At 51.1% G+C, this 101,755-nt stretch overlaps 2 protein-coding genes across 2 annotated transcripts; one reads left to right on the top strand and one right to left on the bottom strand.

Moving 5' to 3' along the window:
- The first annotated feature begins 2,184 nt into the window (after positions 1 to 2,184).
- On the top strand, positions 2,185 to 76,656 carry SCTR (secretin receptor). The gene is made up of 13 exons (XM_039234915.1): positions 2,185 to 2,244; positions 22,299 to 22,419; positions 39,108 to 39,215; positions 44,602 to 44,705; positions 52,191 to 52,288; positions 53,225 to 53,357; positions 55,448 to 55,601; positions 63,679 to 63,739; positions 65,206 to 65,275; positions 68,600 to 68,691; positions 70,137 to 70,263; positions 74,950 to 74,991; positions 76,180 to 76,656. Exons 1-13 carry the CDS (start codon positions 2,185 to 2,187, stop codon positions 76,348 to 76,350), a joined length of 1,341 nt encoding a protein of 446 aa, XP_039090846.1. The 3' UTR covers positions 76,351 to 76,656.
- A 1,189-nt stretch (positions 76,657 to 77,845) lies between these two features.
- On the bottom strand, positions 77,846 to 85,899 carry TMEM37 (transmembrane protein 37). Its single transcript, XM_039234910.1, has 2 exons — positions 85,832 to 85,899; positions 77,846 to 79,478 (listed from the first exon to the last, which is right to left on the bottom strand). Exons 1-2 carry the CDS (start codon positions 85,850 to 85,852, stop codon positions 78,906 to 78,908), a joined length of 594 nt encoding a protein of 197 aa, XP_039090841.1. The 5' UTR covers positions 85,853 to 85,899; the 3' UTR covers positions 77,846 to 78,905.
- Between the last annotated feature and the right edge of the window lie 15,856 nt (positions 85,900 to 101,755).

The following is a 101,755-nucleotide window of genomic DNA, read 5'->3' as shown; positions in this document are numbered from 1 at the left end:
AAAAATGGAAGACAGTTGAGGCCAAATGTCACTTTCATGGGTAATAAAGTTGATCTGGGCAAATGTGGTTTGTACTTATGGGCAAGCAGGTTTTCCAGCTCTGAATGGCAGAATTACATAGGCCGCCACCCTGGCCCTGATGGTACTGGATCACAGGGACAGAGTTGACCTGCAGTGACAGCCTGGCTGGGGCAATCCAGTTACAGGCTCTCTGCTGGCAGGGGTGCTGTCAAAGGAAGGGGAGAGGGAGGGGGCAGAACCTCATGCAATCCTTATCCCGAATGCATGAATCACACAGAACTCTCCCCACTGGTGCGTGTGTGTGTGTGTGTGTGTGTGTGTGTGTGTGTGTGTGTATGTTAGGGGAGGGCTTTATTGTGGAGGTTGAGAAAAGTCAGGAGGATTATACTCATGGCTGCACTCCTGAAGGAAGGAAATATCAAGGTGGGGCTAAGTGTTCCCCTTCCACATACATCATGTCCTGTCCTCTGGTCCTGTGATAGTGCTTCCACAATCATCCTTGCACGCATTTCACTGAGTCTTTGGGAGAGCATTTCTGTGGCCAAAGTTCTTAAAAATGAGTTCCTGTTCATGTATATTTTGGGCTGATATATACAGAGCATTGAGTGTGGACCTGAGAGGTGAAGACTTTTTTTTCTCTTTTATTTCTGCTGTAATTTTTCTGACCTTACCTTTATCAATAGCTTTTTCAGGTAGGGAAGGCTGCTAAGGGCTAGAATATGTTGTTTTAAGAGCAGGTTAGCGGGGCACCTGGGTGGCTCAGTCGGTTAAGCATTGGGCTTCGGCTCAGGTCATATCTCACAGTTGGTGGGATCGAGCCCCACGTTGGAGTCTGTGCTGACAGCTTGGAGCCTGGAGCCTGCTTCAGATTCTGTGTCTCCCTCTCTCTCTCTCTCTTTCTTTCTCAAAAAATAAATAAACATTTAAAAAAAAAAAGCAGGTTAGCAATCTGACCAGAGGTCAGTCACGGAAAATTAGGGTTAGCTATGGAAGTGTAGACCCAGGCTGTCCTATCTGAACTTCTTGGTCGCATGTACCCGGCAGCAGCATTGAGTCTCCTGTGTCCTCAATGCCTTTCTCTGTCAAATGGGCATAATACTGCTAAGCTATTTAGGGGGAATCAAGGAGCTGATGTGTGCTTAAAGTGCTGGAAGAAAGGTTAAGATAGGAGAACCAAGAGGAAAGGAGGGGTCACCAGAGCAGAGAAAGAAAAACTTGAATCTTGGAGAGTTATGTAAGGGTGCCTGGTGCTGAGAGGCTAAAAGCCAGCCTGCAGGTCGCCTGGGCACTCAGACTCAAGTTGAGCAGGCTACTGGGAATACCTGCCCGGTGCTTACATAGTTTCTCGGGGACACCAGAATGCCACCAGGCTGTCCATGTTCAGCACAGCTCCCGGAATGCCTGGGTGTACCACGCCCCCCCCCCCCCCCGGGTCTCACCTCATCACCCAACTTCCCTGTGGGATGGCGCCCATGGGCATGAAATTTCCTAGGATGAGCGTGTGCCTCTTTAATAATGAAGAACCCCTCAGTGAAAAGCAGAAATAAAGTGCCAAGTAGCTGTCCCACCCAACACATGCAAAAGGCATCTACGGAGCCCCCGCTGTGCTGTGTCCGCAGAGCCCTGGCACAACCTTCTCTCCCCCAGCCCCCCCCCCCCCGCTCCCCGAAGGTGGGTCTCATTAGCCGCGAGACTCAACACGGTGACAGCGAGGTGGCCGCGGGGCCGCCCCAGAACTTCGAGAGTGCTGGGGGAGGGGTGGGTTGCAGCGTCGAAGGCCGAGCCGGCGTGCTCTCTGCCAGCCTCCTCCGCCCCCGGGCTGAGCCTGCGGGAGCCGGCTGCAGGCCCCGCGCGCCCTCCCTCTGCCCCCACCCCTGCAGGCCCGCGCGCCGGCTCCCTGCCAGTCGGGGCTGGGTGGAGGAGCGCGCGCGGGCGGCGCGGCGTCCTTATCAATGGGCTGGGCGGCTTAGCGCACTGCCACCTCTTCCGAGGAGCAGCAGTCCCGGGGCTCGCCGCGGCGTGGGTGGCCCTGCCATGGCTCCTCCGGCCGCGGCTGTCGGCCGGGGCTCGGGACCCTGCGGAGGCCGCTGAGCCCCACCCCGGGCCGGGGTTGCGCACCGGCCGGCCGCCGTCGAGGCGCCCGCGGGGACAGCGCGGGGCACCATGCGTCCCCGCCCGCTGCTGTCGCCGTCGCTGCTGCTGCTCGCCTGCGCTGCGCACACCGTGAGTACCGTGCGTCTCCGCGGGTCCCCTGCGAGGCGGGCGTGGAGGGGGGGGTCCCCACATCTTCCTCGAAGGAGCGGGAACTCTAACACCCGTCCCCAGCAAGGATCAGCTCTATCAGCTCCTCTCCAGATAGCCTCCTCTCCCAGAAGAAAAGCAGCAAGTGAGTCGGGCGAAGGCAGCTGTAAGATAACCCCCTGTGGCCCCCCAGGCTCCCCCTTCCTCCAGGCTGCGCTTCTACGCAGACGCTGGAGGCGCCCCCTGGCAGCGCCTAATGTGTGCTGGGCCCTCCGCCTCGAGAGTTCACTGAAGCTTGTAGTCGGCTTCCTGGGCTGATAGTGTCACCCTCGCTTTATGGACCAGGAAACCGAGCCTCTCAGAGGCCAAAAATCTTGCCCCAGGAAAAGGCGATCGGAACCCACATCCGTCTGCCCCGAAGCCTTGACATTTTCACACACACGCACACGCACACTCACGCACACACCGGACTGCAGAAGGGGGAAAAACTCAGAAAACTCTGGCTGGAGCTTCCGGCGCCGCGGTGGGAGCATTTGCAGCTCCCTCCCTCTCCTGTGGGATTTGGCTCCCTAAAGTCTGCTCCTCCTGGGAGCAGCCGGCTTGGCAAACCGGGTCCAGGTAGGAGCTGGAAAAGAAAAGAGAAAGGCAGAGTGGGTGGCTTGTTTTCCCTTCCCACAGAAACGCCTGGGAATCCGGGGTCTCTCCCGCTGGGACTTGTGAACCAGACAGAGGCTGTACTCAGGCTGCGTGGAAGGAGTGGGGAGGGAGTGCCGATTCCAGAACCATCGTCTTCCTCCCCTAAAGGCCAAGTCCCAAGAAACCCCCTAGAGAAAGTGCTCCGGGGCCCAGTTCTGAGTCTCCAATCTCTGTCCTGGGCAAGTCCTTTCTGGTGTCCAGTGACCTTGCCTTCCTGTTCGGTTGTAAGAAAACCCCTCACTTCCAGAGCTGATGGGAGTGTCGACACTCAGGAGGTGCCCATCTTTCTGGCAGCTCTGTGACATTCCAGCAGCAGTAAGTTTGGAAGGGTGGAATTTCGGACTCGTTCCCAGCTCCCCTGGAACCCTGGGGCCGCTTCTCATCAGTGGCTGGTATTGGAATATGCTAGAACGACAGTGCCCGTGCGTTAATCCGTTAATCCGAATTCCTACTTCGGGGGAACTGTCACCTGGGACGTTGGGAACCATTCAAAGCCTCTAGGTGTGTTGTTATAAAGTGCCCAGGGGTGGGAGAGGCAATAGCTTCCTCCTTATGACCTTCCCCACCTCCCTCTTAAGTGTTTGCAGTAACCCTGAGGTTGTCAGAGGAAATCAACTGGTGTCTGGGCTTCAGGACTGAGGTTTAACCTTTAAATCTCAAAGGGACCCTCAGGGTACGTCAGGAATAAGCAGTGGGGGAAATGAGAGACTTCATTGTGCCTCAGGAGGCTGCTTCGTTATGCTCTGGTCCAATTCCCTTATTTTACAGATGACCAAACTGAGACCCACAGAGAAAAGAGACCAGCCCCAAAGCAGCAAGTTAGTGGTGGGGCTGGGGCTAGAACCCAGGTCTCTTGATTCTCACTCACCCAGGGCACTCTCCCGTACGTCCTCGGTCTCCACATGCTATTTTCATGCACTCATGTACCGCCTTGTATTATTATAAAATGGTTTCCTGTGTGTAAATCTTGCTCCTCTGGGTATTTTATGGGCTTATCCAGACCTGAGGTCTCATACTTCTTTAATAAATAAGAACTCCTTTAATACATAAGAATGGAGCTGACCTACTTTGGTTGGAGTATTTCCCAGGCTTTGAAACCCTGCTTACCTTCTGTTTCTTTGGCTCTGAGTGGTCAGACGTTTGATTTAGACATTTAAGGGCATTCAAACAATTTTTTAATCCATTTGCCCCTCCCCCTTGAGGGGGATCAGAGGCATCTTTCTAATGGGCCATTATTAGGCCAAATTGTTGATGCCACTACCCCCCCAGTCCCTGCTGCGCCGTACAGAGAGGTGTCAGGGGGACCCCTCGCAAACGGAAACCAGAAAGTGCTGATGGTTGAAGGGGGGCAGTTTTCTGAGATCTCCGTAGGAAATGGAGGCCACGCCCCACTTTGCTCTCCAACGCCCCGTGTACCTCATGAGGGCTTTGACCCCGAGTGCTATTGTCATTATTTACTAGCACGTCTGTCCTTCTCCTCCCCAATACACACACCTTGAGATTTCGTCCTATTCGCCCTGTATCCCCAGAGCCATCACCGTGTAAGGAGGGAGCCCAAAGAGTGTGTGTTGATTGAGTGGATGAGTGAATGAATGAAGGAGTGAATGAATGAAACGGTGATGCCCAACAGGAGTGTCGTAAGCTGCGGCGCTTTCATATAGCATCAGGGAATAAACAATGACACCCTGAAAGCAATTGTCGCTTACAGAATTGTGCATCAACGCGTCCAGCAAATAAAAACTAGTCATTCAAGGTACGGCTCTTAAATCCGTGGCGTCTGGCAAACTGCCAACTTGATACCCTTAGGGAGTTAAAGTCAAGTGAGGTTTCTTAACTTTGACACCGGTAATCCCGGATATTAAAGCTGAGCTTTCGGCGAGGGGTGCCGGGAAGGGAGCTATGTCCTCCCTCGGCATGGAGGAAGGGAGAGGGTGGGAGTCGTGGGGACACGGTGGAGAGAGGGGAGCCCCAGAATTCTTTGCTGTGGGGGACCGGCCTGTGCATTGCATGCTGTCTAGCACCAGCTCTGGCCTTTACCCCCTAGAAGCCAGTAGCATCTCCAAGTTGTGCCAGCAGAAAAATCTTTCCAGACGTGGCCCGGTGTCCCCTAGGGGGCAGAGAGGGCAGAACTGTCCGTGGCCGAGAACGACGGCCTCAAAGGTTGTCATGTTTCAGGGGGGATGCATTAGCAAAACTGCGGCAGGTGGTCATCGCATGTTGGATTCAGGGCAGCGGGTTTGGTGACGGAGAACGTAAGCCGAGGACCCAACAAGCGTACCTGATGAAAACCCGCTTCCAGACAAGGAGACGTGTCGACACTGGACTTGATCTTCTCCAGCCTCCCTCCCATTTTCCCTCCTGTCTCGGCTTCGTCTCAGTTGGCGGCTCAGAAACAGAGAAGGCTGTGGCATGGGGGTCTGGCACGTGGCACTCCTACGTCCGCAGGCTGATGATGAGCTCTGTGGCAGGTGGGGGAGCAGACTTTGAGGAAGGCCTGTAAGAGTCACCTGAGGGCTGGCTATTGCTATCTCCTCCTCCTCCGAGGGTCCCTGGGATTTTTGTATATACCTGAAAAAAATCACTTTCTCATTTTCTGGGGAGATATTTGTGGATTTCATTTGAAAATTTTACTATCTCTAAAATCAACATGAATGACAATGGTGATAACGGCTGGCCTTTTGGAGCCCGTACTTCACACCAGCTACTCTGCCAGGTTCTTGCCAGCACGATCCAACTCATTCTCACATCAATAGCCGTAACCTTTGGGGCGCCTGGGTGTCTGGTCGGTGGGGCGTCGACTCTTGTTTTCCACTCAGGTCATGATCTCCCGGTTAGTGAGATCACATCTGGCTCTCCGCTAACCCTACAGAGCCTGCTTGGGATTCTCGCTCTCTCTCTGCCCTTCCCCTGCTCATGCTCTTGCTCTCTCTCAAAATAAATAAACTTAAAAAAAATAATAATCATGACCTTCATTGTGCAGAGGAAGAAACAGAGGCTTAGAAAGAGCTGAAGCCACTTGTCAGGGTCGCCCAGCCAGATGCGGTGGGAGGACCCAGCCCAGGGATTCCTAACCAGCACATGCATCTGCGCCCAGAACGAGGCCTGCACTGGTTCCTGGTGCCTAAGGGGCTGTCATAAAACTCTTTCCCAAGCCTCAAAATGACATTAATTACAGTTTAATCTAATCGTGTTATAAAATATAAAATAAATATTGAATTACATACAGCATTTTATTGAGGGGCCAGAGATGAGCTTGGGGTCACAAAATCAATCAAACGGGAGGTCCGCTTCTCAAACTGTTTAGGGGGCTCCTTCAAGAGATTATGTACGAGTGGGAGAGGGGCAGAGAAAGAGAGAGAATCCCAAGCAGGCCCCCCACTGCCAGCTCGAGCCTGAGGCTGACCTTGAGCCTAGAGATCATGACCGGAGCTGAAACCAAAAGTCTGAAGCTTAACTGAGCCCTCCAGGCACCTCTAGGAGGCTCCTTCCCTTGGTTTTGACATCTCCTTTCTGCGCTCCCATTGAGCCCACCTCCCTGCACCCTGTCCCCACTACCCCTGCCCTAAGACATCCCCCCAATGCCGCGGGAGGGCTCAGCTCTCTTCCTGGCACCCCTAGCTGAAAGCCCAGATTTCATAACCAGCGTGAGAGCTCCCGCACCACAATGGCGGCCCCCCCCCCCCCCAGTGTCCCTATTTGCTCCTTGCTTCCCTGCCCTTAGCAAGCTGAGGCTTCCCACTGCTGACCTTCACAGGGCCGTTGGGACAGCCTGCAGCCCAAGGTAAAACCCACAACACTCAGATTCTATCTACTTGCTTACATTATACACAGAGGGCTGCTCTGCATTCATGTGGACTCCAGAAAATAATAATATCTTGGGGCCCACCCAGCCTCAACATTCCGTGACTGACCCATTCCAGGGGGCTTGGCCGTGTCCCGCTGTCCCAGCCCACTGTGCTGCCAGGGTTCCCAAGCTTTCCAGTCTTCTCCAGAATCCCCACGTGTCCAACACTGGTCGCTCCCCCGTGAGCTCTCCCCAGTGTCCATGGGTTGGCTCATGTTCTAGACATGAGAGGTACCACCTCTTTCATTTTCAACAGACAGGCTTGCCTCCTGTTTCCTGAGACAGAATGAACTCCCTCTGACCAACATCTCGCCCTTGCAGACATGCCTAAATTGTCCCCCCTGTCCCCCATCTTCTCAGTTGCCTTAGGCTGCCATAACAAATTACCACGGATTGGGTGGCTCAACCAACAGAAATGTATTTTCTCATGCTCCTGGAGGCCGGGTGTTCCAGATCAAGGGCTGATAGGGCTGGGTTCTGGTGAGGATTCTCTTCTGCTGCCTGCGTGGCCAGTCCCTGCCCCTGCGCTCCCAATCCCCCCCACCCCGATCCACGGGAACCTCCATCCTGAGAGAACACAGTGCCTAGTCTACTATCTTCTCCTTACCTGGCTTTCCCCATCAGCTGGTGAGCGCGCCCGGGTCTGTGCAGCTCAGGTGGTACAGAGCCCTCCCTCTGCACTCTGGGCCTTGTAGCCACAGTTCCACCTCTGCCCCTTGATGGCCAGCTTCTTGGAAGAAGCAACTATGGTGATTGCCTCCACTCCCACTGATTTCTCAGCCCATTGCAGGCTGCTCCCACCCCACCACCCACTGACCTGTCGTGGCCTTCATTTTGCTGCCTTCACTACATGCTTTTGGGCCCTGGTCCTACCTGTGTGACCACATGATTTAGGATACAGAGGGAAGGATGTAAATAATGATGTCGAGACAGCAGGCATACAGCCAACTGTGCTGAGCAAAGTGGGCATGGGAGCCCGGCCCCTCAGAGGCATCTGGCGCGAGAACCTCCCTCCTCTCTGCTCACCCCTCCTTGCTTTCTGCTCTTCACAGGCTCCCGGTCCCCGTCCTTACACTGTGTCTTCTCAGTCCTCCAAGGACTTCTTGCCCAGGATCGCCCTTGCTCACCTGGCTCTGCTCACTCTCACCGCGTGATCTTTCTCAGAAGCCCTACTACATCAGAGATCCAAACTTCCCAGCTGTTCTAACTGAAGCCCCCAAGCCTCCTTCTCTCGTCTTGTCTTTGTTCTTCCTGTTCTTGAAACCATGAGGCGCCCAAACCAGCCTCGTGGGAGCCACACTGTCCCCTGCCCTCACCTCCACACTCAACCCACCGCCCACTCACTTTCACATCCGGGCTCTCTTCTTTACAGCACCTTCTGGGTACAGTGATCCTCACTTGTTCCCTAAATGGTGGAGCCTCCTCCTGGAGAGCCCCCCGTTGCCACGTCGGTCCCTTACGATCTGGCTGCTGCCTTCACTGTGGACTTCAGCTTTTGGCCTCTCTGGACCCTCTTGGACCGTGCGCTTCAAGAGCAGGAACCGTGTGTCCCACTCACCTTTGTGTCTTCAGTGACGAATCAATTGCTGGCCGTATAGTAGGTGCTCAATAAATGTTTGATGAACTTTTGCATTTTGAACTGGTTGTATGATAATCAGTTTCCTCTTCTTAGTTCTCCTCGTATAAACTCGACTAGTATCGTCTCTCCTTTTATTTCCCCCTCGAAAAAATTTCTTTCCAGTCTCAAGTTGGCAGGCAAGTAATTGTATCGTAAAGCATAGAGGCAGAGTGATGTTGGGTCTCTTCACCTCCTTCAGAATTCAACAGTTTTATTTTATCTCTTCCCACATTTTACCCTTCAGATTCAAGAGTCCAGAGTTAAACTAAAAGAACTCTCTCGATATCTTTCCTCTCTTATTTTGATTAATTATGCACACTCTCTCTCTCTCTCTGTCTCTCTGCTGACTGGATTTTTCTGTTGCTTTCTGAAGGATGGAGTATGGTTGCTCCGTAACTTTGAAGATTACATGCTTTAGGAAGGGGAGGAATTGACCTTACCCCCCGCCCCCCAGACCAAATATCCAAGAGAGGAAAGCACATTGTCCCAAACTGGGTTAGGTTTTCTCTAATGTTCTGATCACTGAAATGGGACCTCACAACATATCTCAGTATGAAGAGATCTCCCCAGGGAGTTGTTGGCTAAATAGGTTGAACAGATGCCTCAAAATATGTCTACCATCTGAGAAAATCCCCCTAAGAAAGAGACAGTGGAAGCTATTCACACCATCATCAAGCCACGGGGATGAACTTGTGTACTGTAGTGGGCCAGCCCTGACTAGGTGCTAAGTGACCCTCAAAGGGTGATACTGATATAGAGATGTTACGAGATACACAGTCTTAGAAAGTTTACAATGCAAGTGACTTTCTTAAAAGCAATCACTGTGGGTTATACCCAACAAAGCCAGAACTAGATCTAAAATATGAGATACAGGGGATCCTGGCTGGCTCAGTTTGTAGAGCATGCGACCTTTGATCTCAGGGCCGTGAGTTCAGCCCCATATTGGGAGCCTAGTTTTTAAAAAATTAGAAATAGGGGCCCCTGGGTGCTCATTTGGTTACGCATTCAACTTCAACTTAGGTCATGATCTTGAGGTTCTTGAGTTCAAGCCCATGTCAGGTTCTGTGCTGACAGCTCAGAGCCTGGATCCTGCTTGGGATTCTATGTCTCCCTCTCTCTCTGCCCCTCTCCCACTCACTCTCTGTCTTTCTCTCTCTCTCAAAAAAAAATAAGCATTAAAAATTTTTTTAATTAAAAATAAAATATAATAAAATATGGGATACAAAAAAGTAGCGTTTACACAGGATGGCAATGGGCAGATCACTTCCATAGTTTCCAGGTTTAGTCTGGAAAGTCAAAGGACTCCTTGAAGTCAGTTCTAGAGAGGCTCAGAGGCAATATTCCACAGAGCTGCTCTATTGAGAAGCTTGGTGTGATCTGTGCTATGTAATTGATAAGATGAAGGCCTATGGATTTCGTAAACAACAAGAAAAAAGACAGTTAACTTAAAATTCTAGGAAAAGACAAAAGTTATATGAAACATTTTACAGTCTAAGTATCTAAGAAGCCAAGATTTTGACATGATTGCGGCAATATTTTTAAGACTCTGGATGTAAAGAGGGCCTGATCACAAAGTCTGAAACTGAAGAAGAAAGTAATGTAATGTGTGTTTTTGTTTGGTTAATTAAAATAATAAAGGGGTGCCTGGATTGGCTCAGTAGACTAAGCCCCCTTTCCAAAGCCTCCCCTCCCAATCTTGTCTAGATTTAGGTCAGGATCTCACCTTTCCTGGGATTGAGCCCATTCCTACCCTCCCTCTCACCACAGCATGGAGCCTGCTTGTGATTCTCTCCCTCCTTCTCAAAATAAATAAATAAATTTTAAAAAATAATAAAAATAAAGTATAATTTGATACTTTTTCCCCAATACTTTCTTGCTGAACTTATGAGGAATACATATTTTTAAAGGTGCTTAGTTCTGAGGCGCTAATTGGTTTTTTAAAATGTTTATTTTTGAGACAGATCATGAGTAGGGGAGGGGCAGAGAGAAAAGACAGAGGATCTGAAGTGGGCTCTGCGCTGACAGCAGTGAGTCCAATGCAGGGCTGAAACCCACAAACTATGAGACCATGACCTGAGCCCAAGGGGGAGGCTTAATGGACTAAGCCACTGGGCGCCCTCTGAGGTGCTGGTTTTACTACCAAACGGCATCCCATTCTTGGCACCAACTATTTTGGTATTTTCTGCTCAAAATATTTCATTTATGTCACCAAATATATGGGGTTTTTCCTCACATTGACCATCAGTTTTCCAATCCTCCAGACACCAGCTGGGTGCTCTGAAATTCAATTCAGTTCTGACCCCAGCCACCTGGGATTAGCACAAAGCCTACAGGTTGAGGACAGTCCACAAGACAGCCTCGACTTCAGACGCCAGTCCCAAGCCGGGCCCAAGTACACTTCTGACTGACCAGCTGTACATGGGGGATTCCCATGACCTCCTCCTTGGAATCAAGAACTTACTAGAAGGGCTCCCAGAATTCAGGAAAGCACTTTACTTACCATTACTGGTTTCTTATAGAGGATACATACAACTCAGGGACAGCCAAGTGTAAGAGATGGAAAAAGCGAGGAAGGAGGCACAGGGAGCTCCCAGCAACTCTGTATTCAGCCACCTGAAAACTCCAAACCCTGTTTTTTAGGCTATTTACAGAGGTTTGTGTTTTTAATGTTTATTTATTCATTTTTGAGAGAGAGGGGCAAAGAGAGAGACAGAGACTCCAAAGCAGGCTCCTCACTGTCAGCAGAGAGCCCCACATGGGGCTTAGATTATAAACTGTGAGATCATGACCTGAACTGAAGTCAGATGTTTAACCGACTACGCCTCCCAGGCACCCCTACAGAAGATTCATTACATAGGCATGAATCACTGGTCATGGGTGATTCACTCAATCTCTACCCTCCCTTTCATCTCCTGTGGTCAGAAGGGCAGCTGGAGGTGCCAGTCTAACCATACGAAGTGGTTCTCTATCCTGAAGTTACTACCTGGGACCCCAGGCCGCCCATCATCTTATCAGCGTATTCCAAAGTCACTCATCACTTTGGAGATTTGAATGGTCTTACAAGCTCTTGTATTAGACACCGAGGAGTCAGACCACATATTATAAGAAAGATGCTTCTCTCGCCCCTCTTGCTCAGGAAATTACAAGCGTTTTTGGAGCACAGTGTCAGGAACCAAGGATGAACACCAAATGAATATTTCTATCATATCACAGTGCTACATTAGGGCATCCTGTTAAAAATGGCAGGTTATCCACAAGTATGTATCTGCTCTTGCCTTGGGAGCGTCCTTAAACTGATAGTAAAGGAATCACAAAGATATAAACCCACAAAGTCAAAGGGAACAAGATATGACAATAATGAAGCAGAAATTCCAAGAAATCTTTGGGAATGAAATAGGGGTAGTAGTGTGGGAAAAATAACAATCGGCCTGTGTCACCGTGGAAAGTCTCCACACATGGAGGAGAAACATAGATCCTGACTGCGGGCACCCTCTCAGCCTGATTATTTATCTTCTAGCAAAGGCCACAAACTGTTCAGGCCCACAGTGGTTCCAAGGACCTCTTTAGTGCTTCAAATTTAACTGTGGCATTGAGCACAACACAGGGAATATAGCCAATGGTATTGTGACAGTGTGGTGTGGGGACAGAGGGTAGCTACACTTGTGGCGAGCATAGCGATAATGTACAGGTTTGTGGAATCATTGTGTTGTGGACCTGAAACTATTGTAATACTGTACATCAACCATACTTCCATTATATATGAATACACACACACACATATGCATACATATGTATGTGTGTATATATGGCATTGAGGAAGCCCTCCGATGTGAAAGCAAACAAACAGGAGAAAGGAGCTTAGAGAAAATACCGTCCATGCAGAGAAGAGGAAAAGATCACGTGACTACGATTAATTTCCTGAAATACAGTTCTTACAAAGGATGCCAGGTTCAAGAAGAGGGAGTGTGGGGAAGAGGGTGCTGGAGAAAAGGAGTCACCAGAGAGTAAGAAAGGCTGCCTGGAAATTAATTCTATGATGACGACAAAACACTTATTAGGAAACTCAACAGGTGATGTCAAGGAAACATTTCAGAAAGAAGAACCTATCAGGATGCCTGGGTGGGGCTCAGTCAGTTGAGCGGCCAACTCTTGATTTCTGCTCAGGTCATGATCCCAGGGTTCTGGGATCGAGCCTTGAGTCAAGCTCCATGCTGAGTGTGGAGACTGCTTAAGATTCTCTCTCTCTCTCTGCCCCTCTACCCCTCTACCCCACTCATGTTCTCTTTCTCTCTCTCTCCAAATTAAAAACGAGCATATGACACAATGGTAGAAGAGTAGAGAAAGGTGAAAAGATTAAAGGGTCCATCCAGATTGCCTGTTATTCAAATAATATTAATTCTAGGAAGACAGAATAGAGAAGATGAGGGAGGAAATGATAAAATAAATCACACAACATTTAAAAAATTCCAACATGAAGAACATAGATCTTCAGATAGAAATGGCTCCTGAGTCACTAACCAACGAATAAAAAAAGAACCATTTCCTCAAGGAATTTAAAAGCAATGAAAAACAGAAAAAAAAATCCGAAATATTTCTACAGAGAAAACAAAAGTCACCTACAAAACGTTTGGAAGCGCAGTCAGATTTCTTATCAACACAGGAAGAGAGAAGGAGAAATGCCCTCAAGATCTGGAAGGAAATTTATTTTCAACCTAGAATTCTCTGCCCAAATTATTAATTTAGTAATTAATCAAATTAATAAAAGCTTCTTCACCCCCGTAAAGATTTCAAAGTTTATCTCCTACATACACTTCCTTAGGAGGCAACTTCTGCAAAACAAGGAAGCAAAGCAAGGAAAAAGATGTGGAATCTATGAAATCAAAGTCTAGCCAGAAAAGTTGGGGGGAAGGGACCCCAAGCCACAGCCAGGCATCGGGCCCAGATGGGAGCAAGAGGAACGAGGATCTGCAAAGAGGTCTCCGGAGGTAAAACAAATACAGCCGTTGATAGATGTCTCACAGAGCTGTTGAAAAAATTAGCCGTAGGTACATAGAACACTAATCAAATGAAAAAACAAAGTAATAATTGACCTCAGGAAAAACAAAATGTCCAAGAAGAGACATAATCATTTTACATGCCTAGACTCAGCAGTGGATGATACTTCAGAGTCAAAAGAAAACATTATAAATACAGACCATTCATTTCACTAAAAATTAAATCAAGAGAAGTATATGTAATATGGGGGGGGGAGAAGAAGATGTAAGGAGATTTGAAAACATCTAAATCTTTATCTTCATTAACAGAGAGCTTTGGATAATGTCTCAGATTAACGAACCAAGAAATAGCAGTATAAGAATATAATTTTAAAATATGGAGGGGTGCCTGGCTGGCTCAGTCAGTAGAGCATGAGACTCAATCTCAGGGTTATGGGTTCGAGCCCCACGTTGGGTGTAGAGCGGACTTAAAAGTAAAATCTTGAAAAAAATACGGAGATAAAAAGGAAAATAAACAGCTCATAAGAGTTGAAAATGATTGCCACTGGAAAACGGGGAACTGCTATTTTTCATGACAATTTATTTGGCATTAGTAGAAGTAAAAGAAAAAAACATATACAAACACAAACTCAAAAATTTTAAATAGTTTTTAAAAAATTTTTTACTGTTTATGTATTCTTGACACAGAGAGAGAGAGAGAATGTGTGCTAGCAGGGGAGGGCCAGAGAGAGGGGGGACACAGAATCCGAAGCAGGCTCCAGGCTCTGAGCTGTCAGCACAGAGCCCAAAGCGGGGCTCAAACTCACAAACCACGAGATCTTGACCTGAGCCAAGTCAGATGCTTAACCGACTAAGCCACCCAGCTTCCCCGTAAATTTTTAAATTGTTTAAAGGTACTTTTTAAGGAAGAATAGCTCTTGTTTTGAGGAAAATTTTAGCAATTCTCTAATCTTCACTTGTCTGTTTCTCCTGTGAATTTTGAGTTAAATTACATTATACTTCTATTAAGAAATATATAGAAATAGATGAATAAATATACATGCACATAGCTACTAATTTTCAGCCTTTCCTTAACTTTTCTAGGTTAATTTAGATGGGAAGGGGGCTTGTTTCCCTCTGATGTCTCTACCAGCTGGTTGGTCCATTGAACACACTCTTCCCAGCCATTCCCAGAAAGCTGAAGGGCCCCTTGTCTTCTCTACTGGTCACCATCTGGGGTCATGGGCTCAGCCCTCTCAGCAGAATGCTTTCACTGTCTTTAGCTGGCATACCACCCCAAACACAAAATTATTTTGGTTTATTAAATTTTAATGGAAGGACCAAGGGTGAAAGAAATGTGGAATGAGCCCCTTCACATCCATCAGGATGACTGTTATTAAAACAAAACACAAAAATAGGAGCGGCTGGCTGACTTAGTTGGTAGAGCATGCAACTCTCGATCTCAGGGTCCTGCATTCAATCCCCACATTGGGCGTATGGCCTACTTCGAAAAAAAATTCAGTAAATAAAAAATAACGAGGGTTGATGAGGATGTGGAGAAAATGGAGCCCCTGAGCTCTGCTAGCATGAATATAAAATGGTGCAGTTGCTATGGAAACCATTTGGGGGCTCCTAAAAAATTAAACATAGAGTTGCCGTGTGATTCAACAATTCTGTCTCTGGAAATGCATTCAAAAGAATCAAAAGCAGTGACTCAAAGAGATTTGCACACCCATGTTCATAGCAGCATTACTTATAATAATAACTAAGTGGTGGTAGCAACACAAACATCCATCAACAGATGAATAGAAGAACAAAACGTGGTGTATCTACACAGTGGAATATTATTCAGCCTTAAAAGGCTGAATAGATTCTGATAGATGCTACAACGTGGATGAGCCTTGAAAACATATTAAGTGAAATAAGCCAGATCCAAAAGAACAAATATATGATTCTACTCACATGAATTAGCCTACAATAGGCGAATTTGTAGAGTCAGAAAGTAGACTAGAAGTCACCAGAGGCTGGGGAAGGAGGGAAATGGGTAGTTATTATTCAATGGGTATGGAATTTCTGTTGTGATGCTGAAAAAGTTCTGGAAATGGATAGTGATGATCGTTATACAACATTGTAAAGTTCATTGTGAATGTACTTAATGCCACTGACCTGTATACTTAAACACGGTTAAAGTACTAAATTCTGTGTTATGTATATTTCACTATAATTTTTTTAAAAAAAGAAGGGTGCCTAGGTGGCTCAGTCAGTTAAGAGTCAAGGACTTTTTTTTTTTTTTTTTAGTATTTTTAATGTTTATATTTGAGAGAGAGAGAGAGAGAGAAACAGAGAGAGAGAGAGCAGGGCAGAGTGAAGGGGACAGAGGATCTGAAGCGGGCTCTGTGCTAACAGCAGAGATCCCAATGTGGGGCTGGAACTCATGAACCACGAGACCATGACCTGATCCGAAGCTGTACTCTTAGCCAACTGGGGAACCAACTTCTCCTGTTAAGAATCCAGGTCATGATCTCAGGATTGTTAATTCAAGCCCCATGTTAGGCTCTGCAGTGGGCATGAAGCCTACCAAAAAAGAAAGAGAGAGAGGAAGAAAGGGAGAAAGGGAGAAAGGAAGAAAGAAAGAGAGAGAGAGAGAGAGAGAAAGAAAGAGAGAAAGAAAGAAAGAAAGAAAGAAAGAAAGAAAGAAAGAAAGAGAGGAAGAGAGGAAGAAAGGAAGAAACAAATGTAGGATGAGAGGAAAAAGGTGAACTGTACTCTATTTTTTCTGTAGTCCAGGGTAAAACCACCAAGGAAGTTGGACTTTTCCTGGACAGAAATTCCCATATAGGTATTCTCTCATTTCCAGTCTTGCTCCATGGCTCTAAGAGTGCTTTCAGGGGGAGCATCCTATTCTTCAACCCCACAGTGCAAATTGCCACCTATTTGTTAGAAACGTCACTCCCTAAATCACACATACTGGTGCTGCCCTAGAATCTCTCCTACCCTGTGTCAGTCAGCTATGCTGCATAACAGTCACAAAAAATCTCAGCGATATACAGCAATAAGGGTATATTTCTCTCTTAGTGTTTGCAAGTGAACTAGGGTTTGATTGATCCAGACTGGGCTCGGCTGGCTTGGCTCCAGCCCCTGGGTTAGGTACGGGTCTGCTGCACGTGCTATTCATTCTTCCAAGACCAGCAGGATGCCCCAGGTAGCAGAAAAGCAAGAGGGCAAGCACAGCTGTGCAAACATACTTTGAGCCCGTCTTCCCATCAGATCTATCTAATATCCCAGGGACCAGTCACATGGCTAAGGTCAAGCAAGGAAGTATACTCCACCCACCATGAGGTGATATGTATAAACTCCTATACAGAGTTGGGACTGATAATTCTAACTATGATATGCCTCTTTCCCTGTCCTTGGCAGTAAACCCCCTAAGTCTGTTACGAGTTACTTTGTCAATGTTAACACCGAAAGGATGCTATGGAAGATGGAAATTCACAAGGGTGGTCAGGATGGGCTTTGTCCTCCAAATCTAGCACCACAGTCAAGCCCGAAGCAGTGCCCTCATCCCCACGATTGAATATAGCTCATCGCCGTGTCCACACATGAAAGAGGGAGGCATGTCCCTGTCCTTTTACGGGCATGAGATTGTGTTTGCACATGTGTCTTTTGCTCTACTCCATTGCTAGAACCTGGTCATGTGGGTACAGTTTTGTTACAGGGAAATTGGAAACTTTAGTCTCCAGATGGGCAACCTTATGCCCAGTTAAATTCTGATTGCTGTTGAGGAAGGGAAGAATAGTTATTAAGGAGATAAAGATCAGTCTTGCCAGAGAGGGTACAACTGGAGGTAGGAATGGGAACAGAGCCATGGAATAAAGTATCTACCTTCCTCTATATATTTATGTATTTAAAAAAATTTTATTTATTTTGAGAGAGAGAGACAGAATCCCAAGCAGGCTCTGTCGTGTCAGCACAGAGCCAGATGTGGGGCTTGATCTCACAAACCATGAGATCATGATCCGAGCCAAAACCAAGAGTCAGATGCTTAACCGACTGAGCCACCCAGGCGCTCCTTTTAAATTTTTATGAAGTCCACTTTATCCAGTTTTCCTTCTGTGGATTGTCCTTTTGTTGTCACGGGTAACCCTGGAAGTCTGTTCACTTTTTGTTTTGTTTTTATTTTTTTAATTTATTTTTTAGGTGCATTTGGGTTAAGTGAGTTGGTTAAGCATCCGACTTCAGCTCAGGTCATGATTTCTTGGGTTTGTGAGTTCGAGCCTCACATCAAGCTCTCTGCTGTCAGCATAGAGCCCTCTTCAGATCCTCTATCCTCCTCCCTCTGCCCCTCCCCAATTCACTCTTTCTCTCTCTCAATATATAAACAAACTTTAACAAAATATCATTTATTTTTTAAGGATTATTTTATCTTTTTATTTTACTTTTGCATTTTGTAAGTAGGCTCCATGCCCAACGTGCGGCTTGAAGTCATGACCTCAGGATCGAGGACTGCATGCTCCACTGACTGAGATAGGCACTCCCAAGTCTCTTCATTTTTATTTTCGGTTTATTTTTTCTCTCTGTTGTTCAGATTGATTTCCACTGCCCTGTCTTCTAGCTCAACGACTCTTTCCTCTGTCCTCCCCACACCACCATCCTCCTGTTCAGCCCTCCCACTGAGCTTTTGTACTTCATTGATTGTCTTTTTGAGTTCTAACATTTATATTTGATTTCTTTATACCTTTCATTTCTTGCTGAAGCTTTTCTCTTTCTGCCGACATTTGTATTTTTACAGTTGTTTCAAGTGTCCTTGTAATTTCCATGATGGCTGCTTTACAGTCTTTGTGAAAGCATTCCTGATCCCTGTCACCTCAGTGTTGGCATCTATTTTTATTATCATTATTTATTTATTTTGAGACAGAAAGAGAGTGCACAAGCTAGAGAAAGGCGCAGAAAGAGAGGGACACAGAGAATCTGAAGCTGGCTCCAGGCTCAGAGCCATTGGTGGAGAGCCTGACTCGGAGCTCAAACTCACGAACCATGAGATCATGACCTGAGCCAAAGTCGGACACTTACCCAGCTGCGCCACTCAGGTGCCCCTAGTATTGGCATCTATTGATCATCTTTTTTCATCCAGTTCGACGTCCTCCTTAATGTGATAAGTGATCTTTGATTGAAAACGGGACATTTTGGGGGCACCTGGATAGCTCAGTTCATTGAGCATCCAACTCTTGATTTTGGCTCTGGCTGTGATCTCATGGTTTGTGGGATCAAGCCCCAAGTCACGCTCTGTGCTGACAGCGTGGAGCCTGCTTAGGATTCTCTCTCTCCTTCTCTCTCTGCCCCTGCCCTGCTCATGCTCTCCCTCTCAAAATAAATGAACCATAAAAGAAAAAGATTAAAAAGAAGAAATCAGGGCATTATCTATGCTGTAGGATTCTGAGTCTTATTTAAACCTCTCTTAGTTGGCTTTTTCTGATGAGGAAGGGGGCAGGTGCTGCCTCATTTCTTCCAGGTGCAAGTAGAAGCCCAGCTTCCTGGCTCTGCCTGATTGGACACTGACAAAGGAGGAAGGGTCCCCCTTACTGATGAGTGGGGGATGAGAATATCAGCTCCCTACATGGTCTCGAAACACTGCTGTGGGGGGGTCTCGTCACACTGGAGATGGTGAAAGTCCTGAGTGTCCACCAGGCCCCCTTGTGTTTAGAGAACCTTCCGTTAGCCACTCTTTTAGGGTAGAATGCCGCCGAGTTCTTTGAGTTTTTCTTATCTGGGAATGTCTTGATTTCCCTTTCATTTCTGGAGGTGTCTTTTGCTGAGCGTAGGATTCTGGGTTGGCTGTTCTTTTCCTTTAGCACCTGTGACACCACCCCAGTGGGGGAGACAGAGGGGAAGCTGGGGGTGAGTCCAGTCTCCGCTGACATCATGGGCTGGGGGGACAGTGTGATCACACAGCAGGGACGGACGCTCCAGCTACCTACTCGGCCGGCTGTCACACGGCCCTGGCAGGGAGCTGGGCTCCCTGCATCACAGCCTGGGGAAGGCAGGAGTCCCGGCTCCCCAGCTGAGCACAGTTTTTTCCCTGGTGTTTGGCTGGAGTGGGCAGTCTTTGCCTATAAATTTTTTGTCTTGCTAGACTTCCACTTTCCTGGTCCTTGGCTAGAGAGAGCAAGCTTTTGGGGGGCTTTTTCTGCTGCATCTGCCTGCATTTCTTTATTCCTGACTTCTTCAGCTCCAGCAGTGGGTGAAAAGAAACCTCACAGAGCTCACCACTTCCTTGGGTCATGAGGTCTTTAGCCACTTTGCCTTCTCTCCACCTTCCAGAATCTTCTAATGCTTGTTTTGTATCTAATGTCCGGGGTTCCTGTACTTCGCAGGAGCAATAGGGAAAATGTACGGGTACTACATCCTCCTGAAAGCAGAAGTCCATGTCTTTGTTTTCTATTGGATGTAAAGCTGCAGCAGAGTCCTTCTCTATAAAGCTCTTCCCACATGTGGGGTGAATTCTCCAGAGGGAAGTCAGTTAGCCAAAAGGGATGAACATTTTTGTGACACTTAATACATGCTTATATCACTTAAAAGATTGTATCTGTTCGCACTACCTCCAGCAGTTTCTCATCTTTTAAGAGTAATGTCAGTTTCATTAAAAATTTTTTTTAATGTTTATTTATTTTCGAGAGACTGAGAGACAGAGCGTGAGCAGGGCAGGGGCGGAGAGAGAGGAAGACACAGTCGAAAGCAGGCTCCAGGCTCTGAGCTGTCAGCACAGAGCCCAATGCGGGGCTTGAACCCATGAATCGTGAAATCACGACCTGAGCTAAAGTCGGATGCTTAACCCACTGAGCCACCCAGGCTCCCCAAGTAATATTAGTTTCAAAGTGGCACTGAACATAATGTGTGCCTATTTGAGATCTTTGGTGAACCAATGGCACCCAGCCAAACTGCAGGTAGATTTTTGCCCTCAAGCTCTTCTGCTGCCTCTGCCGAAATGCCAGAGGGTGGTGGCGACGATGGACTTTGGCGAGGACCGAGAGAGAACCCCACAGGAAGACAAGGGCACGCCTGTGTGGGGCTGCATGCCGGTTCTCCTGACAATGACTCTATTCTTAGGGAATGTTTTCATATAAGAGTCTAAATATGAGAGTCATCACAAGCAATGTGATGAAATCATCTGTTATATTGTCAGCAGTGAGATGGAAATTTAGGGGGTGATGAATGGGGAAGGAATGAACAGAATATGATTTTTTTTAGGTTTATTTATTTTGAGAGAGAAAGAAAGTACTAGCAGGGGAGGGACTGAGAGAGGGAGAGAGAAAATCCCAAGGAGGCTCCGTGCTGTCAGCACCAGAGCTCAATGCGGGGCTCGAACTCACAACTTGTGAGATCATGACCCAGCAGAAACCAAGAGTTGGAGACTCAACCGACTGAGCCCCCCAGGTGCCCCACATAATAGGATTTTAATGCTGGGCGGGCACAGACATCCCTGCACCAGCTCTGTTGTGGCCGATCATGGGCCTGGGGTCAGGGGAGGTGACGTGTGTGTTTCATGCTGATCACAGACCCAGTTGCTTGTTGTCAGGGAGTAGCTGTGAACAGTTGCTGACAGCTGATTGGTACTTTCTGACTGTGTTAGGGGAGGGTCATAGATGTGGAAGATCATCAGATTATTGATGTTTGCCTTTGGGATCATTTGAATACGGTGTTACCTTAGGTGCCCTTCTTTGGCCCAGAGCGTTTGTTTATTTGGGCCACTTTGGAGCATGGCCTTGTGGCCAGTGACTTCTCCCCCTGCTCCATTATGTTGACATTTCCATCCACAAAGCATTAGTGCAGGTTGACAGGAGGGTTTAACACCTGGTCCTTGACCTCTTGAAAGGCCGGTTTCTGAAATTAGGAGCCTTGGGTGTAGGACCTTGGTCACATGCCGTAACTACGATGGGCCTCAGTTTCCTTTTCTGTGTCTCTTTACAGGGTTATTTTGAGGATTAAGTAAGTTAGTGTATATGAAATGATTCTAATATTAAAATTCCATACTCTGTAGGGGCACCAGGGTGGCTCGGTCAGTTAAGTGTCTGACTTGGTTTTGACTCGGGTCATGTTCTCATGGGTCGTGAGTTCGAGCCCCACATCGGGCTCTGTGCTGACAGCATGGAGCCTACCTGGGATTCTCTCTCTCCCTCTCTCTCTTGTCCCTCCTCCGCTCTCTCTGTCTCTCCAAAAAAATAAATAAACTTATTTATTTTCATAAAAATTTCATACTCTGTAAAAAGTAAAATAGTAGTCCAAATCATTGATCTTTTCAATTATTCCTCCCTACCTTCCTTCCTTTCTTCCTTCACTCACATATTTATCAAGTGTAAGGCACAAATGAAAGAACGGAGCCATGCTCTGTAGATCTACTCCAGGAAGAGCTAGGAAGCCAGGACTCTGTGCCAGTCATTCCTGTCCAGCACATTCCTTGGTCAGTGTATGCCTGGGGTAGATATATGCTCTCTTCTGGGGACCAGCAAGATGGTTGAGCATAGGGTTCAAAGACCTTTGAACCAAAATGAAGCTTGTCAGACCTGAGAAAGAAACACTGTTGGAATAAATGAAGTCCTGCAGATGAATAGGAAGGTGCCCAGAGAGTAAGTAACTCACGGGGCTGGACAATCTTGGTAAACTTAAGCACAAGATTTGCAGTGGACCAGGTACAGATTGTTCGAGCACGCTGGCTGTCACAGTCCTCGTCTGAATTCTCTCCCAGGAGTGGCTGCCTCTACCTCACCGTGGGGTGCTCCCTGCTGGTGTGGATTTTGCCTTCCTCATTTTGAGGAAGTGCTGTCTAGCCCCACTCTTGCTCCCAGAAAGCCTCTCTGTGGTGCAGTGGGGTGAGTGGCGGTGAGGTGCATTCTTGGTTTTGGACTTGCAGGTGGGCGCCCTCCCTCGACTGTGTGATGTGCTCCAGGTGCTTCGAGAGGAACGGGACCAGTGCCTGGAGGAACTCTCCAGAGAGAAGCCAGGAGACCCCAGTGCAGAGCAGCCAGCCCCGGGTATGTGGTCTGCGGTCTGCTTTAGTCCACTCTTGGACATGGATTGTGTCCAGTCCCACTGTGGTCAGGGAGGCTGGGCCAGGTTGGGGATGTAGAGGACTGGACTAGCCATGTTCATTCAGTTAATCAACTGGGGGACGGGCTGGAAGGGATCCTGGTGAGTGGTTGACTCACACCCAAGAAGCCATATCGACTCCACTCATCATTTCTCTGGGCTTGTGGACACAGCCTGTGTTTTCATACTGCCAACTTCTGCATAACGACTTCATCCAGGTAAGAGTTTGGTGAGAATTACTTGTCAAGGAAGGGTACCTCTTATCCATTCTCTCACCTCCTCTGACAGTTTGATGAAGGAGGTAGTCAGAGAGGTGGAGAGGGGTCAGAAAAACCTGGGGTCCAACATTGGCTCACACTCACTGGCTGTACAACCATGGACAAGTTCTTTGACCTTCTGAGCCTTGGTTTCTTGGTCTATACAATGGAGGTGATAATGTCTACTTTGGATTATAATGATAAGTGAGATAAAGTATGTTAAATACTGATGATTCTTTTTTTCTTTTTTAAAAAATAGTTTATTGTCAAGTTGGTTTCCATATAACACCCATTGCTCATCCCCACAAGTGCCCTCCTCCATGCCCATCTCCCTCTCCCCCCACCACCCCATCTGCCCTCAGTGTGTTCTCAGCATTCAAGAGTCTCTCATGGTTTGCCTCCATCCCTCTCCCCCACTATTTTTCCCCTTCTTCTCCCCCATAGTCCTCCATTAAGTTCCTCCTAATCCTCCTATACGTGCAAGCATATGGTATTTGTCCTTCTCTGACTTATTTCACTCAGCATAACACCCTCAAGTTCCATCCATGTTGCTACACATGGCCAGATTTCATTCTTTCTCATTGCCATGTAAATACTGGTGATTCTTAACTATTATTAACGTAAGCATTATTATTAGTATCAATCATTTTAAAATACCATTAATTTGATATTTATATGTTAATTTTATTTTTATTCTGTCTTTTAAGTTTCCCTCATCTAAGGATAGGGAGGGGTGTAGCATTAAGAAAAGAATCCATTATAGGTATTCAAACAAAGACTTGTGTATGCATATCTGTAGCACTACTAGTCTCAATGGCCAAGACGCAGAAACAAACCAGGCGTCCATCAACTGATGAATGGATAAAAAAAATGTGGTGCATACACGCAGTGGAACATTACTGAGTCTTAAGAAATGATGTATTGAGGGGCGCCTGGGTGGCTTAGTCGGTTAAGAGTCCGACTTTCGCTTAGGTCGTGATCTCGCGGTTCGTGGGTTCAAGCCCCGTGTCGGGCTCTGTGCTGACTGCCAGCTCAGAGCCTGGAGCCAGTTTTGGAGTCTGTATCTCCTTCTCTCTCTGACCCTCTCCTGCTCACGCTGTCTCTCTAGAAATAAATTTAAAAAATATATTAAAAAAAAAAGAAATGATGTATTGATATATGCTACAACGTGGATGAATCTTGAAGACCTGTTAAGTGAAGAAAGCCAGTTACAAAAGACCATGGATTGTATGATTCCATTTATATGAAATGTCTAGATCACCCAAATCCATATGGACAGAAATTAGATAAATAGTTGCCAGGGGCCAAGGGGAGGGAAAACGGGGGGTAACTGCTTAGCAGTTCCCTTTTGGTGGTGGAAGTATCTTAGATCTAGGCAGGGGTGAGGGCTGCATGATACTGTGAATGTGCTAAATAACACTGAATTGAACCACTTTAGAATGGGTAATGGTTAATTTTATGTTATATGGATTTTCATTTTGATTTATTTTTTAAAATTTATTTATTTTGAGAGAGAGAAAGAGTACGAGCAAGAAAGGAGCAGAAAGAGAGGGAGAGAGAGAATCCAAAGCAGGCTCCACACTGTCAGAGTAGAGCCCAATGCAGGGCTTGAACTCATGAACTGTGAGATCATGACCTGAACTGAAATCAAGAGTCAGGCACTTAACCGACTGAGCGACCCAGGCATGCCATGGGTTATGTGAATTTTTAAATATACTTTATTTTCTAGAGTGATTCACTACAAAATTGAAGAGAAAGTACAGAGTTCCCATATTCTCACTGCTCCCCACCCAAATAAACAACCTCCTCCCTCATTAACATCCTATACCAGAATGATATGCTTGTTATATAATATATTATATGTAATTATATTTTATATAATGAGCCTGCATGGACAGGACGTTATCACCCAAAGCCCGTAGTTCCCATTAGGATTCATTCTTGGTGTACATTCTGTGGGCCTTGACAAATGTATGACAGGTGTCCACCATTACAGTGTCATACAGAGTGTTTTCTGTGCCCTAAAAATGCTCTGTGCTTTCCCTCTTCGTCCCTTAACCCTTAGCAATCACTGATCTTTTTTATCGTCTCCATACTTTTGCCTTTTCTAGAGCAATGTATAGGTGGAATCCTATAGTGTGTAGCCTTTTCAGATGGCTTCCTTCACTTAGCAATATGCATTTAAGGTTTTCTCCATTGTTTTGTGTGTGTCTTGATAGCACATTTCTTCTCAGAGTAGAATACTATTGCGTTGTCTGGATGTACCACGGTGTGCCCATTCACATACTGAAGGACATGTTTGGTTGCTTCCACGTTTTGATAGTTATAAAGGAAGCCGCTATGCATGGACATAAGTGTTCAACTCACTTGGATCAATACCAAAGAGCTTGACTTCTGGCTCATATGGTAAGAGCATGTTCAGTTTTGTGAGAAACTGCCAAGCGTCTGCCAAAACGGCCGTGCAGTTTTGCTTTCTGTGAGCGACGAATGAGACTTCTTGTTTCTCCACATCCTCACCAGCATTTGGTGTTGTCAGTGTTTTCTTTTTTCTTTTTAATTGTGGTAAAATACATATAACATAAAATTTACTATCTTAATCATTTCTAAAGGTACAGTGCGGCAGGTTAAGTACATTCACCATGTCGGGCTTCCAGTCTCCAAAATGTTTCATCGTGCAAAACAGAAACTCTGTACTCATTAAAACAACTTCCTTCCTCTCCCTTCCCTTAGCTCCTGACAGCCACCATTCTACTCTCTGTTTCCATGAATTTGAGTACTCTAAGTATCAAACGTAAGTGGAATCATACAACTGTTTGTCTTTTTGCGATTGGCTTATTTCACTTAGCATAATGTCCTCAAGGTTCAACAAGGTTGTAGCCTCTAGCGGCATTTCCCCATTTTGTTTATCCATTCATTCCTGAAAGGACACTTGACTTGTTTTCATCTTTTATCTATGGCGAATAATGCTACTATGAACATGGGTGTGCAAGTATCTATCTCTTCAAGTTTCAGCTTTCAATTCTTTTTTTTTTCAATGTTTATTTATTTTGAGAGAGAGCTAAAGAGAGAGAGAGGGAGAGAGAGAGTGAACAGGGGAGGGGCAGAGAGAGAAGGAGACACAGAATCCCAAGCAGGCTCCCGGCTCTGAGCACAGAGCCTGACGCGGGGCTCGAACTCATGAACTGTGAGATCATGACCTGAACCAAAGTCGGACGCTTAACCAACTGAGCCACCCATGTGCCCCTTCTGCTTTCAGTTCTTTCACCCAGCAGTGATACTGCAAGAGTGTGTGGCAATTCTAGTTTTCATTGTCCTCGGGTCCCGCGTACTGGGTTTTCCATGGTGACCGTACTGTCTCATGTTCTCACCAGCAGTGCACATGAGATCCAATTTCTCCACATCTTCACCAACACTTGTTACCTGGCTGATTTTTGATGATAGCCATCCTAACGGGTGTGCGGTGATATCTCATCATTGTTTTGATCCGCATTTGCCTAATGATTAATGATGTGGAGCATCTTTTTAAGTGAGCGTCTGTCTTTTGTATATATTCTTTAGAGAAATGTTTATTGAAGTCCTTTGCCCATTTAAAAAAGGGTTGTGTGGCTTTTTTGCCGGTGAATTGTGGGAATTCCTTATATATTATGGGTCTTATCCCTTTATCAGTTGTATGATTTGTACATAATCTCACCCATCGTGCAGGATGCCTTTTCATTCTGTTGCTTGTGTCCTTTGATGTACAGAAGGTTTTAGGTTTGATATAGTTCAGCGCATCTAGTTTTTACTTTTGTTGTCTGTGTTTTTGATGTTGTATCCAATAAACGATTGCTAAATTTAATCTCACAAAGATTTTCCCATATGTTTTAACCTAAGATTTGGTTATAGTTTTAGCTCTTACATTTAGGACCTTGGTCCATTTTGAGTTAATTTTTGTATGTGATGTCCACCTTCTGGTTTTTTTTTTATGTTAATTTATTTTGAGAGAGTGAGCGCCCTCATGCACATGTGCCTTCTCTTGGAGGAGGGCAGAGAGAGAGAGGGAGAGGATCTCAAGTGGGCCCTGTGCTGTCCATGCAAAGCCCGACGCAGGACTGGATCTCACGGACCATGAGCTCATGACCTGGGCAGAAAGTCAAGAGTCGGACACTTCACCGACTGAGCGCCCCCAGGCGCCCTAGAACAGCAAGAACTTTAACAGGTGCTTCGTAAGCACTGCTCACCTGAAGACAGTTTCCTGTCCTTTCCTAAGCGGTTCAAGTTGGCAGCATTTGCCACCACTGGATACTGAGAGACAGGGGTAAACAGAGTGAGGAAGGGGTGTAGTGCCTTCCAAATAGGGCAAAGGGTCAGAACGCTTTTCAAGGGTGATAACTGGCAATTCATGCTGGGGCGGGAGTGTGGCTCCCTTAGGGGATTTTAGGAGCCGGCACAGATTGCACCTCAGAGTGGCACAGAAGCTGGGGTATTATCCATCAACACCACACCAGTCAGAACGTGGGCTGTTTATGGGGAAGGGGCATGGATTCCCTTGCACTTCCAGCCTGCTGAACTTGGGGGGAAAGTGGGCTCCAGTGATTGGAGAAAGGCTTCAGACAAAGGGATTCAGGGGCTAGCGTTTGAAAATGAGGCTGGGGAGGGGCACCTGGGGGGCTCAGTCGGTTAAGCATCTGACTTTGGCACAGGTCACGATCTCTCCATTTGTGGGTTCGAGACGCACGCGGGGCTCCTCACTGACAGTGTGGGGTCACTTGGGATTCCCTCTTTCTCTCTCTCTCTCTGCCCCTCCCCCACTCACACTTTCTCTCCCTCTCAAAATAAATTAAGACAGACAGACTGACAGAAAGAAAGAAAGAAAGAAAGAAAGAAAGAAAGAAAGAAAGAAAAAAAGAAAGAAAGAAAAATGAGGTTAGTGTGTGCCAAAAAGGTAGACAAAGGAGATATGAGCAAGGTCTGCTCCCGAGGGAGGTGGAGGTGGAAAGGAATGGCCACACGCAAGACCAGTTTAGATGGTAACCCAGACAGGACGTGGGGGTGACTTTGCTCAGGGGCAAGGTGGGACAGCATGTGTCTAGGGTAACCCCCAAAGGTTCCACCTGAGCAGCGCGAAGGCGGGGCCAAGGACGACCAGGTCTTCTGGGCAGTAGAGACAAAGATCGGGAGGTAAGTGTCAGCCACGCCGAGCTGAGACTTCAGAGGAGGGGCCGGGGCTGTGCAGGTGACAGAGGGGCCAAGGTTGCTCGAGGTGAGGGTGTGAGAGAGGAGAAGAGGTGCCCAGGAGGGGACCTCAAGACCCCGGGGAAGGCACCATCAGGGGCAGCCAGAGGCCAGAGGAAAACCAGTGGGGCCAAGCAGTCTGGAAGTTGCCATGTGCTTTAACCAATTCGCCCGCCCTGCGTGCCAGGCAGGGGCAGGATGGCCCGCTCCCAGAGTTCCAGCCTTCCTGTCCCCTCTGCTGGCTATGAAAGCTGCATTGGGAGGCCGACTGTGCCTTGGCTGCTCCCTGGCGGGGTGGGTGGGGGGGGTGCCATGGACCCTCAGCCTCCTGATACCTCGAGCCCCGCTGCTACCCTAGAAACTGTCAGGAATGGCAGGAAACAAGGTCTGCCTGCGTGTGCCCAGTGCGAAGCCTCAGATTCCAGTGACCAGGCCGGGGCTTTTCGTTCAGCTCTGAGAGATACAGCCGTGAGACCCCAGGCCTCTGGGAGGGGTACGGTGAGCCCCCGCTCACACTGAGCAGTAAGGGATACTTATTTTAAAAATTAGCATCAGGTGTGTTTACAGTGTCCCACTGCCCCAGGATGAGGTCCAGCGTCTGGCTTGGCCCTGGTCCCTGCCTCCACTCCAAACGTGTCCTCTTGGCTCAACCAAATTGCTTCCCACTTCACAACGGCGTGGGTTTCTCTGTGCCTCCCGGCCTTTGCACGTGCGATCCCTCTGCTACAACACCATTCCCTCTTCCTCACTCGGCCAACCACTCTGCGTTTTAGACTCTTTCGGGAACAGTTCCCGCTGCCACCCCGCTGCTCCTCCCCCTCCTGACACCTCCGCCCTGCACTGCACGGTATTTGCTACACTGTGTCACTTTCCTCCCCGGTGCCGTGCGGTCCACAGGGCTTACACAGATCCGGTACTCACTGCGTGTTTGTTGACCGACTGACTGAGTGAATGAGTGAGTGCAGATACTCGGCTGAGAGCAGGGAGAGAGGAGAAGACAAAAGAGCTGGCCCGAGGAGAGAGTGGGAGATGAGATGGAGCCTTCCAAGAGCTGAGGACCCCCCAGGGGACATGGGTGGCCCCCACCCTGACCAGCTCGTCACACACTAGCTGAAGTGAGCGGGGTAACCCAGGCCGCTCACGGAGGGGTGCTCTCTGGAGCCTGACCTGGGAGCAGAGAGGTGAGCCCCTATCCACCTGGCGCCTCCCATAAGAAGCAGTGAGCTGCTCTGCCAGCTGCACTCGGGCCCTGAGTGACCCACCCCCCTGGCTGGGCCTCTTGCTTGACATTCTGGGTGCCCCAGAGTTCCTGTCAGCTTCTGCACCTCGAGGGTGGATTTGCCCCGTTAACAGCGGGAGGAGGTGGTTGACTGGGAGCTGAGCACCAGAGCGAGCACCAGGCTGGGGGGCAGATGGAGCAGCCAGGATCTCAGTGCTACTGCTTCCTCTCTGTGGTCTTGGGTAAGGCAGGGGGCTCACCCCTCCACTTCTCAACTTGCCCATTTTATTTATTTTTTGTTATTTTTTTGAGAGAGACAAGGTGCAAGTGTGTAAGGGGCAGAGAGAAGGAAACAGAGAGAGGGAGAGATAAAGAAGGGGGGCTCACCCAAAGTGGGGCTCGAGCTCACCTGAGGTGGGGCTCGAACTCATGAACCGTGAGATCATGGCCTGAGCCGAAGTCCAATGCTTAACTGACTGAGCCACCCAGGCGCCCCCTCAACTTTTTAAAGTTTATTTATTTTGAGAGAAACAGAAACACAGTGAGAGTGGGGGCGGGGCAGAGAGAGAGGGAGAAAGAGAGAGAATTCCAAGGAGGTTCTGCACTGTCAGCACAGAGCCCAACTCGGGGCTCGAACTCACCAACTGTGAGATCGTGACCTGAGCTAAAACCGAGAGTCAGACACTGAACTGACTAAGCCACCATGGGGCCCCTCAACTTGCCCGTTTAAAAATGGGGATATAATCTTATGACCTGATGGTGCTGTTGGCCATATGGGAAGGCCGGGATCTCGTAGTGGGGACCCCCTTTCCCGGCCCTGCTGCTGGGTGCTGGCAGGCTGGCCTCTGCCGCGGCTGGGCAGGCTCCACCGGGCCCTGTGTCCACCTGCAGCCCAGCCTCGCCGTGGGAGGCTCCGCACCCACCCACCCTGTGGACGCCCACCTCGCACTCCCAGTGCTGGGGAGGCTGTGAAGGTGCCTGTACTCTGGGTCTGGGGGACCCATCTAGAGCAGATCTGGTCATCTCTCCTGAGGGCTCCCCGGGGGTCCTAATGGCACATCCGGTCCACAAAAGTTCACTGGAGACTCCCGCCCTCGCTCTGCCTCTAACTCCCTGGGGAGCCGTGGCTGAGGCCCTGAACACACCTCCCGGGTCTGCACCTCACCCGCTTCATGTGAGAAAAAGGCTGCACTGGGTTGGCAATATTTGGGACCATTCGGCAAGGCTTGGCAGGTGTCCAAGGAGGCAGCTGGGCTCCTCCCGCAGCCCCCTCTTCACCAAGGCCACGGCCACCAGCCTCCACACCGGGATCAGGCCAGGCTGATCTGTTTTGTGAGTTGGCCTTCTACTTGTCATTTAGGAAAAGGGATCTGTTGCTTGGAAAGCCGGGTTTAAAAGGCCTGGAGGCCTAGGATGTCTGAGCGGTGGACCTTCTAGAAAAGTCTTCAGGCCTGCTCGGTGGAGAGATTGAGAACACAGAGCGCGTCATCCATCCCAGAGTCTGGAAGGAATGTGTGGCCGGGGGTGAAGTATTCCCGCAAAGACGGAAGGAGAGGAGAAATAGCAAAAGTGGGGGCGGGGGGTGAGCCGCTGGGCAGGGGTGTCCAGTCAGAACCAGGCAAGCCCAGGGCTGGCCACCTACACGCTAGCCCAGCCCAGCTCCCAACACTGTCCCCGTCCCCAGGCCCACAGGCCCACGGGACTTCCGTCCCCAATAAGACTCTATCCTGAGGCCCGAGGAGGGAGGGGCCGGCAAACTCTCTGTTGGAGGGGGGGGCACAGGGTTAATGGTTAAGCTGCCCAGTCCTCCCCGGGGGAGGAGGTTAATATTTGATCGCCAGACGAGTCACAGGAAATGCCACTCACGACGCTGTCACCGAGCCCGGCACACTTATCACAAATAAAAAATTAACTCTTCAGCTATTCCGGGTTAGGCGGCCAAGGCCTTCCCAGCATTTTGTGGGAACGTTTCAGGGTCACCCTAATAGCTGCATGGGCTGCTCTCCCGGGCTATTTATTGCTCTGTTTACAGAAGCAGATACCCCCGCAGAGCTGGCAAGTGGGAGGGCTTTGGCTCTTCACAGGGAAGAATGTTCCGGAGAGTCGGTGTGGTGGCAAGAAAGATGTGGGCTTGGCGATCAGAAGGACCGGGGCATGTGCATTCCTCTGTCACTTAGGGGCCGTGTGACCTTGAGCGAGACACTAATCCTCCCCACAACTCAGTGTCCTTGCCTTCAGAGTGGGAATGTGTCGTTCCCTTTTTCTTCTTGTCTCTGCCAGCCGGTTACCCGCTCCTCAAGAACATGGGCACGAGGGACAGGCTGACTTCTTTCGGGAATGGCTGGGGCTGAGGGGGTAACAAGGTGAAACTCACAAAACAACTTAACCATCATAGAGCAAACAATTCCGTGGCATTCGGCACGCTCACAAAGCCGTGCAGCCAAGCACCCCTCTACTTCCACAACGTTTCATCGCTCAAAATAAAGCCCCGTGATCTGTAAGTAATCACTCCTCACCGCCCCTCTCCCCTGCCCCTGGCAGCCACCGATCTACTTTCGGTCTCTGTGGATTTGCTAGCCCTCAATTTTTAAAGGGAATCATCCACTGTCTGCCTTTTGTGTCTGCTTTCCTCCACTGAGCACAATGTTTTTCCAGGTTTGATCACATTGTATCAGCATCTTACATGCCCTGGCTTCACGCGCTGGCTTTTGATGCAGCTTTCTCTCACAAATGTTCCTGGTTCCTGATGGTTTTCGGCAGCCAAATCCCCTCCCCCAGCACAGGGACACACCCACCCTGCCCACAGCTCACCTTCCTCCCCCCCACCCCCGTTCTTTCCTTGGTGTATGTTCCTGTAACATTTCAGTATTTTTTTTTTAATTTTTAACCTGTATATTAAGCACCATTATTAAGCCCATTTCACAGATGAGGAAATTGAGGGTCTGAGAGGCTCAGGATCACCCAGATTTGAAACAGGACTCTCAGCCCAAATCTTTTGACTTTAAATCCTGAGGATTTTCTAGTTTGCATTCCAGACTGGGCTATGAATGACTAATTTCCTCACCGCTGCGCCCCCCCCCCCAGAAGGGATTTAAAAATCAATGGGGCACCTGGGTGGCTCAATTGGTTAAGCATCCAACTTCAGCTCAGGTCATGATCTCGTGGTCTGTGAGTTCGAGCCCCGCATCAGGCTCTGCCTGGGATTCTCTCTTTCTCCTTTCTCTGCTCCTCCCCGACTTGCACACACTCTTTCTCTCAAAAATAATAAATGACTGGGGCACCTAGGTGGCTCAGTCAGTTGAGCATCTGACTTTGGGTCAGGTCATGATCTCGCGGTTTGTGAGTCCAAGCCCCATGTCGGGCTCTGTGCTGACAGCTCAGTCTGGAGGCTGCTTCAGATTCTGTGTCCCCCTCTTTCTCTTCCTCTCCCCCATTCGTGCTCTGTCACTCTCTCTCTCTCTCAAAAATAAATAAACATCAAAAAATATAAAAAAGAAAATAATAAATGACTAAAGTTAAAAAAGGGGGGGGGGCTCCTGGGTGGTTCATCAGACTTTGGCTCAGGTCATAATCTCATGGGTTCGTGGGCTCCAGCCCCGCATCAGGCTTGCTGCTGTCAGCATGGAGCCTGTTTTCGACCTTCTGTCCCCTCTCTCTCTGATTCTCCTTTGCTTGCATTCTCTTTCTCAAAAATAAACAACAACAAAAAAGAAATTAGAAATTAGAAACAAAGAAGACAGACTGTTGATGTCAATTAAGCTTTACTTAATGTGAGAAGTGGCATGAAACAAAGAGCTCTCTGCCAGGTGAGGGGGGTTCTGTGGGGCAGGATACAGTTTACACAGTGCCCAGGAGGGGAAGGGCTCAGCATACAGTGCTCAGAGGCTCGTCTCCAGCTGGCCCCCTGGAGGGGGAGGCGCCAGCCCGCTCCAGGAAAGCACCCTTCAGCCTCAGGCTCCAAGCTAAAGAGCAGTCTCCATACCACATCCGAAGCATCTCCCAGTCGGCTAATTCCATGCCCCTCTTTACTTGAATACTTTTAGCAGTGGGGAGCTCACTACTCCCAACACAGTGCATCCTGTGGAATGGCTTACGCTTCATGGTTTAAAGAGAAGCCACCCCCTCTCTGCCCCAGACCATTTAGCAGTTCCTCCTGTGCTGTGCTTTGAAATGCCCTTGCCGCCTGGGACTTCCGTCCCTCTGACCCCATCCTGACCGTGTCTGTGTGTGGTCCAGCCATCACCAGGAGGGCTACACCTTTCTTGACCTAAGTACTATAGATCAGCTCATTGGCAAAGGCAAGGAAACCTCACCGGGTTGCCCCTTGGATGGCCTAGGGATGGGGCGCGAGGAAGCCAGGGAACAGACATTGCAGAAGCCCCTGAACTCCCAAGGGGTCTTGGGGAGGAGGGAGGGTGAATGGCGGTGAGCAGAAGCCAGGGGAGGACCAGGAAGAAGGCGAGGGGGAACTCGGGTGACGTGGTGACCTCCATTAGCCTGCACGGTGAGCGGCTGGGGGCGGGACATGGAGGCACAGAGGACCCAGTGCCCATCTCAGCGTGGCCCTGGGCAGTCTGGCTTGGTCCTGGCCCCATGGCACCAGGGCCCTGACACATGGCTCCCGAAATACCCCGAGGTTATCATCAGGCCATCTGCACTCATTTATAAATAAATCAAGGACTGGAGGGTGGATGCTCCTGTCTGGTGGGATGCAGGGCAGATGAGCAGTTAGCAGAGGGCTGGGCTCTATGCCAGGCATGGGCTGGGCAGGGATGTAGAGATGCCGCAGGCGCTGTCCCGTCCTCTGCAATCACCTGTGCCTAGATTGCAGCCCCCGCCCCCGTCGCCAGAACTGCCTCTGGGCCACTCTCCTGTGGGGGGAGGGGGTGGGGCAGGGAGTCAGGACCAAGAGGCAGGACAGAGGGAGCTCTGGGCTTGGCGCCGTGCCAGGGGCTTCACGAGTGTACAGGTGACCAGGCTTTGTCTATCAGCTCCAGTGGCCAAAATGGAACTTTCTCAGTTTCGTAAGTTTGATTCTGACTCCATCCTCCTGGGGTGGAGAAACCATAGCCTGGATATTTTCTGCATCTTCCACACAGCCCGCCCAGGCGACGAGAGATTCACGTGGAGCCGTGGTACCTGGGGGAGCCAGTGTGGTCTTGAACTTTGCCGCACAGGCTGGTGGCCGATACGCTTCTGTGGGTGCCGCGAGGCTGTCTGTGGTCCTGCTCTAGACATGTCCCCACAGCCCTTCATCCTGTGAGCTATCCCACCATCCGGGTCTGGTGGCAGCAGGGTACTTATGCCTCTTTCTGGAACCTTATCCGTCTGGCTCATTGCTTGCCCTCCTTGTCTTCCAAGTCTGAGGGAAGTCTCGCTCCTTTTCTGTTTTCTCCTAAGCATTTGTTTACACCAGAATTCTTGCCCACTTCCTCCTGCTCCCCCCCCCACCTGCTCCCACCCCACATACCCTTTGGAAACCCAAGCCAGGAAGATTTTAAGTTTTCCTGCTCACCTCTGAGAATATGAACGAGTAGTCTGAGGAAGAGGGACCAAAAAAGGGGGAAAATACCCAGAGGAAAAAAACAGGATGGAGATGAACAGATCAGAAAATATTCTCCTGCACACAAGTCGTTTAATGCACACCCAAATCCTGGGGGGATGTTACTAGGCCCATTTTATAGATGAGGAAACTGAGGCCCATAGAGGTTAAGTGGCATGCCCAGGGTAGATCTGGATCCAAGCTATCTCTGTCTCCACCTCGACACCACTTCAACTCAGGATCCCTCTGCCATCCTCTGGGGCCGTGGGCACTCAGCAGGCACCCCCTGCTCCCCCAGACGGCACTTGTGATCCAACCTTGTCTTTTCTTGTCTCCCCATGTAAACTTCCCCAACCTTCCATCCCATCCCTCAGTCAGTGGCGACAGTGACCATCAGAGATGACGGAGAACCGAGAGGTTCCCCCCTCACCCTCTCCTGAGCCCTGCTTGCCCCGGCAGCCACGAATTTGTATGCATTTGAACCCTGCCTACTGGGTCTGTCACAGGAGCCCCCATATTCCAAGCTCCCCCGGCCCTTATCTCATTGGACACCACCCCCCAACCTCCGACTCAGGCAGCAAGCGCTGGGGCTTAAGATTTAAAACTACCCAGGCATCCGCAGCAACCTGAGTGAGGGGGTTTGTCCCTTCCCCACAGGAACACTCCAGAAGGAGCCTCGTGCCAGGATGCTTTCCCTCCCTCCCATCCCTGCTCCACCTCTGCAGGCCTTTCCGCCCCCACCTCAGAGCAGGAGCCTGGTGGGGACTGGGGCGGGAGGCCACACTGAGCCACCCCGCTCACCTGGCCACCATCCCTGGAGCCCAGCTGCAGCCGCGTACCACCTGTACCGATGTCCTTAATCTTTCCTCTTGAAATCGATTGACTTTTTCCCTCCATCGTGCTGTACGTTAGATCTCAGACTTACTCACCCTGCATCCTGCAGCTCTGTGCCCTGTGACCAACCTCTCCCTGCCTGCCCAGCCCCCAGCCTGGGGTGACCATTCCCCTTTCTGCTCCTGTGAGCTCAAACCTTGCAGGCTGCACATGAGGGAGATCACGCAGCATGTGTCCATCGGCATCTGACTCAGTTTACTCAGCGTGGTGCCCTCCCAGTGCAGCCCTGCTGTCACGAGTTAGGGTTCCTTTCTCTTTTGAGGCTGAACAGTATCTCCCGGTAATTTTCCTGATCCGTTCATCGTTCGGTGGTTGCTTAGGCTGTTTGCACACAGTGGCTGTTGTAAATAATGCCGCAGTGAGGGTGAGACATGGGTCCCATATCTCTGTGAGATCCTGATTTCATTCCCTTTGGCCATAACCCCGGAAGTGGGATTGCTAGATCACGACAGTCCCATTCTTATTTTTTGAGGACCCTCCATACCGTGTTCCACAGTGGCTGCACCAGTTTGCATTCTTGCCAATGGTGTACGAGGGCTCCCTTTTTTTCAATTGGCTGTTATTTTTTAACTTAGCCTAAACGATAATAGCTGTAAAATCATAGATGCGAGAGGCCGGCTCTATAACTTTTTAATACATATTAAATTCTCTCAAAAAAACGTGGAGCGGGGCGCCTGGGGGGACTCGGTTAAACATCTGACCTCCGCTCAGGTCATGGCCTCGCGGTTCGTGAGTTCAAGCCCCGCGTCGGGCTCTGTGCTGACACCTCCTAGCCTGGAGCCTGTTTCAGATTCTGTGTCTCCCTCCCTCCCTCTCTGCCCCTCCCCGGCTCACACTCTGTCTCTGTCTCAAAAACTAAATAAATATTTTTTAAAAATGCAGCGCTATTAAAATGAAAAGCATTCAGCCACATACAGCTAAAGGAGCATGCCGCTGAGGATGTTCTTCTCACACCGGGAGCAACTGGTCTCTCCCCAGACGGCAAGGCCGAGGCTGGGAGAGACCACGGCCGTGTCACAGCCATGCCACAGGGCTCCAGACACGAGCAACGCCATGTCCAGGTAGCATTGGCTCTCTGCTACCACCGAGGCTCAGCCTGGAGGGTGGGGTCCTAGCCCCCCCTTCGCCCACTCTGTACCCCCAGCACATGTCACTCTGCCTCTTGGAACTGGAACACTGTGGGGCAGTGACCTTACCCAACCCCTGCAGGGTCCACAATGTCAGATACGTGGCCAGTGCCAGCCTGGGGGGCCCCGTCCCCAGCCTCTCCTGTCTTCAGGGCTGATCTGAAGGGGCCCAGCTGTCAGGGGGACCCCACTCACCTTGAGGGGAGACCGCTCCCACCTTGCCACCAGCCACTCCCCCGCTGTCTTCTGCCAGCACCGGAGCAGTGTCCCTGTGGGCCTTGCCCAGCATGACCTGGGCGGGACGCTTGCAGATGGCGTGGCCCGCGGGAAGTAGGTTGTCCAGCCTCCTGGGCAGGAGGTGTGGCCGGTGCTCTGGGTGACCTGGCCAGGCCCAGCCCTGAATCCATTTCCCTCAAAGTGAGGAAAGAGGCCCCTGAACTCTCCACAGCCGGGAAATGCCCCAACTGTTTCCGGTACAAGAGATGTGTCTCCTTGTAAATGAGGCATCTGCTGCCCTGCGGAGAGTTCCAGGTCAGCCTCATCCTCTGGACACCAGATGCCGGAAAACCTCAAAGCAGACAGACACAGAGGGGCGTCTGTTACGGGCCTTCCCAGCACTGTGCGGCTGTCCAGGGGGCATCTGGGGAGGCCAGAGCCACGGGGCAGGGGTGTGGGTGGACGGGGGAGGGGCTGCAAGTTCCGGGGGACCCTGCTCAGGTCTGGCGAGCAGCGCCCACAGCTGGAATCTGGACGACTGGCTGCCTCAATGGCAGTGGAACCTTTCTCCGGGTGCTGGTGGGGAGTGGGGAGGTAGGGGGTTCTGATGGACATCTCAGCTGCTCGGCTTCACTGTGAGAATCGGGGTGAGGGTCTAGGCACATCCAAGGGGCTGCTCCTCTGCCGCATTCCTTGAATGACACAGACCCCGGTCCTCAGTCCTGATGTGCCTCTGCTGTCCTGCGCAAGCCCGGTCCAAGCCCTCTGCCTCTGTGCCCACGCTCTCTCGTTCTGCACCAGCTCCCTTGCGGGGGGTCACAGCCTGTCTGTCACTTCGGGGACTTCTCTGCCTCCAGAGCCCCTAGCCAGGCATCCTGACCTCAGGCCTGGGCTCCTGGAGGGAGGGCTCTCCCTTCCTCTCTTCCCCCTGATCCCTCTGGGGGTTGCCCTTCCCACCCCCGCAAGAGGTGAACCCCATCGGCCTTCAGCCCAGCTCTCCGCATCCTCTCCCTTTCCCTCCTGGCCCGGCCCCACCCTCGGCCTCTCCCCACCTCCTGGCCTCTCTCCAGCTTCCCCAGCCTGTCCATCAGCCTGAGTTCCTCTAGGAGGCTGGGGTCGGTGCCCCGAGGAGACAGGGCGGGTGGGCAGAGCCTGTGAGGTGGCACCGAGCGCAGTGTGGCTGGACAGCCCATGCCCAGCCCTGGCCTTTCTGGGCTGCATGACTCTGGGAACCTTCTTCCCTTCACTGCTTTATTGCTTCATTTGTAAAACAAGGATGGGGCCGGGGGCCCTGGAGCCTCACCGTGGGTGCTTCCTGAGTGTGGAGCACCGGTAACCACCTCCCTCTAGCACCGAACCAGAGCCGTGGTGCTAGCTTTAGAAGTCGGAGCCCAGATAAAAGCCTGTTTCCAAGGGATGCACGCAGGGGAGGGCTATGGGAGCTGGTTTTAACACAGTATTCTGCCTGGGCGCCTCCCAACACCAGTGAGATCGGGATCCCTGGGTGTAGGGCCCAGTCTGTATGTTTTTAAAGCTCTCCAGACGGTAAGACTGTGCAGTCAGTATGGAGGCCACGGCTGTCCAGTCCTTTAATGCAAACTGAGGCAAGGCAAGAGGTGTTTCATCTTCTGCTCTAGAGAAATCCAGACCGGCCCTTAGGAGGCTTATGCAAGAGACCATGCGCTCCTTCCTCCCTTCCATGCCTTCACCACGAGCACATGCTGTGTACATGGCAGACTCAAAGGCTCCAAAGGTTAAAAGGCATGCATGTTAAGGGCTCCTGGATGGCTTCGCGGGTTAAGTATCTGACTTCAGCTCAGGTCATGATCTCACGGTCTGTGAGTTCAAGCCCCACGTCAGGCTCCATGCTGACAGCTCAGAGCCTGGAGCTGCTTTAGATTCTGTGTCTCCCTTTCTGCCCCTGCTTTGTTCACACTCTACCTCTCTCTCTCTCTCTCTCTCTCTCTCTCTCAAAAATAAGCATTATTTTTAAAAAAGCACATTACACACCATTTGTTCCTGATGTCAAGGGGTCAGGACCTGATGGGAACTCCTGGCAGGCAGGGGGGTTGGGGACGGGGACAGGGTGGGGGGGAGGAGGGAGGCCCTTGCCTCCCCCCAATCCCGCTCCATCTCTGTCTAATGCTGCTTCTCCTCTTTGCAGGTTGCGAGGGGCTGTGGGACAACATGAGCTGCTGGCCCTCCTCTGCCCTGGGACAGACTGTGGAAGTGGGGTGCCCACAGTTCCTCCAGATGCTCACGGGCAGGAACGGTAAGCACTCAGCCCAAGGGTCCTGGCTGCGAGGCAGTGGGCCGCCCTCTGGGTGGGGCCTCGGCCTGGAGGCCACGGAAACTCTGGGGACGGGTAGTGAATGGAATGGTGACAGGTGGTCTTCGTGGGGAATCAGAGGCCTTGCGGGGGGTGTGGGGCGGGTTCCACTCACGGGGTCCCAAGGAAGGGGCCAGGAAGTGTTGTATTAGGAAGTGATAAAGGAGACTGGCCTTGCTTCTCTCTGTCCCACACCCACATTTATGGGCTTCCCCACTTCCTGCCACTTTGTGCCCCGTGAACCACCAGACCCCTTGCTCCGGCTCCCGGGTCTGGGTCCGGCCCTGGCACAACCCAGCTTTCTGGAAATTTACTTCCTATGTGTCCATTCTGCCAGGCCCTGCTGATAAACCACACCCTCCCCGCAAGCCCCTGGCCTCCTGGGTGATCTCTCGGCCAGGAAAATTGCAGTTTTCAAGGGTTTCTTAATTTGAGGCAGGAAGTAGGTAGACTCTCTCAGCCGGGGGATACTCAGGGACTAACCTTAGCTACAGCTCCACTGCGTGCCGGGCGTTTTTATATACACAGGCTCACGTAATCCCAGCACCCCTACGAGTCACAGAACTTCTCCTCCATGTGACCTCATAGAGTGAAAATAACAGGGACGATAGGGGCCCAGCAGTTTGCCTAAGGCTCAGCTAGAAGACAGAGAAACTAGGACTCAAACCCAGATTTCTTGGACTTCAAAACTGGTGCCCTGTCCTCAATGCCAAGGTCAAGGTGGACTATGGCCCCGTGGTGGGGGTGATGCTGGGTGGAGGCAAGGTCGCTTTGGCCCCTGCCCTCAGTGAGGTTATTTAAAGCTTAAAGCCTGGCCTGGCCTGGCCCTGCTGCCCTTCCCTCTCCCTTCTTGCCCTCCCCCCCTCAATACCCCCATCTGCAGACACAGGCCAGCAAACCTACCACCTGTCTTTTTCTCCCAGCTTGAGCCCATGTCTGCGTCTGGGATCCGTGGAACTCCAGACAGACACACGAGATTAATCCGCGCATGGTTGGCCTGGAGTAAATGCTGGTCAGGTGTAAGGCTAGGACCAGACCCTGGACTCCCTGTCCAGTGCTCCTCCCTCGCTGACCAGGTTCTCCTGTTGGAGGGACTAGAAGCTCTCCTCCTTTCCCAGCCTTCCCAGAGCCGCATTGCCTCTGCCTCCCCCAACACACGGGTCCTACCTTTCTGCAGAGGGGCCAGGTGGATCTGTGCTCATGGCCAAATCCTCCCCAATCAATAGAACCTCTGTCTGCCTCATTAACTCCTCTTGCAGGCTCCCCAACCCTTTCATTGCTCGGGAGCCACTAGAGTTCACCCAGGGGTGCAGTTCTAGGTCTGCAGGCTGTGGGGGAGGAAGTTGGGGTCCTAGGCCTACCTCTGTTGCAGTTTCCTCCTCATGACACATGGTGTCGCTGTGGGGCTGCAGGACCCGCCTATCCGCCTGTCCACAGGGACCCTGTAGGCTGAGAGCTGCCCACTTACTTGGGAAGCAGTGTCATCTCCCCTCTCCCCCCACCCCTACCGCGGGGCCACTCGGCACATACCCAGCCCCAGGCCCAGGGCATCAGCCAGTCCAGGAGCACAGGTCAGGACCAGACCAGCCTCAGTGAGTCACCAAGAGCCATCTTCCTCCCACCACCTTCACTCCCCACAGACCCCGGCTCCCCAGTCTCCTCTCAGGGCCGGGGGGGGGGGGGAGGGGGGCAGGTGAGGGAATGGCTCCCTTAGTGGTGTCCCACACGGATTCCAGAGCTCGAGAACCCAACCCAGGGAGGAGCACCCGGTGAGGACAGTCTAGTGTTTTGGACCAACCCTTCCTTCTGAAAGAAGAAAACAAGAATAATTAATTCTCTCCCCGGGCACCCACTACCTGGGCCCAGACAGGCTGGTTGTCCGTGTGGCTGGAGAAATGGAATGCTGGACTTTACCCCCGATAGTTTTCTGTGCGTGCCAAGGTCTCGAGTGTTCCCTCCAGGATGCATTCCTTTGATTCTTAGTGGGACCCTGGTCTTCCAGAGTGCCTCATTAAAAACACACTTCCTAGGCAGGGTCAGACCTCGGCCTTTCCCTCCTACCTTGGGATTGGAGCCTTAAAGCAGTAGAGGTTCCTCACTTGATTAGGGTCCCGAAGCCTTTTGGGAATCGGATGAAACTTTGGACTGGCTCTTCCCCCAACTGCACGTATGTGAATGCACAGAAGTCCTGACCGTACCCTCAGGGGCCCCCGAGGTGCACATTGGTCTGAACCCGGGCCTCATTGGTCTTCCCTATTAAGGATGAAACCCAGGGGAAGTGGGTGGGGCTGAAGGGACTCCAGAGAGAGGCTCACCCTTGTCTCTGCATGTCTGCTAAGAGCCAGGTCGGCAAAGTGCACGCCTGGTTAGGCACGCCGGGCTCCCGGCGGGGATCACATGCAGCCTCTGCCTTGGGAATCCCACTGGGTCAGTGAGGAGAAGGACTTACCGCAGGCAGCCGGGCCCAGCCTCTCGCCACACGCTGCCTCATTACCTGCCCTGGGCTCCAGGGAGATTGTGTTCTTGTAATTCAACCTCCCGTCCACCCAGCCTAAATCTGACCACCATTGCTTCCTGTCCGATGGCCTCTAGCTCCCTTGACTTAACTGTAGAAATCTTCCACCCCCTCCTAAGTCCCAAGACTGCAACCCCCACCACTGCTGGTCTATTCGGGAAAGGCCAAAAGGAAAAGGGAGCCATGCCTCGGTGTTCGCCGGTACTCAGCCCTGGCGGTTCAGATGCGCTTTTGTGTTTCCTGCCCCGTCCCGCAGAGTGGGTGGCCATTCCCACTAAGCACAGGGAAGTCATGCACCCAGGTCACTCCCAGATCACCAAGAGGCGGTGCTGGGTTTCTGACTTGGATCTGGCTTGTTCCAAACCCATGCTCTGGGTCTCGTGAGCCTTCCTTCATAGGCGGGGCATGCCCAGAGCCCAGAGGCCGTGGCCTCCTGGTGCCTGGAGAGGCCCCAGGGACTGCAGGGAGAGGCCTGGGCGGGACCGAGGCACAGTGAAGAGTCACGTCCTGGCCCGATTCCCGGCCTTGGTTTACTTAACCATCAAGTAAGCTAGCAGTGCCTTCCTCACCAGGTGCTGTGAGTTAGATCAGAATCTGTAAAGTAGCATGGTGGCTGGTTCTAGAAATGCCAGCCATATTTCTCCAGCTCAGTGGAACCCATGTGACCCTCACCCCTGTGAGCCCGTGGTTCAGACCAGCTGGGGTGGTACACGTTAGAGCAGATGGCATGTCAGAGCTCCTAGGGCCAGGGCTGTGACTGCCCCCCCCTGGCCCCCCTCCCCAGCCCCCAGCCCCACCCGCTGCGGCCAGACCCAGGGGACCAGCCCTCGGTCCTCCTGGGCAGCCCAGAGCTGTGGATGCAGCTGGGCCAGGCAGTCCATGAAGGGGGACTCCTGGAGGCTTCCCAAGCCTTCCTTCTCGGCTGGCAGCTCCCCTTCCCCGGCCTTTAGCCTCCTGGTCTCTCGCAGAAGAGCTGAGAGCAGGCTCTTCATCTCCACTCAGCTGCGCATCTAGGCAGCCAGCAGCCAACACTGGGTGGGCAAGAGCTCTGGGCAGCCGCCGGGAGCCCTGGAGCCCAGCACCTGCTGGGGGAGGCTGGGAGGCAGTGAGCTCTGCGGGAGGCACGCAGTTAGGCGGGGAAGTGCGGGGGCGGCCTGTCTCCTTGCCGAAGGACCAGGAAGGCCTTCCCTTCTGCGAAGAACAGCTGCCCAGAAGGGTTCCCCTGGTGCCGCCCTGCTGGTTTTCAGGGACAGGTGTAGCAGGGCGTGAAGTTACACATGAAACAGAACTTCCTCGGCGTGGGAGCAGCACCAGGAGCCCGAGAAAAGTTCACCTGGGGATGGCCAGGTCCTTGCCAACCATGCCAGGTCCTTGGGGAGCCCAGCCATTAGAAGGTAGCGGGATCCAGGATCGGGATAAGCAGGAGAAAGAAAGGGGATCAGTACATAGTGTGTGGCTAAGAGTAAGGGCGTCCGGGTGGTTCAGTCGGTTAAACGTCCAACTCTTGGCTTCAGCTCAGGTTGTGATCTCACAGTTTCGTGGGTTCGAGCCCTCGCATCGGGCTCTGCAGTAGCAGCATAGAGCCTGCTTGAGATTCTCTGCCTCCCTCTCTCTCTACCCCTCTCTGGCTTGCACTGTCTCTGTCTCTCTCAAAATAAACTTAAAAAAAAAAAAGCGTAAGGGTCTGAGACTCAGGGTTCAAATCCCACTCCCCTCACTTCCTCTGCTGTGATCTTAAGCAGGTTATTTAGCCACTGTGTGCTTCAGTTTCCCCGACTGTAAAATGGGCACAGTATTTACATGTCATGATATAGTTTACTATAAAAGTAACCACCTGGTTCATGGCCTTGTTAGGGTTCAAGGAGCTGTGACCTGTCACAGGCTCACGATGGTGCCTGGCAAGCCAGGCACCGTGTGCACCATTGAAGGAGCACAGAACTTCGCAGTTGAGCCAATACACAATCATTAGAGAGTGAGAGCAGTTGGTTTTTGGTTGGGGGTGTATAATCAACATCGCTTGGCACTGCTCACTACACTTGACCCCTCAAATCCTATGGGACAAGGCCATCTCTTGAAAGAGAACTGATGTCCCACCAGTTTAAAGCATGAGGGCTTATGATTTATCTCCGGTGAACCCCCAGGGGGTGGAGGAGCAGCCCCCTGTTTGGGAGAGACCCACAAAAAGCCAGCAGCGGCACCTCAGCCATTTGGGGTGGAGGATGGGGAGGGGAGGTCCCTCCAGGAGTGTTGAGGGACGTTGGAGTTGAGATTGAAGCCATGAAGGGAAGCAGAGGGGTGCAGTGGGAGGGGACAGCCACGGGGCCTAAGAGAGCCCTGGAGTGAGGCTGGGCCTAGGGGCAGCAAGCTGGGCTGGGGAGTGGTGACTGGAAGTTCTGCAGGAAGGAAAGGGACTGTGACATATGTCATGTGGTCCCCTTGTCTGTGGAGCCCTGTCCTGGCACAGAGGGACAGGTGGGTGGGTGAGGCGGTGGGGCCCGGGGAGGAAGGCATAGTGCTTGGGGGCTGGATGGAGCATTTGTTCAGAGCAGGCTTGGTCTGTAGATGGAGGCATCAAGGGCCAGCGGGTCTGCCTCGCCCTTGCACATGTGCACACACCTCTGTGTCTCTGCCCTTTCTGAGGCCACCACCCTGCATTCCTTTCCTACCATGTCTCCTCACATGCTCTTCAAGGATCAGCTGGGACCGATCAGCCTAGGCCAGGCTGCCCCGGGGGTGTGGCAGAGGGGACCCTAGACACCCAGCCATCTGTCTGCGGCCCCCACTGCTCACCTGCGGGATGCTCGGCCCCCACAGGCTCCGTGTTTCGAAACTGCACACAAGACGGCTGGTCAGAAGCCTTCCCCAGGCCCGACCTGGCCTGCGGGGTCAATGTCAACGACTCATCCAATGAGAAGCGGGTAAGCCTGTGCACCCTTCTTTCCCGGGCTGGGAGCCTGCGGGGAGGGGAGAAGTCCCTGGGAGAGGACAGAGTGGAGCCAGCCCGGGGTCAGGGGACCCGGGACCCCACCCCGCTCATCATGCGGGGTTTGCTGGGCCTGCCTCGCTGCCCGAGTCTGTCAGTGTGGAGATGGTGTTCGTGAAGATGGCGGTGAAGGCAGTGAGAACTGCCCTGTGCAGCCACGAGACTGGGGGGGAATTAATCATGAAACAAAAGAGTGCCAAGGTGGCTCAGTGCCTGGAGCCAGACTGGTGAGTGTAATCCTGGCTGTGACCTTGGGGGGTGGGGTAGGGAGGACTTAACTTCTCTGTGCCTCAGTTTCTCCATCAGGGAAATGGAGCGAATGATGGTTCTGACCTCACAGACTGGGCAAGAGACCACAGGGAGGGGCTGAGAAGGGTGCCCGGTCATAGTAAGTGCTCAGTGAATGTTTGCTCTCGAGGAGACCTGGGCTCTGACCCGAGAAGAAGGGAGCCCAGCTGCTGCAGGGCAGGTCTGGTTTGAGAGAGGGCGCTGAGCTGTGGACGGAGCTCTTGGGGGGTCTCGAGAGGCCTCCCTTAAAGTGTCCGTGAGGCTCAGGGAACCCTTCTGTCCTCACTTTTCCTGCCCGATTCGTACACATCCTCCATGACTTCATTCCTGCCCATCAACTCCAGAAAGCCCTTTCTTCCCACCCCTCACCCCCAGGAAGGGCCCCCTTAATATGCTGTGTTGGCTCCACTGTTACCTACTACGTTAAATGAAACCATCCGCATGTGCCACGGGCATCCGTTTCTCTCACTAAAGTGCGAGCTCTTCAAAGGCATTAATTCACTTAACATGTATTAAGCACCTACTGTGAGCCAGGCGTGGGGATATTGCAGGGACCTATCAGAATCTTATTCGTTTCCAGGCCCCCAGTGCCCAACACAATGCCTGGCACCTACTAGGTGCCCAATGAATGTTTATTGTTGTACTGAGCACCTACTGTGTGCCGGCTTCCTGATGTACAGTGTGCTTTTGCAGTTTCCATGGGTTAAACTCCCCAGTGGGAATACGGATGGAGAAGCATGCTTGCCCCTCGGAGGAGGGGGGGGTTGTGTTGGAGAAGCATGGGGGGCACGCGGCAGAACGAAGGGAGAAAGGATGAGGTTGGGACCCAGACCATACCCACTTCTGAACTTTTTCTAAGATTCCTCTCTCTAGCCAGTCAGTCCTCTGTATGAAAAGAGGCTGATGGAGGGGCGGGGGGGGGCGGGGAGGGCAGCACATTGATGACTCGAGTTTCTTCCCTCCTAGGGCTTGTCATCCAGTTGGGGGGAGACACATGAAGCCTTCAGATCTGGCCAGAGTGGGGTAATTTAATAACAAGACCCAACAAAGATTGATCAGTGGGGACAGATGGTCGCAGAGGGGTGGTGGGCTCTGATCCCTGCAGATCACCATTTCCATCATGGACTTACATGAGGACAGGAAGTTTACGTGTATCACCCTCCATAAAACTAAGAGGGAACATTCTTATGATGAGTGCTCAAAAGAATGCTTTGGGGTGCAAGAAAGAAGTTTCCAACTTGCCTAGTAAACCAATGTGGCTCATGGAACTTGGGGTGCAGAGACTGGCCTTCAGGACTCTTTAATAAAGCATCACTAAGAAGCTGCCCGAGTACCACGTTCTTTCCATTTCTCCTCCTGCTGTCCTCATGGCTCCTTCCCCAGGCTGGCACCTCCCTCCACGTCAGACGATGCCGTTGGTGACCATAGCCACAGACTGCCCCGTGCCTGCCTGTCCCGGAGGAGGGATAGCCCAAGCTCCTATGGCTCCTTCCTGAGAGCAAGAGCTGCTGTTTTCTGTTTTGTTTTGTTTTTTTTAATTTTTTAAAATTTATCTATTTATTTTGAGAGAGAGAGAGAGTCAGAGAGAGCACAAGTTGGGGAAAGGCAGGGAAAGAAGAAGACAGAGGCTATAAAGCACACTCTGGGCTGACAGCAGACAGCCAGATGCAGGGCTCAAACTCACAAACCAAGAGATCATGACCTGAGCAGAAGTCAGACGCATAACTGAGCCACCCAGGTGCCCCTAGAAAGTTTCTTTACCAAACCCCAGCAAGCTGTCTTCACATCTCAGTGGCCCAAAGTGACTTGAGCCTTCTCACCCCTCGACTGTCCCTGGCAGGGGGTGGGATACAGATAGGCTTAGGCCAGTGGTTCTCAAACCTTCTGGCCCTGGGACCCTTTTACACTCTTGAGAGTTATTGAGGGGGCGTCTGGGTGGCTCAGTCGGTTAAGCGCCAGACTCCAGCTCAGGTCATGATCTCACGATTCGTGAGTTTGAGCCGCGCATTGGGCTCTGTGCTGACAGCTCAGAGCCTGGAGCCTGCTTCAGATTCTGCATCTTCCTCTCTCTCTGCCCCTCCCCTGCTTGCACTGTGTCTCTTTCAAAAATAAATAAGCATTAAAGTAATATATTTTTTTAAAAAAAAGAATTACTGAGACCCCAGGGTGGTCTTGTTTTTGTGAGTTATGTCTCCTGAAAGCACATTAGAGACACTGTTGGCTTAGACTAATCAGCCGTGGAAGAACGAAGCCTAGGGCCTTAACCATGATATTCATCCAGGGTTGAAACTGTAGCATTTCCAAACAAGGAACTGAAATTTAACAAAGATAAATGCAAAGTTTGGGCCTCACTCAGAATGTTAATTGGCCAAAAGTAGTGGAAAGGAGACTTACCTTGGCTTCAGCTCACATAAGAAATATAAAAAATTAAAATTCCTAAGATTGGGAGTGTTTCCAGACCACACAAGTTATTGGTGCCTAGATGTTGGTCCACAACCTTTGTCTTTTATTCAGAGATTTGAATCGTCCTATTTCTTATTGTTGAAATGCCTTTTTATCTTTTAATCACATGGTCATGATGGAAATATACATTTGTTGGTCATCTTTTTTTCAATACTTGGCACATACCACTCCATCCATTGACAAAAGCCAAGAGTGGATTCAGACTGGCAGAAAGACCAGGCTCTGTTTGGGTATATCAACTGAGGTTTGCTTACCTAGAGCAGAGGTTTGAGCCAAATCCAGCCCACCGCCTGCTTTTGCCAATAAAGTTTTGTTGAAACATAGCGAAGCTTGGGGTGCCTGGGTGGCTTAGTAGGTTAAGCATACGACTTTCGCTTAGGTCATGATCTCGCGGTTCGTGGGTTCGAGCCCCGCGTCGGGCTCTGTGCTGACTGCCAGCTCAGAGCCTGGAGCCTGTTTCAGTCTGTGACTCCCTCTCTCTCTGACCCTCCCCAGCTCATGCTGTCTCTCTCTCTCTCCTAGAAATAAATAAAACATTAAAAAAAAAAAAAGAAAGAAAGAAACAGCCTGTTTGCACTACATGGGCAGAGTTAAGTAGTTGCAGGAGACCAAATGGCACCCAAAGTCTAAAACATTTATTAGCTGTCCCTTTACAGAAAAAGTCTGCTGACCCTGATCTAAAGGATATAGAAGGAAAGTGGCCCAGCCAGGAAACACAGCAGAGAGACAGGCAACTTGAGCTGGGGCTTCTGGGCCTGAAGCCGTGTGGGGAGTGGTGCACTTTTGTAGATTATCGAGGGCTGGCACCCTTCAGTCCTATTGGGCCTCCTGGGAGCAGGGCTGTTTCTGGGTCAGAACTTAAAAATGTAACACAGGAATAAGTAGAGATGGCTGGCATCCTGAGGGTCCCCTGACGACAATAAACCCAGCCACAGGACATGTCACTGAACACCCCTACGTGTCATCCATGCCTCCTCACGCAGCCACCGACTGGCCCAAATCTGTTTCTGAACTGAGAGGTGCAGAACCAGGGTCCTTAGGAGTGAGGCTCATGCCCTCAAGGATGGGGCTCCTCTCGCCCATGACAAGACTATCGGCTGACACCTTGGTCCTCTAATTTCTTGACATTTGACTGCTCCTTAATGTCCCAAAGTCTAGGCACTCTGATCTAATGCAACCTACTGGCCTCTTGGGCTCTCTTTCTTGTCCCTGGTGGTGTTGGTTGGGGAGGGGGGAGGAAGTCCTGTCTTCTGGGATCTCAGTCACATTAGTGGGGAAGCTCAATGTCACAAGACAGCCATCCCATCAAAGGCCACCTCTTGCTTTCAGAAAACTTTTGTCACTCCGAGTCAGATTTCTTCCTGGTAACTTCCTCCCACTGGAGCTCACCTGCCAATCATTCTAATATCTCTCTTCCCAAAGTTTGTTGGTTGGTTTCCTCAGGGCATAATGTGCCCAGTTTTTTCATGCCCTTTTCCCTTCTTCAGAAATGTTCTAGTTCATTAATATGCCTCTTAAAATAGCATGATGCCCAGAGCTGGATGAAACACTCTAAACATTCCAACTTTGCCTGCTGTCCCTCAATACTTCATTATTGTTACTGAGAACAGGCCTAATGTTTTTTAGCAGCTAGCTTATTCCTCATACTTCATACCATAATCTTGGGCTGATGGCTTATGTTGAAGGGTAGAGGATGGGGGCAGAGGGTGGAGGAGGGGGAAAATTAACATGCTCCGGGTGTCTTCTAAGTGTCAGGCATTAGATACTCTACCTGATACTCTATGTGTTCTTCCAACATGCCTGCAAGGTAGATGTTATCCCCATTTTACAGATGAGGAATCTGAGGCTCAGAGAAGTTAAGTAATTTGCCCAAGGTCACACAGCTGGTGAGTAACAGTCGTGGGTTTGGAACCCTTGTCTCTTGGCTCTGAAGCCTGTGTTCTTTCTCTGTAGTACATTTCTTAACACCACAGAGCTTGGGCCATTTGAACCTCAAGGTCATTTTCATATGAACAGCTGTCCGCAAAGTTTCCCCACTACTATTCTTGTGCCTGTTGTTGTTTTTTTTTTTTTTAAATCAATTACCCTTTCCTTCTGATTATAACATAGTACTTACCCACTGGAGAAAAAGCCTAGAAAAAATACAAATAAAAATAACCACTCTAGCCACAAACTTATCATCCAAAGTTAACCGTTGTTAACCTCTAACACATCTGTTTATAATCTTTCTTCTACGCATGTTTGAGATCGAATCACATGAAATGGCCGGTATGCAATCATTTGATCTACAAAAACGGGCAATTTCATGTAAGCAACCTAACACTTTTTTTAAAAACATACAGGAGGAATCACATTGTACATGTAAAACTTATACTCTGCTTCTTCACGTAATTTTACACTCTCAGCATGTTCTGACCTCATTTAAAACTCTTGGTACACTGCTGCATTGCAATGGTGGCATCCCATGAGAATAATTTGATTTAAAATAATTTAGTTAATTATCCTGTTCTTGGACATACAAGTACTTTTCATCACAAACAGTTCTGTGATAAACATCTTGATACATAAATATGTGTTTCCGTTTGTGCTTACTTCTTAGAGTTAATTCCTAGGGGTAGAAAGGAAGTCAAAGGAATGCATATCTCAAAAGTTCTTGATACTTTCCAGAGAGATCGAAGCAATTTTTGCTCCCACTATACCCTTGCCTTCATAGAATATTATTACCATGAAATATTTGTTAATTTGATTGGCAACAGATAGTATAGCGTTGTTGATTTAATTTTCCTTTTCTTGATTCTTTTTAAGATTGTCTACAATTTATTTTTTGAACTTAAAAGATATAGGTCTTAAATTTATCTTCACATCCATTCCTTTGAGATCTTTCTTTTTTTGTTGTATTGGTTGTTTAAAGTTTATTTACTTTGAAAGAGAGAGGGAGTGAGAAAGCGTGTGTGCGTGCACGAGCAGGAGTGGGGCAGAGAGAGAGGGAGAGAGAGAATCCCGAGTAGGCTCTGTGCTGTCAGCACGGGGGCTCAATCCCATGAACCGTGAGATCATGGACTGAGCAGAAATCAAGAGTCAGACACTCAACCAACTTGAGCCACCCGGGCGCCCCTCCATTGAGATCTTTCTGAATCAAAGATGAGTCAGTAATGTGAGGTGGCTGTTGGCTGCATTAAGTAAATGTCTGCTTGGCTGCATTAATGTAAATGCAGTGTACAGATTGGGGGAGGTGATGGTCCGCTCTACTCCTTCCCGTTCAGAGAAAACACTGGAGCTTTCCAGCTACCAGTTCTGGGTGTCTTATTCAGGAAGGATATTGACAAATTGGAGCATATTAATTGAACAGAAGGATAAAGGATTGTGGAAAGATATTGAAGACACAGGCCAAATGTAATGCTGAAAATATACAGGAGAGATGAGCGAGTAGAAAAGCTGTATTAAGAAATGGCAGGGGCGCCTGGGTGGCTTAGTCGGTTAAGCGTCTGACTTTCGCTTGGGTCATGATCTCGCGGTTCGTGGGTTCGAGCCCCGCGTCGGGCTCTGTGCTGACAGCCAGCTCAGAGCCTGGAGCCTGTTTCAGTCTGTGACTCCCTCTCTCTCTGACCCTCCCCTGCTCACGCTGTCTCTCTCTCTCTCTCTCTCCTAAAAATAAATTAAAAAAAATAAATAAATAATTTAAAAAAAAAAAGAAAGAAATGGCAGATCTCTCTAAGATCTTTGCAACTCTTCTAGAAGTCCAAAACTATTCTAAATGAAAAGTTTATTTAAAAAATATATATAATGACAGAGGGGCACCTGGGTGGCTGAGTCAGTTAAGCTTCTGACTTCAGCTCCGGTCATGATCTCACAGTTTGTGGGTTCGAGCCCCGCATCGGGCTCTGTGCTGACAGTTCAGAGCCTGGAAACTGCTTCGGATTCTGTGTCTCCCCCTCTCTCTCTGTCCCTTCCCAGCTCATGCTCTGTCTCTCTCTCACAAAAATAAACATTTTTAAATTAAAAACAATAATGACAGGGGTGCCTGGGTGGCTTAGTCGGTTAAGCATCCGACTTTCACTTAGGTCATGATCTCGAGGTTCGTGGGTTTGAGCCCCGCGTCAGGCTCTGTGCTGACTGCCAGCTCGGAGCCTGGAGCCTGTTTCAGTCTGTGACTCCCTCTCTCTCTGACCCTCCCCTGCTCATGCTGTCTCTCTCTCTCTCCTAGAAATAAATAAAACATTAAAAAAAAAGATTATAAAAAACAACAATAATGACAGGTCTTAGGTACAAGACAAATTCAGTTTAAGTGGCTCCAGAAGCAGAATCAGAACCAATAGCTACAATTTAAAATAGCTTTGAGTCTCACATGAGAAAAAACTATCAACTATTTCGCACTGTTGTATCCCAGATGACTTCCTCAAAAGGCAGAAGGCAGTGAGCACTGCATCCCTGGAGGTATGCCAGCAAAGGCTTGAATTCAGGGTGGGGGTAAGCTTACAGCCCTACACATGGGGTAGAACTTTGAATTGGCATCAGATGATTCCCAGTATCTTTACCAAAGCCAAGTTGTTCCGAGTCTCTGAGTTGATGTGGGTGGAGTCTGACCAGCACAGCGTTAAGCACTGCAGGGCTCAAGCGTCCTAAGCAGGTATACCGCGAGGCCGGGGCTGATGCATGCCTCTCTCTGCAGCACGAGTACCTGCTGAAGCTGAAGGTCATGTACACCGTGGGCTATAGCTCCTCTCTGGTGATGCTCCTGGTTGCCCTCAGCGTCCTCTGTGCTTTCCGGTGAGAACACACTGCCAGCCCTCTGTCTCCATAGCCTTCCCCAGACACGGAATTGGGCTGTCTTCAGATTGCTCAGGCCAGAGGAAGGAAGGTCTGGGTGTTTCGGATTCTGACCCCTTCGGACCCCTTGATCCAAATCTTCCCTGTGGCAAAACACTGATGTCTCTGAGACCCTGTTCGTTCTTTTATGCATTCAACATTGACTGAGTGTATCTAAGAACTTAAGGCACCAGTTGCTTTCCATGAGCGATTTCTGATTTTCACACAATGCTCTAAGATAGGTGTTATGACCCCCATTTTCCAAATATGTTAGCCAGACTCTTGGTTGCAAGAAACGGAAATCCACCTTAAAACGGTTTAAGTAAACAAAGGTGACCTGACGCACATAACTGACAAGGTCAGGGGTCTCTGGCTTTAGGAATGGCTGGATCTAGGGGGTCAAAGGTATCAGCGGGACCAGATTTGTCTCTTCCCGTTTCTCCACTCGGCCTCGGCCTCATCCACAGGCGGGCTCTCTGCAGGGGTGGCGGGGACAACCACCAGCGGCTGTGGGGTTACAGTCCACCAGCTAGGTAACACCTGGACACAGTGAGCCTCTTCTCTACCGGTTGCAATGAAAGGTCCTGGGGGCTGGAGGAGGGAGGGTTGTTCTCATAGGCTGGGCTTGGATCACATGCCCAACCTGAGCCAATCACTGCAGCCAGGGATGGAGTGCTGTGATTGGTCAAGTCCATCGACGGGGCGGGAGGGTGGAGTCCTCCCCACCTGCAGCTGCGATGGGTTCCGGGTAAGAAAGCGTGGTTCTCGCTCGGGAAGAGGAACAAGCAATAGACTCTGACCCCTCCAGCAGAGGAGGAAACAGGCTCTGGAAGGTGAAAAGGCTTCCTCGACGTTGTATAGCTGTCGCCTCTACGGCCCTGCGTTCTGTCCCCCCAGGAGGCTGCACTGCACCCGCAACTACATCCACATGCACCTGTTTGTGTCCTTCATCCTGCGTGCCCTGTCCAACTTCATCAAGGACGCGGTGCTCTTCTCTTCGGACGATGTCGCTCACTGTGATGCCCACAGGGTAACATGCCTGCGTGCCCTGGGGTGTGGCCGGGGCTGCCCGCTTTCCCCAGCCTAACTTTGGAGAGGTGGTAGCCCCTTAGCCCTTCCCGCAAGTCCCTGCTGGGGCTGCACCCAGTGCTTAGAGGAGAGGGCCCAGTGCTGGGTCCCGGCCGGGAGGCTTAGGAAGGGTTCCCTGTCTCCCCATGCACGGCCTGGGTCCTGTATGAGAGCAGTTTGTCAGGAACCCCCTGGGGTCTGCCTTTCAACTCGCAGCATCTGGGAGTGCGTTAGCCATTGTGACAATTAGATCTACAGCAAGGCTTGTCTTAGTCCCAGCTGTGGACAGATGGCGAAGTTTAAAGAGGGTTGAGGCTGGTTGTAGAAAGGAAAGTATGAGCGTATGCCTCGTGTATGTCTGCGCACACACGTCTGTAGGACACCAATCGTTTTGTGAAATCTAACCCCTTCCTCCTCCTGAGTGCTCACAGGAGCCTTATTAGCAATATCACTCTATTGGTTGAGACTCTCCTTGCTGCATATAACAGGAAACTGAACATCCGTGGCTTAAACTGATGGGGGTGGCTTCTCACATAAGCAGCCCACGGATGGCCAATCCAGAGGTGGCACAGTGGCTCCATGATGCCAAGGCGGGCGCAGTCATTTCCCCTCCTTCTGCTCCGCCATGTTTGATTCCGTGCTTTACGCTGCATGTTTACAATAGGACTGCTGCAGCCCCAGGCTTCACATCCATGTTCCAGGCAAAAAAAGAGAGTCAAGATTAAACAGGTTTTCTCTCTGGGCAGCTTTGCCTTTTTACAGTGGGAAGGAACCCTCACCCCAAGACTCCCATCTACATTGCATGGGCTAGAACCATGTCTTGTGACTGCAGCTGACTGCGAAGGAGGTTGGGAGATTGAGGTGTTTCTTTTTTTCGTTGTTGTTGTTTTTCTATCATAGTCTCCCTAGCAGAGGCAAACAGGAGAGAAAGGGACTGGAGATTGAGATTGGTTCAGTCAACCTGCCTATCACTTCCTACACTCACATCTGTGATTCCTTACAGATCTCTTAAGTTCGTACTGTTTGTAGTTGTGTGTGTGTGTGTGTGTTTTCTGACTCAACCTGAGCAGTCCCTGCTGGAGGGCCCTGTCCCTTAGGCAGATTGGCAGGATGAAGTAAGTGTGGGAGTCAGAAGACTTATACTCACACCCCACCGTCTCACTGACCGGAAGTGGGGAAGTCCAGCAATGCCCAGCAAGGAACCTTCTAGGGCTCTACTAAGCATCAGACTCAGAGCCAACCAGGGACACCTCCTGGAATCAGAGTCTATGGGCGGCCATAAGGCAGGAACCACAGCTGGCCAGCAGGACAGCACCAGGTGCCTCTCGTCTGTGGATGTGACCTCGAAGTAGTCCATGCAGCAGCCCTCGGGCCAGCCCAGGAGCTGTCCTGTCCTCAGGGGACAGCTCAGTAAAAGGAAAGGGGACTCCCTGCTGGCGCAGAAGTCCCCTGCCCCACATCCCCCCAGGCATAGCCTCCAGCGATCCCTGCAAGAACGTGCCTGTAATGTCACTGCACCAGGCAAGGCCAACCCTGGCGACCCCATCCAGCGTCTCGAGGTCCCCGAACAGGTGCAGTGTCCCAGTCAGGGGCCGTTTTCACCATCAGTGTTGCCTGCTGACGTAACCAGTACATCCCTTCATCTGCTTCCGGGAAAGAGCATGGAAAGGAGTTTGTTAACCCTTTGCTCGGAAATCCCTTCCCTTCTCTAGGCTTCTTTTCACATCCACATGTGAGGAACTCAGGAGCTGGGCAATATCTGACACAGGTCTACACCTGGCAGCCCATTCCAGAGTTGGAATCTTGTTCCTGCTTCTGTGATGGCCCATTAACCTTTCTGACTGAGCCTACGGGCATGGGGACTTCTACCCTCTAGAGAACTCTGTGGGCCCAGTCTTCTGATAATGGATGGCCACAGGAGATGGCCGCAAACCCCAGAGACTCGGTCTGCGGCCTGACCTCTATTGCACCCTGTCCCTTCCTTTGGGGGTGGCCACCAGAGGGACGCCTGTCGTTACCTAGCCTGGGGCTCACCGGCCTCTCTCCGTCCAGGTGGGCTGTAAGCTGGTCATGGCTTTCTTCCAGTACTGCATCATGGCCAACTATGCCTGGCTGCTGGTGGAAGGCCTCTACCTGCACACGCTCCTCGTCATCTCCTTCTTCTCAGAAAAGAAGTGCCTCCAGGGATTTGTTGCCCTTGGATGGGGTATGTTTCTCTGCAGGGACAACAGCTGTGTGTATGTGGGAAAGGGCACTGAGTCAGAGGATTTGGTTTTGAGTTCCAGCCCTACACGTAGTTAGGTCAGCTAACTTGTGTCATCTTGGGCAAATTGCTGTTGCTTCTTTTTTTCTTAAATTTTTTTACACTTTATTTATTTTTGAGAGACAGAGAACACGTGGGATAGGGACAGAGAGAGAGGGAGACACCAAATCTGAAACAGGCTCCAGGCTCTGAGTCAGCACAGAGCCCAACACAGGGCTCAAGCCCACAAACTATGAGATCATGACCTGAGCTGAAGTCAAGATGCTTAACTGACTGAGCCACCCAGGCACCCCTTCTTTTTTTTAAATGTTTATTTAAATTTTTGAGAGACAGAGAGCAGGGGAGGGGCAGAGAGAGAAAGAGAGAGAGAGAATACCAAGCAGGCTCTGCACTGCCAGCGTAGAGCCTTATGTGGGACTCGAACCCACAAACCGTGAGATCATGATGAGAACTGAAACCAAGAGTCAGACATTTAAACAGCTGAGCCACCGAGGTGCCCCTAGGCAAGTTGCTTCTTGTTCAAGTTGCCTGGCTTTGGTTTATTTGTATGTCAAATGGGAGTTAACAGCTAAAATTTAGCCCCAATTTCTGCCCTGCAAAGTCTCTTACAATTTGATACCATCCAATGCTTATTTCATCTTCCTTAGACATTCCCTTCATATATTTTCACTCTTTCTTCCTTTCTATATCAGGGTACTTTTGATTGTAGAAAATCTGGCTTAGGGGGCGCCTGGGTGGCTTAGTTGGTTAAGCATCTGACTTTCGCTTAGGTCATGATCTCACGGTTCCGTGGGTTTGAGCCCCGCGTCGGGCTCTGTGCTGACTGCCAGCTCAGAGCCTGGAGCCTGTTTCAGTCTGTGTCTCCCTCTCTCTCTGACCCTCCCCTGCTCACGCTGTCTCTCTCTCTCCTAGAAATAAAACATTAAAAAAATTAAAAAAAAAAAAAAAGAAAGAAAATCTGGCTTAGATCGGCTTTAGGCATAAAAGAAATTAATGGGCTTATCTATGTGAAAAGTCCAGGGATCACCAGCTTCAGGTGAGGCTGGATCCAGTAGGCCAACAACATTTCTTTGTGTCTTTCCACTCCACCTTCTGTAGCATCAGCTTTGTCATTAGGCTGGTGCTCCCAGCATAACTGCCAGCGGCTTCCAGGCCACCAGCTTCCTTATTACATCTAATGAGAGAAAAAGGCCATCCCAAAATTCTCAGCAAATACTCTGAGTTTCACCCTGATTAGACCACTTCGTTTCATACACATCCTTGAACCAATCACAGAGACCTGAGGGAATGGGATACACTGATTGGCTTCAGCTATCAGACCACATGGCTTCCCAAAGGAAATTCAGGGTTCCTTTGTAGGAAGGAGGTACATAGTAGTAAGAAAGCCAACTCGGGCTCCATTCCATCTCTTCCTCCTTTCCTTTCTGATCAGTGCAGATGATAACTCCCATTTCCTGAGCACTTACTATGAGCACAGTACTTTACATGCATTATTTAATTGGCACAACAACTTTCAGAAGCTTCTCTGAGAAATCTGGCTCAAAGACGTGAGGTAATATCCTTAGCTCACACTGCAGACAAGGGCAGACCCAAGATTCAAACCAAGACCTGCCTGTTTCCAGAGCCTTTAACTCTTATTCTGCCATTAATGAACATCCAACGATTCATCTGTCCATCCATCCACCCGTCCATCCATCTGTCCATCCATCCATCTTCCATCCATCTATCTATCCACTCAACCATGCACCAGTTGTTCATCTGATAAACATACATAAGTTACCCAGTGGGTTCTGGAAAGATAGCCAGGTTCCTCTGAGTGACTCACATGCTCACAGGGATAGTCATGTGTACCAGCCATTAATTTCACTTGCTTCCTTCTTGGTGCCTTTAATTAAGAAGTACCCCTGCCAGGAATGCCTTGTCTTTTCTGCTTGTCTAAATCCTTACACACAAAGGCCCTATCTCCTCACATCAGGGAAGTCACCTGAGCTGCTAGAGCTCGCTGAGCCCTCCCGTAGACTTTGGCAGCCTAATTAGCACATGACCCTTGGCTAGCGGGAGCTGTAGGGCCCTGCAGATCTTCGGATTTCTGCATAGGCCAGTAGTCCCAGAGGGCTGGGGCACCGGGGACTTGCCGTATGCGGTTGACTACCCGAAAAAAGCACCCAGTTGGGAACCTAGTTCACTGATCTTGACTCCCAGATCTGCCGTGATATTGTTGTATGAACATGGGCATTTTCATGACCTATAATATCGGGATCATAATTTATTCAACTTTCTTTGAGCTCAGAGGGGCTTCTAGAGACTACAAAAACAAAACCAAAAGAGTGCCATCATTGACACAAGATCGAGTACGTTCAGGGTGGTATGGCTGTAGACCAAGGTTCAGTCTTAATAAAGGAGGCATAGTGGGGGGTGGAGGGAGATAAAATCACAAGTGTTTAGAAAGTCTTCCTTTCTTCCTCAAATATTTACTGAGCATCTCTGATATGCCAGGCTGCACAGAAAACAGTGGTTCCTCCCCTCCTGGGCTCTCTGCCAGCTCAGCCATTGGGAGACCGTGAAGGGACTCAGGAAAGTCTCAAGTTCTCCATCTTCCAGAGCCTTTCTCTTGCAAAAGCAGTGGCCCCTTCTCAATTTCTACACAACTTGTCTCCCCAGAGATAGGTTGCTTAAATGAGTACACGCTCACTGTAAGACTTTGCAGAGGAAAAACCAATTAAGTAGAAAAGAGCTTAACCTCGGTCTCATCTGTTGAACATTTGGGGGGGGGGGTTCCTTCCAGAAGATGGTTCCTACGCCATATTCTCCCCCACATTGTTGCACTCATGCTGTACGGAGAATTTTGAATCTTGCTTCTTTCCACTTGCATGGAAGCGTGCTCTGTATCATTCCGCCTCAGCCATAAACATTTTTAACTAGTCTGTGGACATATTTAACTCAATACCTATGATTGGGACATTCAGGTTGTTTCTGATTTTCCACTATTGTAGATTACACAGCGATGAATGCTTTTATGGGCAAAGCGCATTTCCATGTGCAATATGGAATCTTAGAACTAGGATCACTCAGTTGGAAGGAGTGAACATTTATGATGTTTTAAATGCTTCTCCAACACTTTTACTTTTCTCAAGGTGCTGGGGTGTCAGTCTGTGACTGGAAAAGGGTGACCCCTCTGGCTTTTATGGGGATGAACCAAGCTCGCACTCACTGAGCTGGTGGTTCTCCAAGTGAAGCCAGTATCAGAGTCACATGGAGGGCATGTCAAACCCAGCTGGCTGGACCCCACGCCCTCTCCTCTGAGCCAGTTGGCCTTGGGTATAGCCAGAAGCTCTGTACTTCTAACGAGTCCCCAAATGACTCTGATACTGTTAGTCTGGGGACCACACTGAGAACCTAACTCAAGGCATAACCGCTTCTCCCACTTTCTACCAACTCTGTTAAAGATGGAAGACCACGAACAGGTAGCCCTTCAGAGCCCCTGTTCTTTGCCGAAAACACTCAATATTGAGGCGGGAATTTTTTTTTAATGTTTATTTATTTTTGAGAGAGACAATGCAAATGGGGTAGAGGCAGAGAGAGAGGGAGATGAGATCTGAAGCAGGCTCCACACTGACAACATAGAGCCCAATGTGGGCTCGAACCCACAGTCTGCAAGATCGTGATCGGAGTTGAAGTTAGACGCTCAATAGACTGAGCCACCCAGGCACCCAGTGCCTTCCCTAAAGCAGGGAATTTTTTTCTTAATATTCTTTTTATTAAAGTCATGCACATACCTGGTTTAAGGACTTAAATAGGGTGAAAGAAAGCAGTCTCCTGCCCCCACTTCTGCTCCCCAGAGGTAACACCCTCGAATTCCTTAGCTGGCCCTTCTAATGTTCACTGTTGTGTTTCTGAACGAGAGTCTGCTATTTCCTGATTTGTCCATCTGAGGCATTACTGTTTGACTCCTTATGATGGAAAGTAAGGATATAACATTCTCCAGCCACCACCTCCATCCTGCCATTAGGTTTTTAATTTTTGGCTAAGTTCTAGTCAACATACATATCATTATGTCTATGTAAGTGTTGTTTATTGCCAAGCCAAGGCGTAAACTAATGGTTTTACTTCTAATATTTAACCTTTTGTTTCTCACAGAGTCACTTTTTGTTTAAATTTATTTATTTTTGAAAGAGAGCGTGAGCAGGGGAGGGGCAAAGAGAGAGAAGGAGAGATAGAATCCCAAGCAGGCTCCATACTGTCAGTACAGAGACTGATCTGGGTCTCGAACTCACTAAACATGAGATCGTGACCTAAGCCAAAACCGAGAGTTAGACACTTAACGGACTGAGCCACCCAGGTGCCCCTTCATGGAGTCACTTTTAATTGATTGTTTTGTGTCGCTGTTGTTAATTCCCCTGAATTCTCCAACAAAACCGGAAAACCCTCTAATTCCAAATCAGCCAAGGCCCACAGGAGATCTATAGTTCCTCTTGGTTTGGTTTCTTCGTCCTGGATTAGTTTCCTAGGGGTTGCCGTAACAAATTACCACAAATTTTGTGGCTTAAAACAATAGACATTTATTCTTTCATAGTTCTGGAGGCCGGAAGTTCAAAACCTAGGTTCTGGCAGGGCAGATTCCTTCTGAAATGCTCCTTGCCTCTCTTCTAGCTTCTGACTATTGCCGATAGTCCTCGGCATTTTTTTTTTTTTTTGGCTGGTGGCTGCATCATTGCAATTTCTGTCTCCGTCATTATGTGGCCTTCTTCCCTCTATGTGTCCTTTCTCTCTGTGTCTCTCATGGCCTCCTTGTAAGGAGGCCAGTCATATTATTAGGGCGCAGTATGACTGGCATCCTCATACGTATGACCTCTTCTTTTTTTTAAGTTTTTTAAACATTCATTTATTTTTGAGAGACAGAGCATGAACAGGGGGAGCACTGAATCCGAAGCAGGCCCCGGTCTCTGAGCGGTCAGCACAGAGCCCAACCCGGGGCTCGAACTCACAGACCACAAGAGCATGACCTGAGCCGAAGTCAGACGCTCAACCAACTGAGCACGCGGCCCCGCCCCCCCAACTCCCCACGTATGACCTCTGCTTAACTTATTATACCTACAAAGACCTTATTTCCAAGTAAGGTCACACTCCAAAGTTCTGGGTAGTTATGAAGTTAGGAAGGATGCTCTTCCACCCAATGGACCCAGGAGTGTTCTTTCTAGAGCCTTCTGTGCTATTGGGGTTGGTTGTTCCCTAGACTGACTCCACTCTCTTACCCTCGTGCTGAGAAGTTCCTTCATTTTCCCCTACAAATCCTATTCCTTTATTTCGTGTCTCCTCTCTGGGCTCTGCTCCCTGGTTGTGCTGGGGCATACATGCCAATGCGTCTCTAACACAGAGTGCGTGCAAAGCACATGTTTTGGCACTGCATATCTGAAAATATCTTTTTCAACTTTCATATCTAATTTGTGGGTTTGCGAGGCATAGAAATTAGGTTGAAAAATCATTTCCCTCCAGAATTTTGGAGACCTTCTGTTTGGGCATCTGGTGTTACAGGATGTACCGTATTATTGTTTCCCGAGCATTTTGACTCAATGTAAGCTACAGGATCCTCTCTCTGTCCCCCGTGTTTTGAAATGCCATCGGGATGTGCCCCCACGAGAGCTGCTTTCCTCCTTTTTGTTGACATCCGGCACCCCTTTCATCTGGAAACTCACACCCTTCATTGCCTGGACAATGTTCTTACAGCACCTATTTGATTTCTTTGCCTTTGGTTTTTATCCTCTCTTTCTGAACCTTTTAATCAGATGTCCCACGTCCTGCAACTGACCTCTGATGTTCTCATTTCTTCCCTCCAGCTTTTCATTACATGCCTTTTGTGTCCTGCTTTCTGGGCGATTCTTGGTCTTTATCTTCCAACCCATCTGTGGGTTTCTTTAATCTTAGTTATCATATAGTCGATTTCCAAGCCCTCTTCCCTGTTCTTGGAATGCTCCCAGTTTCCAGCTTCCTGTTTGGGTCTTGCAGAGGTAATCTTTTATCTCTCCGATGCTATTCCTTAGAGCTGTTTTGTTCAAGTTCCTTGGCTGCCTGCATGGTCTGTTTCCTTTGGGTTCCTTCTCTCTGATTGTTTTGGTCCCTGTCCTGCAGGTAATCTGCTTTCCTCAGATGTTGGTGACCTTGACTGTTTAAGAATGAGTCACTTCGGGGGTGCCTGGGTGGCTCAGTCCGTTAAGCGTCCGACTTCAGCTCCGGTCGCCATCTTGCGGTTCGTGAGTTCGAGCCCCACGTCGGGCTCTGTGCTGACAGCTCGGAGCCTGCTTTGGATTCTGTGTCTCCCTCTCTTCTGCCCCTCCCCCACTTGACTCTCAAAAAATAAATAAACATTAAAAAAAAAAAAGAATGAGTCACTTCGGGGGCACCTGGGTGGCTCAGTCTGTTAAGTGTCTCAGCCAGTGGTGCTCAACACTGACAGCCCAGAGCCAGCTTGGGATTCTCTGTCTCCCTCTCTCTCTGCCCCTCCCTTGCTTGCATACTTTCTAAATAAATAAATAAATGAACTTAAAAAAAAACAAAAACAAAAAAGAATGGGGCGCCTGAGTAGCTCAGTTGGTTAAGCGTCCGACTTCAGTTCTGGTCATGATATCGCAGTTTGTGAGCCCGAGCCCCGTGTCAGGCTTTGTGCTGACAGCTCAGAGCCTGGAACCTGCTTTGGATTCTGTGTCTCCCTCTCTCTCTGACCCTCCCCTGCTCATGTTCTGTCTCTCCCAAAAAATAAATAAATAAATATAAAAAAGAAGAGTGAGTCACTTGAGAGCTGACTGAAGGGCCTGTGTGTGGGGTGGGTGGGGGGGTGTACTTCACATGTCTCTGGGAGACTGCCCGGGAGGTGGCCTCTGTGTTGGGGGGGTCCCGGCATCACCATCTGTGGGCGCTTTGTCTGGGGCTGTTTGATTCCTGCAGAAAAAAACTCCTTTGATCTCTTCCCTGGGCTGGAGGTGCGTGTAGAGGGCTGGAGCTAGAGTATAAACCTGGCCTCTGGAAGTCTGAAAATGGAGCAGCCTGGGGGCGTGGCTCTCACTGTTCAAGTGCAGACAAGCCTATCCATCAGAGATAGAATGAGCCAGGGCACCTGGGTGGCTCAGTTGGTCTTCAAAAATCATCTGACTTGTGGTTTCAGCTCAGGTCACGGTCTCACAGTTTGTGGGATGGAGCCTCGAGTCACGCAGCCTGCTTGGGCTTCTCTCTCCGCCCCTCCCCCTTGCTCTCTCTCAAAATAAATAAACTTGAAATAGAATGAGCCACACATATAACCTAAATTTTTTAGGGGCACCTGGGTGGCTCTGTTGGTTAAGCGTCCAACTTGGCTCTGGTCATGATCTCGTGGTTTGGGGGTTCAAGCCCTGCATCGGGCATCCCTGCTTGAGATTCTCTCTCTGTCCCTCTCTCTCTGCCCCTCCCCCACTCTCTCTCTCAAAATAAGCTTAAACAATAAATAAATAAAATTCTCTGGTAGTCACAGTAAACACAGTAAAAAGAAACAGGTGAAATTAATCTTAATCTATTTAACCCGGTGTAAAAAGATTGTCACTTCAACATATGTTTAATATAAAAAAACTAACACATTTCACATCCTTTTATTCCTACTAAATCTTCAAAATCTGGTGTCCCTCACTTAATAGCACATCTCCACTGGGACCAGCCACATGTCAAGTACTCACTAGCAAGGTGTGGCCAGTGGCCCCTGCACAGGACACCACAGGTGTAGACTGTCACTCCACCCCTCTTCCCAGCAGGGGCCCTCGTGAGTCTGGCCATGAGCCTCTGAGCCCCTCCTGGCCTTCAAGATCCCCAGGAATCTGCCTCAGTTCCCAGGGCATCCCCGCCGCCGTTGAGGCACGAAGCTACCCATTTGCACAGGGTTTCCAAGGGGGTTCCCGTGCCCCTGTTCACGGCTGGGCTGGGACAACTGTCCCCGAGCCCGTGTGGGTGTTAACAGCTGACTCCCCTCTCTCCTGCCCCCGCCTTTATTTTGATTCTGCAGGTTCCCCAGCTGTTTTTGTTGCTTCGTGGGCCATCAGCAGGCACTTTCTGGAAGACGTTGGGTAAGTGTCTGCAGGAGAGGTAACGAGTGTGTATTCAAACAGGACGGACACTGGTTGGGAGCTGTGTAGGGGAGGCCTGTTTTCCACACCAGGGGCCACAGGCGAGTTCTCTGGGGTGCTGGGCTGGTGCGAGCTTGTAGATGGGCTGCGGCCTTCGCCGCCCCTGCACCCTCCCGCGCCTGCTCCCTCCCTGCCTGCCCTGTGGGCTCCGTGGGAAGGGCAGATGCTGCTCTGTAAAGAAGCTCTGGGCCAAGCCAGCTTTTCCTTCCTCCTGGTTCTTCCCCGCTCTGGTCCTGCCCCCCCCCCCCCCCCCGCGGCCTGGGGGGGTTTGAGAGTCCAGCAGGGGAAGGGCCAGGAGCAGCAGTCGCATTGCCGGCTCCCCACAGGGACATGAGATCTAGTCTTGTTCTCTCGAGATGCCAGGTGCTGAGGACGGAGATAAGCCCAGGAGGGCCTACTGGGAAGGAGGCACATGGAAAGAAGGCTTGAAAGAAGCTGGGAAAGGGGTGCCTGGGTGGCTCAGTCGGTTAAGGGCCCAACTTTGGCTCAGGTCATGATCTCATGGTCCATGGGTTCGAGCCCCGGGTCGGGCTCTGTGCTGACAGCTAGCTCAGAGCCTGGAGCCTGCTTTTGATTGTGTCTCCCTCTCTCTCTGCCTCTCCCCTGCTTGTGCTCTGTCTCTCAAAAATAAATAAACATTAAATTTTTTTTTAAAAAAAGAAAGGAAAGAAAGAAGCTGGGAGAAAGTGAGACAGTGACAGAGCCTCTCAGAGGCAGTTTCTCTTCGCGATACCGACCTGGCCAGGCCAGTGTGCATGTTAGGTTGGATTAGGCTTACAAATGCTTTGGAATCCAAATACGGCCCAACATAATGGTTTCAAAGAATTATTTTAATTGGGTGAATTTTATTTTTTTTAAAAATCTGGATTTTTAGCTTCTTTGGAAAGCATGAGAAGTTCTACCAACGTTTCTCATTTTTCCTTGTGGCAAAAATCAGCTGAAGGAGCCTTGTGGCTCCTGAAGCCATGCACATGCTCTCCCATTTGCCAAGGACCCACTCCACATCTAACATGCTAGGGTCCTGTGGTCACATGTGAGTCATCCAGCCACTTTGCTCACTGAGGTCACCTGCCTGGCCGTAGTGAGCAGTCGAGAGTTTGTCACCGTGCTAGCTTTGGGATCCGGGATCTTCTGGCTCTCAAGTCCCATTCACGTCTGCTGCCCCAGACACTGACTGGGTGTGCATGGAGACGGGGTGGGGGTGGGGGGTGGGGGGGGTGCTTCGTTAGCCTCAGAAGCGCTCCTGGGCCTCAGCAGAGGGTCAGTTCTGATAATGCCTGGTGCCCAGCCTGTCATACTCAGGGTCACCAGCGTGGGCCGTTCATACGAAAGCCTCTTCAGAGGGCTAGTCCTTCCAGGTTGGCTCAGCCCTCCAGGCTTAACGATGCCTGGCTGTCCCTCCACAGGTGCTGGGACATCAATGCCAACGCATCCATCTGGTGGGTCATCCGAGGGCCTGTGATCCTCTCCATCCTGGTGAGCGGCCATCTTCCTGAGCTGGGCTCTGGTGGGAGAGAAGGGAGCAGTGACTGGCCTGGACACAAGGCCAAGACACAGGGCTCCCTTCAGCTGAGAAAAGCTGAGTGAGGCGTGGTCTTGGCCTTCGGGGTGCCAGTGGGAGGTTGGGGAGGAGATACAGGAGTGACTAAGGATGGGGAGCCCCAAGGGTCCCAACTGGGCTGCCCTCCAGAACCCCCTGGGTGCTGTAGAACAACCCTGGTGGCCAGGGCGCCTGGGTCCCACAGTCGCTGTGCATCTGACTCTATTTCAGCTCAGGTCATGATCTCACGGGCTGTGAGCTGGAGCCCTGCATCAGGCGCCACGCTGACAGGCAAAGCCAGATCAGGATTCTTTCTCTCCCCGGGTCTGTCTCTGTCCCTCTCCCCATCTCTTTCTCAAAGTAAATCAATAAACATTAAAAATATATATATATTGACAGCCAGAGGTTCTGCTCTCGTTCTGGGGAGGGGCCTGGGCACTAGTCTCTGGTTCAAGTTCTCAAGTGCTTCTCCACTGCAGTCGGGGTTGGGAGCCCTGGAGCTGAGTCCCCACTGGCTGGCTGATGACCTTTTAGGGGCAGTTGGGTGAAGGAACCATCTCATAACTGCCTTTTTTTTTAACATTAAAACAAATTTTTTTTTTGAAGTGGGGGGAGGGGCAGCGAGAGGGAGATAGAGGTTGACAGCAGGGAGCCCAAACTCACAAACCGTGAGATCGTGACCTGAGCTAACGTCATAGACTCAACCGACTGAGCCACCCAGGTGCCCCTTTTGAACATGTTTTTAATGTTTGTTTATTTATTTCAAGAGAGAAAGCAAGTGCACCTGTGTGAGCAGGGAAGGGGAAGACAGAGAGAGAGAGGGAGAGAAAGAATCCCAAGCAGGCTCCATGCCGTCAGCACAGAGCCCTACATGGGGCTTGATCCCACGACTGTGAGGATCCCATGACCTGAACCAAGAGTCGTATGCCTAACTGACTGAGCCACCTAGATGTGCCCCCCCTCTTTTTTAAATAATAGAATTCATGTAAAAGGAAAAGTTGGAAGATCAAAAATGTGTATTTTCCAAACGGAATAAAGTCACACATACTTTGAGTACCTAGATGCACACTATGGATACACATATGCTTTTCTTTCCTTTTTCTTTGAGCACACATACTTTTTTCAAAATGCTTAATATAGTTTTGTAATCTAGTTTGTTCTTTCACTTAGCAAGAGATGTGAGGTGTCCTGTGGCCCTTGAAATGATCTAATCAACCGGTGTGCTCTGACTGCGTCATATTCCCCCAGGAAGGCATTTCCTCATTTAGTTAGGCCAGTTTCCTTGCTAGAATTCTGAGAGCCTGATAGCCCAGCCCAGGAGAGCCCCAGCAGAGGGACAGTGGGCCCCGGTGTCCTGGCGGAGCTCATGGACTGTGGTCTATCTAGTGATTGAGGGATGATGTTTGGTGGGCACTCCTGATGCAAAGTACCTCCCAACAAGGGTGCCTGGGTGGCTCAGTTGGAAGACCACGGGACTAGGGTGACTGGGTAGCTTACTTGGTTGAGCGTCCGAATTCGGCTCAGGTCGTGATCTCACAGTTTGTGGGTTCAAGCCCCGCGTTGAGCTCTGTGCTGACAGCTCAGAGCCTGCAGCCTGCGTCAGATTCTGTGTCTCCCTCTCTCTCTGTCCCTCCCCGCCCTCATGCTCTGTCTCTGTCTCTATCAAAAATCAATCAACATTAAAAAAAAATAAAAATAAAAAAGGTTTATCTTAAAAAGGAAAAAAAAGGAAGAGCTGTGATTCTCAGGATCATGAGTTTGAGCCCCAGATTGGGTGCAAAGATTACTTAAGTAAGAACTTAAAACTCCCAACCAGTTGGTCACGGGACCTGGGATTCCAGTATTTAGTACTCATTCTTGAGATCTTAAAGATTTTTTTTTCTGCCTTCCAGTGCTCCCTCATAAATTAAGTCCAACTATAAGACAAAAAAAAAAGGGGGGGGTGGATAGCCTTTATTCATTTACCCCATGCGTAGCCAGCTCTGAGCAAGATGCATAACCAGCAAGCTGAGAAGCATGTTCCTGAAGAAGCAGCTAGGCAGGGCCAGGCCCCCAATCCTGGTCTTCCAACCAGCATGCACCCCCCCCTCCCCAGGCCCTGGGCTGTTTGTGTGACTATGAGGGTGCCCGGCTGGGCAATTCCCAGGATCCCTGCTTCTGTAAATGGGGCTGGAGCCAGTAGGTGGGTGAGAGAGGAGGCGAGTTACCACCATGAAGGCAACTTTAGAACATTCTGGCACTGGGCAAGGGACCCCCAAAGGAAATATACAGACTACATTCCTGTCCTTTAGGAAGTGGTGATTGGGTTGGCAGATAAGTGGACACACACAAGTTTGAGAGACGCATGCCCTTGTCCTCTTTCTGGTGCTCACCCCGTAACATGGTTCCTAACTACAGTGTATCAGGAAAGAGGGGTGATCAAGGGTGGCTTCCTGGAGTCAGTGATCGAACTGCAAAGTGATGCTGTAAAGCTCCGAAACAGTGGTTCTCAAAGTAGGATCCCCAGGCAGTAGCTTCTGCATCACTTGGGAGCTTGTTAAACACGCAGATTCTTGAGGACCCCACCCCCCCACCCCAGATTTACTGATTTATAACCTCTGGGCAGAGGGACCCCAGCTCCCATCCCCAGGCCATACCCTAAACCCTAGGGACCTCTGCTGGCAGGGCACCTGAGTGGCTCAGTTGATAAGCATCTGAGTCTTGGTTTCGGTTCAGGTTATGATCTCATGGTTCGTAAGTTCGAGCTCCACATCAGGCTCTGCGTTGACAGTGCAGAAGCTACTTGGGATTCTTCCTCCCCCCGCCCCCGCCCCGCTCCTCCCCTGCTTGAGCTCTCTCTCTCAAAATAAATAGACCTTAAAACAACAGAAGCGAAACCTCTGCTGGAAGAAAGCCTTGCTACTCAAAGTGTAGTCGAGGACCGGCTTTGGCATTCTCTGGAGCTTGATAGAAATAGAGACTTTCAGGTCACCTGAAACCTTCCTGTTAAAGTCTCCAGAGTTTTAAGTGCACTCCCAGTGTGAATAATCCCTGATGCAGTGAGCAGACCTCAGAGCCCCAGCAGCCTGGGGGTAGGCGTGGGTGCAGGGGTCAGTCATCACCTCCCTTAGGTTTGCTCCACCAGGACCCTGGGGCAGGGGAGGTGGGCGGTGCGCAGTGATGCAATCCCGTCATGGTCCTTCTCTACCCTCAGGTCCAGGGGTCAGGGTCTGGAGGGGTGGCAATCACCTTCAGCCCCACCTCTGTCTTGTGTTTTACAGATTAATTTCATCCTTTTTATAAACATTCTAAGAATCCTGATGAGAAAACTTAGAACCCAAGAGACAAGAGGCAATGAAGTGAACCATTATAAGTAAGTAGAGGGCAAAGACCAAGAGGCCCTCTCAGTCAGCAGGTATTTCCTGAGTGCCTATTGTTTACCCAAGGGGATCCAGTTCCAAGGAGGTTACAAATGTAAATAGGAATGGGGGCAGGGTGGGGGTGCAATGGGTCCTTTGTGCAGCCTGAAACAGCTGCCCCAGTGCTGGGTTGATAAGAAATCTCTCGGGATCCCAGGAAGCAGAGATTTGTGCTTGGGGCAATGCTAGGGAGTCTCCTGATGGGTTTTGGGGACCCAACTTCAAGGACATTGATATAGATCTGTGTATTTTTCAAGGGAGAATGGCTTTCACCAGATTTTCAAGATATGTGATCCCCAAATACTCTTAAAACCTTTATGACTTAAAGGGAGACGCCCGTACCAGTTTGCTAGGTCTACCATAACTATGACCTACACTGAATGGCTTCAAGAAGAGAAATGTATTTACTCCGTTCTGGAGGCTGGAACCCCAAGATCAGGGTGCCGACAGGTTTGATTTCTTCTGAGGCCCCTCTCCTTACTTTGTAGGTGGCTGCCTTGTCCCTGGTCCTTGGTGTCTCTCCCTCTTCTTATAAGACAGCAGTTGATTGGACTAAGGTCCCACCCTAACAGCCTCATTTTAACATAATCACCTCTTTTTAGGTCCTGTCTGCAAGGAGCAAGAGGTATTTCTGAGGTCCTGGCAGTTAGGGCTTCAGTTTATGAGTTTGGGCTGGGGAGACAGAATTCAGCACAGAACAGTTAAAGACAAGTCAGTGTCCAACAAGGGCTTTCTCTGTGAGGTTCCGAGCTTTGCGAATCTGGCTGTGACCCGGCTCACTTGGTGACAGATTCTCCAGGACATCTTTAGAGCCGTGGGCTCCGAAGTAAGGTGGAGCCAGAGATTGGAGATTCGGGATAAAGCTGCCCGATAAAATCCAGGATGGCCAGTTCAGTTTGGATTTTGGATAAACAACAAATAATGTTTTGGTACTTGCTCCAAAAAAACATTATCCACTGTTTATCTGAAATTCAAATTGAGCTGGCATCCTGTATTTTTATTTGCTAAACTGAGCAACCCTGATCTGAGAAGAAAAGAACTTCTTCTTATAGGTATTTATTATCAAAAAAAAAAAAAAAAAGAAAAAAGAAAAAGAGAAAAGAAAAGAAAGAAAGAATGCTGGCTTTGTGAATCATGTGTTAGATAACACATGCACATAACCTATAAATAATAAAGTTCAGGTAGATACGTGTCCAAATTTTATATACTGACGGGGTGCATGTCCAGAAATTTTGGGGACTGGCCATGGGAGCTAGATAGTCTCCAGAATAAAAAGTCGAACCACAAAGGTCCTGGGGCACATCCGCTGGCCTCGGGCAAGTCAGGCAGGCTGGGTATGCGGAGCTGCACCCTAGGGGCAGGGGGCAGGAAGGCAGTGGGTCTGGGTCTGTGTCTGCAGGCGCCTGGCCAAGTCCACCCTCCTGCTGATCCCCCTCTTCGGAGTCCACTACATCATCTTCGCCTTCTCCCCAGAGGACGCCATGGAGGTCCAGCTGTTCTTTGAATTGGCCCTTGGCTCGTTCCAGGTGAGTTTCAGGGAACTGTGACTTTCGGGAGTTCTCTGTTTCCTCGGAGGGAAGTGGAAGCCATGGAGACAGCAAGCTAGGTCTCCCCCAGAAGGGTCCAGCAGGGGGGCTTGGGGATGCCTCATCTGGCAGACATGCAAGAGAAGCCGGGCAGGACCTCAGTGTGCTGTGGGACCCAAGTCCCCCACCAGTCAGATGGGGGTGGGAGGTAAAACTAAGGAGAGAGACAGACTCCCCGGAAGATGAAAGGGAAAATGACCCGCATGCTACATCGCACACCTCTCCCCAGTTTCTATGTAGTCAGATGTAGTCAAAATAGCCTTAGTGCTGAGGGCTGTGGCATTGTGGGAACAGGGGAGGGGGCATCGAAAAGAAGCATTGTGGGAATGGGGAAGGGGAATCTGAAAGAGAATAAAATCTTTGTCTTCATACTGGGAAGTCCATAAAAAGTGGCCCAAGCTGAAAAGTCCAAAAGTAGCAGCATCAGCATATTCTTGAGAATTCCAAGTAGTTGCCTCTGAGGAACAGGAAATGAGGGCAGGGGTGTGAGGAGGCTGCTGTCATTTTGTGACAGGAATCATTTGACTCTTGGAAACTTGCGTGCGTACACAACTTATTAAGAATGAAACCCAACCTTAAAAATCAAAAAAGAAGAAAAGTGAGGGAAGAAATCACCCACCTACTCGTTCAAGGAGATGTTGTGAGGCTTAAAAACAAAACAAAACAAAACAAAACAGTAAACGTGTTTAGACAGAAGGACTCTTAACATGAATCCCAAATTTCACAGTGTTGTTTTGCTTACTCACTTATAGCGGTCTCCTTCCAAAAATACGATATAGCTTTCAGGAAAACCATTTGGAGGCCAAAAACAAAAACAAAATTGAGTTCATACAGAGAAGCAAAATCAATAGGGTGCTAGGAAGGTGGGAGAGCTTGGAGCTTCCCAGTAGCCAGAGCAAAAACAGAAACATGATCTGTTCTAAGATTCATAATCTCCATAATGGAAACAAGCAAATTCCCAGGAAAAGCCTAGAGATCATAGGCTTTGGGGCCTGAGAGAAACTTCTCCCAGTGGATTGCCCTAAAGAAGCAAGATTGATAATCCTGTTCCCTTATTCCCTGAGTTCAGTTCAGGGTGGGTAAGGCCAGGGTCACCCTCCTATCACTTTCAGGTTCCGGGAAGGACACATCACTGGGCACACATTACTGAGCAGTCAGGTCTTCTCCTAACACTACCTTCAGACCCCGCCCCAGGGCTGTCCCCTCTGCCCAGAGCTCCCTGCTGGTGCCCCAGGCCTCCAGAGAACTCAGCCTCTGAGGGAATCCATGTTCTTTGGTTCTCTGCCCAGAGCTTTCATGTGCACCTGCTCCTGTAACGTTCGGGAAGGCTGGGCTCACAGTGGCCCATTTAGCAGGTGGGGGATTCCGGGTCCACATGGGTGGAAGGCCTTGACCTGGCTTCCAGAAGTGGGTAGTGACCTCACTTAGAGCACAGATACCCGGGGCTGCCTCCCTGCACAGAAAGGGAACTTCCTGTCCCCTGGAGTTGGCGCCTGTGGTTGGGGCTGGGGACTACCCTGAAGGCCATTCGGCTTCTCTCTAAGGAAATGGCTTCTCAATAGAAAACCCAAAAGCACTTTCATAATGTTTCCATAGAAACATTGACAAAGAAAGTGGATCGTTAAGGTTTTTTAAACTTTGTTCACATACAAACATATATCATTTTATCTATTACACATGTATATTTTATATAATGTACATATTTTAAAAATTCCATATTACAGAAAATGTCTTCCATATATTAAAGAGAATAGTAGATAGTGAACCCCCATGTGGCCATTACCCACTCAGCGTGGGGTGTATTTCGTGTCTGTCCCCATCCGCCATGTCCCTCTCATTTTAATCAAATCAGAGACTAATTCAGATGTGAATATTCTAGTCCACATCTCTAAAAGACAGGGGCTTAAAGAACACACACAGAACCACAACACATTATCAATGGCAGATACTTTTATTTTAATGTTTATTTTGAGAGTGAGAATCCCACGCAGGCTCTGTGCTGTCAGTGCAGAGCCCTACAAGGGGCTCAATCTCATGAACCGTGAGATCAGGACCTGAGCTGAAATCAAGAGTTGGACACTTAACCGACTGAGCCACACAGGCGCCCTATCATATACTTTTAGCTTTTTCTGATTGTACACATAATAGTTGTTGTAGAAAATCTGGAAAATAAGGAATAGTTAAAAAGAAAAAATCATCCAAAATCTCATGGCCCCAGAAATAACCTGTTAAAAATGATGGTGGGTTTACTTCTACATCTTTTTTTTTTTTTTCTTTTTCTCTAAAGTCTCTATTCTACCCAGGAAGACACATATGCATGTGCGCACAGCTTATATAATTGAGGTCATGCTATGTGTGGTTTCCCCCTTTTTTTTTTAAATGTGTGGTGTCCTTTCTTGTGTGTCCTAATTCTCTATCTTCCCATCATCTCCATGTCATTAAAATTCTCCAAAGACTTCATTTTTAATAATTGTATAGAAACTGTGGAATTTTTTTTTTTTTTTTTTTTTTTTTTTGAGAGAGATAGAGACAGCATGAGCAGGGGAGGGTGAGACAGGGAGACACAGAATCTGAAACAGGCTCCAGGCTCTGAGCTGTCAGCACAGGGCCCGACTCGGGGCTCAAACCCACAAACTGTGAGATCATGACCTGAGCCGAAGTCAGACGTTTAACCAACTGAGCCACACAGGCGCCCCGAAACTGTGGAATTTCTTAAACCCGCTGGCTGAAGGAGGCCTCCCAGGGACCCAACTAACCTTCCTTCACCTGGGCTCCAGCCCTCACCTGAACTATGAAAATGTGTCCCCGGATTTTGGAGGCCCAGGCACCCTGGTCCCGATGAGATGGGCAGCATCTCCAGCCGGCAGCCTGACCACCGGGTCGGGGCCGAGCACAGTCCCGGCCCTCCCTAAACCCCTGTGACTCCGTTCCCTCACCCGCAAAATTGAGGCCCTCCCCCTCCTCCCTAGGGCTATGGCAAGATTTAAACGAAGCCCCTGGAACCCAGAATCCCAGTTATGTAGGCCAGACGACACCCCACATCCAGTTGTTTCATCTCAAAGCCTGATGTTTACACCCTCTGACAGTGGTTCCCAGGTGAGAATGCCCATCGGAAAGACCTGGGATTTTTTTTTTTTTTTTTTTTTTTTTTTTGATTTTTGTGAGGGGTGAGGAAGGGGCAGAGAGAGAGAGCAAGAGAGACATTCTCAAGTAGGCTCCATGCCCAGCACAGAGCCCGATGGGGGACTTGATCTCACGAACCACGAGATCATGACCTGGATCAAATTAAGAACCAGACACCTGACCCAGGCACCCCAGTCTGAGATCTCAGAAAGCTGCTGCCATCCTCAGACTTACGGATTTGGGGTGTGGAGTATAACAGGCAAAAGCTCCCAGGCGATCCTAACATGCTACAAAAAATTTGGAAACTGCTGCCCTGAGCGTTCCTGCTGCCCACTCCCCCCAAATGGCCTTGGTTCTATGCAGCAGTCCCTGAGGCCTGATATTCTAAAGCAAATCCTTGAGTTCTGTCACTGTCAAAACGCCCACAGCCCTGAGCAATTGTACCTATTAAGCCACCATAGCCGGACTGGTTTGTCATCCTTTGGGGTCCTTTCCAGTGGTAAGTAGGTAAGGGCAGGCCTGGATGGGCGCGGAAGGGGAGGGGAGGGCCGCCTGAGGCCAGAGCTCCAAGCCTCTGAGGGGAAGGGTTCCTCCCCCGCCAGGGAAGCCATGGGCAGAGAAGGGCAGGATGGCCCCCGGTGGGTCCCTGAGGAGGTGAGCACCGTGGGAACCCTGCCCATGGTTTATGGTCACCAGCAGGCCTCCTGGCCTCAAATCCGGCATCTCAAGACTGGAGTCCTGGCAGAGCTCCATGCCAGGACTGGGTGATGGGGCACCACTGGGAAGACAGAAGCTCCAGGTGCTAGGGAGGAAGGGTCCTGCCAGGCACAGACCGCCTGCACACCGGGGAACACAGGGTGCATACAGCCCCGAGCCCCCAACCAGGAAGACGCAAGCAGGCAGGTCGCACCCACTACTTGTAGGCCAGCACCTACCCATGGGCTGTGCTGACTTCACATCCACACGCTCGTGGTTCCGCGTGGAACACTACCTGTGGCGGGACATCTCCAGATTTCCAGCTTATCTTGAAAGTGAGCCCCCACAGGGCCCAGGGTCTCCCGTGGGCCGGCCCCACCCCCTACCCGAGGGACAGGTGCGCTTTGGGCACCTCTGCTTCTCCCAGATGGCCCGCCTTGCTATTTCAGGGGACCGGCCTGGTCCCCACGGGCCCAAGTCAGCAGCTTCGACTCTGTGGTTACTGAAACCACAGGTGTCCAATGCCCTACGCTGGACACTGAGCTCAATGAAAGGGGCCCTGCTCTTAGCCCAAGGGGCTGAGTCTATGCTGAGTGACACGAGCAGAGCCAGGGGCAACCTAGGGGGCCCAGAAGAGTAGCTCAGATTCCCCCAGAGGTGAGACGTGTGGGGAGGCTCCAGACCTGTGAAACCCCTCCTGGGGAGGAGTGAGCCTGGGCTGGCCATGTGTGGACGCGCAGAGGAGGCTGAAGGAGGCTGGGTGCTGGAGCACCTGCGCTGACCCCTTGCTTCTTTGTCCCCCTGCAGGGCCTGGTGGTGGCTGTCCTCTACTGCTTCCTCAACGGGGAGGTGAGTTCTCAGGTGGCCTGGCCGGAGGAGTTTCCTAGCCCCTGGATCCCTGTTCAGGAGCTGCCTGGAAACGGTGTTGGGGAGAGGTGTTTGGTGTGGGGTGGGGGGGTCCGGTGCGGGCGGGGTCCCCTGAGCTCACTTCATGGGGACATCAAAGCACCCAGAAGCCTAGCTTACACAATAGCTGGGCGCTACCCTCAGCTTCTAACTCAGCACAGAAAGGATTCTGTATGTCTGGGTTGGAGCCTGAAAATATTGAAGAAGCTCTCCAGGGCATTTGCATCCTTGAGCAAGTTCAGGAAAGGGGGAAGTGCGGGTGCCCCGACAAGGACCCAGGCTCCCAACTGCTCTGCTGCCTTGCCTGGTGGGGGACCCTGCTCACTGCCCTTCAGTGGGCCTCAGTCTTCCCATCTGTAAAATGAGGGACTCAGAGGCAGTATCTGTAACCTCCAAATTAAAGTTGACTCCTGGGAGGGCCAGACCCTGACCCCGAAGTCTCTGCTCCTGCACAGAGCGTGTGGGTGAGGACACACGCAAGCAGCGTAACCAACACGGGTTGAATACAGTCTTTCACACACGCACAGCCTTTCCGTACCTGCTGACCATCCAGCTGGTTTGCCACACTTGAAGGGGCATAGCCTGTTTTCCAAAACCCGAGCGCGAAGGCTGGCTTCAAAGGTTTGGGCTGTGACAGCCGGGCGCCGTGAAGGAAATTTCCAAAGAGCGACTTCCGCGCCCCCAGATTGAGTTCTGAGCTTAGGAGGCTTCATGGGAAGGAGTCTGGTTTGTGTCAGGTGACGACCTGGACACTGGAGTTCTGGAATTTGTGAAGCAGCCCCAAGTCCCTTCCTTGGGACACAGGCAGTAAGACTGAGGGTGAAAGTGTCCAGGAGAGAGGGGCCCTCAATCCCTCCCGGACGTTGGGGCCGGAAACGGCTAATCTGAGGGGCCTGCAGGAGAGGGGAAGATACGAGCAGTGGGACCACGCTGAGTCCCGGGGAGTGAAGGGGACTAAGGGTACAAGGCCGGTGGGACCAGGCTGAGGTCCCGGGGGGAGGGGGGTGGATGGGACTGTGGGTACATGGTCGGTAGGATCACGCTGAGTCCCGGGGGGGAGGGGAGTGGATGGGGCTGTGGGTACAAGGTCAGTTCTTCTCTCCTCCACTGATGGCTGGTCTCTGGGGGCAGGTGCAGCTGGAGGTTCAGAAGAAGTGGCGGCAGTGGCACGTCCGTGAGTTTCTACTGCGCCCCGTGCCCCTCAGCTCCACTGTCAGCACCGGCACCAGCGGCCTCCCCCACAGCACCAAGGGCAGCACCTCAGAGCAGAGCGGGGGCACCTGCAGGGCCAGCGTCATCTGAGAGGCTGGAGCCGGGCCACCCACGGGACAGACACCGTGACGGGTCACGAGAAGGCTCCACGTTGCTGCAGTCCGTATCAGTCTTCTCGGCAGACATCATATGCTTTCTCCGTGACCAAGAACACCCCTCCTCTGGGCCTGGGCTCGGGGAGGGGGCTGCGGTGGTAATTCCTCAGAACTGAAAAGAACACAGGCGCCGTGGGGCAGGAAGCCGGCTGGGGTTTGGGTCTGCTGTGTTACGGGAAGGACAGGTCACGGGTAACAGAAGACGGCAGGGAAATAAACGGAAGCCGGGACGGGTTGGGTATGTAACTGTCTGCGCTCATTTAGCCTTTGAGACACAAGGTGAAGGATTCTCCGGCTCGCTTCCCTATCCCCTTCCTGCAGTTTTCAGGGATAACCTCGGAGCCCAGGAAACATGAGCAATCGAGACCCCTGGCCTTTGGTGGACCCTCCTTACCCCTCACTACAATTCCCCTTCCAGGACCTCTTACCCTAGAGCCTCGAGACAACTGAACTAACCTGACCACATCAGTGAGGCCAGGAGAGCCGCCCAGACCCCCAGCTTCTTTTTAGTAACCCCAGCAGGCCACAAGGCACCATCCCGTTCCTCCCGCTCTTTCAAGGTCACCCGCGGCCTCAGAGGCAGAGTAGCCGGGAATGGGGCGTGATTCCATTTGAAAAAGAAGCAGGTTCACCAAGGTCCTGTGACTTGCCCGAGATACTCAGCAAGAAGGGTCACACGTTCAGTCCAGGGCTCTTGGTTTCAAATCCCCATCCTCCGAGGCTGTGTCTGTCTGCATTCCCGGGCAGGGGACAAGGGCCTGTGTCCCTATCCCATGGGGGTCTGTCTCACGTTTTCGTCTTCGGGTTTTAGTTTCCTGGACTATCAGCACTCCCTCACCCACCAGCCCTGTGAAGATTAAGGACTGAACATTTGAACCTTTTTACAAAACAAAGCCTACTAGTGTGTGTGGGGGGGGGGAAGCATTGTAGGCAGAAACCCCAACATAAAGGAAAAGGCATCTTGCTGGCAGGTGACCTCGGACGAGCGGGCTGTCTCCCCCCACCCCCAGGCCCTGGCTTCCCACCCCTGCACGTCCCCACTGCAGAGACAAGGAGGTCACCCCTTTGCACCTTGTGAACTGTTCCTGGAATGAAAGCCCAGGTGCTTATTTTCCAGGGCTAAGAACCCAGCCTGTATGGTTATGAGCTCTGCTTTCTGAAAAATGGATTGGCCCCCGACTGCTCTCCTGATCTCCATATGCATTTGGAGAGAGAAGTTTTCAAAAAGCCACAGGAGGTGCCTGTGTGGCTCAGTTGGTTAAGGGTCTGACCCCTGATCTTGGTTTGACGGGTTCGGGAGTTGGGGCTCCGCACTGGGCTCTACACTGAGAGCCAGCACAGAGCCTGCTTGGGATTCTGTCTCTCCTTCTCTCCGCCCCTTCCCCACTTGGGCTTTCTCTCTCTCAGAATAAAGAACCAGGTGGAGGGGGAAGGGGCTACTGTGGGAAACGGCTCAGGGCAAACCCCAGCTACTGGGCAGAAGAGAAATTGGGAAGGGGGCGACTGGCTACATAAAAATGCAGATTGGGCAGCAAGCATGGAAGTCTCCACTGGTTCATGGTTCCCCTCACCTGCACTCATCCCCGGGGCGGCTGTTAATCATTACAAGTCCAAGCAAGTCCCCTTTACCCCCCGGAGTCCAGCAGGTCCAGATATGTGCTCTTTGAAAATGTGCTCTAGGAGCAAACAATGGTACCTTGAGGCCGTCTGACCCTTAGCAAAGACGGACACACATACACGCTCACCTCAGGGAGGGCTGTGGGCCATCCTGGGGAGCTGGCTCCAAGACGTAAGGCAGGATTCCCACAGACGGCCGACAAGGCGGCTGCTGGAAGCTGAAGTTATTCAAGGATTATGGGACCCCCCAAAAGGCAGGACTCAAATCAAGTCAGATGGTTTAAAAACCCATGATGTGCAAGAAATGGAGGGAATCCTCAATAGCATGACCAAAGCTACGGCAGGGAAATGTGCACATAGGCCCTTCGGGCTGGTGGAAGACAGTCCTAGGCACTGAAGTGGATATGCTTAGCTGGAAGGATGATCGGCTCAGGGCAACCCCAGGAGACCCCAGGGACCCCACAGCCCCATCCTGGCATATAGTCAATAAAACAAGCGTGAACTGCACTTAGCTCTGCGGCCAGCCCAGGCACCAGTTACCCAAGCTGCTTCCAAGTCTATTCCCATCCTGGGAAGAAAGATTCAAGAAAAGAGTTTTAAAACATGTTGCTTCTAAACTCCACATCATAATAACTTGGCTAAGGCCGTACAGCTGGTGGCACTGAGGCACACTCCCGGCCTCCGGCCCCGCAGGCCCGCTGCAGAGGCCACTGGGCTGGTTCTGGCCAACCACCCAAAGGTCATGGACCAAGAAGTGGCAGTCTCAAGGTCACTGTCCCACCCCTACCCCCATCAGAGGTCACATGTCGGAAAAGTCCCTTCTTGACCACACTTTCTTGTAAAGCCTGATGTCCTCGGATTTAGGAGGGAGGCCTAAAACTTCCTTGGTTGGCTCCAGGGGTGGGTGATGCTGTTGATGTGAAGGCCGCTGATGGCATTCAGAAAGAAGAGGAAGGAGGCCGTGAACTCGCACCAGAACATCAGGGTGAAGCCAGTGAGCGTGACGTGGTTCCAGAGGAGAATCACGAAGCTCAGGAGCCCCCCGGAGGCAAGGATGAAAGAGATGAGGAGGAGGACACAGCCCACAGCCCACTTGCGTCGTGAGCGGAGGTCCTCACACACCTGGGACACCATGAGGAGCTCCAGGCCCAGAATGGCGGCCACCACAGCCAGGGCGCCCACGCTGCGGGCCAGGACCATGCCCACGGCCAGCCCGGGCACGTGGGCCTGGCTCAGGTCTCTGAGGCAGCGTGGCCCCGTCTGGTTGGAGGAAGTGCAGAAGTGCCAGAGCCCAAAGAGGTGGCCCTCAGCCAGCAGCCAATGACCATCGCAGATGGAGACGGAGGAGAGGACCAGGGCCAGGGCGGCGCACACAATGATGAGGACCCGGATGAAGGATTCCAAGAAGGGCCGCTGGGGCCGCCTCTGGGCCAGCAGCCTCTGGGCCTGGAAGACACACCACAGATGGCACGTCAGGGAGAACCCTTGACCATGCTCCCGGCTTCCCAAGGTGCGGTCTCCTGGGAGGCCTGGGACACCCACCTTTGCAAGGAGCTTCCCTCCCAGCCCCTCCTTCACTTGCAGCACAGACCCCACTTCTGGGGGAGCCCTTCCCCCATTCTACCTGCTCCCGGTCCTCTGTCCAAGACCCAGAAGCATGGACTGTCCCAACTAGTCACCAGGCATGAAGGGTTCCCTGCCCTTTCTTTCTTTAATGATCTTTATGAAGAAGAAATCCAAATTCTATTGACCCGCAAGCCAGCAGATCCTAGTCTCTCCCGAATTCAGAAAACTTGTCAGACCAGGCTCCTGTGACCTTGAACTTGCAGTACCCTGTGGGTTTCTTTGTATGCAGAGCAAGAACCCTGCCTAAAGCACTGCAAAGGTTGTTTAAAAGCACAGGAGTATTAGTATTCTTTTTTTTTTTTTTTTAAACTTCACTTTCTAATACAAGGCTCCATTCTCCCTCCCCCAGGCCTTCCCAGCATACTTCAGTTTTTAGCCTTTCTCCACCCTGCTGGTCCCGCACATTCCTGACTCGGCGTTATTACCTTGTTTTCCTCCGTACTGAAAGTGATGTTTGCACCTTGCCCTTCAGTCTTGCTCAGCCTGCACCTGAACCCCACCCAGGGCTGGTCAGCTCAACTGTCTAGCAGCTTCCGGGCGTGTGCGAAACCACTGAGGCTCCCCTTCGGCCTCTAGCTGCAGCCCTGGAAGGGTACACCCACCCCTTCTCTTCTGGCAAACTGGTCCAGGCATCCAGTGAGGTGTCCCTTATCTCACAGCCCTGGGACACCACCCAGGCGCGGGTCCCCTCCCCAACCCAGAAAGCAAAAAAGAAATACTTTGAAGAGTCAAACTCCTTAGCGCTGCCCATAACCCCTGCACCTTCTGCCCTGCTTCTCTCTCCAACTTCACCCCCCAGCACACTCTTCCTGGCTGCCCCACTCGGACACGGCAGCCCTCTTTCTACACCTAAGGGCACATCTAGAACTTTCTTCCTCAGACCTCCTGGTCCCTCTGCCTAAGAGATTCTTCTCCAGACTGTCTCCTTCTCTCCATTCTTCATGTCTCCGTGGAAATGTCCTCACAGAGATCTTTCCTGCCTCCCCAACCAGACCAGGTCCCCTCCCGTCAGGACCCGGGCTTTCTTCCCTGTTCCGACCACAAGTTATCCATTCCCTTTTGATTCGTACTTGTATGTTGTCTAGCTCACAGACGCCGAGCACCAAGAGGGCGTAGGCCCTGCCGCCTCCCCAGTACTCTGCACACCCAGTACCCTGCACATTGCTTGCCCGGGGCATTCAGTTGCTAAATGCCCACAGGACAAATGAATGATCAAGTTTGCAACCCCTGTCACTTCCATCTGAAACTCCCCCCACCCCTTTTATTGAATATTTATTTACCTACTTTTTGAGAGAGAGAGAGCGAGTGAGCGCATGAGAAGAGGTTGGGGCAGAGAGGGAGAGAGGATCCCAGGCAGGCTCCGCATTACCAGCGCAGAGCACGACGCAGGGCTGGAACTCACCAAAAGGGAGATCATGACCTGAGCCCAAATTAAGAGTTGGATGCTTACCGACTGAACCACCCAGGCCCCCCTGGAGCTCCCTTTAAACAAGTCTCCTGCCCAGTCACAAATTACCCCCTTTACAGTGTGTATGGAAGCAGGTTACACCCAGACTTGGGGGATAGGCAATGCAGACAGCTCATGGGGATCTGTCACTGCTGGGAAACTGAACAGGGACCATGGGGTTCACCTGTGTCATGTGCAAAGAGAGGCAAGTCTGGGTCATGCTTCTCAGTGAGGAGGGACGGAAAGCAAAGCCAGGTTCCCGGGAGGCGCCTGTGGTCAGAGCTCCAAGCAGGAACATCAGGAGGCTGACCGGAGCTACCAGGAATTTCCATGTGTCCCCTGGGGAGCCCTGGGGACATATGAATAAGGACCCGGTGTCCTTTCAGCACTTCTGCCAAAGCAGGGGCTTATTTTACTCAAACCTGTGAGGCTCCTATTGTAGGAAGCTCCCCGGGGGTGGGGGGTGGGGAGGTGGCGTAAGGAGGTGAACTATGTCACACAGAGGCCAGATGACTTGCCCAAGATCACTCAGCTAAACCACAATAAAGCTGGTTACGGCTGCCTGGATGCATTTGGCCAATAAATGCTGACTGGGTCCTTCCAGGTCCAGGGCCTTTGCGTTAGGGGCTCAATATTACCCGTGAGGAAAAGGAGTAGAGGGTGCAGAGGGATGCCCCGCGGTCAGGGCCCCCATCCCCAGATAAAGGCCGCCTGGGGCATGATAAAGGGCACCCAAGTGGAGTAGGCGTGGTTCTCAAACTGTGACCCCTTGCCGGCTTCTAGGTGCCCCGGGAGGGGAGGAGGGGAAGCTGAGCTGGCTTGCTCTGGCCACGTTCTCACTCAGTCACACCAGGTCATTCTTTTGTTTATTTATTATTTTTGAGAGAGAGAGAGAGAGAGACAGAACGAGTGGGGGGATGTAGGGAGAGGGAAACAGAATCCGAAGCAGGCTCCAGGCTCTGAGCTGTCAGCGGGGGCTCAAACTCCCAAACCGCGAGATCTGAAGTCGGAGCCTAACTGACTTAGCCCCCCAGGCACCCCCACAACAGGTCCTCCTTACGCGCTGGGCACACTGGTAGTCTGGGAATCTGTGTTGGATTTCATCATAAGAAAACGGCTTTACTACTAAGAAACCAAAGAGACTTTGAAACCTCTGTGTCTACAAACCATTAAAGGTGTTTGTCGGTGGGTGGCTTCTTAACCTCTTTGGCCCTTGGGGTTCTCATCTACAAAATGGAGGAGGTGACCCCTGCAGGAAAGCTAGAGCCACGCAGGTGCCCGGCCCAGAAGTTCACTGGTAAGGTCCTAGGGGAGGAGAGTCCCAGATGCAAGGCCTCTCAATCAAGTCACAGAACACACGACCCAGAAACCTTTTGACCCTGGACATGATGATGTCTAGATAACAGGCATGTCCTGTGCCTCCCTCAGCCCCACCTGCCTTGGGCACAGACTGGACTTTAGTCCCCTGGGATCAAATAGATGACAGCTCACGTCAGTTCATTTCTTCCCCGTCCTACCTCAAAGCAGGGTCATTCTTTAAACTCCTTTAAAGTCTCTGATAACTCCTCCCCCCCACCCCCCACCCCCCCAGGTGGTTCAGTTGGTTAAGGGACCGGCTCTTGATTTCAGCTCAGGTCATGATTTCACAGTTTGTGGGGTCGAGCCCCAATAGGGTTCCAAGATGACAGTGCAGAGCCTGCTTGGGATTCTCTCTCTCCCTCTGCCTTTCCCCTGCTCCCCCTCTCTCACAAATAAACTTAAAAACAAAAAAAAACCAAAGAGGGGCGCCTGGGTGGCTCAGTCGGTTAAGCGTCCGACTTCGGCTCAGGTCGTGATCTCACAGTTCGTGGATTCGAGCCCTGCGTTGGGCTCTGTGCTGACAGCTCGGAGCTGAAGCCTGTTTCGGATTCTGTGTCTCCCTCTCTCTCCGACCCTCCCCTGCTCACGCTGTCTCTCTCTCAGAAATAAAACATTAAAAATTTAAAAAAAACAACAACAAAGAAACTCTGATCACCAAGAAAACTCCCAAGAATGACAAGAGACCATGTATATAAAGGTGTTCGGGGAACTACTGATACCATGAGCAACAAGAATAATATATACCGGAGTCTTCATTCCCAACCCCCCTGCACCACTGCCGGCAGCTCTGCTGGCCTTCGTGACCCAGGGCCCCAAACCCTCTCCCGGAGAGGCAGCTGGTAGCAGTGTGGCCAGCAGACAGGATGGAACCAAGGCAGTGTAGACTTGCCCCTGCCCCTCCAGCCTGCAGCTGTGGGACCTTGAGCAAGGCGCTTTAATCTCCTTTCTTCCGCGGAAAGAATGTGAGCCTTTCTCTTTCCCCTCTCTAACCCTCAGTGATTTCTACGATCCGTAGGACAGGGTACCTGGACACTCCGGGGCCACTGACTCCACTGGCTAGAGGTTTCCCTTGTGACATCTCAGGGCCCCACCTGCCCCCTCCCCCTCACGACTCATTCTTCAAGTCCCCAACCCCCACCTCCAGGCTTCCCTCCAGACACACTGCCGCTCTGCGCAGGCCTAGGCCAGACCCCTATCATTATTAACCAGAAAGTTCTCAACCAGTTTCCTAAAGAGGTGGCTTGCCACTGTCCCTTCAGCCCCTGCCCACGCTGGCCTGCATGACCCCAGCCAGCCTGCTTTTTAGTTCTCCTCCTTCTGGCAAGTTATTTCTCCCCTCTTTCACCGGGTTTCCTCACCTGTAAGTGAAGATAACATCATCTACCTCCCCGGGGCTGGAATGAGTTATCACTTCAAGTGCTTAGAACAGACCTTGGGGCCAATTTAAAGGGGCTAGGCAGCATGGACTATTGTCCCTCAGCCTGTGCGCCGCCTCACCCCTGTGGCAGAGCCTGGGGCCTGAATGATCCTCCGGCGCTCCCACGCCTCCCCCCTCCCCCCGCTAACTAGGTCCCCTCCACCTGCTGCCCTCTCCGGGCCCAGCACACAACGCCTCTGCCCCCCTGCCCGTTAATCCAGCCCGCAGCTTCTGCACCTCTTTTTTTTTTTAATGTTTTTTTTTTTTATAATTTATTTCTAGGAGAGAGACAGCGTGAGGAGGGGAGGGTCAGAGAGAGAGGGAGTCACAGACTGAAACGGGCTCCAGGCTCTGAGCTGGCAGTCAGCACAGACCCCGACGCGGGGCTCGAACCCACGAACCGCGAGATCATGACCTGAGCGAAAGTCGGACGCTTAACCGCCTAAGCCACCCAGGCGCCTTCACGTCCTGATACTTCTAAATCCTTGTTTACTAAGTCCCTCTCGCAGTTCTCCAGGGGGAGATGCCACACCCGGTCCCACCCTCCTCACTGCCAGTCCCCTTTTCCCAGGGCCTGTCCCCGACGCTCCCGCATCAAGACTCAAGATTAGGAACCAGAACAAACAGGAGGGACTCGCTGCAACCCGCCCCCCTCCTCCTCCAAACGGCTGTGTCCCCAGGCTAAACGGGGCTGGGGGGGGGGGCGCGGAAACGGTGGTGGGCGGCTACGATTTCTCCCGTTAGTAAAAAGTAGAAAAGGCAAGTACGATTTGGAGCCAAGAAGTCCTGTTTTGAATCTCGACTGTGTGGTTTAGCGGTCTACCCGGACCCAGTTACTTCCCCTCTGGGCCTCAGTTATTGTGTCTATAAACTGGGCGGAACAGCGTCTACCGGAGTCACCGTTGGCAGGGGTCTGGGCATTTGCAGGCAAAGTCAACGGAGCCTCTAATCGTTAGAACGTTCCGGCCAGAAGACTCGGGGTGGGGGTGTTGAGCGCGAGCCGGTGAAATGCAGCTTTCTCGCCGGGTAGCCGGCGGCCGCGCGCCGGAGGGCAGGGGGCCGGAATGGAAGGTTCTCGGCCAACAAAAACAACTTGCACCCGTCGGAGAAATCAGACCTTTGGGGATGCGAGCCCCTCCCCCTCCCCTCGCGACAACCTTCTCTCTCTTTTTAAAAATGATTTTTATTTCGTTTTGAGAGAGACAGAGTGCGAGCAGGGGAGGGGCAGAGTGAGAGGGAGACAGAATCCCAAGCAGGCTCCAGGCTCTGAGCTGTCAGCGGAGTCCGACGCGGGGCTCCAACTCCCTAACCCCCAGATCTGGACCTAAGCCAAGTCCCACACTTAACCGACTGAGCCACCCAGGCGCCCCTACGACCTTCTCTCTTAAGTGCCTGCGCGCCCCAATGAGTCCGTCCCCGCCCCCAGCACCCCAGATGCGTTTGGAGAAGCAGAGACGGTCTTCCTAGACCCCGCCCGAGAAACTTCTGGCTTCCCCCGAGGCGCATCTTCATGTTATGTAAGACAAACCTCACTTTGCAAGCGGACTGTGTCCACCCTCCATCCCAGACGTACCTCTCCTTTTTGAAAAGGTGGGACCCCTCTGGAAAGCCTAATCACAGTTACTGGTGACCCCAAAGAGAAGCAGAAAAAGCCACCGCAAGAAGTTTGGGGGCCCTCGGGTACTTGCGGGCCCCGAGCAAAGGCGGGAGGAGATTGAGCTGCAGGAGTGGCGTCGGGGGAGAGGGGGGGCAGCGCCCCCAGGCTGCGTCCCGCCCACCTTCCTCCGAACCCCACAAGCTTGCAACAGAAGACAGGCAAGGCGGGGCGCGCTCCTCCCCCCGGTGGATCTGGGGTTCACTGCAAGGTCCCCTCCCACCTCCCGGTGGGGCAGACCCCCGGACCGCTCGGGGGGCGGCCGGCTCCGCGCCCCGCCGGGTTCGCGGGGTTACCTGCACCGCGATGGCAGTCATGCTGCGCCGTGTTCTGCTGCGCGCTGCTGCTCGCGCCCTCCCGCAGCTCCGCGAAGCAGCCGGCTCCGCGCCCCGGACCTCTCCCGGGGGGCGGAGCGGGGCAGGGGGAGGGCGGGGGAGAGGGAGGGGACAATCAAAGCGGAGTACTTAAGCCCGGGCCGCGCGCGTCAGGCCTCGCCGCCCTCCGCTACTCGGTTTACGCTGAGTCAGCGCGGGCGGCCCGGAGGAGCCCCCTGGCAGGGGCGAGGAGGGCGGGCTCGGGACCGGGTGGGCGCGAACCCAGCGCGAGCCTTGGGGGGGTCCTCCGAGAACGAGGGTGGAGCATCCGGCAGTCGGGGGAGGGCCGACCCGGCGGACTTCGGTGCGGGAGTCACTTCCTCGCTCCCGAACCCGGGGGCACGACTTCTGGGGCTCGGATTCCTCGAGGGAGGGCCAGGCGGGCGCCGGAGGAGGCGCTAAGGTCCAGAGAGACTGGGCACGCGCCCGGGCTCTGCTGCCTTCGCCACCCGCTGTGTGGCCTCGGGCTGCTTGTTTAACGTCTCTGAGCCAGGGATAATAAATAAAACATTTGTGGAAGGTCGGGGTCTTGCGAGGCCCTCAGCCTGGGTAAACGGAGTGGAACCTTCTGGGGCAATCCTCGCATCGCTTTTCTGTCCCCCCGAGGGGGATGTACAAACCTACTCCCCTCCTGGCCGCAGGGACCACTGAAAAGGCAACCACGACAACACAAAAGTCGTCGTGCTTCCTGGACGTTTGTTTGATGGGGCCTGAGTTCCCCCCACACCGGCAAGGAGTGAGCCACAAATTCCAAACTAAGACCCTCCTTTCCACCCCACCCCCTCCCTGCAGTTGTAGGGAGGTCTATGTTGTGAGGAGGGCGACTTCTGTTTAAGGCAAAGCGAGATCCTCTTTCTCCTTAACTGAATTCGGGGATAAATGAAATGATTTGACTCAATTAGGCAGGCCGGCAGCTTCCCGGGGACTTTACCCAAGGACGTCTGAAATAACTACACTTCTCCTGGACCAGAACATTTCTAGATGCTAAGAAAACCCGGAGACCTGGGTAAAAAAGGGGAAAGTTACAGTGGTCTGCATCTCCCAGTTAGGTGTTCGTTGGAGCCCATCACTGAGAGACCTTGTAAAATCCAGTCCCTGGGCCTGCGACTAGAAGGGCCGTGCTCACAGCCTCCCAGCCCTGGACCTAACTGCGCGTTCCAGTCCGAGTCTCACCTCTTGCCACCGTTCAGTGTCAAAATCAGCCGGTGGGCTTATTAAAACACAGATGGCTGGGCCCCGCCCCAGAATTTTTTTTTTTTTAATGTTTATTTTTGAGAGAGAGAGAGAAAGTGGAGGAGGGGCAGAGAGAGAGGGAGACACAGAACCCAAAGCAGGCTCCAGGCTCTGAGCTGTCAGCACAGGGCCCGATGTGGGGCTCGAACCCAAGAACCATGAGATCATGACCTGAGCCTAAGTCAGACCCTTAACCGACTGAGCCACACAGGCGCCTCCCCATTCCTCCACCCCCGCCCCCCCAGAATTTCTCATGGAGTAGGTCTAAGGCAAGACACCACCAAGTGCGTCTGGGGGCTGTGCTTTGAGAACCATTGAGCTACAGGCAAAGGGCAACTGGCCAGGCCCAGCCAGGTCAGCCCCTCTCTGCAGAAGGCCTTCCCTCCACGGCTCTCACCTGCCTTTTCCCCCCACTTAAAGTCCCAGAAGCCGGGTTCCCCTAGCCTTCACAGCCCTGGGCTCTCGAGGAGGGATTCACCCAGGAAAGGAGGGCCTGGCCTTGTTGGGGCCCCTCTACAGAGCCCTAGAATGCCTTGTGGGAGGGAACTTCTGGGTTTCTGGGGCCTGACGAATTTCACATGACCAGAAAGGGAGGGCCTGGAATAAAAATCAGGAAGAACTAACATGTTAGGCTGGGCAATCCATCCCCACCGTGTGCCTCCGCATGGCTTCTAAGATGCTATGTGTGGTCAGGCATGTTTGGGGATATATTGTCTGTTATGTGTTCTTGGTAAGAATAGAAACTCTTGAATCAGTGGAATTTAGAACAGCGTGTCCTGTCAGCAAGATAGCTGGAGAAGCAGAAATGGCTTAGGAATAATAAGGAGGAAGTAACCGAGGGCCCAGACATGGCCAGGAGTCTGGATGAAGTTTGTGCCAAGACCCAGGCATGCCCATCCTTTATGTGTGAAATCCATAGGGCCTCGGTGCCCAGGCCTTGGGACTGAGTGGGGAGGCAGCATCCCTAGGTGTGCCCGCTACCCCTGGCGAGATGGAGAGAAGCAAATAACTCTGCAGATGGCTGTCCGTCCAGAGGGGCAAGGGGGTCCCCATGCCGCGGCGGCCATGGCAGGGGCAGAAGCAAGGGGTGGGGTAACAGGGTGGGACCCCCAGGAATTAAAACCAGAAACAGCATGGGGGGGGAGGGGGTGGCCTCTGCGACAGCACAGTCTGCCTTATTCCTTGACTTCCTCTGCCTTTCCCTCTAGGTGTGTGACGGAATCAATACCTGTCCCTCGCTCTTCCCTACTTTGAGGCCTGGCCTGGGTTGGGGAAAGAGGGACGGCATAAAGGAAGGAATTGGCTCCCACTCCACCCCTCTGACCACTCTTGGTGGGCAGGGGAATAAAAAACCCTGGCATTGTTCTCAGAGACTTCCAAGGCTGAGTGAGACACAGGTACTGATTAATGAATCAACAAGTAACAGATCTACTAGTCAGTCAACAAGCACCCCCCCTCCACCTTTGGGCCTTTGTACTGATGGCTTTCTGTCTGAAATGTACTTCCTCAAGATACTCAGTGTCTGACTCACCACCTCACTCTTATGAAGTCTGGGCTTAGAGGTCACCTCATCAGGGAAGCCTACCGTGACCACCACATCTAAAACAGCCCCCTCTGTTCCTCTCTTCCTTCTCTTACCACCAATCACACATGCGCTTGCACGCACACATGCCCCCCTCCCTCGAAAGGGTAAGCTCTAAGGGGCCAAGGACTTTGCCATGTTCGTATGTCCCTGGTGCCTAGGACAGAGCCAGGCACATAGTAGGTGCTCAATAAATAGTCACTGCCTACATAAAGGAATTGATTGAATACCTACTCTGTACCCACCACTGTCCTGGCCAATGAGGGACAAGGAAGAAAAAGACAAAGTCTCTGTCAGTGGTAAAATGCTTGGATTTTAGGATCAAAATCCGCTTCCCCTTCGCTTCTGCTCCCTCCCTGGCTTCCCCAATTCAGACCACATCCTTCATCACATCCCTCACCCTTGGGTCCAATCCACCCTCCTGACCATAGACCCCATCATCTCTGAGCTGGATGCCTGAGGAACAGCCTTCTTCCTGGCCTCCCTGCCTCTGCTCTCACCTCCTCTGTCCCTTCATGCAGCTTCCTGGCCCCTTTCCCAGAGCCCATGAGGCTGGAGTTATCTGACCTGTGCCCGCCCCTCTGTGTTCAGGTGCAATTATGCTTGTCTGCCTGCCGCTTGGGCCCAGGGCATGAAGCTCCATCTGGTCTCAGAGCTTCTGTGCTCACTCTTCTCTCCATGTGCCAGTCTCTACCCCCCCCCGCCCCCGCCCCAGGGCGGAGGTTGCTGGACAGGGGCCTCCCCTGTCTCCCCAGCCTGAGTAGCAGCCCCTCTAGATTACCTTTTCATCTTAATCATTAGCTCAACTTCCCTCTTTGCTCCTTGATTTACTGTCTCCCTCTCTAAAACACCAGATGCCCCCCGAAAGCAGAGAATGTCTCTCCCTGCTGCGTGCCCAACTCCAAGAGGAGGGACTGTCCCTAAAGCTTGCAGACTGAGTGACCAGCTTCAGATGTGCTCTGGGCCAATCGCTTCCTCTCTGTGAGCCTCTCTTTGTGGTCCGATGGGGGAACGTAGCCCTCTCGGTGTCCTGAGGGTGGTGTGCGACAGCCAGTGTGTGTGAAGTGGTCTGCAGGGTGTGAGCCACCCAAGTGCCCGATCGCCCGCGGTCTTCTCCATCCGGTGTCCCCGACCCCAGGGAACCTTAGATCGCAGAAGGGGCTCCATCCCTGAGTGTCAGCCTGAAACGTGAGATCCCTGCCCTGGAGTTTCCTCCTCTGAGGGGCTGGGGTTGGGGGGGACAGGGGCTCCCGCTCTCAGGGGCAAGGGAAGCAGATACTCGGAGACCTGGAGACTACGACAAGGAGTCTTCAGTTCACGGAGCAGCTTGAAAGCTGCTGACTGACCCTGCCTGCCCCACGCCCTGCGCCCTGCACTTCAGACCTCTCCAGCTCTCCAACTCTCGCCTCAGAGAGAGAGCTGCACCACCCAGCTGCCTCTCCCCTCTCCCCTCTGCACCTCTTCGCTGCTGCCCTGCCTTCGGCCACCAGGTCTCACTCTTCTCCCAGCCCCCCTCCTCCTGGCCAGTCCGGCTCTCCCTGCGCACCAGGACTCCTCCTGCCCTTTGCCTCCTCTGCTCTGCACTCCAGCCCTGCATGATGACCTCCTCGCAGGCAGAGGATTGCAACATGGACCTTGTTTACCGCCTTCCAGTGGGGCTGGGAGCCAAGGCGCCTGCCTCTGTCTGGCCTTCTTTCCAGGCAGGCCTCAGGTGTAACGTTTACCCTGCGTCTGGAGCAAGGGCCTGGGGCAGGCTCTGCAAGCTCCCTGGCACCAGCTTCTGCTAGGGAAGGTGGGGGGAACTGGCTGTGGGCGAAGCAGTGAATGAATGAAGCAGGAACCACACACACACACACACACACACACACACACACACAGAGGCACATGCTCTTGGAAGAGCGTGCGAAGTGATGTACACCTGAGGGTAGCCTTTCCGTGGGGTCTCTGCTTTCTAAAGCAAGTCCTTCCTTGAGATGGGGGGCCTCCGGGACATCAAGACCCAAAGGTTTCCAGGCAGTGCTGGGGAGACTTCTGGCACCTTCTTTTCAGACTTGGACATTGGACTTGTCAACACACACTGAGGCAGCCAGTCTCTTGGGGACGGTCCCCTGTTATCCAAACTCACTCAGAGAAGTTGTCTAGAGCAGACTGCCAGCCCCTCCCTGCCCGAAAAAGGTGGCGTTCTGTTCTATTCAGGACATCGAAATCAAAATGCCCAGAAATCAAGATTAGGCAGCAGGAATCAGTTGGTGAGCACAGACTGATGACAGGGGGAATTATGGTGTAGACGGGGCTTTGCCTGAGCTCTGGGGAAGCCCGGGAAATACTCTCCACCCAGTTTATTGGATTTGATGTTTACAAGAAAGGCAGGCTGGGTCAAAGGATCTGGGAGGAGGAGTGATAAAGGAGAGAGCATTCTCTAGGGAATTCATTAGGGGAAGATTGTCTCTCCCAGTGGGAGGGCGGTGGCCTGTGTGCTGGCTGCTTACATCCTCTGTCTTTGGACACATTTTGTCCACAAAGTGGTTTTAATTAAAAGAAAAGGAAAAAGAAGTCAATTCCAGTATCAGGAGGCTTTACACTAAATTCTTGATTTTCGGCTTTGCGAGGAAATACAACAGCTTGGAAGCCTGAGGGCCCCTTTGCCACACAGGAACGATGGCCACTATGGATAGATGTTCTTTGGGCCCCACCCGATCTTAGCCCAGGCTCTGTCTACGCCTGCGTGTTGCCTGCCTAGCCCTTGTAGGGTTTCCGTGCGTGACCCCAACTCTGTGCTGCGCTGGTTACTTTACCAGCCACGCCTCCGGTGGCTGCGTCTTTCCACTCCCCCTCCCCCCCCCCCCCCCCCCCCCCGTCTCCCACTGGCTTCTCAGGCTTGACCTCTGGCCTGCCCCACACCCACCCAGCTCTGCCCTGCCCACACTTAGACCAGCCCGCTGCCACTCTCACTTCCATGGCGGTGACGTCCCCCTTCCTATTCTGGGTCCAGACACAGAATCCCCTGCATCCAGGAGAGCCAGGCTGTTCACATTAAAGGGAATTGGACATCTCTCTCACCCTCGATCTCTCTGTCCCCAATGAATAAATAATGTTTAAAGGGAATCAGACAACCCAAGTGCTGGTTAGTTACTCTGGGGCTAGGGATCAACCCAGTCCAGAAAGGCTGGGGACAGGGTCACATGGTGTAGGATCTAGCCTCCTGGGCAGCAGATGCTGTGGGCAAGAAAGGGATTGTAGCAAGGCAGGGTGTACCCCGACCAGCCACGCCTCTGACTCGTCTCCTTGCAAACTTCTAAGCCCCCTGCCTTGTTTTCTGCTGGCATCTCCTGGTCGACGGTGAAGGGACCCTTCTTCCTTTTCTCCAAGTGTGCCTTGGGTGACATTTTGTCTCTGACTCTTACAAACCGATTTTACTAATGCATTTCAAGATTTCTAAATGCAGCAGGGGCATGTGGGTTGCTCAGTTGGTTGGGCGTCTGATTTCGACTCAGGTCATAATCTCAAGGTTCATGAGTTTGAGTCCTGCAATCCGGCTCTGTACTGACAGTCTGGAGCTTGCTTTGAACTCTGTGTCTCCCTCTCTCTCTGCCCTCCCCTGCTCATACTCTGTCTCTCTCTCTCTCAAAAATAAGCATTAAAAAAATTTTTTTAAAAAAGAACTCTAAATGCAACATTCTCCAGCTTCTACATATCTTCTGGATATTTATATGATTCTCCTGTGGGACTGTGGGTCCCAGTAAGAAAAGTTTGAAAGCTCCTGGTCTAGCTCATTGCTTCTTACTCCTACAGAGTGCTCTATTCCCCTGCTGCATTGTATTTGTTTATCTTTGTTTTACGTTTGTTTATTTTTGAGCAAGAAAGAGAGACAGAGCACGCGCATGGGAGGGGCAGAGAGAGATGGAGACAGCGTCTGAAGCAGGCTCCAGGCTCTGAGCTGCTAGCACAGAGCCGGACAAGGGGCTCAAACTCACAGACTGGGAGATGATGACCTGAGTGGAAGTCAGACGCTTAACCTACTGAGCCACCCGGGCGCCCCGTGTGTTTATCTTTTTGAGGAGCAATAGGTTACTTCAGCGCGCCCGCCCCGTGCCGACCACACTGATGAATATCTGGATTCATGTTCTGTCGTGTGGGGAATTACCTTCAGGCTGCGAAAACCTCCAAGTCCACTACCAAGCTCCCAAGCACGTTGATCCAAAGATTACAAAAGAGAAAGGCTCAAAGACCAAATTGGGATGCCTGAATCACAGGGAGTATTAAATTAATTTGAAGCACGCAGAGAGAAGATCATAAGAGATGGAATGGGTTAATGTACCTAGGACAGAGTGCAGCGGGGGGGCGGGGGGTAGGGGTGAGGGTGGGAGGGGCATGTGCTACCTGGATCCTGAGTGTGCAATGCTTACTTGTCACATCTCTCCATCTCTCTGTCTGACAATTAGCTTTTTCTGTTGAGTGTGACTTATACTGGCTAGAATTGAGGTTTGATAAGGGTCCCCACCCCCCAGAGAGAAGGTGCCCCGGAGCAAACACACACCCTTGCTCTATTAGAGTCAAAGGAATAGTGGGCTTGACCTAGCTGTAACTCACCGGAAGTCTGATGAACTGCCCCGGGCTTTATCTGGTGGAGGGACCCCGGGGCAGAATGGGTGCTACCAGTGGGATTCTGCATCAAGATCAAGAACGTTAGGTGCCTTGTATGCCTTGTGTATATCTAGTGTATTACAAATAGTCTGCGCCTCATGAAAACGTAACATATCAGGAATAGTTAGTATATTCTGTTCTTCCAATCCCTTTCTATCTATATTCTCAGTATGATCTTTAGGTCTGTCTGTGATGTCCTATCTGTCTGTACTTAATACCTTCTGAGTTTCATCCTTCCCGTTTTTCTGACGGAACTGAATGTTCCCAAACAACTTAGCAAATGCACATGACCTGTTCCCAAGATACTGGAGCACGAAGCACATGTATGTACTTGAAGTTGTTAAGTGTGCCCATGGCTCCTCAGAATGGGTTCTTGGCATCTACCAGCACCAGCAGCTGCATCAGACTTGCTGTCTCCCCACATGCCTGTCACCACTGGATTTTATTCTCTTTGTTAAAATTTGCTGTTTGGGCACACAGCCTCTCCTCTGCTGTCCTGCCCGCCACGTCCTTGTGGTATATTCAATAAGCTATCTCTTTTAAAAAAAGAATTTGCTAGGGGCGCCTAGGTGGCTTAGTCGGTTAAGCGTCCGACTTTCGCTTAGGTCATGATCTCGCAGTTCGTGGGTTCGAGCCCCGCGTCGGGCTCTGTGCTGACTGCCAGCTCAGAGCCTGGAGCCTGTTTCAGTCTGTGACTCCCTCTCTCTCTGACCCTCCCCTGCTCACGCTGTCTCTCTCTCTCGCTCCTAGAAATAAATAAAAACATTAAACAAACAAACAAAAAAAGAATTTGCTATTCTGATGGGTATAAAACAGAGCATTTTTATAACTTCAAAAAAATGTTCAGAATTCTACGTGATAGCTTCGTTTTTTAAAATTTTTAAATGTTTATTTTTTGAGAGAGAGAGCGAAACAGAGTGCAAGCTGGGGAGAGGCAGAGAGAGAGAGAGGGAGACGCAGAACCCAAGGCAGGCTCCAGGCTCTGAGCCGGCAGCACAGAGTCCAACGTGGGGCTCGAACTCACAAACCATCACGAACCGTGAGATCATGACCTGAGCCGAAGTCAGACGCTTAACCGGCTGAGCCACCCAGGTGCCCCCATGATAGTTTCTTGATTGAGAAAAGTACACATTTGCACATGGATTCCCAGACTCCTTGCAAAGTGCTCCTCCAGTCTGCCTCCCATGACTGGTGACCTCGGATCTAAACTATTGACCCTATCAAAGAACCATTGTTGTCAATTTTAATCAGTCTGAGGACCTGCTGATATGCTCTGTGAGGGTGGTGAGGCGACAAGTACACGGTAGGGGCCCAGAAGACCCCCCTAACTCCAACTTCCAAATTGAGTAGAATTCATCATATAGGTGTATATTACACATTTACATGTTTATCTGTAGGTATAAAAAGGCTTTCCTAACCCTGGAGGTAATATGTTCCAAACTTTCTTGCCTTCTGTTTCTCAAGCTCTCTTTTGGAAGTTTCTTGCTTTGACTTGGGTGCGCCTCTCCTGGAAGTTGGTTGTACGTGGTGCCAAGGTGCACACACCTGGCCCCCTTAAAATGTATTATGGCTTCAGGGCGGCCATCTTGGAGGACTGGGGTACAGGGAGGGGAAGAAGTAATTCTCTATCATTTTCCCTGAACACAGGCTCAGGTCTCAAAGAGGTTAAGAATTTCAGGTTTGAAGCGATCCAGAGTTCACCATTGGGCCATCAAAACCATTTTGAGCTGAAGTTATTCCAAGATCAGATGCTCTGTGTGTTTGTTTTTTCCTGAACTGTTTTGTCCACCTAAATGTAGAGCTTTTCAAAAGAACTTGAAGGGAGGGAAAAACTTGCTTTCCCTCTACCCATCATTGTCTGGGGCCCTGTAAATTGGACTGACAGAAGACACATTAACAAGGGGAAAACAAACAAGTTTGTAAGCTTGAGAATTCCCCAAATACACTGGGGAGAGCTCAGTGAGTGAGTGAGTGAGTGTGTGTGTGTGTGTGTGTGTGTGTGAACTCCTGTTTGTACATGATTAAGCTCTATCTTTTCTCTTCCTAAGTTGTCGTCTGTCTGTTTAATTCACAGACCCCCATAAGTTAGCCCAAGAGGGTAGGGGAAAAGTTTTTGTTTCCCAACAATATTGGGCCATCTTCTTTCTTGTTATCAGTCTGCTTCCTGGTGACTTTCTCCCCCTTTGGGTCTCCAATCTTGGATGGAGGTTCAGATTTAATGGTGGGGGCTGGCCAGTTAACACTGTCCTAGAGTAGCGGCTGGAGCACACCCAGCCCAGGTCCGCTCCCCAACATTCTCCCACTTCCCTTTCCCCAACTTCCTTCCTTCATTGACCTGGAACTCAACTTGGGGGGCGGGGGGGAGGCACTAATTAACATTAAGTGGTAAACAGCCAATTTATTTCCCTCAAGGAAGTAAGCTTTTAACGTGAAGAAACTGGTCTCCCGGAGGCAGATTCCCTAATTCAAAGACTAGCTGGCTGTGTAGAGAAGTCAAACCATAGAGAGTTTTAGGATTAGGCTAGACCTTAAACTAGGATTGTCAACTGTAATTCATACTGGAATCACCCAAGAAAAAACGAAATGAAATGAAACGGAACAGAAACGAAACGAAATAAAATGACACTCAAGGCCAACCCCCACCCCAGATCAATCAATTTGGTGTTTCTGTGGGACAAGGCCTGGGTAGGTATTCTTCCGTAGAGCTCCCCAGATGACTTTAATGTGCACTTGAGATTGATGATCTCTGTCCTGAGGGCTTTCTACTTTCCTCAGCTTCTTGCCTCCTTTCTTCTTTCCTTCTGGGTTCGCAGAAGATGTTTTGATCTTAGAGTTTTGCTTGGTTGTTCACAACTGCTCCCAGAGCAATGTGGGTTCAGAAGTCGGGCCTGGGGCAGGCTCTTCACTTAGGTGAACGTTGTAAGTCAGGTATGCGTGTGTGCGCCCGGTGTGGGTCTGTACAGCTCTATGCATTCCCACACCTGTCGGGAGACCCCAAAGCTGTCCTTGCTTATCCACATGTCATTTACTTGGCAATTTCACCCGTCTTGAATATAAGTGAGAACCAAGGAATAAGCCCTCCAAAAGGGCCCCAACGGTCAAAGTTCCTGAATTAACTTATGACACGATGTCCTCAGGTCAACAGGAAACGTTGCTTAAGACGACAGGGAGCCCACAAGGGACTTAAAGGCGCTGGTGCCTGAAGGGGCGAGCCACAGAGATCTGAAAGACTGATTTCTGTGCAGGCAGATAAATAAGGTATGAATGTGTGGTTTGTGTTAGGGGCACAAGAATATGGTAGTGATGAGTGAGCGTGAGGCAGGCTGAGGGGCAAAGCACAAGCTCACACATCGCCCCACCCCCATCCCAGGCGGGAGGTGTGTGACATTCCTGGGACACCCCCCCCACCTACGACAACCAGGGAAGGCCAAAGAAACAAATGGTTGAACTGATGAGAGTCTCCACCAGCTTCCCAGAGAAAGGCGACCCTGCCCTCGTAGCCTAAAGTCCAGAAACTCCCTCCTGTCCTGATGCTAACTCTTTGCTGGAGGGGAAAACAGCCTCAGCTTGACAAGAGCTAGGCCTCCAGGAAGTCTTTCGCATGTGAAAGTCTCTTTGGAAACTCCCTCTTGACTTTATCGCCCAGGACTCGATAAAATGGTCACACACACACACCCCCACCCCCGCCACAGTTACAGGGCAGCTCTTTCTGCCCAGTGGCCCTGTCTCCCTGTCCCTGTGCTTTACTAAAATCACCTTTTTGCACCAAAGACAGCTTCAAGAATTCTTTCTTGGTCGTTGGCTCTGGACCCCCATGCACCGTCCATCACCCCCAAACTTCATCAGTAATAGTTGCTGAGTGCTTATTATCTCTGGGTGTCATGCCAAGCTGCTAAATGTTTTGTTTGATTTATTCCTCATACTACCCATTTTTAAAATGTTTGTTTCTTTATTGTAATAGATAACATGCATGAGCGGGGAAGAGGCAGAGAGAGAGAGAGAGAGAGAGAGAGAATCCTAAGCAGGCTCTACGCTGTCAGCGCACAGAGGGATATAGGACTCCATCTCATGAACCCTGAGATCATGACTTGAGCCGAAATTAAGAGTCAGCTGCTCGATTGAGTGAACCATCGAGGAGCCTCTCTCACATCACCCTTTTATTTTATTATTTTTATATATTTTATTTTTTAAACATTAATTTATTTTTTTTAATGTTTTTTTTATTTATTTCTAGGAGAGAGAGAGAGACAGCATGAGCAGGGGAGGGTCAGAGAGAGAGGGAGTCACGGACTGAAACAGGCCTCAGGCTCCGAGCTGGCAGTCAGCACAGAGCCCGACACGGGGCTCGAACCCACGAACCACGAGATCATGACCTAAGCGCAAGTCGGACGCTTAACCGACTAAGCCACCCAGGCGCCCCAACATTAATTTATTTTTGAGAGACAGAGCGAGACTGAGCACGAGTGGGCTCAATGGGCTCACATCATCCTTTTAAGGTAAGTACTACTATTATATCCATTTGGAGAGAGAAAACAAGCACAGAGAGGTTAACCCAACCCACCCAGGCACACACATATAGCAATGGCGTTGCAGGAGGTTTAAATCGAGCTCAGCACTCTGAACCTCAGCGTGATACTCACAAGCCGGACTCACTACTCATGTTCTGGGAGCCCTGAAAAGGCCCGTGTTTATTTGAAGAGTCTCCTAAGTCTACCATCGCTATTTTGTAGAGATGTTTCCAGAAGGCCCAGCTGCCAAGACGGGAGCAGAGAATTAGGAGATGGAGCCGACAGGAGGATTGTGAGTCCTCGGCTCTCAGACTTCCCGCCCCCATCCCCGGGCAGGGGGGCTGGGCTGGGCTCTTCTGCCGCTCACCCCAGGTCACCACTGTAGGGCTCAGAGCGAGTCACCCCAGGATGTGCTACTTTGGCTTACAAATTACATTGAGCTGAAAATGATCAAGACACAAAAGACAGGAAGAAATTTTGGCCTTTCCCTTAACTGGCTAAAAGCATTTAGGTAGAGGCCCTGCTTCAGGAAAGAAGCTATCACCAAAGGTGACAGGATGCTATAGGACCTAGGGGCCGTGGACAGGGAGGGATTGAGCAAAGTCTGTTCGTGAAAATCCCTCTCTGTGTCTCATTGTTCCCGAGGAGCCCGGCAAACATTTGTTTACCAAACATTTACTCTTTTTCATCTTCCCATGAATTGTCTTCCTTGTCTTTGAAGTCCCCCCCCCTCCCCCCCCCCCCCCCCCCCCCCCCCCCCCCCCGCCCACTTCTCTTCAGTTCAGGATGACAAGTATCCCTCATTCTGCCTCACTGTGTTTGGAATCCCGTGTTTATGTGGGCTCTCCGCATGTACGTCATTAAATTTCATTTTCTCCTCTTAATATGTGTCATGTCAATTTAACTCTTGGACCACTAGAACCTCGAAGGCTAGATGAAAATGTATCCTCCCTGGGGCGCCTGGGTGGCTCTGTCAGTTGAACATTGACATCGGCTCAGGTCATGGTCTCGTGGTCCATGAGTTCGAGCCCCACGTCCGGCTCTGTGCTGATAGCTCAGAGCTTGGAGCCTGCTTGGGATTCTGTGTCTCCCTCTCTCTCTGCCCTTCCCCCGCTTGTACTCTGTCTCTCTCTCTCTCTCTCTCTCTCTCTTAAAGATAATAAATAAACATTAAAAACTTTAATTAAAAAAAAAAGGAAAAGGAAAGAAAACCTCTCCTCCCTAACACCACCGATAGAATTGTTTCAGCAGGGCCAAGTCTTGTCTGTGGGCAGAGGACCCCACAAATCCCAGAAAATTACAACACCTCCCTCTGCTGGCCTCTGCCTGAGATTACAGTCAAAGGGTCTGTTTCACCACCCCCTGAACCGTTCCCCCCCCCCCCCCCCCCCCCCCCCCCCCCCCCGCCCCCACCAGTCTTGTACCCAGCTGCCTCCCATACACATACCCCTTCCGGTTACCATTCTCTGGGGGGAGACCAGCTCTCACCCACTGTCTGTGCCTCTCAGTCCCAACGGAGCCACAGTCTCAGAGTCCCATGCCCCCTGGCCACAGCAGTGGGCGTGTGGCCGAAGGCAGTGACGGTGATGAGCCTGAGAGGTGGACGCAGGACCCAGACAGGACAGTCCTGGGGCATTCTAGGTGTGTGTGCTGTGGAAGTCCCCCTTCCCGTGGGGTCCCCCCGGCGGGGAGCTGAGAGCCTGGGCTCTATGTGGGCTCAGCCCTCCGGCCACATGAGGAGGCCCGCCCACCCGTGGAAGGAACGAGGCCAGTGTACAGAGAAACCGGCTGGGGGTCGGATGGGAGCCACACATGACTTCCTAGACCCAGAGAGAGCTGACTGATGCCTTTATCGCATGCAGGCTTTGCTGTGGGACTTGAAACCTAAGTGGGGGACAAGGCCCTCACAGACGAGGTTGGGGGTTCCTTGGAGAGTGTCCCTTGTGGCTGCGGCGGAACCAACTAGCACGTGCGCGTTCCCGGGACCCTCAGTCACTGAGCACACTACTTGTCAGCTTCACTGAACTCGCCTTTGTCACACGCTTCTTATGTCTGTCCTTTGGGCCACCCCTCAACGAAAATGCCGAGTTCTCTCACCAGACCAAGGTCTGGCTCTCCTTGTCCTTAGGGCTGGGGGTCCCCCATTCAGCCAGGCCAAAGGAGAGAGCAAATTATAAGGCCTGCATCATTTCTGCATTCTAGGGATGGTGGCAACATTCTTCTGCAGGAAAAGTCTTCCTATTTTCTTCTTCCTCCCTTCCTTCCCTCCCTCCCTCCCTCCTTCCTTCCTGCCTTCCTCTCTTTCTTCTTTCCTTCCTCCCTCCTCTCCCCTCTTCCCTCCCTCCCACCCTCCCTCCCTTCCTTCCTTCCTTCTCTTTCTCTCCTAACAATCTCAAGAGTTTGGAACAAGGATTGTTGGGCCCAGACACTCTAGGGCAGGACTAAAATGGAAACACCCATTGGTGGGCCCAGTAGCAAGTTCTAGAATGTAGTAATACAGTGTACTTTTCTGGGTTTGTTTTTTAATACTCAGAAACCTAATTTTTTTTCTAACACATCAAAACCTGCTGTGTGCGCATAAGGGGTTGTGGATTCAGCAGCTCCACATAGCCACTGGGGAGCTCACATTTTGTCTTTCTGCTCAGGCCTCTTTGGCAAGTATGTTTTGGTCTCAGGCTTGTCTGTGGGCACACATAGCCGCTCCACCTTCCACATGGCATTTCCACACTGGGCAGACAGAAGGGGAAGAGCCAAGTGCAGAAGGTGCCTGTCATTCTCAGATGCATCATCTAACAACCTTGGTGTTTCCTCAGCCAGAACTGGCCATTTCTATCTGTGAATGAGACAGGAATTTATGGTTTTTAACTGGCACACTGCTTTCCCACACAACATTGATGCCCTCCTGTAAGAAGGAGAGGAGGCATGGATATTAGGTGGGTGATTGCACTGTTTGCCATGGGATCACACTTGGTCCATGCTGGAATGTTCCAAGATATGCATCGCCCTTTGAGTCTCTACTTAATGGCTCCCCTCAATATTAGTGTTTATTTCCACTCTCTGCGCAGGTCCCAAATACAGATGGATTTTCTGCAGGGGGCTGGATGGCATTACTGGTCTGAGTGTCTCATGCAAGGACGACACACATACAAGCTGTTCACCAGCAGCTCACAGTCATTAGGATGGCTATTATCAAAAATGCAGAAAATAACATGTGTTGGTGAGGATGTGGAGACATTGCAGCCCTCGGGCATTGTTACGGAGAAGGCAAAATGGCGTCGCCACTATGGGAAACAGTATGGTGGTTCTTCAAAAAGTTAAACATGGAATTACCATATGAGCCAGCAATCCCACTTCTGGGTATGCACCCCCAACAACAAAAAGCAGGGTCTCAAAGAGATAATGTGCACACCCATGTTCACAGAGGTGTTATTCACAATAATGAAAAGGTGGGAGCAACCCAAGTGTCCATCCATAGATGAATAGATAAAACAAAATGTGGTGTATACACACCATGGAATATTGTTCAGCCTTTAAGAGGAAGGATGTTCTGACACGTTACAACATAGGTGAACCTTGATGACATTATGCTAAATGAAATAAGTTACTCATAGAAACACAAATACTGCATGATTCTACTTATATGCGGTATCTAAAATCGCAAAATTCACAGAGCACCTGGTGGCTCAGTCAGTTAAGCATCAGACCTTGTCTCAGGTCATGATCTCACAGATCATGAGTTTGAGCTCCGTGTCAGGCTCTGTGCTGCCAGCTCAGAGCCTGGAGCCTGTCTTCAGATTCTGTGTCTCCCTCTCTCTCTGGCCCTCCCCTGCTCACACTCTGTCTCAAAAAAAAAAAAAAAAAAAAAAAAAAAAAAGAAAA

Source organism: Hyaena hyaena, unplaced genomic scaffold, assembly GCF_003009895.1.
Source record: "Hyaena hyaena isolate Hyena2069 unplaced genomic scaffold, ASM300989v1 scaffold_91, whole genome shotgun sequence".
NCBI classification, from domain to species: domain Eukaryota; kingdom Metazoa; phylum Chordata; class Mammalia; order Carnivora; family Hyaenidae; genus Hyaena; species Hyaena hyaena.
Note: the sequence above shows the minus strand (reverse complement) of the source record. Positions and strands in the feature narration are given on the sequence as shown.

What these genes read in the sequence shown, in the direction of transcription:
- SCTR (XM_039234915.1), top strand. Translation starts at nt 2,185, where the DNA reads ATGCGTCCCCGCCCGCTGCTGTCGCCGTCGCTGCTGCTGCTCGCCTGC. An exon ending in TGCAGAGCAGCCAGCCCCGG is followed by an intron (nt 22,420 to 39,107) that starts GTATGTGGTCTG and finishes TCCTCTTTGCAG; the next exon opens with GTTGCGAGGGGCTGTGGGAC. An exon ending in CACTTTCTGGAAGACGTTGG is followed by an intron (nt 63,740 to 65,205) that starts GTAAGTGTCTGC and finishes GTCCCTCCACAG; the next exon opens with GTGCTGGGACATCAATGCCA.
- TMEM37 (XM_039234910.1), bottom strand. Translation starts at nt 85,852, where the DNA reads ATGACTGCCATCGCGGTGCAG. An exon ending in TGACTGCCATCGCGGTGCAG is followed by an intron (nt 79,479 to 85,831) that starts GTAACCCCGCGA and finishes TGTGTCTTCCAG; the next exon opens with GCCCAGAGGCTGCTGGCCCA.